The 144,179-nt window shown below is 38.2% G+C and overlaps 1 protein-coding gene across 2 annotated transcripts; it reads right to left on the bottom strand.

The window, feature by feature from the left end:
• Positions 1-46,570: 46,570 nt before the first annotated feature.
• KITLG (KIT ligand) lies at positions 46,571-128,486 on the bottom strand. Of its 2 annotated transcripts, XM_055336566.1 has the most exons (10): positions 128,265-128,485; positions 94,747-94,860; positions 82,860-82,922; positions 67,696-67,866; positions 65,839-65,998; positions 64,999-65,082; positions 57,057-57,166; positions 56,388-56,455; positions 55,223-55,299; positions 46,571-48,121 (listed from the first exon to the last, which is right to left on the bottom strand). In XM_055336566.1, the coding sequence occupies exons 1-9, from the start codon at positions 128,277-128,279 to the stop codon at positions 55,260-55,262; spliced, it is 825 nt and encodes a 274-aa protein (XP_055192541.1). In that variant the 5' UTR covers positions 128,280-128,485; the 3' UTR covers positions 46,571-48,121; positions 55,223-55,259. The 2 variants fall into 2 exon arrangements, with proteins under 2 accessions (XP_055192541.1, XP_055192542.1); XM_055336567.1 differs by lacking the exon at positions 64,999-65,082 and having other exon boundaries at positions 128,265-128,486.
• Positions 128,487-144,179: the final 15,693 nt, after the last annotated feature.

The following is a 144,179-nucleotide window of genomic DNA, read 5'->3' as shown; positions in this document are numbered from 1 at the left end:
TCACCCTACTGATTCACATTCCCTAATTCCATTCCAAGATTTTTAAATACTCTTTAAAAAATTGCATAATCATGTTGATTGGGCTTCATTAAAGTTTTACGGTCTTCAACCTCAATGAGATAAGCAATTCTTTTAGTTATCCTTAGTCCATCCCTTACACATTCCTTTTAGTAGCTGTTCAAAACCAAACAACAAAACCCATATGGTTCTTTCAAGCCCCTGATTAATAAAAAAAAACCCTACTTTTTATGTGATCTAGAATTTGTCTATAAGAATATCCCCAATTTCACTATCTACTCTTTCTAACATACTATTATTTCATCATCTTTCTCTCTTGCCTATTAGCTAGAATGACACAAATGGATTCTCCTAAACAAAAATGAAATTTACCAGAAAGATAAATTGCCATATCATATACCAGATAATACTATCAAAAGGAAGCTTAGAAATATGGATTTGGAAATTTGTGAGAACCAAGGAAGCCCCAGAGGGAATTATAAAACAGTCCCTTGAATGGCAAAAATAGTTTGGTGTTCCAGTCCTGACTCCTGGGATGAATCCAGCTATTTCTAGTCTCTTGTTACTCTGCCCACTATTAAACTTCTGGGAAAAGAACATCCAAGTGGATTCGTTTGGATTACAGAAATTGCTTCTTGGCTAAGTGGAAGCAGGACTCTCAATTACACATCCACCAGACTGTAACTATTGGAGAAGAGAATTGGGATGCTATGAAGAAGGAAAAAGTGAATGCTAAATAATCGAAAGACAACAAAAATCCATTATCCTTCCTGTCTCTGAGAAAGAATTGGTTCTACTTACCCCAAAAGCTCCCACTGGGTTCTGATTCAGTTCTTTGTAGTATTTAGTCATTATCTTCCCCTCCAATATACTCCTTTGAATCCTGGTCCTCTTTGCATCTGTTGAAAACTATCATATGTTCCAGTCCTCCAAATTATTGACTCAAGAGTCATCTTTGTCTTTCTCCACTTCTTTATCACCCATCATCCAGTTAATTGATGTTAAAGTTTCATTGATAGTATATGAGAAATAACTCTCCATTAAGTTTCTTTCCCTTTACCTCAATTGAACCTATCATAGACTATTATAATAACATCTTATAATTTTTCTTTTATTTTAAGGTTTATTTTTCCTCTTTTTCTTTTTCCAAATTTTTATTTAAATTCTAGTTAGTTAACATATAGTGCAATGTTGGTTTCAGGAATAGGATTCAGTGATTCATCACTTACTTACAACACCCAAGGCTTATCACATCAAGTGCCCTCCTGAATTCCCATCGCCCATCTAGCCCATCACCTACCCATATCCATCACCCTTCAGTTTATTCTCCATCTTTAAGAGTCTTGGTTTTGTTTCCCTCTCTTTTTTCTCCCCAGTCCCCAATGTGTTCACATGTTTTATTTCTTAAATTCTACAAATGAGTGAAATCATATGGTGTTTGCCTTTCTCTGACTTATTTCACTTAGCACAATACAACCTAGTTTTATCCATGTCATTGCAAATGGCAAGATTTCATTATTTTTTATAGCTGAGTAATATTCCATTTTATATATGGCACTTCTTTATACATTCATCAGCCAGTAGACATTTGGGCTTTTTCTATAGTTTGGCTGTTGTGGACATTGGTGCTATGAACATCAGGGTGCATGTATGCCTTTTAAATCTGTATTTTTGTATCCTTTAGGTAAATATCTAGTAGTGCAGTTCCTGGATTGTAGAGTAGTTCTATTTTTAACTTTTTGAGGAACCTCCATGATGTTTTCCAGAGTGGCTGTGCCAGTGTGCATTCCCACCAACAATCTAAGAGGGTTCCCCCTTTTCTACATCATTGCCAACATTTATTGTTTCCTGTCTTAATTTTAGCCATTCTGACAAGTGTGAGGTAGTACCTCATTGTGATCTTTCTCTGTATCTCCCTGATGGTGAGTGATGTTGAACATCTTACCATGTGTCTGTTAGTCATCTGTATGTCTTCTTTAGAAAAGTGTCTATTCATATCTTCTTCCCATTTCTTAACTGGATTTTTTGTTTTTTGGGTGTTGAGTTGATAAGTTCTTTATAGATTTTGAATACTAACCCTTTACCAAATGTGGTATTTGCAAATATCTTCTCTCATTCTGTAGTCTTTTGGTTTTATTGTTTTCTTTGCTGTGCAGAAGCTTTCTATCTTGATGAAGTCCGATAGTTCATGTTTGCTTTTGTTTCCCTTGTCTCCAGAGATGTCTAGTAAGAAATTGCTATGACCCATGTCAAAGAGGCTACTGTCTGTGTTGTCCTCTAGGATTTTCATGGTTTCCGACTCACATTTAGGTCTTTCCTGAATTTTGAATTTATTTTTGTGTGTGGTGTAATGGAGTGGTCCAGTTTCATTCTTCTGCATGTTGCTGTCCAGGCTTCCCAACACCATTTGTTAAAGAGACAGTCTTTTTTCCATTGGATATTCTTTCCTGCTTTGCTGAAGGTTAGTTGATCATCTAGTTCTGGGTCCATTTCTGGGTTTTCTATTCTGTTCCACTGATCTGTGTGTCCATTTTTGTGCCAGTACCATACTGTCTTGATCACCACAGCTTTGTAATATAGCTTGAAGTCCAGAATGGTGATGACTCAGGCTTTACTTTTCTTTTTCAAGGTTGCTTTGGCTAGTCAGGGTCTTTTCTGGTTCTACACAAATTTTAGGATTGTTCTAGCTCTGTGAAAAACCCTGGTGGTATTTTAATAGGGATTGGATTAAATGTGTCGATTGCTTTGGGTAGTAGAAACATTTTAACAATATTCATTCTTTCAATCCATGAACACAGAATGCTCTTCCATTTCTTTGTATCCTCTTCAATTTTATTCATAAGTATTCTATATTTTTCAGAGTACAGATTTTGTACCTCTTTGTTTAGGTTTATTCCTAGGTATCTTATAGGTTTTGGTGCAATTGAGAATGAGATTGATTCCTTGATTTCTTCTTCTGCAAACCTCCTTATTGTTGGATATAGAAATGAAACAGATTTCTATGTATTGATTTTATACCTGTAACTTTGCGGAATTCATGTATTAGTGCTAGCAACTTTTTGGTAGAGTAAGATTTTCTACACAGAGTATCATGTCATCTGCAAATAGTGAAAGTTTGACTTCTTCCTTCCCAGTTTGGATGCCTTTTATTTATTCTTCTTGTCTGATTGCTGAGGCTAAGACTTCGAATACAATGTTAAATAGTAACGATGAGAGTGGACATCCTTGCCTTGTTCCTGAATGTAGAGGAAAGGCTCTGAGTTTTTCTTCATTGAGAATATTAGCTGTTAGTTTTCATATATGACCTTCATGACGTTGAGGTATGTTCCCTCTAGCCCTACTCTGTTTTGAGAATTTTTATCAAGAAAAGATGCTGTATTTTGTCAAATGCTGTCTCTCCATGTATAAGAGGTTCATATCGTTCTTGCCCTTTCTTTTATTAATGTGGTGAATCATGTTGAAGATTTGCGAATATTGAACTACTCTGAAACTCAGAAATAAATTCTGATTGTGGTGAATGATTCTTTTAATGTACTGTTGGATTCAATTTGCTAGTATATTGTTGAATTTTTACATCATTTTCATCAAGAATATTAGCCTGTAATAATGGGGTCTTTGTCTAGTTTTGGAATTAAGAGAATGAGTTTGGAAGTTTTCCTTCCATTTCTACTTTCTGGAACAGTTTGAGAAGAATAGATATTAACTCATATTAAAATGTTTAGTACAGGGATCCCTGGGTGGCGCAGCGGTTTGGCGCCTGCCTTTGGCCCAGGGCGCGATCCTGGAGACCCGGGATCGAATCCCACGTCGGGCTCCCGGTGCATGGAGCCTGCTTCTCCCTCTGCCTGTGTCTTTGCCTCTCTCTCTCTGTGACTATCATAAATAAATAAAAATTAAAAAAAAGAATTATTTAAAAAAATAAATAAATAAAATAAAATGTTTAGTACAATTTCACTGGGAAACCATCTGATCATGGATTTTGTTTGTTGAGAGATTTTTTTATTACTATCTTTATTTCATTGATGGTTATGGATCTTTTCAAAATTTCAATTTCTCCCTGTATCCGTTTTGGTAGCTTATATGTTTCTAGGAATTTACTCATTTCTTCCAGATTATCCAATTTGTTATCATATAATTTCTCATAATACTCTAATAAAATTGTTTGTATTTCTTAGGTGTTGGTTCTGAACTCTCCCCTTTCATTTGTGAATTTATTTATTTTGGGCCTCTCTCTTTTCTTTGTGATGCGTCTGGCTAGGGGGTTATTGGTTTATTAATTCTTTCAAAGAACTAGTTCCTAGCTTCAATGATCTGTTCTATTGTTTATATCTTATCCTATTATGTTTATTGTTATATTGTTTATCTATGTTATTTCTGCTCTGATCTTTATTATTTCCCTTCTTCTATTGGCTCTAGGTTTCCTTTGGGGTTCTTTTTTCTAGCTTCTTTTGGTGGAAGGTTAGGTTGTGAATTTGAGATTTTTCTTGTTTCTTGAGGTGGGCCTGTATTGCTATGTACTTCCCTCTTCTGACTGCTTTTGCTGCAGACCAAAGGTTTTGGACGGTTGTGTTTCCATTTTCATTAGGTTCCATGCATTTTTAAAGTTCTTCCATAATTTCTTGGTTGACCCACTCATTCTTTAGTAGGACGTTCTTTAACCTCCATGTATTAGTGGTCTTTCCAAACTTTTCCTTGGGATTGACTTCAAGTTTCATGGTGTTGGGTCAGAAATTATGCATGATATGACCTTGATCTACTTGTATTTGTTGAGAATTGTTTGTTTGTTTGTTTGTTTGTTTTAAGAACTGGTTTGTGACCTCTTCTGTGATCTGCTATGTGATCTGTTTCGGAGAATGTCCCATGTGCATCGAAAAGAATGTGTATTCTGCTACCTTAGGAAGAAATATTCCAAATATATCTATTACGTCCACCCAGCCCAGTACGTCATCCAAAGCCATTGTTTCCTTGTTGATTTTCTGTTTGAATGATCTGCCTGTTGCTGTAAGTGGGGCAATAAAGTCCCCTACGATTATTGTATTGTTATCAATGAGTTTCTTTATATTTGTTATTAATGGATTTATGTATTTGGGTGCTCCCAATCTGGGGGCCTAAATATTTACAATTGTTACATCTTCTTGTTGGATAGCCCCCCTGAATTGTGAAATAGTGCCCTTCTTCATCTCTAGTTACAGTCTTTGGTTTAAAATCCAGTTTGTCTCATCTGAGTATGGCTACTCTGGCTCTCTTGGGATGTCCATTAGCATGATAGATGGTTCTCCATACCCTCACTTTCAGTCTGCAGGAGCCCTTAAGTCTAAATGAGTCTCTTGTAGGCAGCATATAAATGGGTCTTGGTTTTTAATCCATTCTGACACCCTGATTCTTTTGATTGGAGCACTTAGTCTACTTTCTTTTGGAGTGATTATTGAAAATATGAATTTAGTGCCATTGTATTACCTATAAAGTCATTGCTTCTGGGGATTTTCTGTGTTCCTTTCTAGTCTTTGTTGCTTTGGGTCTTTCTTTCCCACTCAAAGAATCCCCTGTGCTATTTTGTGCAGGGCTGGTTTAGTGGTCAGGTATTCCTTTAGTTTTTGTTTGCCTGGGAAACTTTTTTTTTTTTTTTTGAGAGAGAGAGAGAGAGAGCACATGAGATGGGGGTGAGGGTGACAGAGGGAGAAGGAATTTAAGTGGCTCTGTGCCTAGTGTAGAGTCCAATTTGGGGCTCATTCTCATGACTCTAGGATCATGACTTGAGTTGAAATTGAGTCAGACAGTTAACTGACTGGGTCACCCAGGCGCCCCTGTGTGGGAAACTCTTTATCTCTCCTTTGTTCTCTGAATATCCGCCTTGCTGGATAAGTATTCTTGGCTACATATTTTTCCCATTTGGCATGTTGAATATATCATGGCATTCTCTTCTGGCCTGTCAAGATTCTGTGGATAGATCTACCGCTAACCTTATTTGTCTTTGCTTGTAAGTTAGGGATTTCTTTTCCCTTGCTTTTTCAGGATAGTTTCCTTATCTCTGTATTTTGCAAATTTATGATTTATGTCTTAGTGTTGGCTTGCTTTTGTTGATTTTTCTGGGAGTTCTCTGTTCCCTGGATTTGGATGTATGTTTCTTTCCGCAGATTAGGAAAATTTTCAGGTATAATTTGCTCAAATAACCTCTGGCCCCTTTTCCCTCTCTTCTTCTTCTGAGACTTCTAGGATATGAATGTTATGCTTTATGGAGGCACTGAGTTCCCTTTCTATCATCATGATCCAATATTTCTCTTTCCCTCTTCTTTTCAGGTTCATTATTTTCCATAATTTTATCTTCTATATCAAGTATCTGTTCCTGTATTTCTCTTATTCTTTTGGTCATTATGTCCAGTCAGGTTTTTTTTTTAAATTATGGCATTTTTAATTTCCGCCTGACTAGTTTTTAGTTATTTTATCTCACAGTATGGGACTTCTTGGTGTCTTATATGCTTTTCACAAACCCAGCTAATATCCTTATGATTGTTGCTTTAAATTCTGGGCCAGTCATATTACTTATATATCTCTTGATATGATCCCTGGACATGACCTTTTCTTGTTCTTTCTTTTGAGATGAGTTTCTCTGTCTTGGTATTTTGTCTAAGTCTCTCTTCTCTGTGTTAGGAAAGCACAGAGAAACCTGGTATGTTTTTGGTGCCTGAGAGTAATGGCTCTATAAAGAAGAGGTCATGAGGATCCCTGGGTGGCTCGGCAGTTAAGCGCTTGCCTTTGGCTCAGGGCGTGATCTTGAAGTCTCGGGATCAAGTCCCACATCAGGCTCCCTGCAATGGAGGGAAGATAAAAGAGGCTAGATAAAAAAAAATAAAAAATAAAAAAAGGAGGCTAAATCCTATATCCCGTATAGCTGAACCTTTGCAGCACTCTATGGCCAGTAGAGTTTGTGCATTTCTGAGGTTTGTGGTGACCTTCTGGGGGTGGGTCCTGCTGTTGCTCTGGCTCTAAGGCACATTTGCCCTAGCAAATAAGCACCTGCAGAGCACAGAGGGGTGGGGCTTGGTGTGATTGGCTCAAGAGTGCTGCTGCTCACTGAAGTCTGTTTGTGCTGCCAGGTGGGGGGAAAATGGCATCAGTCTGCTCTCTAGTCCCTGAGGAGATAGTTAGGCCTGCCTCTGTTCAGGAAGCCCTAGTAGAAGAGTGAACAATCTCCCGTCATGAGCCCCAGGCATCCCTCAGATCCCTACCTTCACCCTGTCTGAGTCAAGGCACAGCGCTCCTGTGTTTCATCTGAGACACACTGGTTGGGTTTCAAATCTCCATGTGGTAGGGACCTGGCACAGTGTGGACTCCACTGATCCTCTGGGGGAGGGTCTGGCCATGCTGTAGCTCCAGCTGGTTTGTCCCAGAAGGGCAGGTGCATCACCGCACAGGGGCTTGAATTTCATGGCAACCTGCAGCAAAGAACCAGTGTCTGGGTTCAGGGCCTTCAGCTGGCTTCTCTGCTGCTGTGCTACTGAACCCGGGGGCACAATGTGGTCCAGCAGCTCTTTGGTCCCAGGAGAGGCAGCGCTACCTCTCCCAAATCCACTCCCAGAAGGGGAACTGTCTTTCCTAGTGGGACCCAGGGGATCCTCAGACCCCCTGTCAGCTCCTAGGCCTCTGCCCTCCTTCCTCACTGGACCACAGCAGGCTCCACCCTGGCAATGGGGACAACTTCTAAAACTGCAGTCTTTGAGCTCTACTGCTTGTAAAATAACCAGCGCCTCTCTTTTTCCCAGTCAGTGGTTCCAGGGAAGTGCTTTTTTTGTGCAATCCCCTGTGTGTTACCTGTTCTCTCTCCCTCCTCCCCTTCTTTCTCTCTGTCTCCATCATCAGGGCTCCCTCCCCTCCCCAGTGATGATAATTATTTTCTCCCCCAAATCATATCTCCATACCTCCTACCTTCTACCTTTTTCTCCCTCTAGTTGTGCAGTTTTTTCTCAGTCCTCAGATCGATTTCTTGGGTGTTCTGACTGATTTGAGATTTTTCTAGTTGTTTTCAGAGACGAGGCACACATGGGGTCCACCTGCGACTCCACCATCTTAACTCTCTTTACCAGCTTCTTTTATAGGCGCTGAAAACACAGAAATAAGCAAGCTGACAGAAGTCCCAGCCCCCATAGAACTTATCTCCTAGAGGGGCAAAACAGAAACTAACCACTAACAAAATGGTAAGGTGTGGAGCGGTAGGTAGAAAGTTATCACAGAGATAAAGAATTCCAGGGGGAAGTGCTAGGGAGTGCCAGGGAAAGACTGCAGTGTAAAACAGAGTGGGCAAGGAAAGTCTCCCTAAAAAGGTGAAATTTGGGCAAAGATTTAAAAGAAGTAGGAAAGTAGGTGGATGTCTGGGGAGAAATTAAGGCAGCAGTGTATGCCTCATGCCATGTCAGTGTGTCATCAAAGAGCAAATACACCAGTGTGGTGGACAGGAGCCAAGAGGGGAAGAGGGGTAGCAAAATAAAATGAGGGCTACATAATGCAAGACCTTTTAAACCATTGACTCTGAATAGAGAGTTTGGGCAGAGAATTGCTAGGATCTGACTCCCACCCCCACCCCCGCCCACCACCGCTGACACACACACCTCTCTATCTCTGTCTCTTCTCTTTCCAGTTACTATGTGTCTGGTTTATTTTTTTACTTTTCTTTTTTAATCAAAATATAGTTGACACACAATGTTGCAGTAGTTTCAGGTGTACAACATAGTAATCCAGTAAGTCTATATGTTATTCTGTGCTCACCACAGGTGTAACTACCCTCTGACAGGTACAATGCTATTACAGTACCATTGACTATCTTCCATATGTTTTGCCTTTCATCTCCATGACTTGTTCATACTTCTCTTTTTAAAGGATCATTCTGGTTGCTGGACTGAAAATAGAGTTTGGGGAAACATTTATCACACAATATAATTATTAGTTGTTTATTTCTGGGATCTCTTCCCCCTTTGAGTGCATAAGTAAGATCTTATTTATCTTACTATTCTTGTGACTTGTAAGTGTTTGAGAGACTTAATGGGTAATCATGTATTTGCTGAATTAGTTCCATTTCCATCATCAGGTATGAGAAATGCTTGCATTGAATTCAATCTGAAAATATTACATTAAACTTAATTTCATAGAAAAGGAACGCTAAATTGATAAAGGCAGTAGAGTATAGAAAGGGAAAAAGAGAAGAAAGTTAAACCGACACATAGGTAAATATGCCCTAGGGGGCAGTTTTAAAATAAAGAATAATTTCTCTTCAGATTTTTAAATGGATTAAGAGCTAAGGGAGTGCAGAATTCTAGCTTAACCAAATATATTAGGCAAATGTCTAAAATGACACTAACTAGACTATAATGATGTATGTCTCCATTAATATCAAAGTATTTTGAAATGTTGGAAAGTTAGTCATTTCTAATAGCAGAGACAAATCATCAGATAAGTATCCCATAGTTCATTAAAGTTGTCCCTTGAATCTAAATCAAAAGATGTGTTTGAGGCATGTGTGTTACTTCCAAATACAAATTTGCAACTTCATTCAATTTTCAGACAATTCCTAGGTTTTACTAAATGTATTCTTTTACACCATCATTTGTCTGGCATTTGAAAAGCTGTATTCACAAGTTTAGCTAGAAAATATTTATAAGCCCTATGGTGCCAGGCATTAGCAAATGTCCTCTCTGGACATGTGCTGAAGGGAACAAGCCATACAACTGCTTCCCTCCCACATAATCCCTCTGGCTCATTGAAATTGGATGACCTTCCTGGGAACTCTTTACTGTGGCCTCCATGGGTGCCAAAAGCCCAAGAAAGCTTGCTGGGTTGTTCTCATTCAAATACTGAGCTTGCTGGGTTTTCATTCAGGCGTCTTTAGACACACTTCCTTCTTGATCAGCGACACTGCTAATTGGCACAGGAAACATCCCAGCTTTGTACACTTTCTATAGAAGTTGGAAATGCTTCTACCTCACTGTGCTGATGGAATTATATTTTCAATGGTATGAATGCCCCCAGACATTTCAATGATAACTTTGGAAATAAAATAAAACACATAATGCAGTCACTTAGTCTTAAACAGCTTCATGCCACAGAATAAGTGATTCCAAGCAAGAGTCCTTCAAAACTGGAAGCTAAAAAAGAATGCACACTTGGGATATGGTTATTTAACTTTGATAAAAGCTGTACCTAGTGACTTTGTGTTGCTGTGCTCTTTACCTTAATTGGCCCATTTGCACAATTATACATTTAATCTGTTTGCCACTAGCTATAAAGAAGACTGTTGTGGTCTGTTTCCAAGGAATTTTTCCATCAGTTCAAGAAAGCATGGTACATTGCCAAAAGTGAAGCAAATTGTCCTTGTATTTCTCGTTGGCTAAGAGCCTATGTCTCCCATATTTATAAAGAGGGGGGGAATCTCTTTAATCTGTATTTTTTTAGATCTTTCTTGCTTGTAATGGACTAGTGTAGAGTGCTTGGGATGGCTGTTAAAATTACTGAAAACTTTTTAAGCCAGCCTTAACATTTTGTAAGTTTGTTTATGTCAAATTGCCAAAAGCTACCTTAAATTCTTTGCATGTATATATATATATGCATGTGTGTCTTTGAATTCAAGTAGATACATGAAGTTTTAGTGGAGTTTTTTGAGGCTAATGATGTTCTTTAGTTGTGATATTTCATTGAAATATATTGATATGAGCCAAGACCATTCAAAAATATTGTTAAATAAATTATTTATATTTTGCTTTGTGTTTCTAATTGTTTTATGAGGTTTGGGAGTATTTAGTAAGAATAAGATAGCAGTTCATGACATCACTGCCGTCCTTGGGTTGAAAAGATCATGACAGGATGACTGAACGGTTGTTTGTCATGCCCAGAAAAATCCAGTCATTTCCAGTTTTTACTTCATGTATAAAAACTTCATTCATGCTGTCTTGTTTCCAGTGCTGGAAGGTAGTTGATTCATTGAAATTCTGTGTGCCACAAAATGTCTGGAACTGTGATAAATACTTGAATGGATAAAAAAAGAAGTCCCCTGGAGAACTTTTGTTTAGGTCTTCTTTGAATTATGATTTCTAATTCTTGGCAGGCTGTTTTGTGGAATTAACTTTTGAAGGATAGTTTCAAAGGATAATACTTTATGCTTCCCCAAATTAAAGATCCATTAGTTCGTGAAACAAAACTAAACAATTTTCAAGATCATTGTAAGTCAAAGAGGTTGATGCTTGACAAGGAACAAAATGATAAATAAAACAGAATTGACAGTTTTAGAAATAGAGCCAAAATACACATAGGGATTTAGTGTGTGGCAATGCTATTATTTCAAAGTCATGGGGAAAGATCAATTATTTAATACACAGTGTTGAGACAGCCAGCTAGCCATTTGGATGAAGATCAAACTAGAGCTCTATACAAGAGCCCTAATAAATTTTTGGTAAAATAATTATTTAAAATAATAATAGGACCCCTAATAAATTAGGGAAAATTTGAATACAACTTTTTATTTTTTATTTAGGATCATGAAATGGGCAAATTGTGTTTAAAACATAAAGTATTACCTAAAGGTTATAAAGACAGGGAAATGGCAGTATTGACATTATAAAATTTTAAACTATCTATGCAACAAAAAGTATCATAAAAATGTCAAAAGAGGGCAGTCCCAGTGGCTCAGCTGTTTAGCGCCGCCTTCAGCCCAGGGCCTGATCCTGGAGTCCCGGGATCGAGTCCCATGTTGGGCTCCCTGCATAGAGCCTGCTTCTCCCTCTGCCTGTGTCTCTGCCTGTGTGTGTGTGTGTGTGTGTGTGTCTCATGAATAAATAAATTAAAAAAGAATTTTAAGTCAAAAGAAAAAAAGACAAACTGGGAAAAATATATGCCAAGCATATAATAAGCAAAAGCTAATTTTCTAAATATGTAAAAAATACTCATAAACCAATAAAAAGATAACATCTGAAATAAAGTTGGCAAAAATATGAACAGCATTAACAGAAAAACATAAATGATCAATAATTATCTATGTCACAAAGTGTGCTGAGAACCTGCTTGTGTGAGTATTATTCGAGGTGCATATAATATATCAAAGAACAAAACAGACACAAATTCTTGTGCTTGAGTTGGTTCTATCATGGGGGATGGTGATGAAGAGACAATAAATAGTACACCTAATAATAATTGTATAGTAAATTAGAGCCACGGTTCCCAAAGTAAGTGCCAAGGCATTTTGTAGTACTGCAGCAAAATTATAGAGATGATGCAAGTTATCTAAATTTTTAAGGGGAACATGGCAACATCTATCAGAAAATGTACAAATTACTAGCTGAGGTAACTCAGACTTTCAACATTAAATCGTGCAAAATTTCTTTTGGTGACATCATATCTTTTCAAACTTAGCTTTTAGTGGTTGCTGTAATAGCCGGCAAATACCATACAAAAATCAGTGTGCTTCGGGAAATGAGGATGGCGTTGTCCATTATGATTCCAAGTGTCAACAAGCCATTCAGGGTCCAACAGGCACGCACATCCTATTCAGTAAGTAATTATGATGAATTAAGAAGGGAGACAGAACATAAAGACTTCTAACTCTGGGAAATGAACTAGGGGTGGTGGAAGGGGAGGAGGGTGGGGGGTGGGGGTGAATGGGTGACGGGCACGGAGGGGGACACTTGACGGGATGAGCACTGGGTGTTATTCTGTATGTTGGTAAATTGAACACCAATAAAAATTAATTTATTAAAAAAAAGAAACATAAATATTATTACTTTTTTAAATGGCTAGTAAGTTGTTTGGACATAAGTGCTATTTAGTTGTTTGGACCTATTTCATTAATGGAATTGTTAGCTATTTCTTTTGGCTAGAGGTGCTGTCAACATTTTTTGTGAAACTAAGGGTACCATGAACTGACTAAATTTGAGAACCTCTCTGCTAGAGGGTGATAAATGCTATGGAAAAAAATGCAGAACACACTAAATTGGTCTGAGTGCCAAAGGTAGAGAGGGGGCAGGTTGCTATTTGACATAGGGTGTACAGGATGAACTTAACTGAGAAGGTGACATTTGGGCAAAGCCTTGACGAGGTGAGGGAGTGAGCCCTGTGGAGGGATCCCTGAAAGGAGATGTCCAAGCAGAGGGCACAGCCAGTGCAAAAGCCCCAACATGGGAATGTGTTTGGAATATCCAAGGAGTTCAGTGTAATTAGAGAAGAGTGAGTGGAAAAGGTGGTCAGAGGAAAAGTCAAAGAAGCGTAAGGAACGCATATCACAGAGGCCATTCCAGAGCTTTGGCTGAGAGAAATACAGAATTATTGCATTTTAAAGTAAGCCTTTTAATATACTTACCTTCCAAGAAAGTAGTTTAGCAAAAACAAACAAACAAAAAACAAAAAGCAAGCAAACAAAAACTTGTATTTGACTCTTCTGATATTTCAATAAACTCCTCATCAGGTATAGTTGAGAAATATAAAGTTTGAACTGTTATTGCACATATCTCAAAACTCATGTATGAGAGGAGGGGCAAGATGGCAGAAGAGTAGGGTCCCCAGGTCACCTGTCCCCACAAAATTACCTAGATAACCTTCAAATCATCCTGAACATCTACGAATTCGGCCTGAGATTTAAAGAGAGACCAGCTGGAATGCTACAGTGAGAAGAGTTCGCCCTTCTATCAAGGTAGGAAGACGGGGAAAAAGAAATAAAGAAACAAAAGGCCTCCAAGGGGGAGGGGCCCGCGAGGAGCCGGGCTGAGGCTGGGGCGAGTGTCCCCAGGACAGGAGAGCCCCGTCCAGGAGAGGCAGGAGCTGCACCAACCTTCCTGGGCGGAAAGGGGCCCGCAGGGAGGTGGAGCAGGACCCAGGAGGGCGGGGATTCCCTCGGGCTCCCGGGGACACCAACAGACACCTGCGCCCCGGGAGAGTGCGCCGAGCTCCCTAAGGGCTGCAGCGCGCGCACAGCGGACCCGGAGCAGCTCGGAGGGGCTCGGGCGGCGGCTCCGCGGAGGGGGCTGCGGGGCGGGAGCGCGAATCCCACAGCGCAGGCCCCGGAGCACAGGGCGCCGGGACACAGCCCAGGATCCGGCCTCCCTCGGGACAGGCAGAGGCCGGGAGGGCCCAGGACAGCGAGGACGCTCCTGCCCCGAGCTGAGCAGATCAGCGGCCCCATCCCGGAGCCTCCAGGCCCTGCAGACGGAGAGCTCTGTGGTTACTGCGGGAGCTGACTCCAGGGCTCCAGAGCCGGCCGCCGCCACTGTGGTTGTTCCTCCTGGGGCCTCACGGGGTAAACAACCCCCACTGAGCCCTGCACCAGGCAGGGGCAGAGCAGCTCCCCCAAGTGCTAACACCTAAAAATCAGCACAGCAGGCCCCTCCCCCAGAAGACCAGCTGGACGGACCAGTTCCAGGGGAAGTCAAGGGACTTAAACTCTACAGAATCAGAAGATACTCCCCCGTGTGTTTTTGTTTTTTTTTTCTTTTTTCTTTTCTTTTTGATTTCTGATTGCTTCCCCCACCCCCCCTTTTTTTCACCTTTCTTTCTTTTTCTTTCTCTTTTTCTTCTCTTTTTTCTTCCTTTTTTCTTTTTTTTCTTTTTCTCTTTTCTTTCCTTCTCTCTCTTTTTCTCCTTTTCCCAATAAAACTTGTTTTTGGCCACTCTGCACTGAGCAAAATGACTAAAAGGAAAACCTCACCTCAAAAGAAAGAATCAGAAACAGCCCTCTCTCCCACAGAGTCACAAAATCTGGATTACATATCAATATCAGAAAGCCAATTCAGAAGCACTGTTATACAGCTACTGGTGGCTCTAGAAAAAAGCATTAAGGACTCACGAGACTTCATGACTGCAGAATTTAGATCCAATCAGGCAGAAATTAAAAATCAATTTAATGAGATGCAATCCAAACTAGAAGTCCTAACGACGAGGGTTACGAGGTGGAAGAACGAGTGAGTGACATAGAAGACAAGTTGATGGCAAAGAGGAAAACTGAGGAAAAAAGACACAGACAATTAAAAGACCATGAAGACAGATTAAGGGAAATAAATGACAGCCTAAGGAAGAAAAACCTACGTTTAATTGGGGTTCCCGAGGGCGCCGAAAGGGACAGAGGGCCAGAATATGTATTTGAACAAATCCTAGCTGAAAACTTTCCCAATCTGGGAAGGGAAACAGACATTCAGATCCAGGAAATAGAGAGATCCCCCTCTAAAATCAATAAAAACTGTTCAACACCTCGACATTTAATAGTGAAGCTTGCAAATTCCAAAGATAAAGAGAAGATCCTTAAAGCAGCAAGAGACAAGAAGTCCCTGACTTTTATGGGGAGGAATATTAGGGTAACAGCAGACTTCTCCACAGAGACGTGGCAGGCCAGAAAGGGCTGGCAGGATATATTCAGGGTCCTAAATGAGAAGAACATGCAACCAAGAATACTTTATCCAGCAAGGCTCTCATTCAAAATGGAAGGAGAGATAAAGAGCTTCCAAGACAGGCAGGAACTGAAAGAATATGTGACCTCCAAACCAGCTCTGCAAGAAATATTTAAGGGGGACTCTTAAAATTCCCCTTTAAGAAGAAGTTCAGTGGAACAATCCACAAAAACAAGGACTGAATAGATATCATGATGACACTAAACTCATATCTGTCGATAGTAACTCTGAATGTGAACGGGCTTAATGACCCATCAAAAGGCGCAGGGTTTCAGACTGGATAAAAAAGCAGGACCCATCTATTTGCTGTCTACAAGAGACTCATTTTAGACAGAAGGACACCTACAACCTGAAAATAAAAGGTTGGAGAACTATTTACCATTCAAATGGTCCTCAAAAGAAAGCAGGGGTAGCCATCCTTATATCAGATAAACTAAAATTTACCCCGAAGACTGCAGTGAGAGACGAAGAGGGACACTATATCATACTTAAAGGATCTATCCAACAAGAGGACTTAACAATCCTCAATATATATGCCCCGAATGTGGGAGCTGCCAAATACTTAAACCAATTATTAACCAAAGTGAAGAAATACTTAGGTAATAATACACTTATACTTGGTGACTTCAATCTAGCTCTTTCTACCCTCGATAGGACTTCTAAGCACAACATCTCCAAAGAAACGAGAGCTTTAAATGATACACTGGAACAGATGGATTTCACAGATATCTACAGAACTTTACATCCAAACTCAACTGAATACACATTCTTCTCAAGTGCACATGGAACTTTCTCCAGAATAGACCACATACTGGGTCACAAATCGGGTCTGAACCGATACCAAAAGATTGGGATCGTCCCCTGCATATTCTTAGACCATAACGCCTTGAAATTAGAACTCAATCACAACAAGAAGTTTGGAAGGACATCAAACACGTGGAGGTTAAGGACCATCCTGCTAAAAGATAAAAGGGTCAACCAGGAAATTAAGGAAGAATTAAAAAGATTCATGGAAACTAATGAGAATGAAGATACAACTGTTCAAAATCTTTGGGATGCAGCAAAAGCAGTCCTGAGGGGGAAATACATCGCAATACAAGCATCCATTCAAAAACTGGAAAGAACTCAAATACAGAAGCTAACCTTACACATAAAGGAGCTAGAGAAGAAGCAGCAAATCGACCCGACGCCCAGCAGAAGAAGAGAGTTAATTAAAATTCGAGCAGAACTCAACGAAATTGAGACCAGAAGAACTGTGGAACAGATTAATAGAACCAGGAGTTGGTTCTTTGAAAGAATTAATAAGATAGATAAACCATTAGCCAACCTTATTAAAAAGAAGAGAGAGAAGACTCAAATTAATAAAATTATGAATGAGAAAGGAGAGATCACTACCAACACCAAGGAAATACAAACGATTTTAAAAACATATTATGAACAGCTCTACGCCAATAAATTAGGCAATCTAGAAGAAATGGATGCATTCCTGGAAAGCCACAAACTACCAAAACTGGAACAGGAAGAAATAGAAAGCCTGAACAGGCCAATAACCAGGGAGGAAATTGAAGCAGTCATCAAAAACCTCCCAAGACACAAGAGTCCAGGGCCAGATGGCTTCCCAGGGGAATTCTATCAAAGATTTAAAGAAGAAATCATACCTATTCTACTAAAGCTGTTTGGAAAGATAGAAAGAGATGGAGTACTTCCACATTCATTCTATGAGGCCAGCATCACCTTAATTCCGAAACCAGACAAAGACCCCACCAAAAAGGAGAATTACAGACCAATATCCCTGATGAACATGGATGCAAAAATTCTCAACAAGATACTAGCCAATAGGATCCAACAACACATTAAGAAAATTATTCACCATGACCAAGTAGGATTTATCCCTGGGACACAAGGCTGGTTCAACACTCGTAAAACAATCAATGTGATTCATCATATCAGCAAGAGAAAAACCAAGAACCATATGATCCTCTCATTAGATGCAGAGAAAGCATTTGACAAAATACAGCATCCATTCATGATCAAAACTCTTCAGAGTGTAGGGATAGAAGGAACTTTCCTCGACATCTTAAAAGCCATCTACGAAAAGCCCACAGCAAATATCATTCTCAATGGGGAAGCACTGGGAGCCTTTCCCCTAAGATCAGGAACCAGACAGGGATGTCCACTCTCACCACTGCTATTCAACATAGTATTGGAAGTCCTAGCCTCAGCAATCAGACAACAAAAAGACATTAAAGGCATTCAAATTGGCAAAGAAGAAGTCAAACTCTCCCTCTTCGCCAATGACATGATACTCTACATAGAAAACCCAAAAGCCTCCACCCCAGGATTGCTAGAACTCATACAGCAATTTGGTGGTGTGGCAGGATACAAAATCAATGCCCAGAAATCAATGGCATTTCTATACACTAACAATGAGACTGAAGAAAGAGAAATTAAGGAGTCAATCCCATTTACAATTGCACCCAAAAGCATAAGATACCTAGGAATAAACCTAACCAAAGAGGTAAAGGATCTATACCCTAAAAACTATAGAACACTTCTGAAAGAAATTGAGGAAGACACAAAGAGATGGAAAAATATTCCATGCTCATGGATTGGCAGAATTAATATTGTGAAAATATCAATGTTACCCAGGGCAATTTACACGTTTAATGCAATCCCTATCAAAATACCATGGACTTTCTTCAGAGAGTTAGAACAAATTATTTTAAGATTTGTGTGGAATCAGAAAAGACCCCAAATAGCCAGGGGAATTTTAAAAAAGAAAACCATATCTGGGGGCATCACAATGCCAGATTTCAGGTTGTACTACAAAGCTGTGTTCATCAAGACCGTGTGGTACTGGCACAAAAACAGACACATAGATCAGTGGAACAGAATATAGAACCCAGAAGTGGACCCTGAACTTTATGGTCAACTAATATTCGATAAAGGAGGAAAGACGATCCACTGGAAGAAAGACAGTCTCTTCAATAAATGGTGCTGGGAGAATTGGACATCCACATGCAGAAGAATGAAACTAGACCACTCTCTTGCACCATACACAAAGATAAACTCAAAATGGATGAAAGATCTAAATGTGAGACAAGATTCCATCAAAATCCTAGAGGAGAACACAGGCAACACCCTTTTTGAACTTGGCCACAGTAACTTCTTGCAAGATACATCCACGAAGGCAAAAGAAACAAAAGCAAAAATGAACTATTGGGACTTCATCAAGATAAGAAGCTTTTGCACAGCAAAGGATACAGTCAACAAAACTCAAAGACAACCTACAGAATGGGAGAAGATATTTGCAAATGACGCATCAGATAAAGGGCTAGTTTCCAAAATCTGTAAAGAACTTATTAAACTCAACACCAAAGAAACAAACAATCCAATCATGAAATGGGCAAAAGACATGAACAGAAATCTCACAGAGGAAGACATAGACATGGCCAACATGCACATGAGAAAATGCTCCGCATCACTTGCCATCAGGGAAATACAAATCAAAACCACAATGAGATACCACCTCACACCAGTGAGAATGGGGAACATTAACAAGGCAGGAAACCACAAATGTTGGAGAGGATGCGGAGAAAAGGGAACCCTCTTACACTGTTGGTGGGAATGTGAACTGGTGCAGCCACTCTGGAAAACTCTGTGGAGGTTCCTGAAAGAGTTAAAAATAGACCTGCCCTACGACCCAGCAATTGCACTGTTAGGGATTTACCCCAAAGATTCAAATGCAATGAAACGCCGGGACACCTGCACCCCGATGTTTCTAGCAGCCATGTCCACAATAGCCAAACTGTGGAAGGAGCCTCGGTGTCCATTGACAGATGAATGGATAAAGAAGATGTGGTCTGTGTATACAATGGAATATTACTCAGCCATTAGAAACGACAAATACCCACCATTTGCTTCAACGTGGATGGAACTGGAGGGTATTATGCTGAGTGAAGTAAGTCAATCGGAGAAGGACAAACAGGGTATGTTCTCATTCATTTGGGGAATATGAATAATAGTGAAAGGGAATATAAGGGAAAGGAGAAGAAATGTGTGGGAAATATTAGAAAGGGAGACAGAACATAAAGACTCCTAACTCTGGGAAATGAACTAGGGGTGGTGGAAGGGGAGGAGGGCGGGGGGTGGGGGTGAATGGGTGATGGGCACTGAGGGGGACACTTGACGGGATGAGCACTGGGTGTTATTCTGTATGTTGGTAAATTGAACATCAATAAAAAATTAATTTATTAAAAAAACTCATGTATTTTTTTAAATAAATATATCTTTTTTCTTCAGAAACTTGGTCTTCTATCTTTGAAGTGAATCACGTAATGACATTATTGCTTAGAATGTAAAATTCATCCTTCAGATCGTTAGAGGCTGGAAACATTTCATTCTCTGCTCCGTTTTCTCCCACAAGAAAAACACATCCAGTAGTTAAGTGTAGAATTGCCCAATCTTAAAGTTTAAAACATTTATGCATTTAGAGTAGAGGGAGATTATTTTATAGTAGTTTTCACCATTAAACATCTAAAGAGTTACAAATAGTTAATGAGTTATTTTTGAACAGTATTCTTTAAGGGTACATTATTTCCTGAAAGCTTTTAGAGGGAGGGTTATGCTAACACATTTTAAAATATTTCAAATGACAAATATTTTATATGAATATTACATGAATATGTTTAATTACATGCATGGTTTTCTTTTCCTGAGATGAAAATCCTAGAGTCTTTATGACAAAATATAAATAGCATATTTGAGTGAGTTTATTTCAGAATGAAAGGGTATTTACAAATATGTACTAAAATCAGTTATTCAGAAAAAAAGCAATATATATCCAAAGTACTCTAAAATATTATTTGTGTAAAAATTATCCTATCAAATAATTATTTTACTATAGCAAGTAATCAATACTAGTCACAAAATAATTTTCATTTAATATAAATATAAACCTAGGGTATAATTTTTAGTATTTCCAAGACTTCATTTGGATAGTAGCTATGAATGACTCCTTTTAAAAATGTCAAGTTAGGAGGCACCTGGGTGGCTCAGGGGTTGAGCATCTGCCTTTAGTTCAGGCCAGATCCCGGGGTCCTGGGATCGAATCCCGCATCAGGATCCCCTTAAGGAGCCTGCTTCTCCCTCTGCTTGTGTCTCTGCCTCTCTGTGTCACTCATGTATAAATAAATAAAATCTTAAAAAATAGTAATAAATTAAATAAAAATGTCAAGTAAACAGGTTTTGTGGGCTTTGTATTTTTGCAGTAAGATCAGAAATTCAGTTTGGGATATTAAGTTTGAGTGTTCACTCAGATATCTGAGAGGAAAGAGATCTGGGCTGGATAAATTAATCAAGTGTACTTGCTTCATCTATATTATTTAAAGAGAGTAGACTGAATGAGATACCAAGAAATGAATGTATTCTAACTGAAGAGTGCCAGGGACTGAGCCATTAAACACTTCTTCATTGACCAGACAGAAAGATGAAGAAGGAAGAGAATAATAAAGAGCAACTATGAAAGAAGCCAAAACAAGATTCAAAAAGTGTATCAGAGAATGTACAGCAAATGAGGATTCAAAAATGATCACTGGAATTCATTCCACAAGAAATCTTGAAAGTAGTTTCAGTGGAAAGAATTTAACAAAGAATGCAAGCTGAAGAGGATTTCCACTCTAGTAATCCCATAGGTAAATTTGATCAACACTCCAGATAGGGAAAACAAACTAGACAAAATGGAAACAAGATTTCCAAGGTATCAAAGAGATAACAACAACAACAACAAAAACCACAGAGGGATACGTATAGCATTCGGGGCAACTTTTTCTCTGGGATGTCTACTGGTAATGGAACTGCCAGCTGACAGGTTCAGAAGCTGAGTAGAACTTTGAGCAACTCTCAGGCCTGGTTGGCAAACATTGTACTTAGGCCTTGCCAAGGAGCATGAGCCCTGATCAAAAAAACCCCAAGCATTAGGTTGAGACCTGAAGGTGTGAAAGCGAATGGATGGACTTCATCCAGTGACCCAAATTTCATGTTAAAATATCCCAATTTCTGATTAGGTTAAGGCAGTCATGAGGAGGCTAATTTTGTCCCTGAGAGGATATATGATCATATCTTAGACATTTTTTTTTGTATACTGGGGAATACTGCTGGCATCTAGTGGGTAGAAACCAGAGATGTTGCTAAAGATCCTAAAATGCATAGGGTAGCCCCCACAACAAAAGACTATTCCATTAACAGTGTCAGTGGTGCTGAGGTCCAGAAACCCTGGAATGAGATGATCTGAAAGTGCTAGTACCCTTAGCTGCCTTAGGAAACTAATAAAATTTTCTTTTTTTAAAATTTTTATTTATTTATGATAGGCACACAGTGAGAGAGAGAGAGGCAGAGTCACAGGCAGAGGGAGAAGCAGGCTCCATGCACCGGGAGCCCGATGTGGGATTCGATCCCGGGTCTCCAGGATCGCGCCCTGGGCCAAAGGCAGGCGCCAAACCACTGCGCCACCCAGGGATCCCTAATAAAATTTTCTTAGGATAAAAATAACACACTATTCATGGACTCAAGCTATATCTATAATTGTTCTTTAAATTTTTATCTATATAGATTATATTGTAGATACAGTTCTTTTGTTCTCAGTGCTGTATAGTATTCCATTTTGTGCAAGTACCATAATATATATTGGTTCCATTGTTAACGGGCATTTGAATTATTCGGTCTGAGAAATTATAAGCCCTGCTGCTACAAACATACCTGTGCACGTCTTATGATTTGTATGCTTATGAAAACACATACGTAGTAGAATTTCTGGGTCATAAGGGATGCGTACACTCAGCTTTCACTGATATTGCCCATGAGCTTTTTTTTAAAAGCATGTAGTTTGTTTCATTTATTTATAATTTATTTGTTTTACTTGCTTTTTTTTTAGTCTCACATTTTTATTTAAATTCGAGTTAACATACAATGTAATATTAGTTTCAGGTGTAGAATATAGTGATTCATTACTTACATGCAACATCCAGTGCCCATCATAAGTGACCTCCTTAATGCCCATCACCCATTTAACCCAATACCCTGCCTACCAGTCCTGTGGCAACCCTCAGATTGTTCTCTGTACTTAAGAGTCTTTTTTATGGTTTACCTCTCTCTTTCCTTTTTCCGCATGTGTTCATTTGTTCTGTTTGTTAAAATCCACATTATGAGTGAAATCATATGGTAATTGTCTTTCTCTGACACACTTCTTTTGCTTAGCGTAATATTCTCTAGCTCCATTCAGATGGTTGCAAATGGCAAGATTTCATTCTTTTTGATGGCTGATATTCCATAGTGTGTGTGTGTGTGTGTGTGTGTGTGTGTGTGTGTGTGTGTGTGTGTGTATGTATGTATGTAACACATCTTCTTTGTCTATTCATTGGCTGATGGACATTTGGGCTCTTTCCATAATTTGGCTAATGTTGATAATACTGCTATAAACATCAGACCATATCCCTTCAAATCAGTATTTTGTATTCTTTGGGGAAATATCTAATAGTGTAATTTTTAAACTTTTGAGGAACCTCCATACTGTTTTCCAGATGCTGGATTGTGGCACTAGTTTGCATTCACACCAACAGTCTAAGAGTGTTTCCCTTCCTCCATAACCTTGCCAACATCTGTCATCTCCTGCATTGTTAATTCAGCCATTCTGATGGGGTATGAGGGGATATCTCATTGTAGTTTTGATTCGCATTTCCTTATGATGAGCATGCTGGACATCTTTTTTGTGTCTATTAGCCATCTGGATGTCTTCTTTGGAAAAATGTCTGTTCATGTTTTCGACCCATTTTTTGACTGGATTGTTTTTTGGATGTTGAGTTTGATAAGTTATTTATAGATTTTGGATACTAACCCTTTATCAGGTATGTTGTTTGCAAGTATCTTCTCCTGTTCCATAGGTCGCCTTTTAGTTTTGTTGATTGTTTCCTTCACTGTGCAGAAGCTTTCTATCTTGATGAAGTCCAATAGTTCATGTTTGCTTTTGTTTCTCTTCTCTCCAGAGATCTGTCTAGTAAGAAATTTCTATGACCCATGTCAAAGAGGCTACTGTCCTGTTGTTCCCTAGGATTTTCATGGTTTCCGACTCACATTTAGGTCTTTCCTGAATTTTTTTTTAAGATTTATTTATTTATGATAGACACACACACACACAGAGAGAGAGAGAGAGAGAGAGAGAGAGAGAGGCAGAGACACAGGCAGAGGGAGAAGCAGGCTCCATGCCGGGAGCCCGATGTGGGACTCGATCCCGGGACTCCAGGATCACGCCCTGGGCCAAAGGCAGGCACCAAACCACTGAGCCACCCAGGGATCCCCTCTTTCCTGAATTTTGAATTTATTTTTGTGTGTGGTGTAATGGAGTGATCCAGTTTCATTCTTCTGCATGTTGCTGTCCAGGTTTCCCAACACCATTTGTTAAAGAGACAGTCTTTTTTCCATTGGATATTCTTTCTTGCTTTGCTGAAGATTAGTTGATCATCTAGTTCTGAGTCCATTTCTGGGTTTTCTATTCTGTTCCACTGATCTGTGTGTCCATTTTTGTGCCAGTACCATATTGTCTTGATCACCACAGCTTTGTAATATAGCTTGAAGTCCAGAATGGTGATGACTTAGGCTTTGCTTTTCTTTTTCAAGGTTGCTTTGGCTAGTCAGGGTCTTTTCTGGTTCTCTACAAATTTTAGGATTGTTCTAGCTCTGTGAAAAACCCTGGTGGTATTTTAATAGGGATTGGATTATATGTGTCGATTGCTTTGGGTAGTAGAAACGTTTTAACAATGTTCATTCTTCCAATCCATGAACATGGAATGCTCTTCCATTTCTTTGTATCCTCTTTAATTTTATTCATAAGTATTCTATATTTTTCAGAGTACAGATATTGTACCTCTTTGTTTAGGTTTATTCCTAGGTATCTTATGGGTTTTGGTGCAACTGAGAATGGGATTGATTCCTTGATTTCTTTTTATGCTACTTCATTATAGAAATACAGATTTCTGTGCATTGTATTTGTATCCTCCAACTTCACTAAATCCATGTATCAGTTCTAGCAATTTTTTGGTAGTCTTTCAGGTTATCATGTCATCTGCAAATAGCAAGAGTTTGACTTCTTTCTTCCCAATTTGGATGCATTTATTTCTTTTTGTAGCCTAATTACTGAGGCTAAGACTCCCAGTACTATGTTAAATAATAAGAGTGAGAGTGGACATCCCTGTCTTGTTCTTGAATTTAAAGAAAAGATTTCAGTTTTTCCCCCATTGGGGATGGTATTAGCTGTGACCCATGTCAAAGAGGGTCACAGCTAATATCACACAGTGAATCACACAGCCCTTTCGTATATGGGTTTTATGATGTTGAGGTATGTTCCCTGCAGGCATACTTTGTTGAGGGTTTTTAATCAAGAAAAGATGCTATATTTTGTCAAATGCTTTCTCTCCATCTAAGAGGATCCTATGGTTCTTACCCTTTTCTTTATTAATAAATACGGTGAACCATGTTGATGATTTGCAAATATTGAACTACTCTGAAACTCAGAAGTAGATTCCACTTGATGTAGTGAATGATTGTTTTTGTGTATTGTTGGATTTGATTTGCTATTATATTGTTGAGAATTTTTATACCCATGTTTATCCACAATATCAGCCTGCAGTAGTTCTTTTTAGTGGGGTCTTTGACTACTTTTGCAATCAAGATAATGCTGCCTCAGAGAATGAGTTTGGAACTTTTCCTTCCATTTCTACTTTCTGGAACAGTTTGAGAAGAATAGGTATTATTTCTTTTTAAAATATTTAGTACACTATCACTGGAAAACCATCTGGTCAGGGATTTTGTTTTTTTGAGAGATTTTTTTTTTTTTTACACTGTTTTCACTTCATTGATGGTTACGGGTCTTTTCAAAATTTCTATTTCTCCCTGTATGAGTTTTGGTAGTTTATATGTTTCTAGGAATTTACTCATTTCTTCCAGATGTCCAATTTTTAGCATATAATTTCTCATAATACTCTCGTAAAATTGTTTGTATTTCTTAGGTGTGGGTTCTGAACTCTCCCCTTTCATTTGTGAATTTATTTATTTTGGGCCTCTCTCTTTTCTTTGTGATGCGTCTGGCTAGGGGGTTATTGATTTATTAATTCTTTCAAAGAACTAGTTCCTAGCTTCAATGATCTGTTCTATTCTTTTATTTGTTTTATTTCTGCTCTGATCTTTATTGTTTCCCTTCTTCTATTGGCTCTAGGCTTCCTTTGGGGTTCTTTTTTCTAGCTTCTTTTGGTGGAAGGTTAGGTTGTGAATTTGAGATTTTTCTTGTTTCTTGAGGTGGGCCTGTATTGCTATGTACTTCCCTCTTCTGACTGCTTTTGCTGCAGACCAAAGGTTTTGGACGGTTGTGTTTCCATTTTCATTAGGTTCCATGCATTTTTAAAGTTCTTCCATAATTTCTTGGTTGACCCACTCATTCTTTAGTAGGACGTTCTTTAACCTCCATGTATTAGTGGTCTTTCCAAACTTTTCCTTGGGATTGACTTTAAGTTTCATGGTGTTGGGTCTGAAAATATGCATGATATGACCTTGATCTACTTGTACTTGTTGAGAACTGGCTTGTGACCTCCTATGTGATCTGTTCTGGAGAATGTCCCACATGCACTGAAAATAATGTGTATTCTGCTACCTTAGGATGAAATATTCCAAATATATCTATTACATTCACCCAGCCCAGTACGTCATCCAAAGCCATTGTTTCCTTGTTGATTTTCTGTTTGAATGATCAGCCCATTGCTGTAAGTGAGGCGATGAAGTCCCCTACAATTATTGTATTTTATCAATGAGTTTCTTTATATTTGTTATTAATGGATTTATATATTTGGGTGCTCCCAATCTGGGGGTCTAAATATTTACAATTGTTACATCGCCCCCTGAATTATGATATAGTGCCCTTCTTCATCTCTTGTTACAGTCTTTGGTTTAAAATTCAGTTTGTCTTATCTGAGTATGGCTACTCTGGCTCTCTTGGGATGTCCATTAGCATGATAGATGGTTCTCCATCCCCTCACTTTCAGTCTGCAGGAGCCCTTAAGTCTAAATGAGTCTCTTGTAGGCAGCATATAGATGGACCTTGGTTTTTAATCCATTCTGACACCCTGATTATTTTTATTGGAGCATTTAGTCCACTTTCATTTGGAGTGATTATTGAAAATATGAATTTAGTGCCATTGTATTACCTATAAAGTCATTGCTTCTGGGGATTTTCTGTGTTCCTTTCTAGTCTTTGTTGCTTTGGGTCTTTCTTTCCCACTGAAAGAATCCCCTGTGCTATTTTGTGCAGGGCTAGTTTAGTAGTCATGTATTCCTTTAGTTTCTGTTTGCTTGGAAAACTTTTTTTGAGAGAGAGAGAGAGCACACATGAGAGGGGGGTGAGGGGTGACAGAGGGAGAAGGAATTTAAGTGGGCTCTGTGCCTAATGTAGAGCCCATTTTGAAGCTTATTATCATGACTCTGAGATCATGACTTGAGTTGAAATTGAGTCAGACAGTTAACTGACTGGGTCACCCAGGCGCCCCTGTGTGGGAAACTCTTTATCTCTCCTTTGTTCTCTGAATATCCGCCTTGCTGGATAAGTATTCTTGGCTACATATTTTTCCCATTTGGCATGTTGAATATATCATGGCATTCTCTTCTGGCCTGTCAAGATTCTGTGGATAGATCTACCGCTAACCTTATTTGTCTTTGCTTGTAAGTTAGGGATTTCTTTTCCCTTGCTTTTTCAGGATAGTTTCCTTATCTCTGTATTTTGCAAATTTATGATTTATGTCTTAGTGTTGGCTTGCTTTTGTTGATTTTTCTGGGAGTTCTCTGTTCCCTGGATTTGGATGTATGTTTCTTTCCGCAGATTAGGAAAATTTTCAGGTATAATTTGCTCAAATAACCTTCTGGCCCCTTTTCCCTCTCTTCTTCTTCTGAGACTTCTAGGATATGAATGTTATGCTTTATGGAGGCACTGAGTTCCCTTTCTATCATCATGATCCAATATTTCTCTTTCCCTCTTCTTTTCAGGTTCATGATTTACCATAATTTAATCTTCTATATCATTTATCTGTTCTTATATTTCTTCCATCCTTTTTATTTCAGCCTGGCTACTTCTTAGGCCTTTTTTCTTGGTGATAAAGTACTCCCTGGTGGCTTTTCACCAACCCAGGTCATATCATTAGGATTGTTGCTTTAAATTCTGGATCAGTTTTGATGCCTGGGTAGCTCAGTAATGGAGCATCTGCTTTTGGCTCAGGTCATGATCCCAGGGTCTTGGGATCAAGCCTTGCATCAGGCTCTGTACAGGGAGCCTGCTTCTCCCTCTGCTTATGTCTCTGCCTTTCTCTTTGTGTCTCTTATGAATAAATACATAAAATATTTTTTAAAATTCTGCATCAGTAATATTACTTATATATAACTGTTGACTAGATCCCTGGCCATGACCTTTTCTTATTCTTTCTTGTGAGATGAATTCCTCTGTCTTGGTATTTTGTCTAGGTCTCTGTCTTCTTATGTCTTAGGAAAGCCTGGTATGTTTCCTGTGCCTGAGAGTAATGGCTTTAAATGAAGAGGTCATATACTGTCCAGGGCCTGGTACTTCAGGAGACTTTGTGATGTATGCTGTGTGCATTCTGTTGATGTGTTTTGGCTGCTCTTTCCCTCAGGCCAATCCTCTATACAGTTCCTCCTTGCTTTGCAGTTGGCAGTATTTGGTCCTTGGCCAAAGGGTGGGGAGTGTTAACTAGGTGTCCGGTGGTCTGCCTATTAAAAGAAAACTGATGCTACTTCTACTAGAGAAGAAAGAAAAAATAGAGGTTCCTGGGTAGTTCAGTCGGTTACATGTCTGACTCTTGATTTCATCTCAGGTCGTGATCTCAGGCTTGTGAGATTGAGTCCAGTGTCAAGCCTACTAGGCATTCTCTTTTTGCCTCTGTCCCTCCTTGCCAATCATGCATGCTCTCTCTATATATATACATAATTAATTAAATTTTAAAAATAGACTTGATAGAAAGAAAAAGGAACACCTATATCTCAGGGATAACAATCAATAATACCCCATAAACACTCTTTTATCTCTCCAGCTCTACCAGCACCAAAGTATTCTAAAAAACTGTCATAATTTTACACCTGTAAGTATTTCAGCATATATTATTAAAAGATAAAGAGTATTTTTTGAAAAATATGTCATGGACTGGACGTTTGTGTCCCCCTCAAAATTCATATGTTGAGGCCCTAAATTCCAATGTGATAGTATTTGAGATGAGGCTTTTAGGAGGTACTTAGGGTTCAATGAGGACATGAGGGTGCTACATTCATGATGAAATTAGTGTCCTTCTAACGAGAGACACCAGGGAGCTTGTTCTCTCTCCTCCCATGCAAACACAGAAAAGAGGGTACATGAAAATATAGCAGCTGTCTGCAAGCCAGAAAGAGAGCCTTCTGCAGAATCTCACCACACTGGCAACCCAGTCTCAAACTTTTAGCCTCCAGAAATGTGAATAAATAAATTCGTGTTGTTCAAGCCACCCCATCTATGGTATTTTTTATGGCAACATAAGATGAGGAATATGATACATAACAATAATACTGCCATCACTCTATAAGAAAAAAACACAACAACCCTATAATCCATATTCCAGCCTGAGTTTTAACTTCCTGAACTAGTTGGATGGTGAGCATTAGGACCCCAAACACTGTTCCCAGGACAAATCTATGACACAAATATATTCAAAGAAGCTTCTTTGAAAAGCTTCTTCCTTTTTCCTTCCAAGGGAGGCAGGTATCTCCTTTCTCCATAGGTGATTATTTAATTTGTTTTATGACTCATATTTCAAATATTATCAAAGACACACATACTTATATTCCCAATACCTCACATTTTTAAGATAAAAAATAGCACATTTGCATCTTCTGCTTTCAATGTAATATATTTTTGTTACAGTTTGTTTCTTAGCATCAAAGTAATTTAAATTTATTTCTTCACATCTTTATTGACTTTGTTTCATATATATTTATTTTAAAATAGTTTCTCAGAATTTTTTCCATTGAAATATAGTTAATATACAACATTATATTTGTTTTAGGTGTGCAACATACTGATTCGGTGATTCTGTTTATTATTCAGTGCTCGCCACAATACGTGTAGTCACCATACAGGATTACTACAACGTAATTGACTATATTACCTATGCTGTGCTTTCCATCTCTGTGACTTATTTATTTTATAACTGGATGTTTGGCCTCTTAATTCCCTTTAGCTATTTCATCCATTCACCAACCCACCTCCTCTGAAAACCACCAGTTTGTTCTCTGTATTTAAGAGTCTGGATTTTTGTTTTGTTTCATTTTTATATTCCACAAAAAGTGACATCACATAGTTTTGGTCTTTCTCTGACCGATTTCACTTAAAATAATAATCTCTAGGTTCATCCAGTTGTTGCAAATGCAGGATCTTATTCTTTTTATGGCTACATTCTGTTCTATATATCTCACATCTTCTTATACATCGTATCCATTCATCTATTGATGGACACTTGCTTCCATATCTTGATTATTGCAAATAATGCTGCCATAAACATAGAGGGGCATATATCTTTTTGAATTAGTGTTTTTATTTTCTTTGGGTAAATATCCAGTAGTGAAATTATTGGATCATATGATATTTCTATTTTTAATTTTTTAAGGAACCTCCATACTGTTTTCCAGAGTGGCTGCACCAGTTTACATTCCTACCAGTAGCACACAAGGGTTCTCTTTTTTCTACATCCCCATCAACACTTGTCTTTTTTATTCTAGTCATTTTAACAGGTGTAAGGTGACATCTCATTTTGGTTTTGATTTGCATTTCCCTAATGATGAGTGATGCTGAGCATCTTTTTGTTTGTTGACCATCTGTATGCTCTCTTTGGAAAAAGTGTCTATGTAGGGGATCCCTGGGTGGCTCAGCGATTTAGCGCCTGCCTTCTGCCCAGGGCATGATCCTGGAGTCCCAGGGTTGAGTCCTGCATCAGGCTCCCTCCATGGAGCCTGCTTCTCCCTCTGCCTATGTCTCTGCCTCTCTCTCTCTGTTCTAATGAACAAATAAATAAAATTTTTAAAAAGTGTCCATGTAGGTCCTCTGCCAATTTTTAAATTGGATTTTTTTTTGTGTGTGTTGAGTTGTAAAAATTCTTTATATATTTGGGTTATTAACTTTTTATTGGATATATCATTTGCAAATACGTTCTCCCATTTAGTAGGTTGCCTTTTTGCTTTGTCAATGGTTTCCCTCACTGCACAAAAGCTTTATATTTTGGCCTGAGGAGACCTATCCATAAAATTGTTGCTAAGGTCATGTCTAAAAGATTGCTATGTTCTCTTTTAGGAGTTTTATGGTGTCAGGTCTCACATTTAGGTCTTTAATCCATTTTGAGTTTATTTTTGTTTATTGTGAAAGAAAGTAGTCTAGGTTTCATTCTTTTACATATAGCTGTCCAGATTTTCCAGCACCATTTATTGCAAAGGTTGTCTTTTCCCCATTGTATATTCTTGATTCTTTTGTCATAGATTAATTGACCATATAAGTGGAAGTTTATTTCTAGACTCTCCATCCCATTCCACTGATCTGTGTGTCTATTTTCTGTTCCAGTACCATAGTGTTTTGATTACTATAGCTTTGTAGTATATCTTGCAATTGAGAATTGTGATACTTCTAGTTTTGTTTTTCTTTTCCAAGATTGCTGATGCTATTCCAGATCTTTGGAGTTCCATTACAATATTTAGGATTATTTGTCCTAGTTCTGTGAGAAATACTATTGGCATTTTGATAGTGATTGCATTGAATCTGTATATTACTTTGGGTATTATAGACATTTTAACTATAATTTCCTCCAATTTATGAACATGAAATATGTTTCCATTTGTTTGTGTCATCTTCAATTTTTTTCATCAATGTTACAGTTTTCAGAGTATAAATCTTTCACCATTTTGGTTAAATTTATTCCTAGGTATTTGATTCTTTTTGATAGAATTGTAAATGGGATTGTCTTCTAAATTTCTCTTTCTGCTACTTTATTACTAATGTATAGAAATGCAACATATTTCTGTATATTTTGCACTCTGCAACTTAACTGAATTCATTTATCAATTCTAAAAATTGTATGATGGAGTCTTTAAGATATCATGCCAACTGCAAATAGTCACGGTGTACTTCTTCCTTACCCATTTGGATGCTTTTTATTTCTTTTTCTTCTCTGACTGCTGCAGTTAGGACTTCCTATGTTGTTTTAAAGTGGTAAGAGTGGACATTTTTGTCATGTTTCTGATGTTTGAGGAAAGGCTTTCACTTTTTTACCATTGCAAATAATGTTAGTCTTGGTTTTTCATACACATTATTTTTAAGTTGAGGTATATTCCCTCTAAACCCACTTTGTTGAGAGTTTTTATCAAGAATGGATGTTGTATTTTGTCAAATGTTTTCTCTGTATCTATTTAGAGGACCATATTGTTTTTATCCTTCTTGTTAATGTGACTGATTGATTTGTGATATCAAACTACATCTGTATCCCTGCAATAAGTTCCACTTGATTGTGCAAATGATATTTTTAGTGTATTGTTGGATTTGGTTTACTAATACTTTAGTGAGGATTTTTGCATCTATGTTTATTAGAGCTTTTGGCCTGTAGTTTTCTTGTTTATAGTGTCTTTGTCTGGTTTTGGTATCAGAGTAATCTGGCCTTATTGAATGAATGGAAGTTTTTCTTCCTTTTCTATTTTTTAGAATAGTTTGAGAAGAATAGGCATTACTTCTTCTTTAAATGTTTGGTAGAAAAGAAACAAACAATCCAATCATGAAATGGGCAAAAGACATGATCAGAAATCTCACAGAGGAAGACATAGACATGGCCAACATGCACATGAGGAAATGCTCTGCATCACTTGCCATCAGGGAAATCCAAATCAAAACCACAATGAGATGCCACCTCACACCAGTGAGAATGGGGAACATTAACAAGGCAGGAAACCACAAATGTTGGAGAGGATGCGGAGAAAAGGGAACCCTCTTACACTGTTGGTGGGAATGTGAACTGGTGCAGCCACTCTGGAAAACTCTGTGGAGGTTCCTGAAAGAGTTAAAAATAGACCTGCCCTACAACCCAGCAATTGCACTGTTAGGGATTTACCCCAAAGATTCAAATGCAATGAAACGCCGGGACACCTGCACCCCGATGTTTCTAGCAGCAATGTCCACAATAGCCAAACTGTGGAAGGAGCCTCGGTGTCCATCGAAAGATGATGGATAAAGACGATGTGGTCTATGTATACAATGGAATATTACTCAGCCATTAGAAACGACAAATTCCCACCATTTGTTTCAATGTGGATGGAACTGGAGGGTATTATGCTGAGTGAAGTAAGTCAATCAGAGAAGGACAAACAGTGTATGTTCTCATTCATTTGGGGAATATAAATAATAGTGAAAGGGAATATAAGGGAAGGGAGAAGAAATGTGTGGGAAATATCAGAAAGGGAGACAGAACATAAAGACTCCTAACTCTGGGAAACGAACTAGGGGTGGTGGAAGGGGAGGAGGGTGGGGGGTGGGGGTGAATGGGTGATGGGCACTGAGGGGGGGCCTTGACGGGATGAGCGCTGGGTGTTATTCTGTATGTTGGTAAATTGAACACCAATAAAAAATAAATTTATTATAAAAAATAATAAATAAATGTTTGGTAGAATTCATCTGTAAAGCCATCTAGTCTTGGGCTTTTGTTTGTTAGGAATTTTTTGATTACCATTTCAATTTCATTGCTAGTAATTGGTCTGTTCAAACTTTTCATTTCTTCCTGATTCAGTTTTGGAAGATTGTATATTTCTAAGAATTTATCCATTTCTTCTAGGTTGTCCAATTTTTTTAAATTTTTAAAATTTATTTATGATAGTCACACACAGAGAGAAAGTGGCAGAGACATAGGCAGAGGAGAAGCAGGCTGCAGGCAGGGAGCCCGACGTGGGATTCGATCCCGGTTCTCCAGGATAGCGCCCTGGGCCAAAGGCAGGCGCCAAACCGCTGCGCCACCCAGGGATCCCTAGGTTGTCCAATTTTTAATATAATTTTTATAACCTCTTATAATTCTTTGTAATTCAGTGTGTTGGTTGTTATTTCTTCTCCATTTCTGATTTTATTTATTTGAGCCCTCTCTCTTTTTTTCTTGAGTCCTTGTTGGTTTTTTGTCTGGGTGATCAATTCATTGATGTTAGTGGAGTGTTAAAGTCTACTATTATTGTATCACTGTCAATTTCTCCCTTTATGTCTGTTAATACTTGCTTTATATATTTAGGTATTCATGTGTTAGATACATAGATATTTATAATTATTATAATCTTTTGTTGGATTGGTCCTTTTATCATTATGTAATGTCTTTCTTTCTTTCTTTCTTTCTTTTTCTTTCTTTCTTTCTTTCCTCTTTCTTTTTTTTTTTTTGCTACAGTCTTTGTTTTAACATCTATTTTGTCTGATGTAAGTATTGCCACCCCATCTTTCTTTTTATGCTCTATTTGCATGGTATGTTTTTCTATTCCTTCACTTTCAGTTTATATGTCTTTAGGTCTGAAGTGAATTTCTTATAGGCAGCAGATAGGTGGTTCTTGTTTTTCATCCATGCAGTCATCCTCTTTTGATTGGAACATTTAGTCCATTTACATTTAAAGTAATTATTGATAGGTATGTACTTAGAATCATTTTGTTAATTGTTTTTGGGTTTTTTTTTTAAGAAGTAGATACTTTTATTGGATTAAAATTAACAGCATTATGTTAGTTTCATCTATACAACGTGATGATTCAACAACTTTATACGTTACACAGTGCTCATTACAGTAAGTGCAGTCACCATCTGTCACCAAACAATGTTATTACAATATTATCAACTATATTTTCTATGCTATACTTTTCATCCCTGTGACTTATTTATTTTATAAATGGAAGTTTGTACATCTTAATCTTCTTTTGTAGTTCTTATCTGTTCTTCTCTTGCTCTCTTCCTTTGAGGTTTGATGGCCTTCTTTAGTGTTATGTTTGGATTTCTTTGTGTGTGTGTGTGTGTGTGTGTGTGTGTGTGTATTTATTATAGATTTTTGTTTGTGGTTACCATTGGTTCAAATATAACATCTTACATGTATAGGAGTGTGTGTTGAACTAATAGTCTCTTAAGTTTGAACACATTCTAAAAGCTCTAATTTTTTACCCTCCATTTCACTTTTTACATGTATATGATGTCATATTTACATCTTTATTTTGTATATCCTTGACTAATTTTTTGTAGATAAAATTGATTTTACTACTTTCATGTTTAAACCTCCATACTGGCTTTAGAAGTGATTAATCTAGTACCTTTAATGTATGTTTGCTTTTACCTGTGAAATTTTTTCCTTTCCTAATTTTCTTCTAGTTATGACCTCTTTTTTCCACTTAAAGAATTCTCTTTAACATTTCTTGTAAGGCTGGTTTAGTAGTGATGCACTCCTTTAACTTTTGTGTACCTGGGAAACTCTTTATCTCTTCTATTCTGAATGATAAGATTCTTGGTTTTAGTTTTTTTATTTATAGCACTTTGAATATATTATGCTACTTTCTGCTAGAAAATCAGCTGATTACCTTATAAGTTTACCTTCTATGTAACTATTTTCTCTTGGTGCATTTAAAATTCTCTCTTTATTGGGGAGCCTGGGTGGCTCAGTTGATTGAGCATCATAATCTCAATTTTGGCTCAGGTCATGATCTTGGGGTTGTGGGTTGGAGCCCTGTGTCAGGCTCCATGCTCACTGTGGAGTCTGCTTTTCCCTCTCCCTCTGCAACTCCCTCAGCTCTCTCTCTCTGAAATAAATACATAAAATATTTTAAAAATCTCTATTATTACTCTTTGCCATTTTAATTATTATATGTTTTGGTATGGACCTCCTTGGCTTCATCCTTTTAGAGGCTCTCTGTGCTTGCTGGTCTGTTTGTTTCCCCAGATTTGGGATGTTTTCAGCTATTATTCTTCATATATGCTTTCTGCCTTCTCTCTCTCTTCTTCTGAGATTGTTATAATGCAAATGTTATCATACTTGATGATGTCACAGAGTTCCCTTAACCTATTCTCATTTCTTTTTTTTCTGTTCAGCTTGGTTGCTTTCCACTATCCTGTTGTCCAGATTACTAATTTGTTTTGCATTCTCTAATCTGCCATTGATTCCCTCTGGTGTACTTTTTTTTTTTAATTTAATTCTTCAGCTCTCTTTTTCTATATTTTCTCTTTGTTCAAGTGCTCACTGAGTTCATCCATGAGTATCTTTAGGACCATTGTTTTGACCATCTCTTTATCAGGCATACTGTTTATCTCCATTTCATTTACCTATAATTTTTATTTTGTTCTTTCATTTGGGACATACTCTTCTGTCTCCCTATTTTTCTCTCTGTGTTTGTTTCTATGTATTAGGTAGGTCAGTTATGTCTCTTGGTCTTGAAAGTAGTGGCTTTGGGACACCTGGGTGGCTCAGCAGTTGAGCATCTGCCTTTAGCTCAGGGCATGATCCTGGAACCCTGGATCCAGTCCCACATCGTGTTTCCCCACAGGGAGCCTGCTTCTCTGTCTGCCTGTCTCTGCCTCTCTCTCTCTCTCTGTGTGTGTGTCTCTCATGAATAAATAAATAAAATCTGAAAGAAAGAAAGAAAAGGGAAGAAAGGAAGGAAAAAAGAAAGAAAGAAAGAAAAGAAAGAAAAGAAAAAAGAAAGGAAAAGAAAAAAAGAAAAGAAAAGAAAAGAAGAAAAGAAAAGAAGAATGTAAGAATGTATTGGCCTTATGTAGAAGAGGTCCTGTGATGCCCTATGGCACAATGCCTTCTGGTCATCAGAACCAGGTACTGCAAGTGTGTCTCCTATGTGGCTTGCATGCACTCTCCTATTATGGCCGAGCTATGATTGTCTTCGGCCCAGTTAGTTTCAGTGATCTCCTTTGCTTGCTGTGGGCAAACTGGGCAGTTTCCTTCCCACATTGTTGAGAGGCCTGTCTGTAGCCCACTTGGGCTTATTGGTGGGTGTGGCAGGTACTTGCCCTAGTTCCCTGCAGTTAGCCTCTGTGTCACAGCAGCAGATGCACCAAGGCAGGACTTGCTCCCTGGTAGGGCAAGGAGAAGACCAGCTGCAGGAACTATAGGTGCACTGATGTGTGGGGTTATCTTCCCCTGCTCTCACCAGGGCATGAGTCACTTTTGTGTGCACCAGTCATGGCTAGGACTGCCTGCCAGGTGCAGTGGGTCAGAAGCTGCTTTGGAGGGATGCCTGCTGAGGCAGGCAGGTTGGATGCAATGAGTTAATAGCGGAATACTGGGCAGGTCATGTGGTTCTAACAAGATAGATGGAGGGTGTCAGCGCTGGTTCCAGAAAGTGTATGGCTATCTAGTTTGAGGAATTGGAAAAGAAATGGCACCCACCAGCACTTTTGTTTCTGGAGAAATCTGCAGATCCCTGCCCCTCCAGCACACATTCTACGATTATTTAATGAATCTCCCTCACATATACCTCAGACACTTTTCAAACTGCTGCTTCTAAGCTGTGTCTTAGGCCAATTTTTTAATATGCTGACTTCTTAAGGGCAGTGACTCAGTTTTCTACCACCCTCTGCCTCTCCTAGAGTTAAACCTGCTGGTTTTTAAAGCCATGATTGCTATGCCCCACCAGTTTTTAAAATTCTCGAAATTAAGCCCCCCTGGTTTTAAAAACTAGATGTTATTGGAACTGTATTCTCAGTGCAGGTCTCCAGTGCCAGAGGTGCCCGTGTAAGGTCTGATCCTTTTGCCTTTCTGTACTTGTGATGCTCTTCTTGTTTGTGGTTAGTCCTGCCAGGCCTTGGTTCCCAGCTATGTCGCTGTCCCTCCTACCCTCATGATGTGGCTTCCTCTCTCTGATGAACAGTGAAAGGTCTGTTGTGTCAGTTGTCAGGTGGTTTTCAGAGTTAGTTGCATGGATGTAGCTTTAATGTTGTGTATCCAACGGGGAAAGGTAAGCTCAGAAGTCTCCTACCATCTTCTTAAAACTCCTAGGTCTTTGATAGATAAATATATAGATTACATAATCTCTATATCCACTTAATATATTTGAATTAGGAGTTTACAATTTCTCAATTGTTTTTATGAGCTATTCCAAAACATCTTTCCAGATTGGAGTTAAGTAATATGTCTGAGTCTGGTCTTTTTTCTTCTAATGTGTTTTGATTTTTTGTTTTGAGTTTTTAAAACTATATCTTAGAAGTCCTTAAAATGTCATTATGTCCCAACAGCCTTATGTTGGGGAGACTATCTTGTTACACAAAAACTCTTTAGAACATTTTAAACTATGTTTAAAGAAATGCTTAAAGCTGCTATGTGAAAGACACTGTTAAGAGAATGAAGAGATAAGCCACAAATTGTAGCAAATATGTGCAAAACACGTATCTGACATAGGATTTGCATCTAAAATAAACAACCTTTTTAAAATCCAATATTAAGGAAACAACCCAATTTAAAAATAGACAAAAGAGTCGAAAAAACACCTCAGCAGAAAAGATAAACAGATGGCAAATAAGCTTATGAAAAGATGCTCACCATCATTTGTCATTAGGGAACTACAAATTAAAATAATAATGATATGCTATTACCCATCTATTAGAATGGCTAAAATCCAACAAACTGACAATAAAAATTGCTAGAGACAATGTGGAGCAGCAGGATTTATCATTCATAGCCACTGGGCATGAAAAATGATACAGCCACTTAAGAAGACAGTTTTGTGTTTTCTTACAAACCTAAACATAGTTGTACCATATAGTCCAGCAACCATGCTCCTAGGCATTTACCCAACTGATTTGAAAACTTATGTCTGCCAAAAATGAATGTTTATAGGAGCTTAATTAATAGTCACAAAAAAACTGGAAACAACTAAAATGTCCTTCATAGGTAAATGGATAACCAAACTGTGACACATCCAATGGAATATTATTCTATGATAAAAAGAAATAAGCTATCAAGTCATGAAAGACACAGATGAATATTAAATGCATATTGCTAATTGAAAGAAGCTAGTCTGAAAAGACTACATATTGTGTAATTTCAATTATATGACACTCTGGAAAAAGGAAAAACTGCAAAGACAATTAAAAATCAGTGGTTTCTAGAGGTACAGGGAGAGGGAAGGAATATTGAATACATAAAGCACAAGGGCTGTTTAAGGGCAATTAAACAGTTCTGTGTTTTCTATAATGGTGGGCATACAACACTACATATTTGTCAAGACCAGTACATTGAGAAGCCTAAAACATGTGTCCTCATATACAGATTTTCTGGTTCCATCAGCATAGCAGTTTTATTAAATTCTGTTGTTTCCTCACAATTAAGAGGGGGAAAAATGTGTGGTTTTGCTTATAATTATATACCATTTTACTAAGCATTTTCTGGCTGGGGAAAGGTACCAAGGATTTGACCAGTTATTAATGAAACCTGAGTCTTCCACTTAATAATTTTACACATCAGGTGACTGTGATGATTGTGAGAATTTTTCACAAACTGGCTTCTGCCTCCATTCCTGCCAGGTCCATAAGACACATTCACTAGGGCATCCTGATATGGCCTCTGGCCATACACTTTTGGGTCATAGTGTCCTAGTGAATTGGCACAGTGGCCAGCGGAAGTGTTACTAGAAGCCATTCCCAGAACACCAGAACACTAATACCTTAAAGATAAATGGAAATGTTTGCAAATTTTACAAAAATATATTACTACATGAACACATTGCTAGCTCCTTCCTATGATATATAAAAGACCTACAGTGTATAAGTGAGGACCAGAAATTTAAATTCCCCAGCTTCACAGAAAATCAGCCTCAGGTGTTAGGAGTCTTTGGAAATTCTGTTTATCTATCTATCATCTACTATCTATCATCTATCAATCATCTGTCAAGGTAAAGCAGCAATCAAGATTATTAGCTAAGAGTGAGAATGGGAATGCAGTGGGGGGTTTGGGAGAGAAAATATACAATAGGGGTACCTGAGTGGCTCAGTTGATTAAGCATCTGCCTTTGGCTCAGGACCCTGGGATCGAGCCCCACATTGGGCTCCCTGCTCAGCAGAGACCCTGCTTCTGTCTGACAGTGCCTACTGTGTTCTCTCTCTGTGTCAAATAAAAAAAAAAATCTTTAAAAAAATAACGTATAAAATAGCTATGAGAATGGAAAAGTAAAGAGACTAGAGAAGAGCAATAGAATAGAATTATAATTGTTGGAGGAGCATTAAGACCCACTTGATGGGAAGGAATCTAGAGAAAAATTAGTAGGCATGATGGTGTATTGCATTCCAGCCATGTTTAGCCATACAAGTACAGATAAAGAGTGGATGGAGAACTGGATTTGAGCAGGGGTGTCATTTACCAGGCAAAATTTAGGAAGTGAGAGGGATCAAGGAGAAGAAAGTATATGCAAGAGAGTAATTATAATGCTGGATTGTTGGATTTTAACATGTTTAAGGAGAGGAGAGAGGACATCAAAGTTGACAGTTAGTAGAATCAATAGATTGACAAGCCCACTGGGTCAAAGGGAGTAAACTGGAAAGATATAACGTGGTGGTGGTCAGAGATGGAATACATGAAATTGAGATATGAATGTGTTACAGTTAATTACAATGATAAAGTCTATAGGAAGACTTAGATGGTTAGGGTGATGTTAAGAACTGGTTCATTAGGAAAGAAGTTCAAGGACCTGAAAAGATAGGACATTGAAAGGATCACTTATGTTGCATATAAAAATCCCAAGAGTTAAGAATGAAATATATACACCGGTAGGCAGAGGAGTATAATGAAACCCCATGTAAGCATAATTTAGCTTCTACTTGACTCAACTACTGAAGGATCTTGTTTTATCTAAGTCTCCTATCTATACCCCCTTCCTACTCCCCCTTTCATATTACTTTTAGGCCAATACCTAAAAATATTTAATCTGTAAATATTTGTGTATATTACTAAATTATAACTTTTTAAAACATAACCACAGTATGCTTGTCACACAGTATGCTTGCCACACCTAAGAAAAATGGGGAATTCCTTAATATTAAAAAGTCAGTATTCACATTTCAATTGTCTCACATCATTGTACACTTCAATATTGCACTACAGCAGGGTATAAAATAGAGGCAAAAGTCTTCCTTTATTATTGAATTTAGGTTCCTCTAGAGATCAACACCACTAAGTACTTTATGTTAACTTCCAGAACTTTTTGGCATGAGCAAACCATACATGTATATGTGTCTGTGTATGTATATGTGTATATGCATATGTATATATAATACTATTCTGTAATCTTACCTTTTCCATTTATTAGAAGAATGTGTAACACTCTGGATCAGCCCAGAGAAATCTTTATCCACTGTGCCATAATGACCAGGAAAGTATACATGGACACTGAGATTGTAATGGAATGTGTGCCCTTTGGAATTCCAGTCTACATTTAGTACTTTCAGAACTTTTCCTTTATCTTCTTACTCAAAATTAAAAGGAGGCTCTTTTCTGAGGATTTATCTCTTTAGCCCTCTCAGTTAGTGACTGTGTTTCCTCCATAACTGGTAGTGGGACCAGAAGAGGGTTCTTTGCTCTTCATTGCTGCTTCTGTATTTTCTCCTCCTTAAGCCCTCCCAGATTTGAATCTCTTATCATTAGACTCTATATCCACTGCCACTCCCTGTTGCTTCTATGTATAACTCCCGGGTTCCTCTCCTTCATTTCTTAATGAAGAAATCTATTTCTTAGCACCTGGTCACTGTCACTCAATTCGTGTTCCAAATTGTTCATAATAAAACGTCATAGAAAATAACATCAGACATTGCAATTGCAGTAGGTAGTATCTGTTCAGTTCAAATTTTATTTCAATTACATCTTATTATTTGTATTAAATTTGGGGAATACAGTGGTATAAATATTCATGGTCCTACCCCTCATATTGTTTATGGCTTAAAGGGTAAAAAAAATCAATTCCCAATCTCGCCCTCCCCAACCCCCTGCTAAAATTACGAGCTGGACAACAGAGGGTTTTGTAGGCCATATTAAGATATTTGGGTTTTCTTCTGTAGATAATGAGAAACCATTTAAGTGTTTTAACCAGAGAAAAATAACATCAGATGTCTCTATATTCAACTCTAACTTGAGAAACTGATTGTAAAAGGACTAGTGATGTGTGTAGCCTCAGTTAGAGGGCTATTCTAGTTGTCTAGACTTATATTTGTAATAGTTTGCAATATAAACACTGAGCAAACAGGATCAGCAAAGTTTAAAAGAAAGGGGTGTATAAGCATTGCATCATAAAGCTAGGGGATATCATCTCAAAAGTCAAAAACCAACCAGAGGTCAAGCAGGATATTTATTGCCTAAACCATATGAGCCACCATGGTGTTTTATCTTGCCATTCCTCTTCTCAGAAACACAATGGGAAGTTTCCCATGTCCCCTAAGACTGTCTACCCTCCTTGTTACGGTATTCAAGGCTGTGCTCTCATCTCTATATTTCTTTTCGCATTATATGCACAGAGGATACTGGATTGACCTGATCAAATAAGCCCAGAAATTTTATTGCTTGTTTCGGAAAGTACTGCTCAAACAGGGCATAATTCCTCCATCAAAACTTGTCTTATTGTTGTAAGTCTTAGCCCAAATACCAACTCCTCCATAGTCCCACCTAGTCTTTCTCTCTCAAATTTAAAAAATGAAAAATGGATAAAGAATGAGAGCAAGAGAGCATAAGCAGGGGGGAGGAACAGAGGGAGAGGGAGAAGCAGACTCCCCACTGAGTGGGAGCCTGACATGGGGCTCTATCCCAGGACCCGGGATCATGACCTGAGCCAAAGGCAGACACTTGAGTCACCCAGGTGGCCCCATTTCTCCTTCTTGCATGCTTTAAGGACATGCTCTTAGCTTTGCATTTAGGTAATTACTTCAGTGTGGTTTTATGCATAGTACAGTGGTTTTCATATTGTCTCCTCACTAGAAACCTTTTGAGATCAAACAATGTTAACAGGCCAGGTAATCAAAGATTTTAGTAACCAGTAAATATTGAGTTAAAATGATTCATTTCATGTCCATATGATGACAAAATCTAGGTTAATGAGTTTCTGTAGAAAAATTTGATAATTAGTTTAATAAATGCTCAACCATTTTTTAAAGATTTATTTAGAGAGTGTGAACAGGACGGGGAGGGGAAAGGAGAGAAAATCTCAGACTCCATGCTGAGTGCTGAGCCCCACTTGGGACTAGTGTCCCAACCCTGATATCACAACCTGAGCCAAAATGAAGAATCGGATGTCCAACTGACTATGCCACCCAGATGCTCCCTCAACCATGTTTTAAATATATGTGATAAGCTTGAGATATTGACAGGTCAAACTTATGAGAGTGCATAAAATTCTTTATTTAGAACAATAAAGTATATGTATATATAATGTAATTTCAAATTCAAACCTGTATAAAAAAGGGTCAGGACATATACCTAGTTTAAAAAGTACACATATAGTATATACACATACACATCACATTTTACAACTTTTTATTTAATTACACTTCAGTCATAATAAACTAGAATAGTGTTGACATACATTTACATTACAATATGCAAACTCCAATCTATGACTGAACTAGCAATATATCTATGCATCCATCTAAATGTTTGAATACTTTTCAAGTCCATCAATTTAAAAAATAGTGACAAGTGGACACTATAATCACACATTAATCCTTAGAATATAGGATATTTTTCTTGAAAAATTTTGAGTCTTACAGTTGAGAAATCAAGTAATTGAAAATACTATATTTTTAGTTTAAAGAATTATCTTAATTTTATTTTTAAAAATAACATCATAAGGATGTAGTGGAGATGGCAGTTATAAATTTACAATGCTTAGGAAACATTTTAGGATTATGAATATCCCCTTTAATAGAAATTGCTTCTAAAACATCTTGTTAGGAAATGAAAGTACCATTATTTTACCTGTAACAAAGGCATTTCCAGACCTGTTAATAGAAGCAACAATACCAGAAAGTGTTATCAAACACCATAAATTACTAGTTTCAATCTGAATGTTTTTTTTTGTTTTTGTTTTTGTTTTTTTTTTTTTTTTTTTTTTACAAAATAATACTGTTTCAAAGACAAGCTGGCTTAATTAAAATTCTTATCCCACTTTCTAATTTTAAGATGTAATTTATGGATGACCCCTTTCCAAATGGATTATAAATTATCTTTTGGCACTCAAAAACTTTGAACATCTTACATTTTGTGCTCTAAGCTTTTAATAAAATAAAAGCATTTAAATGCTTAATTTGGTGCACTTCCAAATGTTACACATATCTTATAGTATCTTTTCCTAAAATGTACTCATGGTTTTCATTCTTCAGAGGCGATCCAAAAATGTTTACTTAAGCAAAGGAAAAAGCCATCTCTTGTGTAAATGGTTATCCAATTCACCCTACATGAGATTGAATTTTACTTTTACTAATGGATCCTATTTACATTACAAACAAGAACAGCAATGACTTTTTATGTTCAAATTGCTTATTCACAAAAATCAGAGTAGAATATTTTATGTGGAGTAATTTCAGATCTATTTTATTGTCTTTGTCAGTCATATAACAATAGGGTTCACACCCAAGATGTGACCTCCAACTTCACCATATAAATAAAAAACCTAGATCCAAAGAGGTGACTTACCAATATCATTTAACGGCAGAGTGGAGGCTTCTGACAATTTCCCCCACATCCATCTCACTATGCCAAACTGGTTTTTTGAATAATATTTCTTAAAGAATAGGTGAGAATGGCTAAATGTCTCATATTGGAATTACATTTTGAAACCAAAACCGAGCTGCGGAAAGACAGTAAGAGATATCCATGAATTCTGAATGGAATTTTCTGTTAATTTCAAACTTCAGTTGAATTAAGATACCTAAAATATGCCCAGAATTTCCCCCAAACTACTTTAATACTCAATTAATTAAATGTGTTTAATTCTTATTAAAAGCAAACACCTTTAGTAAGCCTTATAAACATACTTTCTCATATATTTTCATTCTTCACATACTTAATCCTTTTAAGAGAATAGGGGGCTTATTCTGTTATCATATTGAAAAAACTGAATTTGTCTTATTAAAAAGTGGCAGTGTGGTAAGCACGTAAGATCATTATACAAAATCCAGCAACACTCCAATATCACTGAGCAGGCACCGTTTATCACAGAACCAGAGAACCAGTTTCTTTATAGGCTTGTGTTCTACCAAAGAAAGAAGTGCAAAGCTTTTAGTAAAATTTAGAATCTGCAGACTTCTGAGATCATTTTAAAAGGCAATTCTGAAATGTTACAGAAGATAACTATCAGATACATGATACCAATTTAAAAGGTGATTTCATGGTTTATAATATCAGTTGTGAATTTTCCATGATGTCTGAAGTATATTCAGTACACGTAATGGATAAAATAAAGATATATATATATATTTCAGAGCAGATATGACAATTCCCAAGCAGCAAGCATCCAAAATAACGTTCAGCCTTTTTCTACTGTTCATGTATTTTATCGAACTTTAGTGTCTTAAATTGGTAATTCACATAACTCTCAATGAGCCAATATGTTTAATTAGGCACAATATATTGCCCCTCGCTTAACCATGCCATATTTTATAACTTGATGAATTTGTTTATTTAAGTCTATTGATTAGGACCATGCCCTTGAGTGGTAAAACCCAGCTCCTAGCTTTGAGAACAAAAGTGCATTTATTGTACTCTCAAGCTCATTAAATAGCATTTTCTCCTCCCGAAGGAAATCGAAACCACTGTTGAAATAAATCAAAACCATTACATTGACCAGTATCAATCTTCCCAACCTACGTCGGACCTACACACGTAGCTCATACTAATTTATATCTATTTTCCTCAAAACAATCTATGTCACACACCGAGACAGGTCCTTTCAGCAATTAAACTGATCTCTGGTTTTATTACTAATCGATTATACCAGGGGATGGTTAAGGGCCTGAATAAGTCAATGCAGCTTCCCAAAGCACCTGGGTTGTATCTTCGAGAAATGACTATCTCATGAGGAACCCCAGCACTTTAGAGAAGGAAGGGCTCAGAGAAATCCTCTGGGCTCTTTGGTACAAGAAAGAGCAAAGGCCACTTCACTGGAGTTGTATCTGGATCTGCTTTGAATATGATCTAAAATCCAACTTGGCCAGAAATTCTTGTACTTTTGAAATCAAAGGAAAGCTCACAGCTTTTCATGCCCTTTTGTATCACTACACTGAAAATGGTTGAGGGTAGAACGTGACAATAATATCACAAGAATGAAGTTATGATAGAAAACTTTGGATTCCTTAATGTGTATGTTCATGATCTATTAAAAGAGTCTTCATCAAAATGAACCACAAGAAATCACTTTAGTCAGATGTTCCTTTGACTATAAAAAAAAATGGTACTGGAAATTCACATACTGTCTTAAGTTTTAGTTTTATAAGCATGATGTCCATCTTGGGAATTCTTACCAAGTCACTCTCAATATGACAAACGCTGTCACACATTTTAAATAGCAAACTGACATGCATAACTACATAAAGCTCGCTATTTTTAATTCATAAACATTAATGAATATACAGTGCCTAATTTTAAATAAATGGATCCTTTAAACTGATAATGGTGATTATACAAGAAATAACTAAAGTTGCCTGATTCCTTGCCTTCTTATAAAAGCCAAGTAGCCTAGTTTTCAATACCCATGATACCATGTGGATATGGTTTTCTGAGATACTAAATATAATTTTTACTTTCTTTCATGGTGTAAATTGAAAATGGGACCTTCATACATTCTACAATTTTCCTAAAGTCCCTTTACATAACTCTGTAATAGTTTCAGAATATAAACATTTCATAATATATTTTGCAAGCACAATTTCTACACTCTTCTAGAGGTAGGGGGGAAAGGGTGCCGAATGTGTTCCTCAGTGAATGTCCTTCTGTTCATTGTTCATAGCTTCTTCAAGCCGTCTTTTAGAAAGTCTCCTCTCTCCACAGGCATCGATGTATTTTAGGGGGAGTGGTAGGGTTTTTTTTTTTTTTTTGAATGTTTTTCTTCAACTTAAACTAAAAACAAAAAACCCAGTTCATTCATTTCTCCCCCCACCCCATCCCTTGTAACTAGCAATCTGTCCTTTGTATCTATCAGCTCGGTATTTTTAATTTACTTTTCTAGATTTCACATATAAGTGAGATCATATAATATCTGTTGTTCTGACTTACTTCACTTAGCATAATGCCCTCAAGATCCATCCACGTTGTCACAAATTGTAAGATTTCATCTTTAGAGCTGAACAATCCTGTGTGTGTACACACATATTTATCCATGTATCCATTGGTGGACTTACATTGTTTCCTTATCTTGGTTATTGTAAATAATAACCCAAGGAACATAGGGGTTTATTTATCTTTTAGAATTAAGTGTTGTTTTCATTTTCCTTGGATAAATACCCAGAAGGGGAATTGCTAGATAATACAGCAATTCTATTTTAAATTTTTTGAGGAACCCCAAAATTTTTCATAGTGACTGCATCAATATACATTCCCACCAATAGTGCACAAGGGTTCCCCTCTCTCCACATCCTAATAATTTTCATCTTTTTGATAATAGCCATTCTGAAGGTATGAGGGGATATCTCATTGTGGTTTTGATTTGCTCTGGTGACTGATGTTGAGTATCTTTTCATTTATCTGTTGGCCATATGTAGGTCTTCTTTGGAAAAATGTCTATTCAGATCTTCTGCCCATTTTTTCATTAGATTTTCTTGCTATTGAGTTGTAGGAGTTCTTTGTAGATTTTAGGTATTAGCCCCTTTTCAGATGTATGATTTGCAATTACTTTCTCCCATTCAGTAGGTGTTTATTTTTTATTTTTCATTTTTTTATTTTGTTGATGGCATCACTGTTCTAATTCAGTACTGGCTCCCAGACATGGATAGATCCAGCTAACCATGTCCATTTGTCTAGTGGGATGTAGGTTTATGCTGAGAAGAGACTGAGATCAGACCCAGACCATTAGCATCTACAAGGCTGACATGCTGCCTACTCCAATCATTTTGTTTCCACTGCTTTCTACATGTAGAGTTGTTGATGCTATCATTTGTTTTTAAATGTTTTTCCAGATCCCTTTAAGAAAAATTATTACCTCTCCACTATTCAGGATAAAATCTACTTGCAGAGACCAAGATAACTATGAACCACAGGTTGTAACTGAAAATAAAGCTATGTGGCTTTTCAGCAATTAGACACTTCTGGAGGCATACAAAATGGTGCATGCAGTCTGGGACGCGTGTTTTCTCTCCCAACATCGGTTGCAAGTTCTAAATGAGACCACAAGTCCCCCAGGTCCTTAAAATAGAGTCCTGCTCCATGCAAGTTCTTCTTTATAGATGATTAATTCAGTGCCAGTTTCACAGTAAAACACTTTGTTCCAATTTGTGAATCATCCATATAGAGTCATGGGTAGCAAGAACAGATAAAAATGCAGTCTGCACTCCAGACAGAATATGAATTTGTTTAAAGCTGCTTCATTTATGAAGCAAACATGAACTGTTACCCGCCTAGAGAGGAAAGAAAAGAGAGAGGTTAGAGTGTATCTGCCTTTTCATTCTCAATAGCTGAATTCATAGAACTACAGATTGAGTAATAGACTAAAATAAATGCTTCACTTACACAGCCGAAAGAATTTGACAAATCTTTTCCTAGATGCAATGACTAGTCACTCTCTGTGATCTTCCTGGTAACACTTAACATTATCTGAAATGATCTTACTGTTTGGTTTTCTCCTCCCATTTGAATGTAAGCTTCATGAGGACACAGAACTTTGTCTTTTTTTTTTCTTCAAGATTTTATTTATTTGAAAGAGAGAGTGAGACAGAGTGAGCAAGAGGAGGGGGGAAAGGGAGAGGGGAGAAGCAGACTCCTCGCTGAGCAGGGAGCCCTACACGGAGCTCCATCCCAGGACCCTGGGATCACGACCTGAGCCAAAGGCAGACACTTAACCAACTGAGCCACCCAGGTGCTCCATTTGTCTATCTTTTTTGCTGCTGTACTCCAAAAACCTAGAACGGTGCCTGACACAAAGGACATACTCAGTAAATATTCCTTGAACATAAGGATGGATGAAGGAACACCTGGTGGCTTTCACACCCGTTTGCATACCACAGATGGTTTCCATTTGTGGTAAGAGGGTTATCTTGTAGCCCTGAATTTCTCTAACCAGGCTATGAAAAGGTAGTAGGTAAGGGGAGAGGTTTTTAAAGGACAAAGGCAGTGTCTAGAGAGAAAAAGAGTAGCATGAAGGAGGTATCCAGTGAAGTGCCAGAGACCATCAACAAATAGCCTTCTGGACACTGAGCAATGCCAGTGTCTTGACTGCCTAGCTAGGTTCAAGCCACTGCTTCTCCTAACAGGAATAGGAGCAGCAAGATCTCTTTCAATGCTGCCAGCCAAGAAAAAAAAGACAAATCCTGGCACCACATCCTAACAAAGCCTCTGTGGAGGTTCATTTGGCCTACCACAGCTTATACTTGTTGAAACGTGAAAGCCAGACATTGTTTCAGTTCTTCAGAGCTGGTGTTCATCCACTGAACTTTGGACTCCGCTTTGAGATTTTCAACTTTTGAGTCAAGTATCTGTACTTCCTTAACTTTTTTTTCAGTCACAATCCCTAAATAAATGTATCTATTACTTTTTCTTCCCTACTCAATACTTTCTCCTTGTCATTACCTACCAATTCCAGAATCTCGCTTTTTAAATATTTGAGATCAGTGCAAAGGTTAAATATAAATTGTATACAATTCCATAGTATAAGTGGTAAGAAGTGCAGTATTTTTTCCAGTCTCTGTAAATGAATATGCTAAAAACCATGTTATATGACAATTTACCAAGCAGAGAACTCTAGAAACTAGAGAACCTGCATCTGGGAAAGGAGAATTAAATCCTGAGAAAAAAAATAAGAAACATTAAGAAAACTTCATAAATCCAAAATATATAGATGTTTTAAAATAAAGCTTGATTAAAAAAAGCAAAAGGAAATCACACAAAAGGCAAAAGGATATATTTTTTAAAAAGTTAGGAATAGCTTAAAATTCTAAACTTAAGTAGAGAAGCAAGATTGGAAATCTATTTCTAGTTTTGTCCCCAGGTCTCTTAGCAAAGAAAATAAACTTGAAGATTTCACAACTGTGTTCCCATAGAACAAAAACTACAATTTTTATAATGATACCCTGGATCCTAGCAATCTCATGAAATGGGCAGAGTAAGTTGTATTATTCCCCTTACTATCTTTGAAAAACCAGGAGTTAAAAGACAACTGACTCATCCAAGAACATACAGCTTATCGAGTTCCAGAGCCAAGGCCTGGACTCAAGTCTAATCCCTTCTTATCCTCTCTCTGTATTATAATGTGTATACAGAAGGAACTCAAAAACAAATCCTCTGAAGCTCCAGAAATTCTTAGGAAATATCCAATAAAGAGTCACAGATCTTGCCAAGTTCTGTATGTGCTAAATGGCCAAACTTGTCTCAAAGTCATCCATGTTCCAACTCTAAGATCTATTATCTCTTGGCTCAGATCTGCAGGAAATGTCCAGGTTGTGTTTCTTTTATGAATCTCTCCACCAGCCTAGTTGTAATAAGAATTACTTTCAACACTTACCATGCTGGGATGTGTCACTAAACACTGCTGTCCTAGTGTCTACCAATTCATGCTACTTCTTATTGTCAGCCAAACTGGGCCTTCTCAGTGGTGATGCAGTCCTTCTCCTGAGGCCTCAATTAAAATTCTTTGTAGTTGACTCCCAAATCCCAAATCTATTATTTTCAACCATGACTGTTCTTTGAATTTCCAGTCTAACATATCTGGCCACTGGTCAGTATTTACTAACAGCTCATTTTCTTTTAATGGTATTGTCACCTCGTTAGTCCTATAGGTTCCAAATCATCCTTGAGTACTACTTGTGATGTCAAGTTTCACATCTCCCCAGTAATTAGAATGTGTGGATTCTTTTACTGCATATCTCCAAAGTCGTTCATGCTTTCTTATTTCCATGGCCCTCATCCTGATTCAGGTCATCAGTCTCTCATCTGTTTGGAAGAATATCTGGTGGACTCCCTGACTCCGGTTCACTGCTCCCCACCCATCTGGTCTGGCTGCACCAACATCTCATTACAGCTTTTATTGTATCACTCACATTTTTTTTAATGATTTATTTATTTATTTATTCATGAGAGACAGAGAGAGAAAAGCAGGCTCCATGCAAGGAGCCTGATGTGGGACTCGATCCCAGATCCTGGGATCACGCCCTGAGCCAAAGGCAGATGCTCAACCACTGAGCCACCGAGGCGTCCCACTCCTATCTTTTCTAAGCCCTCCAACAACTCCTTCCATTACTCAATACGGTCCACGTCCTGTACTTGGAATATTTCAAACCTATGCCGACATTCTTGTTTCTCAGCCCTTTAACTTCTCATTGTGTGGCCTTCCCCTGGAGTCCAACTGTACAAATGAACTTTTGAACACACTCCCTGCACTTCTGGCTTCCCTGACTCAGTTTATGGCATTTGCAGTATCTGGATCACCCCTTCCCTATTACTATTAAAATTTTATCAATCATCCGAGGTCAAGCTCGGTATAAACTCCACCACCATCACCTATGAAATGAAGCCTTTCTCTTATTGCTGATTTCTCTCTCCCTTCCGATAAGGCAACTGTATATGGGTGCACATGGTATAGTTCAAAGAGGTCCATCCATACCACACTTATGTTGAGGACATATCCTGTACAACCTTATGCAGTGATCTTACCTTCAATCTCTTTGCATTTTCCTTGTAAGCTCCTTTTATTGCTTTTTTAACTTCATAAACTTCTAGTTTCCTTTTAAAAATAGGTTATATTCATATATCTTACTTCCTTTGGTAGGCTATAAGCAATTTGAGGACACAACTAGGTTATACTAAGCTCTGCATCCAACAATGTACTTAGTAGAGTGTGTTGGAATCATTTGTGGGAAATGAACAAAGAACACAATTTTCCTATATTCTTTTCTTTCTTCTCAAACTGCTACACACAAGCTAATATATGAAAAATTCTTGTGGGATGTCACCTATGTATATTTGGCATCAGCTTGTTGGATTAAATTTTTTGTGTAGATATTTTCATGTTTGGTGTCAAACACAACTTTAGTATATTTTGTCTTAGAGCCAGTTTCTTTTGTTCCTAGCTCATTACCTTATAATCCTTCTATTTTCTTTCTTTGTTTTTAAAGTATCAAACCTTCCACCTCTTCATTTTCCATTATAGGTTATTTTTATTTGAAGAACTATTCCATTTTTTATTCTAGTATTCCAATATTTGTCCTAATTTGTTTTAGTTGGTGAAACTTCCACTTTAGGGAGTAATTGTTGCCATAAAGCTGCATCATTCCCTGTACTTTCCCCTTTCTTATTAACCAAGAAAATGGCTATAACCCAAATTATATCTAATTTTTAAAATATATAATAACAATTGCACATTATATTTCTGTCTTGGGACTTTTTAGTACTGTTTTATTTCTTGGCAAATTTCTTCTCCTACCACATCATATTCTGTTCTCCTAAACCTCTTCTTTCACCACAATCCTCTCCACAAATCATACTTCAAGTTTCTGGGAAGATTTTAAACATCTGTTGGTATAGGGACAAGCAAAAGACTTTACACAACTGAGTATTCAGGAAATGATTACAAATGACACCTATACATTTTGACTTTGGGGTCTATGGATTCATGATGACAAGCTGGCTCTTTTGTCTTCCTTTTTCCTATACTTTCCATGTCTATTTTGCTTACATTTTCACAGTTTCTATTCTCACATTATTGCAGTTCTCGGAGGAGATTCTCATCCTCTTCTTTTTTTTCCCCCAGCAAATATTCATTCATCACTTGCATGCACAAAGTATTAGCTATATAGTTTAGTGGGATTCCAAAAAGAAATTCAGAAACAAATCCTGCCCTGTAAGAACTTATGGTTCAGCAGAGGACACAAAATGTCTATAAAAGTAACTGAAGTCCTATTAATGTGTATAACATGAGTATTACATGTCCTATGAAACATAACATGAAATATAATTAGAGGGACCAAAATTTGGGGAGTCAGCCTTTTGGAAGTGGTGGTATCTGAGCAGAGTCTTGAGAGCTTTGCAGACATGATGAATAAGGTAGGAGAATGCCACCATAGATTCCTTATCCATTTCACACCTACTACTCAATGTGTGAAGAGTTATTTCTAAACAATCCAGAACTTCTTTTAAAACCTAGTTTGATTCATTGTACATGAGAAACATTTCACATTTTAAGAAAAACAGTCATTTCCCATGACTGTATTTCCCCTTGCTATTGCCTCAAATCAGCAAATTACACATATACTACACTAAAAGTAAACCCTACTTCACTTTCTTAAAGATTTTTTAAAATTTATTTTATTGAGGTAAGAACTCTTAATGTGAGATGTACCCTCTTACCACATGTTTAAGTACACAATACAGCATTTAGTTAACTATGTTAACTAAAATAACATAATATTTTACATTCTGCATTACAGCAGGGTATCTAGAACTTTTTCATCTTGTAAACAAAAAAAAAAAAACCTATTTCAGAAGGACTGTCTTCCTTGCCAGTGGTTAACTTTCATTCAGGGTTTATTCACTCTGTTGCTCATTGAACAAACATTTAGCAAGAGTCTACAACACATAGGCAACAAGTGAGTTGCTCATGAAGGAGATAGAGCAAGAACCAGACCGGTCCCTGACTGCTGCCTGACTACATATAACTAAGTTATAAGTTGCTTGACTATGGTTGCTTTAAAATGCAGTTTTTTCTCTTAAACAGGTGCCTTGGGTTTTCCCATCATAATCCATTTTCCAAATGTCACAGGACAAATGCACAATTAAAAACCACATGATTAAAGACCTATGTGCCAAAACAGCATCCCAGCGATACAATCCAAAACCAAACAGAGGACATTACTTGAGACTTGATGACTCAATTAACCATATAAAATGTGGTTTGTGGATGTCTAGCTTAAGGGAGCTGAAATGGCTTAGAAGCAACAGTGAGGCTCATGCTGGGGTTGAATGGCAGAGAAACTATTTTTCCTAGAAACCTATGATTTCAGCTTGCAGAGTACGGCTCCAGAAAATAAAAAGTATCGAGTGAAAGGTCTATTTGTTAACATTATTTGACAGATAACATGAGCTTAGAGAGAAGGTGAGATAGTGAGCAGGAAAAAGAGAGCTATTTATGCTTTGGATATAGTGATCAAGGGCCTGATTAAAGGCCCAAATGAAGTCCCTGTAAGAGCAAGGTTAAAGTATTAGAAAAATATGTGACATAATTATTATATCACGTTACTTGGGGCTGTTGAAAAATGTTTTCCAACTATCAAAGTGAGCTCCTGGAGGAGTCTAAAAGTTCTCTGACTCAGCATCCCTGGGGAAGTTCCAATCTGGAGGTAAATTTCTGAATCTGGGACAAAAATGAAGCTGACAGGATAGTGACCTATAAAGAAAAGGCAAAGCTCACCACAGACCATATACCTCGTAACTCTGGAGAGTAAATGATCTTGTGACAAGGAGGAAGTGCAGGGAAATAGCTGAAGACCTAGGGAGATGAGAGGACTTTTTTTGTGTGTTCTACTGCAATAAATGTGCTTGAGATCCCATGGCCATGACAAAACTGGCAGCCAGTTAGCAGCAGAAGTGGAAATGAGAAGAGCATGAGCTGATGCTGGGTCAAGTTAGAGCTATTCTGGGGCCTGCCCCGACTCCGCCCCCACCCGCTAATCTGGGGCCCACAGCTCAGCCCGAGGAAGTAGACAGGAGAGGAAAGAGGAGCATTAGTGTCTCCTGGGAATAGTTCCTCCCTCTCCTTTCTCTCATAAGCCCTCCTAAGACACACACTATCACAACAGGTATCTGTTTCTGGTTTACGTTTACTGTGTCCTAGGCTTTGGCTTGCGATGAGGCACAAATTATCACCAGCCATGTGGCAGGTGGCACTTTACCTTGACACCTCTCTTCTCCTGATTTAGAAGATACTTTGATCACTTTCTATCATTTTATAAGAGTCACACCTAATTGAAATTGATTGTATTTATTCTTCCTCTATTATTTCATTTTAGTCCCTAGTTTGTTCTATTCCCTTGGTCTAATTTTTTCTCTGGCCTCAAAACAGTAAACAATCCACTATTAATTTTTTTGTATACCTCCCATACAAGATGAATCCACTCACTAATCAGGACTACTGCTCACTGCTTGCCTCTCAAAATGTAAGCACATACATAACTGAACTGTGCATGTCTAATTTACTGTAACAGCTTCAGTTAACCTACTGATATCAATTTAACCATTGGCTTAATAAATTTTGTTTTTAAATTTTGGCATCTGGGATGCCTGGGTGGCTAAGTGGTTGAGCATCTGCGTTTGGCTCAGGTCATGATCCTGATGTCCTGGGATCGAGGCTCCCTGCAGGGAGGCTGCGTCTCCCTCTGCCTATGTCTCTACCTCTCTCTGTGTGTCTCTCATGACTAAATAAAATAAAATAATAAATTAATTAATTAATTTTTGGCATCTAAGACACTGTACAGTTCTTGTTGAATCTTTCAGCTTGAATTCTAAAAACTTACCAAGGTACGAAAGTAACAGTGTTGATAGAAGCCACAATTACACCTCTTGAAACTCCCTCTCTTTCTCTTGCAACATACTGAAAAACAAGAAAAACGCTTATTGCTTTCGGACAGAGATTCTGTACAAAGCCCAGACACCACACCGTGATCTGGGCCTTATAAAAGGTAGTTTTTCTATAAATACAAAAGATGGCAAAATTGAGTAGAAAGTTTACCTTCATAAGCAATACTAAAGAGAATAAAATATCTGCCTCAATATAGTCTTTCTAAGTAGTGTAAAAATTCTCTCTACATATGCCTATACACATACCAAAAATGCCTACCTGTACTTGATATATATATATATATATATATATATATATATATATATATAGTATACACACACACATAGTATATATTCAAAGGCATGATAGAAGAGAAAGTAAAATGCCAAATGAAAACTATAACTGGAGGTAAATCAACATATTAGTACTGTGGCAGCATGGGGTAGGGTAAGGCGTGATCAGTGTCAGCTACAGTAGGTGGAATGGTAATTTTGTGTTTGGCTTTTGAGAAAATACTAGATAGGTTGAGAAAAGTTAAGGACTCTGAACACTAGCATGAAGTCAAATATATCAAGGATGTGAGAGAAAGTCACTGCAAGTATCCTGACTAGGAACTAACCTTATGAACTGGGGTTTAAGGAAGAATGTGGCAAGGGTATGGTTCAGAAGGGTGAAGGAAGAGCAAGATTCTGTGGAAGCTCAGCCAAGACATTATAAAGATATGGTTGAAGATGGTAACAATTGCCAAAGAGCTGAAAGACACAGAGAGGAGGAATCAGTATGTCCTGCTGGTAGCATGGAAGTGAAGGAGAATATGCAGATGGGCCTTCAGAGCTCTGTGACTGGGAGTCTAAGCAAGATTCTGCTTATAAAAAATGGAGCTGAGGTGACCATTACGGATACGTTAAGATGGGTCAAGAAGACATCACTGTGAAGGTATTTTCCAGGTAAGTGGAGATGTAGGAAGTGGGAGAGGTAGCAAATGTGGATAAAGACCATTGATATATGTTGGGAGCTGCCACAGAGAGCAAACAACTTCTTAAAGATGTGTAAGCATGTGCATGGTATGGGAAATGGAGACGTCAAGCTGACTTATGCACATATTTAGCAAAACAGAATACCTTATTTCATTATCCTCTTCATTAATCTGTATATTTTCAACTGTCCTTGTGAGATTTGGTTGTTTCTTCTGGGAAAAGAACAAGGATATATATTGTAAGAATATCAATGAATGGTATAATATTTAAGATCTTGATATTTTATACTTTTATATTTTATGTCAAGAACTCCAATATCAGGTTTTGTTTCCAGCATGTAAAATACTTTTGCAATAAAAATATGAAAAATGCACTGTATTATCAACTCAACATTTTTAGGGTGTTGGAGACAAAAAAGTAATAAAGAAACTGATATTTAAATAGTAATCGAATTCAAAAGACATTTCAAAAAGTTGACTCTCAATGATTTAGCACATTTTAAAATTTTAGCCAGGTCTCTGTAAGAAGAGAACACAAGAACAGAAATCCAAAATAGCAGATAATACAAATGGCATTTTATTTGGCTTGAAGCACATCATATGACTTGCAGTATATTTCTTCCTTTTTATATTTAGTTCAGGCAATTAAAACCAGTTCCCATTTCTTAAGTGTGCATTTTCAGTTAGAGGGGTTGTCTCCTAAGCATAAGGAATAACGGGAAAACATTAAGATTTAGAGTTTGGGGAGACTAAGTTAAAGTAGGATCTTTTCTCAGGAAATGGCAGTTTTTTAATCATATATATTAACCCTTACCTTCCAGTATAAGGCTCCAAAAGCAAACCCAATTACAAGAGAAAAGAATGCTGGCAATGCCATGGCTGCCCATTGTAAGTTGGAGTCTCCAATGGAATTTGAGGCCTTCCCTGTAATTAAAACAGTACAGTGGTGAACATAGCATATTCATGCTAGAGGTTTTGCTTTTATGCTGTGGTTGTCCCCAACTGTTTCCGTACTCATGACCTAGCTCTATTTAAAATATCTGAAACATAGATTTTTCTGCTGAGTATTGTTCTGGGTCAGCAACACAAGTCCATGTCATCTCCAAAACACATGAAGTTGAAAAATGAGACCCACAGAAGGACATCTGACTTGGTTGATGTTGACACATATGGAACACAGACAACATATTCCTAAAAATGATTTATGCTAGCAAGCAAATCCATCTTCTATGACTTTATCTTCTAGAACCTTTTTGCCTTCTCACTCTTCACACCTTGCCAAGAAATTTTAAAAAGGACATTTTGCAACCAGGATCAAGGTCAGTATGCATTAAGCTGTTTGGCTTGCTGCAAGTATTAAGTTATTAAATGTACTTTGTGGTTAGAGTATTTTTAGGTACCCCATACTCAGAGTCATGGCGTTTCCTCATCATATCTGCAGTATACATTTACTGGATGCCAGGACTGTGCTAAAGACTAAAGGTTTCATATTTCAGACCTTTTGTGTTGGAAATCCTGAGACCACAGAACACTAAAGAATGGCTAAAAGCACCAATGTCTTCTCATTGCTTACTCTAAGTAACAGTGAGAGAGTGAGAGAGAAAACATGTGAGAATAACTTGGGACACCTTTTTATCCTGCTTGGCTTTTCTGTGAGCAGCAGAATGATTTATGAATTCACCAAAACACATCTACAACAAGGGTCTCTTTTCTCTGTCTCCTTTTTTTTTTTCCTTTACTCTGTCTCCTTACAAGGAACAACTTGATTGATTGTTAGAGACAATGACACATATGCCTACTTGTATGAAAAGAACTGAAAATCTTCAGTTTTCTGTTGATGATGGAATACATTTAGAAATTATACACTTTCAGCAAGTATAGGATCAAAATGTAAACTAACCCAAGGTAAAGTGACGGTTTCGCAATATTTGGGTTACCGTGTCAGCCTACAGTCACCTATTTAACATATTAAGTACCTAGGTACATAATGTAAAAGAACCAAACCACTGTATGTGTATAAACATTTATAAGGAGAAAATGAACTTACAGATTTAACCTGAGAGGCAAGAAACAAATCTTATCTACTGCAGGGAGAACAGAAATTGCCCATTTCCCCACCATTTATAAAAATGGGAGCCAGAAATTCATTAATTCTAGGATTGCTGTTTCCAAAGGGCTCTAACAGGAAGCTGGTGTGTGTGTTGGGAGGGAGGGTGAGTCATGAGTGCCCCTTACACTTCTGAAAGGAGGACTGGGTAGGCAAGTGGGGTCCTTCCATTCATAGAACCATGAATCACTTCCTTGAGACTAGACTAGCATATCATCTGGCCCACTCCCCATCCTATAGCTTCGTGGGAAATAAGTCTTAGGCATTTTAAAGTAGAATTCAACATGAATTCTTTCATCAAAATAAGCTAGAGTTACAAAATGAGGTAACTAAAGTGGCACTATTATAATAACAGAGCTATTTCAAGGGTTATTTAAGATTGTGTGTACCAGTCTGGGATTTAACTACCATTTATCAAAGTGTTCTCTCTCAGAAAAATGGATTCAGAATTATAAGCAATTCTTGACATTTTAGGAATTTTAATATCGCTGTCTGTACATAATTTGGCTATTTGCGGTTGAATTCCAGTAACAAGTTTGACTCCTCCTTGATGACCACTCTGCTATGGCCCACAGCATCTATCTGACCAGGTGACCTCCTGGAGGGGTCCCCTAATGAAGGTATACAGAGAGAACAAAGGAAGCTACTGATGTTTTTGTCCCCAGACTCCAGTGGAAAACTAATGAGCTAGGATGGTGCTATAGAACAGTCTATTACATGTTTGGGTAGCCAGATGCCCTGGAATAAAGGCAGCCAAACACTCTATTCTTGCTGTTCTTTGCAAATACCAAATCTTGACTTGAGCCACTCAGACGACAGGAAAGATCAGGACCACTAGTAAAAGTAGAAGCGCCTTACTAGACAGTAATTCCCAATTCTGGGATTCCTGCTCACAAGCTTTCTCAGGTAGGACAGCCCCTAAAGAAGGGGTTCCAAACAAATCCATGTTGGACGAGACCTATTTAAAGAGAACTCGCTTCACTCTTCCAGAGTACTGTGATTTTTTTTTTTTAAACCACTTTAAAAGTTCCACCCACAGGACTAAGGCCCCAAAGCCCTAGAATCTGACTCACACACAGCACCAGTCCACCTGCTGGAGGGAGGGGCCTGGTAAAGACTGGGAGGGGAGCGGGATCAGAGGAACTGAGCTTCACCTCCTTGAAGAGGTCAATGTTACCTTGCTTTTGTTATTTCTTATTAACATTAAGAGTTTAATAGATAAGCCTTTAGTTTTCTCCACTGAAACTTCCATCTCTCTTGCAGAGAGAGAAAAAGGATGTTATCAGCAAAGGGTTGCTCATGCTTCCGTGGTATGACTCTTAAAGAGTTTCTACTGCTGTTATCTAATGGGATCACTGAGATTTAACCTATGTGCCTCAAGGTTTATGTGGTGGGTATTTGGAACCGAAGTCCAAACTAGTAACAAGGCTTTGCTTCTGTGTAAAGATCGTCCCAGAAAACGTGTAGGGTGAGGGAGCTCATCTGGCCAGGATTTGGGTAATCCCAAATCCCTGGGTTGTTGTTATAACTGTATCTCATTATTATGAGAATGGTCCACTGTCCAAAATTCATGGGAACTGACTTGTTTGGTTTGACTTACACCCAACATCTGCTCAAATACAGAACTTGAAAAACTGTACTATGATTTTGCTAAACTATTTTTTTCACATGGTTTTGCTTATGTGCATCACCATGCTGATGAGCATGGACTGCTTGGTGCTTAGAAAACCTACAACTTAGTACTCCTCTTTGAGATTCAAAGCTTATTGTAGGCTTGCCACAATTACTGACCCACAACCATGGTATACCTAAATGTTCTAATAATGATGAACACATACATAGGCATGGCTCCAAGTTCATGTGTGTTAACATGTTTAAAACTCACAGAAGCTCTATTGAGGAGGTATTATCATCCTTCATTAGACTGACAAATCCAGAGAGATTAACTCATCCACGGGTTAACACTGGGATATAACCCCAGGCAGTCTACTGAAAGACTATCTTTTTAGAAGATGTATACCGTAATGTCAAAGCAAGGATTTCTTCTGTATCATTTAAATACTTTCTACAAGGATCTTAAACATCCTTTTAGCTTGGTACAAAGGAAATGACTATTACCTTGAACATATAATTCCTTTTGGATGACTTGAACAGTTTTGTAAGGGAGAATCATGGGATAATATAAGATTCAGAGAGGACACTCACATCTCAGGACTCCTTCATATACATTGGTCCTCCAGCTAGTATGGCCACTTTTTGGATCTTATCTCTGCAAACTAGCATGGTCACTTCAAATTTCCCTGGTCATATTCCCCCAAAAGTCTTACCTCCTTTATGCTACAACTAAAAACATTTACATACTTCTATTATAATACATATTGTAATATATATGATATATATGATAAAGTACTAGGACTGTTGCTCTTATAAGAATGCAAGCTCTACAAAAGCCAATCTTTGTGGATGGGTATCTGAGTGCCATTTTGATGAGTGAGGTCTCTTGACAAAAAGCTGCAAATTATTCAATATCCATATTTTTTACAAAGAAGAAAAAAAGAAAGCAAAACAAAGAATAAAGAAGGCTAACCATTCCTTTTGTAATAAAAAAAATCCTTTTGTAATTTAAAAAAGTCTACTTACCTCAAAAGACTACAAGACTACAAAAGAAACAAGAGTTTATATTCTGTAGTCTTTTGAGGTAAGTAGACTTTTGTTTTGAAACCATGATAATAGCAGATTAGCCTTCCCAACCTAGGTAATTATTACACTAGACAAATTATTTGAGGCAGTTATTTTCATACATTAGCCAAAAAGTAGTTCAATAATGTAATCCCTAAGAGAGTAAAAACATACATGGTGAGGCCCTTGATTGTCTTTACTTTCTGGCTAGGAGGTATGGGAGCTAGAACCCAAGTAAGGTTCAGTGGTCTCATGGAGATAGGGAATCAGAGACTAAAATTCCGGGATGTAGATGTGGGTGGAGTCTGTGGGGCAGGATTATCGGTAGGAAAAGAGCTGTGCAGAAAAGGAGCATCAGAAATCCCTGGAGGGGGGAAAAAAAGAAATCCCTGGAGGAATCTCAAGTCATTGGTTAAATATAAGCTGTACACAGACAGGGAGAGACTTCACAAAACCTGGCAATAAACAATACCTAGGAAGCTATGACCTTGGCAGTAATTCAGAGACAAAGGAGTTCTGACAAGCAAGAAGGGGAAGATTTCTGAAATATCAGAAATTCCATGCCTTAGAAATGAAGCCTATTCTCCCCCTTTCCTCTGAGAAAGCTTAAAAACAAGACTGGGAAGGAAAATAACCTGCCAGTAACTGAACGACTATCTGAACTAGACTCAAGAAATGTCTAAAGAAATCCTACAAAATTTGCATTCTCATAAACATAGTAACAATAATATCCAGTATATATTCAAAAATTACTGGCCATTTTAAAGGGAAATGAGACCCATAATCAAGGGAAAAAGTAGTCAATATACACCAACCCTGAAATGACCTACATGTTAAGAGACAAGAACTTTAGAACTACAGTTAGAGCTTGAACAATGCAGGGGTTAGGGCACCAACTCCCCTGCAGAGTTGAAATGTACATATAACTATTGACTCCTCTAAAACTACTAATAGCCCACTGCTAACTGGAAGCCTTACCAATAACAATTAGCACATATTTTATATGTTATATCTATTATATACTATATTCTTAAAATGATCTAAAGGAAATGTTCAGAAAATCATAAGCAAAATACATTTACAGTACTGTAAAAATCTGTGTATAAGAGGACCCACATGGTTTAAACCCTTGTTCAAAGGTTGACTGTATATCCAGGGGCCAAAAAAGAAAATATCATATTGAACATGCAGATGGAAAATCTCAGCAGGAAAATATAAAATGAATTAAATGCAAATTCTAGAATACAAAGTACAAACTTAGAAATGAAAAAATGCATTAAACCCAAACACAAGAATGTACAACACCAAGAGTGAACCCTATGTAAAATATGCACTTTGGATGGCTATGATGTATCCATGAAGGTTTATCAATTTTAATAAAGGTCCCTCTCTGTGGGGGATGCTGATAATAGATATGCGTATGGTCCCTCTCTGTGGGGGATGCTGATAATAGATATGCGTATGGGTGGCGGAAGGGTTTGTGCGGGAAATCTCTGCACCTTTACCTCAATTTTGCTATGAACCATACGCTGCAATAAAAAAATAAAAATGCACCGGATGAAAAGTTCAGCAGCTTACAGATGGCAGAAGAGCCAAGAAATTTGAAAACAGATAAGTAAAAATTACACATTTTGGTGAACAGAGAAATTGGGGAGGGGAAAAAAAAAACTGAACAAAACCTCCATGATCTGTGAGACAATATTGAACTACCTAATATGTGTGTGACTGGTATGTGTGTAATTAAATATACTATGTGTGATTCCTCTTGGAGAGAAAATGAAGAAAAAATACTTGAAAAAGTTACAGACAAATTTTCCCCAAACTTTGGGGAACATATTAGAACAAACAATATATAAACTCTGGTTGCTTTGTCAGAAACAAAAGCAGGAAGACAATGGAGTGAAATCTTCAAAGGACTGAAAAAAAAATCTATGAACCCAGAATTCCATATCTAGTAAAAAGCACCTGCAATACTGAAGACAAAACACAGTAGAATTTAAAAACCATTAAGATATCTAGAAAAAGCGGGATGCCCCGGTGGCTCAGCAATTATGTATCTGCCTTTGGGTTAGGGCGTGATCCTGGAGTTCCCGGATAGAGTCCCACATCCGGCTCCTTGCATGGAGCCTGCTTCTCCCTCTGCCTGTGTGTCTGCCTCTCTCTCTCTCTCTCTCTCTCTCTCTCTCTCTTCTCTCATGAATAAATAAATAAAATCTTTAAAGTCTACAAAAAGCACATATTTTAGACATTAAGTAACCCACTTTTATATTACCCATGAATCAAAGAAGAAATCACATGGAGGATTAAAAAATATTTTAAAAGAAATAAAAGAAACAACATATCAAAGTGTGTAGGATGCAACTAAAGCTGCTTTCAAGAACACTTATAATTTTTAAGTGCTTATATCAGAAAATTAGAATGGTTTAAATCACTAATTAAATTTTTCTACCTTAAGAACCTCAACTACAACTAAGCTAAACAAATATAGTAAAAGGAAGGAAATAATAAAGATTAGAAATAAATGACACACAAACTAAGACGTCAAAAGCTGCATCTCTGAAACGAGTAATAAAATCAGTAGTTAGTAAAGAAAGACCTTAATGGCTAACACACAGTCCGTTTTTAAAACTATTCAGATCTGATGTTATGTAATTCAGAATTTCAGATTTTAGAAGGTTCTGTTTCAGATATTGTATATAATATCCTCAGTGAGGTCTAGGTAGCATGCTGTAATCAAATACAATATTTCTGTAGTGAAATCTACAAGTATTTACTTTTAGAAGGAAAAAGTCTAAATAAATAGCCTTATCTCAGTTGAGATCAGGTCAGGTTGTGATGGCAAAAATTCCAAAACAAATGGATGTTTGAGGTTTTTAAAAAGCTTCTGAACTGCAGATTTGCTCTTATGGATTTGTACTAAACTGATTACTCCTTACAGGTAGGTCATCTACATCCCTGAACACAGGACAGTGTCTCACTAAGTCCTAAGGGATGACTTTCTTAAGTAAGATCATAGGATGAATTTTTTTACTTCTACAGCTTCCATGACACTAGAAAATCAGAATATTTAGTAAAACTCAATGACCTTTTTTTAATGATCTTGCCTGTATTTGAAAGGAGGACATGAGACGTCCAGGAAATTGGGCTATTGTCAAAGAGGACAGAAATTTCAGGAGAAGCATATTCTCCTCTAACACAATTCTATAGTAAAGTAACAAATCATCAAATGTACAAACACATAATAGTAAATACTCATATACACAAAACTGAAAATATCCTTGGAATTCTATAAAACCAGCATTTGTATTTTCAATTTTAAAATTCCATTTTTATCAGGCAAATTCCACATAAAATATAATAAATTGACAATGAATAAAGCTTAAACCATATTTCTAAAAGTAATTACATAACTTATTTAAAAATAATCTTAGCAGATTTTGGCCCAATTCTCTAAAGATCATCTTGAGTTTTAGGGAAACCCACTTCTACAAGGCTAATATTTATTTATTTATTCCACCTCCCCCATTTTTTTAAGATTTATTTTAAAACAAGAGAGAGATAGTAAGCATGCACAAGCAAGAGAGGCAGAGGAAAAGGGGGAGAGAATCTCAAGCAGACTCTGCTGAATGTGGAGCCCAATGTGGGGCTCAATCTCACAACCCTGAGATCACAACCTAAGCCGAAACCAAGAGTCAGATGCTTAACCAACTAAGCCACCCAGGCACCCCCAAATTTTTATTTAAATTCTAGTTGGTTAACATATAGTATAATATTGATTTCAGGAGTAGAATTTAGTGATCATAATTTATATACAAAGCTAATATTTAATTCTCAGGAAGACTAACAGGAAGGACAGTAACAGAACAGTATTAATAGTAATAATTGCAGAAATCTCCTGTAAAGCCCATGCAATACTCCCATAGATGCTAATTGGAGCCATGCATGCATTAAATCAGATGTATGTACTTACTATTACTGCTACTGCTGTCATTCCTAAGGGAGCTGGCTGCAACAGGGGGTAACATAAATGGTTTTGTGACACTGACTCTGGAATCTAAATAGAAAGCAATAATGTGTCAGTGTTGCATGGTGATTTACATAAATCACAGAGTGTGCAAAAGGTTGAAGTGCAATACCAGAGTACTTTCAAGGTCTGCTTCCCAAATTCTGATCATTCAGATCCTATTTATTTCATAGTGGGTCCTGTTCTATTTTTATTAAGAAATTCGTCACAATCACCTTGTAGAGCAAAGATTCATATGCCTATATATGTTAATAAATATAAGTAACATGAATTGTTGGTAATTAGTCAAAAAAAAAAAAAAAAGGCAATGGAAGTAGACTTTGTACTACAGGGACCCTGTAGGAAAAAGGTCTCAATACAGAGTAACCAATGAAGATCAGAATTCATGACTCAGAGGTAGATCTTAAGGAAAAAGATTTGGAAAGGGGATATTAAGAAGACTGGAGGTGAAGAATAACATACACTACACAATTCTAGCAAATATCAGATAAAAATTATGAGAGACTATCTCCCATATTGTTTACCCACACACAATTCTTGTATTTGAAAATAGTGAGTGTTGCTTTGGTTTGAAAACCAACAGATCAAAAAAAAAAAAAAAAAAGAAAACCAACAGAGCAACCAATCACCTCTTTCATGCCATTGATATACATCTTTTTATTAGACATATACACGTACAATCTTTCTCTAACTACACATATATTTGAGTCAGAGGTAGATTCTTATCTATACAGCCAAGAATCAAGCTTGTTTTTGACATTTAAATTAGAAAAGCTTATATCTTACCTTTTTCAGGACTTAAGGTTGAAGAAACCACACATTCACTACTTTTAGATGCCACCGTCTCCAAGTCCTTAAAGGCATCGATGGATCTATTAAAAATTCTAAAGAATTCTTCAGGAGTAAAAAGCCTGAGTTCTGGGCTCTTAGGTGCTTTTTTTACATTCTAGAAGAAAACAGGATTATATTTTTCAGATACTTTATAGATTTAACTGATGTCAAGGTAGTAGACTATAAGTATGTCCCCCAAAGAGTCAAGTAAAATTAACACTTTTAAATAACTGTTTTGACACACATAATTCAAACTGGTACTGCAAGATGTGATCCCACCCAGTTCAGTGTGAGGCTTGACTCCAGATAAAGGAATGAAGTGGTGGCAGGGGTGAGTAAAGTGAACATAACATCAAAACAATGTTAACAACAAATTAAACACTGTTCTTTAGATATGCTCATTAAAATAATTATTCCTCATTAAAAAACAAAACAAAACAAAACAAAAAACAACCCTCTGTAACATATGCTCCAAATAGCCCAAAGTTAAAAAGTCTGATGATACTAAATACTGGCAAGAATATGGCAAAAAGAGGACTCTTATATACTGGTAGAAATGATATAAATCAGCACATTTGGTATCAATTCGTAAGGTTGGACATGTGCCCATTTTGTAACCCAGAAATTCCCCCTTTAGGTTGAATACTCTAGAGAAGTTCTTACACATATGCACCAGGAGATGTATAAGAAAGTTCTTAGCAGCGGTGTTATATAAACATTACACCAAACAACAGAAGAGTGGCTTAATATTGATATATTAAATCAACTCTATAAGCAGGAAAAACTTAGTTTCAGCTGTATGTATTAAAATAGATGTATGTTATAAACATAATGCTAAGTAAAAGAACCAAGTTTTAAAAGAATAAAGAATATGATTAATTTCTAGATATTTCCCAAGAAAGCAAACCAGAACTATATTTTAGGAATTCATACATGCATGATTACCTATAAAGAAAAGTAGAGAATAATAACACCTACGTAGCACTTGCTATGTACTACTCTAAGTGCTTTATACATATTAACTCACTCTCCAAAACAATGGGAAATACCACCTGGGTTTTGTCAAAGTGCCATGATTAGACTATGCCAAGACCTATCTTGTTATAGATGCAGTGTTCTAAAATAATAAATATATTTATTAGAATTTATTTTGTCAGATGTGGTACTAAGGCACTAATCACAAATCATCTAATGTCAACTCCATGAGATGGATCCTGTCATTGTCCTCGTTTTAGGCATAAAGAAAGTGACCACACAAAGGTTAAGTTCACAAAGGTAATTGGTGACAGAAATCAGGATTTGAACTCTAACACCTCATTCTTAATCTCTATACCTTATCAATATGCTTAGACCCTGAAGCACTGCCATGCCCACAATCTGAAGTTGGTGACAACAAGATCATCAAATGACCTGGAGATGTTAAAATGCACCTCATTGTTGTGACATGATTACTGTGGATAAGAGGTTAAGTCTAAGTGTTCATTATAGACTATTTTCCATTTAAAGGTAAATGAACACTTGTAACCTAAAAGGAACGTTATAAGGACTTCATTTATGAAATAAAGGGTATTTTTCTAAACGTTGTAGTGAGAATAAATTATATTTTTATGTTAAATGACAACATCTAAGCCTTAATGTATATCTCAGCATTGCAGTGTAACTAGCCACCTATTTTCTGTGCTCACCTTAAAAATATTTTAGTTAAAAATTTTTAAATTAAAAATTTCACAAAGACACCACCACCCCTGCCATCAACTGGCATAGGTCTTAGAGAAGAGTAGTAAAAAGCCATCCCAAAGAATACAAAGTTACCTCAAATGAGTATCCTTCTGTGCACTCCACAAGATCATCCACAATTTTCACAAGTTTGTCTATGATAGAATAATTACTCAGGCCTTCAGAAATATTTGAAAACTTGTCCAGAAGATCAGTCAAGCTGACTGACAACTGTTCCACCATCACGCTTATCCAACAATGACTAGGCTGCAAGAAATGGAAAGAAGAGAAGATAAAGCATCTATTGTAAATAAAGTCAACTTGGAACCCCCTTCTTCAAAAACATCAATGTAAAAAAAAAAAAAAGAGACATCAATGTTTCAGTCACTGCTGAACAAAGAATTTCCTTATATCAGAACAGGTCAGTTCTTGTGTTTTGTTTAATACATATTCAACATCTGCTTCAAAATTTGCAAATGAATAAAGACCTGAGCAAAGTATTGACAGTAAAGAATGTTGCTCTTCCATGGAAGTAAATTAAGACAGAGCCCAATCTTACCAAATCTTGACAAAGTTTGTTCACTTTACTCACAGTGTTCTTAGAAAAGCTTTAGGCACAGAGGGAGTTATATATATATATATATATATATATGTAAATATTATTGTAGGAGAGCGCCCCTCAAGGACTTGCAGTCTTTTGGTGAACTAGAATACTGGAATATGAAACAATGCATTAAAAATAGCTTATTTTTCCAAAGTGCCTAATACTTCAAGCCTTCTTCATAGATTTAATTCATGTGGATATTTAAAAAACAAACAGCCCTGGCAAGAATGTGGTCTGAGGGAAAAGCACTTTTTGCTTTAGTAGCAGGACCAGCTTACATAATTTGTGGGGCCAAACACAAAATAATGTATTTATTGTTCAAAATGAATAATTACAAGATGGTGACAGCAGAGCATTAAACCAAGCATGGAGTCCTGCCCATTGGTTTGAAGCTCAAATCTGTAGTCAGTATAACTGGGTTTGATTCTGGCTGAGAAACTCCAAACAAGCTGCATAAATTCTCAGAACCTCTCTGTAGAATGGGAATAAAATAGGACAAGGTAGCTGTGAGGAGATATTGAACGTACATATTTGAAGGTAAGTTATATGAAGGCAGTTTTTTTTTTTTAACATGGCCTAGAACAGTGTCCAGCATGTGAAAGTTGCTCAGAAACTATTTGTTCAACAGGTACGTAAGTGCATAAAAAAATGAATGAGAAAAAATACTCTTGTCAGGGGTCTAAGCTTTCTGTAAAGGGCTAGATACTATTTTAGGCTTTGCATGCCAAGTGGCAGAAATAAAGGATATTAGTAGGTACATTTATACAAAGAAAGCAATTTTTTTTAATTTTTAATTTTTTATTTATTTATGATAGTCACAGAGAGAGAGAGAGAGAGAGAGAGAGAGAGAGAGAGGCAGAGACATAGGCAGAGGGAGAAGCAGGCTCCATGCACTGGGAGCCCGATGTGGGATTTGATCCCGGGTCTCCAGGATCGCGCCCTGGGCCAAAGGCAGGCGCCAAACCACTGCGCCACCCAGGGATCCCAAGAAAGCAATTTCTATAAAACTTTTATTACAGAATTAAAATGTAATAATAACTGAATAAAATGTTTTTTGCATAATAACCAAATTTAATCTTTTGTAATAGAGGTCTACCAATAAGAATGAAATTCTTTATTTTGGGTCAACATTTTATGTAGTTGGGTTTCAAAGTATTCTCTATTATCAAACAGGCTGCAAATTTTCATCTGGAAAAACCAATCTCACCTAGCTGGCCATATAAAATCAGGCAGTGGATTGGATCTGGCCTACAGGCTATAGTTTGCCAACCTGTTATAAATGACTCTGAGCCAATAAAGGTTTAGATTATTGGGAAAAATCTCCTTGGTGTATTAGAATGGATTTTTGTATTTATTAAATTAGTGATTATTTAAAATAATTACTTAAAATAAGTTCATATACTTTGTATATTTTAACTTATGTTTTCTCCTATAAAGATCTTTTAAGTGGAAGCTCTGACTTTTTTTAAAACTCTGCTACAATGTAACAAATGAGAAAAACAAGACTGGGGATAGCTAGAATTGTTTTGGCTTATAACAACCTAAGTAATTTAAAATAACTCCAGCTGTAATAAAAATATTATAATCATAAGGAATAACTGATGCCATGTAAAATGAATGAAACCACTAAACTTGATTTCCCTTCTTACCAGCAGAATAGCTCTATGGGGGAAGGCCAACTAATTTATCCTAAATTATACAAGGGGGGGGGAATCTTCTATTCATTTAACAGAACAGTTTTAATTAATATAACACAGCCAAAAAGGAAAGTGGTTTATCTACAGATTGGTAAGCCCCAATTCCTGGAAGCACTAAATGTCATTCAAAACTTTCAGGAGTGTTGGCTCTGGCTTCAGAAAAGTAGAATAAACAAACCCCCAAATGGGAATTAGTTCAATTAGGCCATTTCACTCAACTCATCAAGCAAGTTCTCAAAGACTGTGTTTCCAAAGTATGTTCAGAATGGATTCTTTGTTTTGTTTAATCAGTGCTTATCTGAAGCACATGTAAGTTCACATTTGCATCATTCACAGGTCTCTTTCCAAAATGTCAGTCTTTCCTTTGGGGCTGAATCACTCTCCAAGTCTCCTTCCATTTAGGGAGTGATAATTCCCTTTTAGATAGCCCTGTCAGCAAGGGGTAGATTTCCTGGGATATGGGATACAGCACATATTGTAAATACTGTTTGAAGAGTATTTATACGGTAGGACAGCCCTCACCAATTAGTTCATTCCATTGCAACTGTGCAAAGTTTTCTGCAGCAGATTCTAGATGATAGTTTCTTCAAACTCTATCTTCACTTTATAAATGTGCTTGCCTATCCTCCCCTCAGATCTTCTGGCATAGAAGAACCAAATCAAATTCCCTTATTCTGAACTAAAGTACTCCTTTAGTTTCTGCAGTCTTGGTGCCTTAAGTAAGAAGGGGTTTTTAATTTTTCTTTCTTTCTTTTTTTTTTTCCTTTTTGTGGTTAAAGTAGAAAAGACTTTGTTTATAGGTTTATTTTTTAAACCACGGCACTCTGGGATGCTTACCGCCACCACTTCTGTTTATCTCTATTTTCAGGTGAACTCTGTTTGCATTCTGTATTCAAGTTCTTATTTAGCTATGGTGACTCTCTTTCAGCCACCCATGGTTCCCCCATTTTCATATACCTAATCCAACAGCGGAAGAAATCAACTTTTTCCAGCAAAATTCTCAAGTCTGAACTTACAATTTCTTACAGCTAAATCCTGGAAATCTCACAATCTAATCCTAGCCCAAAATTTGCCCTTTTAAAATTATGAAGACTTCACGGATAGCTGATCTGAACTTCTGTGCTACTATACTGCTGAAAAAACACATTTCTAAACATCTTGTAAATTTTATTTCATTTGCTATTTATTCTTGCCAAATTTCCTTGGAAGAAACTATAATCAATTCAGAGTTCTATCGTTTCAGTAATTTGCTTCAAGAGTTACATGTTAGGTTTTTAAAATTGTTAGACTTAATAAAGATAGATCTGAGGCCAAAAAAAAATTTTCTTAATTAAGTATCAGCCAGTTTTGACCTGTCTGCCTGTGAGAGAAGGCCGTTTTGACTAGATCATCAAGCAGTTTTGTATTTTCTTTTTAACTGAATATAGTCAATGATTTGCAAAGAGAATGAAATACAGGAAACTCAGTATTTCATTTGTGAAATGATAGATCTGCTTCTTGACTCAAGATTATGACTAGGAAATGAGTGATTGAAGGCTGTATGTTTCCCAAATGTAATTTTTCCCTTTACCTTAATAACAGGCATTATTGTCACTATTCCTTAGCTTTCACAGACCATTTTAAGCTCAAATGGTTCTGTATAAATATCAACTCTCAACATTTATCAGAAGAATGTAAGATACAAATAATGTTCTCTACTAGCGGAAGAATGTGAAGAATTAGGAAAAGTTGATAAAGCCACACAGGAGGCCAAAGAAGTGAAGTAAGTACCTCTCAAATTCTTTAAGTAAATATAATTTAAGGTTCAATTCACCTGCATATACATACAAAAAGAAATATACTCCTTGTTTTGAAAGGGAAAATCTGGGTTTTCCTAAACTCCAGACTCTCAATTTCTTATTTTCTTTCTTGGTAGCTTCCATCTTACATTTTCTGGGTTAATTTCAGGAACTCTAGCTAAGACTACTGGGAAAGTATGTTCTCAAGTCCTATGTAACATGTATCATTTTAGAATGCTATCTGAATCAAGGATTATGCATTGATAATTCTTGACCAGCTACCACGCCACCACCATTGAAGATTTGTTTAAAAGCTGTAAACTTCCTAAGAGATTTTAAAGCACTATGAGCAAGTTAATGATTCAACTAAATGATTAAATAAAAGATATAAAAACTACTAAAAGCATTTTAAACATAACTAGGAATAGGACTGCTTCCAAAGACCAATAATGAAAGTATGCACATTCTAAAACCACACCTAAATTTAAAATAGATAATATAGGAGTATATAAAATAGATATTATGTGATATAACACCTCTGGAGTCCCAGAAATGATACATTTGAGACTTGGCTGAACCTGTGTAGGTTAAAAATATCCTTGGGACTTGCTGGGTCTGGCATGCTTTCTCTTCTCCATCCCCTGCTTCATTCAAGAAATTGTTCTGGTTTATTATCTGAAAGAATTTGACATGTTATTCTGCATAAATCTTAGATGCAGAGGGAGTCTCTAAGAGCAGTCACCATTAGCTTTATGGAATTAGATGAAATTGCACAAAACGTACTATAACATTTCTTCATGCACACACTTGACACTACTCTCCATTTCGCAGCTATATGTAGAAATGCCTGTGTGCTTCCTTAGTTGGCCTAAGGTAGATAACTACATTGTGGGAATTCACTACAAAGGAGTTGGGATAATGTACCTATTAGAGATTCTTGGGGAGAAAAGCACTGACTCATAAACCATGAGCCCTCTGAGGAATATTCACAAGAAGCATGCATCCAGTCTTCTAATCCAACTAATCTAATTACCAGCATTATCGCCCAGTTAGATTGTTTTTGTTTTCTTTAATGTGTGTGTCAAACCTCAGTCTTGCCAGAATTAGAGGTATGAATGCCCAGGGCACAAAGCCTTCTTTTCTTTCCTCCTGTGCTTCCAGCATTTACCTCCTGGCTAAGAAATCAAAAGAACCTAGAGCCATGCCATTAGAATCACAATAGTTTAGATCTGGAAGGAATACTGAAGACCACCTGCTCCAGTCCCACCAATTTCATAAATGGAAAAAAGGCCTAGAGCAATGAAGTGGTTTGTTCAAGGTTGTACAACAAATTTAAGACAGAAACATTAGAAAATCTAGACTCCCCTAGTTCTTTTATCAGTGGTACAAAGCACATACAGCTGCAGTATTTTTTCTGCCGGGTTGACCGTGAGTCATATGGTCTCACATCTGGACCAGGAATACTGGTCTTTAGACTCAAGAGAGCTCTTTGGAAATGGCTCTTTCTATGTCATTTCAATGAATCGAGTCGTTCTGAGGAAAATAAATGTCTCCAAGCCAGTTGTCACAACCAAACAGCAACTGCCAATTGCCTTTAGTGGACTTTCTTTATTCTCCTAATATTTACTCTTAGGGCTGGAGAACAGACACTCCCCTGCTATACTCAAACATTCCATGGCAGGCAAATTTCAAACATTTCTATAAAAGCACTTTGCAAAAACAGTGTGTGCTTATAATCTTGGTGTGGAATCTCTAAAATCTTAACTCCCTTTTGGAGGAGCTGGGTTTTGTCATGATTTGGGCATCTTTCATTTTCTTGCCTGAATTAAAGTGATGCAGAAACCTCAATCTGATTAAGATGGTAATCAGCCCAAACTCTATAAATATGTGTTGTTTCCCAGGGCAGGCCTATAAATGGTCCCTGAGCCAGACATAAAATAGCACAGTGGTGAAGGAACAGCATGGTGAGGTAAGGGCAGATGTGATGAATCAGAGGCTCAGTGTCTTGTCCCAACTATTAACACACTTTGTGATTCTAGTCAAATCACTTAATCTATTCAGAGTTTCATGTTTCTCTATAAAATAAAGGTGTCTATCTAATCTGTGCTAGCCAATACGTGAGCTATTAGACACCAATCGCTACAGATCACTCAAAATGTGGCTAGCATGACTAAAGCACTAAAATTTTAATTTTACTTAATTTGTTTAAAATCAGTAAGATTCAGTGACTGGAAAAATTTTTAAAAGATGTTATTTATCTATCTATCTATCTATCTATCTATCTATCTATCTATCTATTTATTTATTTATTTATTTATGGAGGGTGCTCATGTAAACTGGGGGAGGGGCAGAGGGAGACGGAGAGGGAGAGAATCTCAAGCAGATTCTGGCTGAGCTTGAAGCCTCATGTAGAGCTCAATCTCACAACCCTGAGACCACCACCAGAGCTCAGATCAAGAGTCAGATGCTCAACCAACTGAGCCACCCAGGTACATATTTGGAAAACTTTACACATATGAATCTACACCTTCAGTTGTAAATTTTATGAATATCTAAATCTAAATATTTCTGATTAAAATTTAATGTCTGCACTGAAACATGCTACAGGTATGTAATACACTGTGGATTTTGAGTATAAAAAAACTTAAAATATTCCATGAATTTATTTTGATAAGGTAAAAGGATATTTTGGATATAGGGTAATAAAAATTATTTTACTTCCCTGTTCCTTTTTTTAAAAAATGTGGCTACTGAATAATTAAGATTACATACATGGCTTTCCTTATTTTTCTACCAGAGAGTAATAGTCTAGATATTCTGAACTGTGTCTTAATATAATCCACTTATTAAGATGGGCCCTGTAGTTTGAGTACACAAAAGAGCCACTTAAAAATAGTCTTTAATGTTATATTCATTTAACAATCTATACTTATTCCTTTTAAATAAATACGTTCTATTATATGGGAGGTAGAAGTGGATACGTACAGTGTCTACTTGGCAGATTTAATCTATTTCCATAGGAAGTACTTCTAATCATAGAAGTTGACTCTCAGGATCCATATCTACAACTAGTCAATTTGCCCTGTGGCTAGAACTGATTGGATCACAGTAGACCCCTGAACCAGTTGGACTACTTGGAAAGTCTCTCCCCCAAACTGGTAGGTAATAGAAACTAAACTAAACAGTCTCTGAGCAGGTCTAAAACTGCAAATATATAAAGTTGGGAGTCTGGGGTAGCTACATTTCACCAGATGACTAGAACACAAAAAAATTCTTCACAGACAGAACAGAATAAGGCAGAGATGCAGAGATTCAGAGTGGAAAAGGAAAACCTGGTAGCTTCCCATCTTGGCTGGAATCTCTTTCATGAAGCCTGGCTGCATCCTTGCCCTTTTTACTAGAATGCTGTTCTTTAGCATCCTTATAACTGTAATTTTTCTGTCTCTCCTTTTTCAATTTTTTTAAATTTTTTTTTATTTTTTATTTATGATAGTCACAGAGAAAGAGAGAGAGAGAGAGAGAGAGGCAGAGACACAGGCAGAGGGAGAAGCAGGCTCCACGCACCGGGAACCCGACGTGGGATTCGATCCCGGTCTCCAGGATCGTGCCCTGGGCCAAAGGCAGGCGCCAAACCGCTGCGCCACCCAGGGATCCCTGTCTCTCCTTTTTCAAATTAAGTTTGAGTTCAGGGATCCTTGAGTGGCTCAGTGGTTGAGCACCTGCCTTCGGCCCAGGGCATGATCCTGCAGTCCCGGGATCGAGTCCTGCATCCGGCTCCCTGCATGGAGCCTGCTTCTCTCTCTGCGCCTGTATCTCTGCCTCTCTCTGTGTGTCTCTCATGAATAAATAAAATCTTAAAAAAAAAAAGTTTGAGTTCATTACTGTTAGTGAGAACCAAAGAACTCTAAACAAATAAGATGGATTCCCTTCAAGATTTGTAAATCAGGACATTTTTTGCCAATAGTTAAATGTTTACTGGTTAGGAACTTTTGAGTAACACCTACCTGCTGGAATGAAGAAATATACAGAGGAGAGAAAGATTTGATCCCTTATCTTTAGATAAATAAAACACAAGAGAAAACATAAAAACAAAATAATGATAGCATCTGACAAATGTATATATTCCAGATCTTGGGTTTTTCAGATCTTAATTATTTCTCACAACACTTTGAGACAAATACATAACACAATTTTAAACAGCTATGTACACAATATGTGATCAGATACCCAAAATGAACAGTTTCTGGACAAATTCTATAAAAATTCAGAGATGATGAACTAAAAGGTAAGGTCCACAGATCAGATACCATGATGGTACTGGTGACCACTGTATCCCCTGAGTGAAGCAGAGTAGGGGTGATTACAGTTTTTACTGGCCGAATGATACACATAAGAGAGAGCACAGTCGAACAGTAGGAAATAGCTCTGGGGAGAAAGGGGGACCTTACCCCAAACTTGGACGAGAGAACCATGAAGACGCTTTCAGCTGCAAAATACTGGATGATTCTGCAGGTACAATTGGCATGAGTAGATGGAAGAGGAAAGGGCATATGTGGGTGGCATAAGGGAAATGGCACTGAGCGAAATATTGGAGTTGAGAATAAGCACGGTAATTTTAGGAGGCAGGGGTGCATTTTGCTGGGGTGGCAAGTTTGTGTTGGGGAATAATAGATATTAAGATGAGGTGGTTAGGATGAGGCAAGATTATGAAGAGTCATGAATATCAAAGATTCAGGAATTTGGCATTCAGCCTTTAGTCACTGGGACAATGAGAAAGTTCTTGAATACGGAAATGACTCAATGAAAGTAGTTTTAACAGAAGCCTCAAGGAAACCATGATTCCTAAAAAATGCATAATACCTTTTACCTAAGATTTTATTAAGATTTTTAAAATTTATTCATGAGAGAGAGAGGCAGGGACACAGGCAGAGGGAGAAGCAGGCTCCATGCAAGGAGCCGGATGCAGGACTTGATCCCGGGACTCCAGGATCACGCCCTGGGCCGAAGGCGGTGCTAAACCGCCGAGCCACCTGGGCTGCCCTACCTAAGATTTTAAATAAAATGTACATACATCTGAAAAAAAAAAAAAAGATAGCAATAATATTGAGGTGCAGGTATTGTGTGAGGAGTTACAGGCACTCAACACAATAATCTTGTGGATTCTATTCAGGTCAAATTTGTGCCTCAAGGAAATTACAAGAGATTGCATGGGAATTTCTACTTCCTTCTTCACTTTCTCTCAGCAGATATGAAGTGCATATCATTCATTAGGCACTGACAATACAAAACAGCAAACATAGACAATCCCTGCCCTCGTGAAGTTTACAAGTCTAAGCGGAAGGTTATCAATGAAATAAATCCACAAATAAATGGAAAACTGCTACTTTGAAGGAGATCACAAAAAGAGTTTCCAGTTGGAAGATTTAGCTTCATGAAAGAAGAAAAGGAAGGTTCCCTTAAAGAAGTGAAATTGAAACCAAGAGTCCAGAGTTACTGGAATCAAAGGTCTGACCAGGTACAGAGGAAGCCATGCGCAGAGGAACAGTGGCCACAGGGGGACGTGTCAGGATGTGGGGCTGGAAGAGGATTTGGAAAGGTGCCCCATCATAAGAGTTTCAGGGGCCTTGCTTACAGAACACATTTTTTTTTTCTGCTTCCTAAGAGTTACAGGCACACAGACATTTGAAATATATGAAGAAGGAAGGGCAAAGTAATCAGGTGTGTGTGTTTGTTTAATCACTGTCTACTCAAGAAGAGTCAAAACCTCAGGAGGCCTAGAGTGGCTCAGTGGTTGAGCATCTGCCTTCGGCTCAGGGCATGATCCTGATGTTCCAGGATCGAGCCCCGCATCAGGCTCCTTACATGGAACCTGTTTCTCCTCAATCTGCCTATGTCTCTGCCTCTCTGTCTCTCTCATGAATAAATAAATATAATCTTAAATTTTTTTTAATAAATAAAATCTTAAAAAAACAAAAAACAAAAAACAGAAGAGGGGTCAAAACCTCAATTGTTAAGTCCTGGAATGGCAAGGGAGGTGCAAGGGAACCTGAGGCAGTAGGGCCAGGCAGAAGAAGATGAGAAGAGTTAAGAACTGGAATCCTGCACACCCGGGGAAGGATGCTGCCAAGGGAAGGTGGCCTGTAGGATTATGGCTAGATTGATATTACATACTGCCAGTGACTTCTTTGTTTAACCTTGCCTTTAAAAGGAATTAAAGATTCCTTTTAGAGGAATCTTTTAAATCAAAGATTTAAATATCTTGGTTATTGCTAATTTTGGTTATTGCTTACGTGACGGAAAGACTGGCTGAGGTAAGAATCATCAATAGATGCTAAATTTGGGGGAGAAACTTTGATGAGGAACAGTGCATGGTCTTAAAACATCTCCCTCAAATGTTGCTTACGAGTTCCTAATGAGTAAATACATAGAAATACTGGAACCCCTTAACCAGGTGGTCATAACAGCAACGTGAGGAGAAGATGGACACTGAGTGTCTGTGTGTGTGATAACCTCAGGATGTTTCATCACTTATGTAGCATCATGGCCTGAAATACATAATCTTAATGTAATCATTAAACATCAATCAAAGGTTTCAAAGACATACATTTTACTTAAAGGGGATGGCTGTATTACTCAAAAATTTCAATGTCATAGGGATGAGAGGCTAAAGAACTCCTAAAGCAGATAAAGAGACATGAGATATTTATACAAACTTAGTGGGCTTAGAGTAACACAAATTTATTATTTTACCATTCCTGAGTTCAGAAGTCTAACACAGGTCTTACTAGGCCCAAATCAAGGTGCTCACATGGGCTGGGTTTCCTTTAGGGGCTCTCCAGGAGAATTCCTTGCCTTGCCGTTTCTAGCTTTGAGACCACCTGCATCTCTTGACCTGTGGCCCCTTGCCGCATTTTCAAAGCCAACAGTGTAACATTTTTTAATCACTCTCTCTGGCTCTCACACTCCTGCTTCCCTCTTATAAGGATTCACAAGGTTAAACTACGCCCATCTGGATAATCCCAGATAAACTCATCCCCAAATCCTTAATTACATCTGCAAAATTCCCTTTACCATGTAAGATGCTATATTCACAGCATGGGACATCTTTGGGGAGCCATTATTCTGCCTATCATACTAATGTCAAATGCAAATCATTATCCTAGATTGGATCTTGTACTGGAGGAAAATAAATACTAAAAAAAAAAAAAAAAAAAGATAAAATTTAAGAAAACTGAAATACAGCCAATAGATTCAAATATTTTGGTTATTGCTAAATTTACTGAAGCTGACAACCAGATTGTGGTTATGTAACAGAAAATCCTTTACTTAGGAAATACACACTTAAGTATTTAGGAGTAAACAGCCATTATGTATACAAATGACTCAATGAGTTTAGAAAACTAACAACACACATCTGAGGACAGAAAGCAAGCATTTAGTAAAGCAAATGAGGCAAAATGTTAAAAAGAGATAAATATGGATTAGAGTTTGTGAGTATTCTTAGAATATTCTCATAACTTTTCTGTAAATTTGAAATTATTTCCAAATAAGTTAAAACTGAAAAATCTAAAATTAAAACCGATCATTTTCTTTTTACTCAAACACTATAAGCAAATCATCATTTATATCATTTTATAAACATTAGAATGACTGCAGATGTGTGGTACAAATTCAGCAACCCAATTTTTGCTGAGCCACCTAGGTGTCCCAAAACCCAGGGCCTCCTTTTTTTCCCTTCTTTTTTTCAGAATTCATTCATTCATTCATTCATTCTTTTTTTTTTTTTTCAGAATTTATTTTTTTAAAGTAATTTTCTACACCCAACACGGGGCTCGAACTCACATTCCCAAGATCAAGAGGCGCGTGCCCTACTGACTGAGCCAGCTAGAGGCACCCCCTAAAACCACTATAGTGTTAACTAATTCAGGCAAGCATTATCCATAGATGCTAAACTCACAGAGTGAAAGATTCTTGGGGAAAGATACTCACAAAGTTTCAAAGTACTACCCCCACAGGACTCTTTGTTTTTAAAATTGAAGTGAAATTCACATAACATGAAGTTAATAATTTTAGAGTGCACATAATTTTAGAGTGTATTAAGTACATTCACTCTGTTGTGCTGGTCTTCCTGTGGTAACATTACTGGCAAATAGAAGGATCAGAAACGTTTAGGATTCTTAAGGTTAGTGACTTAAAATCCTAACAGTCTGGCAATATGATAGTTTCAAGAGTTTAAAATAGAATTGGTAATTATCACTGGATTTAAATGCCAACTGGTTGGTCACACCCTGCTATTAGTGAGAGAGAATCCGCTAGGTAATTTCTAGGAGGTCTCTTAGAAAAATACTCCTTACCCCCAACCTACCCCCATTCATAGGAGTATTTAGCGGATTTTTAAAGCAAAAGTGCAACAATGAACTGTATTCTATTCTAGAGCCTTCTTCTTCTTTTTTTTTTTTTTTTTTTTTTAAGATTTTATTTATTTCTGCTCTGTGCCTCAAGCAGAATTTTATTGCTTTGGCCCCAGAGAATCTTTCTGGTACCCATTCTGATTCCTACTCTGCCCTCTATTGTTTAAAAACAAAAGATAAGGCAGCTGAGACTCTGACCAGTGACAAATCATCACTGGCCTCTCTACTGGGAAATTCCACTGGTCTTGGCAGAAACTAACATTTTAAAATAAGGGTAAAACAAAGCGTTAAGACCCCGCTTCTCCCCAAAGCCTTATGCACGGGCTTATTTTTCTTGCCAATTGTGGTAGCCGAGAACAAAGTTTCTCCAGTTGTGCCAGGACAGTATGCCAAGTTCAAATAATAGTGGACTTTTCTCAATTACAGAAACAAGAAAAAAAATATGGCAATGAATTAGCTTTATTTTTACAAGTTTGGCTCTTGATACCAGCAGCCCATACTGAAATCTGTGATTTGGCACAATCTATGATTATACCAGCACAACATAATTTATTTTGTTACTTTTAGTTTAACATTAAGAGCTGCATGATTTCTTTAAGTTTGGCAATCATAGATCTAAATGCTTCTACAGTCAGGAGCACGGTGCATCTTTATTACTTAAATGTTTCACTTAGAACACCTTCCTTTGCTGTTGTAATTATTTGGAAACTCGCATTCGATAACCCAAGGTTAAATGTCAGGTGACCTGGGGTTTCTTTTTAAGACTGTCACTTTTTAGTTGTATAACTTTGGGCAAAACACTTGTAAACCCCAGTGTGTCATTTGTAAAACAGAAATCACACAAATCATAGTAGCTATCTTGACTTCCTGGTAGGGTTTTTCTAATCATCCGAGGAGATAAATATGTGAGATCATTTTGAAAATTTAAAAAAAGCATTATATAAAAAGGCCCAACCATCCCCCTCACCTAGTTATTATTAAAGTTTTTTTGCACATAAGGCTAGGTGATGTGTTTGTTATTTTTAAAGATTTTTTTTAATTTATTTATTTATGATAGAGAGAGAGAGAGAGAGAGAGACAGAGACATAGGCAGAGGGAGAAGCAGGCTCCATGCACCGGGAGCCCGATATGGGATTCAATCCCGGGTCTCCAGGATCGTGCCCTGGGCCAAAGGCAGGCGCCAAACCGCTGCGCCACCCAGGGATCCCCGATGCGTTTGTTATTTAAAGCATCTGGTAAAGTGCTGCCTCCACAGTTTTTCCTAAACAAATACTTTACTTGCTGCCTGAGTAATTGAGTGACAAGATTAATTAAATTTCAGGCTGCTATGATTTTACATTCCCCCCCTAATTCAATGGGATAGACACTCACCTTAACTTGAAGATATCTAGTTCAACATGATGCAACAAGTTCTAGGGAACTTTAGATAGTTCATGCTAACTAAAATGCTTAGTACTTTCCTAAGGAAAAGAAATAGGCCGCTGAGGTTCTCTTGAAATGATAACTTAGGGTCTTTGAAAGACTTTAAGCACAAGCACTTAGTGATGTGCTTACCACACTTAAACTGGTAATAATTTTGATTGACTAACCCACAAAAAGTACTCAAGGCCTAAGACAGCTTGTGCGCAGTGGATTTGTAATAAGTACTTCATAAATCATGGAAAGAGGTCTACTTGCGGAGTAACCCAAATGATTTTAAATTAACTCAGGGAACACAATACAGCAGTTGAAAGGAACCAACACGGATTAGCACATTACATGTCAAATGTGTGTTGCAAAATATAAGCAAGTTGCAAAGTGGTATATACAGTATAATGCTATTAAGTACGAAAATACAAATATAGGATCTTATGTGTATGAGTGCAGATTTGCAGTAAATGTAAAAGAGCAGCTATGCGTTGCTGCATTCAACTCAACTCAAGGTGATGCTATCCTCATGCCAGGCCTTGATAACATGCAGTGGGATGAAAAATTTCAGTTCATAATACTTGTTTCTAACAGTCAAATTGTCTGTAAGAGACAAAGTGGGGACCAGTGGAGATAGGAGAGAGGCCATACTGGGGTCTTTAGTAATATTTATAATGTTTGATTAAAAAATACATCTGAAGTAATAAATATTGCACCATGGTAAAGTTTAACAAGGTTATGGGATAGGTACATAGGCATCTCTATGCTTCCAGGATTCCTTCATGTATGAATTCTGATCATTTGTAATCAGAAAAATAATTTAAATTTCTTGGTTGCAGTAATACAGGTATATTTATAATCATAATCTCATTTATATTGTAAGTTTCTAAGAATCTATTGACTAATAAATTCTTAGATAAAATATATTGTGATCTGAAATTAAATAGGAAAGAGACTTATAAAGGATCTTTTCAGGTATGCAAAGAATTTGCATAATTTTATACTCAAGCCTTTTTTTAGGAGGAAGCTAAAGGAAAGGGAGAAATCTGTGGCCAGCTCTAAGGAAGATGATCTTATTTACTTTAGAAGTACAGGTCCAGGACACATGTGCTGAAAGGCTTATCTCTAAGTAAAGTTTAGCAGTTATTTGAGGATAAATCCATGCAAGTCAAATTCCAAGGATACTTTCTTCAAATACTGACAATTAGCTAACTCCTAAATGGCAGATCATTTCCTGTCTCAGTAGAATGATCCCATCTCTCTTGTCAGCTCTTTTGTCAGATAATTTTCTGTCTCAGTAGAATGATCCCATCTCTTTTTGTCAGCTACTAAAAAGAAACTCAGAAATGTACAGTTTACATACCAAAACATCCATCCCGGGGACATATTTGAGGGCTATCTTATAGTCTTTTGGAAGATTTGCCACCTACAGAGACCAAAACAAGAAGAAAAGAAAAAGGGGAAAAATCCATGAGAAAATTCATATATAGCAATCATACTGTTTTTAGTGGGAGAAAAACACATACAAACCTGTTATATTGTTTTTGAGTTATCACTGAATTTCAATATTTACATAGTGATTTTCCATTCTTGACTTCCCTTTGTAATCAAAGGCACTCTCCAAAAATAAAGTGATAATGCAAGTCTTTAGATTCCAAATTCGGTAATGAATAGAAGTATAATCCAGTGAGTTTTAGAAACATCTAAATTTAATTTCTACCTGTGGTCTTAGAATTCCCTTCCAGTTTCCTACTGTTTCACCAATGAATCAGCAATACAATGTTTTGTTTTGGGTTTTTTTTGATCAATGATTCTCAAAGTGATGTGTCAACATCACCAGGGAACGGCTAAAAAATGCAAATTACCAGGCCACATCAGCTCTACTAAATCTTACTTATGTCCTCCAGGTGATTTTGATACAAATTTGAGAACTTGTTGATCCTAGGAAAAAAAGGTCTGTGAAACCTCAAAAGAACACTACCACTCAAGAGATGCAAATACTTTCTAATTTAAATAATTTGTAAAGACTCCCTTCTGTAAAATAACTTAATCTCCTTACCGAGGCCTGAACCTTGGAAATGTCTCAAATATTTACCTAGCTTCTTTTAAAGGCTTTTTAAAAGTGTCTAACACATTTCCATCAGTCATTGTGGCATATATTGAACAAATGCCTGATTTGGAACCAAATCTAAATTCTATACTTTGGTTTCTTTCACCTGTAAGATGGAAATGAAAGTACCCATGTCAAAAAGACAATTTCCAAAATGAGATAACTGAAAGTGCCAAACACATCATAAATAATCTGTATTCTATCTTGAGAGATATACTGGCAACTGACTTTCAAGGTATATATATCCTGGTATATTACAGAGTTCTAGGTTCCCGTATCTCCTTTCCTCCATATAGCACCAGCTCTGTCATACAATCACAATTACGATTTCCAGCTAAATATAGCCAACATCTGATTTGGACTATTGAGTCTTAAGAGAATATATGATGTAAAAAAGTAGTTTTGCACTGTTCCATCTTGCACAAGTCTACCTTATTTATTTTCCCCTTCATCCTTTCTCTGAAAACTTTGCTCTTCTCCATATTTTTTAAAGATTATTTATTTATTTATTAATTATTTATTTATTTAATTTATGATAGTCACGCACAGAGAGAGAGAGAGAGGCAGAGACACAGGCAGAGGGAGAAGCAGGCTCCATGCACCAGGAGCCTGACGTGGGATTCGATCCCGGGTCTCCAGGATCACGCCCTGGGCCAAAGGCAGGTGTTAAATCGCTGAGCCACTCAGGGATCCCTGCTCTTCTCCATATTAAAGCTAGGACCTTGCTCATGTTTTCTGGACTAGGTCACCTCTTACAAATCTATAACACAATCTGTATGTTTCTTCTTGGCCATGCTAATAGCTTCTAGAATCTGAGAACAATTTTGGGGGAAAGAATACAGGCAAAGGCATAAGTAGTCAAAAGGGAGCCAATGTAGTAACCAATCCCTTTGTGCTTACTACCATTTTACCTCCAATGGTACCACCTCACACTCATCTCAGTCTCGGGTCTAATATATTCTGAATATGTTATCAGGCACTATGTTCGTAAGAGTACATGCTGCATAGTCACATTCAATTTTCCAATCTCTGTGACATATTTCTCTATTAACTTGAGGTTCAAATAGGTCAAGCAACTAGACTAAGGTCGCACAGCTACTCATGTAAAGTATAGACTAGAACTCAGATCTCTGACAACACAGCCTCCCTTGTCTCTTTTGTTCTATTAAACATTTCATCTACTCTGTGCACATTTGTCCTGGGTACTAGAACCTCTCAGTAAAATTTCTGACCATGCTTCCATAATTTCTTTTGTCTTTTGGATTTTCATCTCCATCTCTGAAAAGCAAAATGACCCACTCACTTTATGTAAGCCCTGCTGGCAAAGACAGCTGATGCTTTTACATGTATAAAAGCTGAAATTGGACTGAGCAGCAACATTTTATTATGTTATGAGCCAACCATGTAAGTAAAAGTCATTCCAGATGGAGAAGCATGACAAAAAGTGGCAGTTGTTCTGAACACAACTTGTTTGACAATCTAGACCCTCCTTAAGGAGGGAGTCTATCGATCTATCTATATAAAATTGACAGAATTAGTATTCAGAAAACTTAGGACCTGAGCGTATACATAAACCTAATGAGCAGAATAAAATGTAAGGGATATGGCCAATTCCATTTTTTTAGTAATTTACATACAAAACCCCGTTCAAAGAAACCTTACTGAACCACACTGAAATCTCCGTATCTTACAACTTGGTGCGGTGGTGGTGGTATATAATAACAATTTCTGCATTAAACTGATTTACTGATATTTAATTCCTGGTGGGAATAAAATACTAGTTTCGAAAAATGCTTTATAATTTATAACAATTTTTCATATATAGTCTTTGCCATAACCTCATGAGACATATATTTTTAAGCCTGTCTTATAGATGAAGACATGGAGGCTCACAGGGGCTGTTATTTCAAGGTAGTGGGCATCAGGACTTTCTGATGGAGGGAGGATACAAACTTGGCCCTGTGTGCTTGGCTCAGCACTGTCATCTACAGAGTAGTCTCCCTTTATTACTTTCTTGGCTTACGTTGGTTCCTTTCCAATTACATTTGGAAGAGAACTTAGAAGTCAAGTTGTAGATTTTTATGGTTGCTTCATGAATTATTACAGGACTTTCTGAGCACTTAAGAGTGTGTTGAAGAGCACTCAGAAAGCACAGGTAACTGTAATTAAATTCAGCTTCTTTGATGTACATTGATGGTTATAGACAGTTTGGCAGTGTAGAGGGAAGGAGCCTTTGGCCTGGAATTTAGAAGACATTCCTCTGAGTTTCAAGTTTGATGTAGGAGCCATAGTACAGGTTCTGGGGACACACTCTTCTGGTTGGATCCAGGCCTTAACATATGTTAACTCAGATCATGGGCAAGTTATTTAATCTACTTTAGCCTTAATTCGACATGTATAAAATGGGAATCATAACAAAACCTAGCCAGTGAATTTATAAAGACTAATAACTAAGAAACTCATTTAAAACACTTAGTGCTTAAGCATGGTATGTATACGAAGAAGAGTTTATTAATTCCAAGAGAGTGAGATATTCTAGGTAGATGAGGTGACACAGGCAAAAACAAAGAAACAGGAAAGCACAAGTGTGTTTGGGAGACCATGGACAGATAAATCAGGCTCTAGCAGGTAAAGGATAGGAAATACACCAAGAAAGCTACATTAGAGAAGGACTTTAATGTTGGGCTAAGGAGGCCCAATGGGAAGCTGTGAAGTTCAGTAGAACATGTCCTACCACCAAAACCCTACAAACAAGTCATTTCTGCCTCATTTCGGTCTGTTAAACTTCTTGTCTGTAAAATAAAGGGAGTGAACTAGATAATTACCAAAAATTCAGTCTGATCAAACTCTCTCATGGAAGTAGTGGTGCTACACCGACTGTCCAAGCAAGGAGGAGGATCAGGATAGTAAATTCAGGAACATTGGTCTGGAAGGATGGATTGCATCAAGGACAGAATAGAGACCAAGAAAAGTTTAGGAGACCACTGGAAAAGTGCTGAACATGTATTAAATATTTATACAGAGACTAGAAGCTGAGAAATCAGAAATGAGGTTTAGATTCTAGGGAAGTAGCCTGTTGATAGGGTTAGATGGATAAGTAATCAAAACTATAGATTTTGAAAATAAATGCAATTCCAGTAAAATAAGTTCAGGGGAAAAAAAAAAAAGGAATGTAATTGATGGAAAACTCTACTACCAAAAGCCAAATTATCCCAATGAGCTTTTGTCGTTTGGAGTATGAGGATGTCAATATTATTCCAGATTGTAAAATGCATAAAATTGGAAAAACAAGTCACTTTATGATGGGTTCAGTCTACCAGATGGGCCCCATTGAGTGTCTTTAAGATTGACCATACTCAGTGACACTGGGAAAAACAAAAACAAACAAAACATATAAGGGAATGGCATGTGGAAATGCTGAAAACTCTGCCAAGACAAAGCCTTCTTATGCCAAACAGACACTGGCTGCAACCATGTCCTAAAGGTATTTGGACTCTGGAGCAAAAGGACTCAAAGAACAGTTAATGCCCTCCCTACATCACTAATCTAAAATCTTTGGATCTCATGATTCAAGTATCATTGAAGTCTCTAAATCTCATAAAATCAGTGGCTTCTAGGACATCTTTTCTGAGACACTTACTTGTCTCAGTTATTTCTGAGTGCAAGATATGAATCAAAATGCAGTCGTAGTACCTCCTGATTCCTTTGACACTGTACAAAAATGTTGTGCATAAGTGAACATCTCTGGGGAAAGAGTCTCAGCAGTTTCCAGAGTCTCAGCAGACCCAGAGAAGAATAAGAATCACTGCGATGGAGGGGGGCAAAAAAAAAAAAAAATCTATGCTTATATTTAAATATCCCAGCTCATTCATATACAACAGCTTAGTGTAATGCTGGTTTTCAGAAAGAACACAGGAGAAAGCTTTTCATTTTTTTTTTTAATTTTTCCTTTTAAGTCATCCTCTGTTAATACTAACAATCTAACTCATCAGGACAATGGTCTTTAGTTTTCAAAGGTTTTTTTTTTTATCATAACACAATTAGCGATTAACAAAATTAAGATGACAACTTTACAAGACTTTCCTGAGTCTTCTCAGTGAAGAATACCTAAATAAAGTTAGGGGACTCATCTTCCTCCAAAAAAATAATAAAAAGATAAAGATTTTCAAAAGAAAGTTGATAAGAACATCTACAATATGATCACTTCCTATTCATAAAGTGACTACTACCTAGGAAATTCAAGAGGTTACAATGATAATTCTTAAAACTGCAGTTGACATTTCCATCTTAAATTCAGACATCATAAATTATGAACTATGTTCTTGTGTTTCAGACAGGAAGTTATGGGTTCGAACTTCTCTACTCAACTTCCTATTTCCAGATAGGGATGGTCAGGTTACTTATCACTAGGTCTCAGCTTCCTAATCAATAAGCTCGAGGTAAAAATAATTACCTCCTAGGGTTGTAATGATTAGAGGACAGAATCCATATAAAATGCTTTCATGGCACCTGGACACTCACACAGTAACTACTGCTTTAAAAAGGAGCAGGCGACATAGTACGTAAGTGGCTCATCCAAGGAAGAATGATTTTTTTTTTCTTCACAATAAAGACTGCCGTGTGTGGTAATATAGCAGGACATTTAGCTGTCCTTTTACAAGTATTAGTCTTTTACAAGTATTATTTCTGATATATTTCTGTCCTTTTTTTGAATACTGCAAGTCTAAAATTTAGTGTTAAATAGAAAAGGAAATTTCTACCAACCATAAGAGAAGAAATTAAGATGCTGAGTATAGTAAAGTAACAAACTTTAAAAATTATCCAACTGTCAAACCACTGTTCTTCAAAGGTCCAGAGTAGAAAAAAGAAAAAACCAACCCCCCAAAACTGGGTGAGATCTTTTTTGTTTGTTTGTTTAGAGAGAGAGAGAGAACACATGAATAGGCAGTAGAGCAGAGAGAGAGAGAATCTTAAGCAGGCTCTATGCCTAACCTGGAGCCAGTTGACTGGGCTCCCTCTCACAACCCTGAGATCATGACTTGAGCCAAAATCAAGAGTTGAATGCTTAACTGACTGAGCTGCCCAGGTGCCCATAGAATCTCTGCTTTTATTTATTTTTTATTTTTAAAGATGTTATTTTCTTATTTAGAGAATACAAAGTAGGGCAAGGGGCAGAGGGAGAGGGGGAGAGAGAATCTCAAGCAGATTTTGTATCAAGAGCAGAACCAGACATAAGGGTTCCATCTCATGACCCTGAGATCATGACCTGAGCTGAAATCAGGAGCTGGACACTTAACTGACTGAACTACCTAGGTGTCTCTGAAAGCTCTGTTCTTAAAGAGAAGATATGCTTAGAAAAGCTCTGAATTCATCTAGAAATGGGAAGACTCAGAGACTCAAACTTCATTTTAATGCAGTGGTAATTCTATTTGAAGAACATTATACTCAGGATAAAAATCAGAATTATTCAAAACTGTCCAAAGTGAAATTTACCAGAGATATTTTTATAATCTCCCATTATGTTAAACTCTAAAAGTCATGTGTTAAAATAAGTGCCTATCATAAGACCAGGAAAACCATGAATTGCGGAGCTTTCATTCTATTCTGATTTGGAGGCCCTTTATAAGATGGGGCTGGGACAGCAACCTGCCTTACACATTTTGAGGAAGACAAACAATTACTCGATAGATATTTTAAAACAAAACAGGTTTTTAAAAAGCAACAGTCACATTTAATTAAATTCCCCCAAATGAAAGAAAACTATGATCACAAAGGAAGGCAACAGTACAAAGAACAAAAGGGGAAACCAATTTGAATGATTTCAATATTTGGATGCCTCCTTTTATGAATGCAACCACTAAAAGCTGCAGCCTAATTGTCCCATAGATCCAAGTTTTTAAAGTTTGTTTCATCCTCTTCCCAGATACTTGACCCTTTCTTTAGGTAGTCTGAGTTTGCCATTTAAAACAAGTCCTGCAACATTTTTCAGAAACCAAGCAAAATGTTCTGTAAATAGATGAACTGTTATGCTGGGCAAACATGCCAGAAGGATTTCATATGAAAACCATGGGGATTTTAGGGGCAACACATAGTGTCCAAGAAGAAATTAAAAACACAAAAAAATGACAGTAAGGTCATAAATCATGTGCTTCTGTGACATGAGAATCACCCCAAGCAAATAGGCTTCAGGTTTGTGGGCACAGTACCAGTTGCCACCTAATGCAGAGACAGAACTGGTAGAGACTGCAATGAAATGATTTCAAAAAGATTACTGGGGGAGCACAAGGTAAAAAGGTACTGTCAACCTACTTTGTTTCTCTCAAATAGAACGTGCCAAGGTTATGCCTGCAGAGCAAATCCCTCTTGTTCTGTACAACCTCCTGAGTTGGGGTATAACTGAATTACTCTAAAAGGTGCAACCTAACAAAGTATCATTGTGGAATTAAAGAATTTCAGAGCTGAAAAGGGCCTCCCAAGTTATGGGATTCAGTAGTTCTCTTTTTGGGGGGTATCACCAGCTTCTCTGGGAAGATGAAAACTTAGAAATTCATATAAGGTACAAGTAGGCACAATTTGGAGTTTCATTTGCAAGCGCTCAAAGTCTATGAATCCTAGATTAAGAACTACTGATCGTGTGTGTCCCTGTTCCTCATTTTAAATTCCAGAAAGTAAATCCCTGAACCTTTCTGGGATTCATTTGTCCAAGTTCACACAGCAAGGTAAAAGGAGAGCTGATGTTCAAGTAACTCAGTACTCCTGACTTCAAGATGCTCTGCTCCACTGCACCTTAGAGAGACGCTGTGATTATCTGTATCCACAGAACTATGAAGTCACTCACGTTGTTGTCTGAATTAGCAAATTAAATGAATTTTAGGCTAAGGACGAGAACAGTTGTTCCCCCCCCCCAAAAAAAAATGGAAAAAACTCAACATTAGAAGTATGATGGCCTAACCAGTCCTGGCACTTCTATGTGAATCCCTATCACCTAGGATGTTTGTGGGAAGCATTAAGGTTCCTACACCCCATCTTCACAAGCTGAGACTCAGTATTTCTGCAGTAGAGCCCTGACAGCTGTACTTTTAGTAAGTATCCTAAAACACTGTAATTGAATGATTCTCAAATTATATCCTACAAATGCTAGTTTACAACAGTGACTTCCAATATTTTTTTCAGAAGCTCGATTCTTTTTTTCAAATCAAGTCTTATTTGGAAATCCAGAGACAAATGAAGGCAGAGTGGCTGCATGGGCTCTGGGAGCCAGTTTGAAAACCACAGTTGTAGAAGACACAGTGCTGGTAATGGGACCAGGAGCTGGTCTTCACCATTCCTGAGTCTCAGTTTCCTCATTTATAAAATGGTTTGTCCAGACTATCTCTAGATTTCCTTTTATCTCCAGTATCTTCTGATCCCATAACACCACCACCACCACTACTACTAGCTAATATTTAGCAGGCACTTGCTGTGTTCCTAACACTGTTCTTATAAGGATTCAATCCTTATAATCACTCTATGAAGTACTATTAATTTTAATACTGATAAGGAAACTGAGATCCAAAGAAGTTATAGGACAATAACTGTGATAGGAAATTTATATATGCATTCTCTTATTTAATTTATAAGACAAAATTGGGAAGTAGAAATGGAGATTTAGAAAGGTAATTACTTAATGTCAAAAACCTGGGATTTAAATTCAGGTCTACCAAATCCCAAAATCCATTCCTTAACCAACATATTGGCACAGGTTGCTGCTATGTTGTAACAGGAAATCTTTTAAATGGCGTCCATGTATGTGTTGTCATTGTGGTATTAATGATATACATTCATATTTTTATGGAGATGATTTATCTCCCAAACTAGATTATGAACATTTTGAGGTCAGGGATTATTCTTCTATTTCCTACTCTCTGAAATATGGGTTGTGAATTATATAAGTCTTTATTCAATTAGGAGTTATCTGAGTCCTATTTTATTTTCTCACAACCCTGAGATCATGACCTGAGCCCATGACCAAGATTTGGATGCTTAACCAACTGAGCCACCCAGGCACCGAGTCCCATCTTTTATTAACTTGATTTTTTTTTTCAATAATCCAAACTAAAGATACTAATTTCACTAGATCAACTCTTGAAATTAAAAAATTTCCCTGAGTCAGTTGCTGGAAGGGAGAAACAAAACAAAACAACAAAACCACCCTCTTTCTTTCAGCCTAATGATTTCACATTTGCCCTTGGGGTGAGGAATTATCTTTTAGTGTCAATATTATTAAGTATCTCTTTTCTAAGCTCTTCTTTCTCAGTAATGCTTCTTGGCATTTTTCACTATATCAGCTGATAGGTAACAGACTGAAAATAAGCAGGTGGTTTAAAGACAAGGATGGAAAATATTGGAAGGTGTCTATAATACCTACTTATGCCTCTTGAAAATACTGGTTTGACATGCCACAGGAAGTAGTGTCAAGTAGTATTTGTTAAACACTTAGCAAGTAATAATGCATTTAAGTCATTTTTCTTAAATACTGTATTAATTTTTGGATATTCTTGGCCTGTGGTCAAATACACCATCATCTTTGAACTATGATTCACTGCCAATATACTTGACATTTGTTCCTTAGGACTACTGCAGAATCTCCACTGTTCATCCTCAGCTCCACAGTTATACCAGCAGCCCCATGAGAGCTGCAATTTCCCAGTTGTGACCTACTTTAAGCATATTTTTGAGATTCATGTTAATCTAACATCTATATAAATTTATGTAACATAGATAAAGCTAGTCAAAATAAGAATTGGGACTAAATTAGGATCAAGAAAAAAAAAAAGGATCAAGACACTTTGGTCTCCAAATTTTGACTGAACAGACTGTCTAGAGCAGTAGTTCTTACATCTCCTTTCAGAAATTTCTTTAAAATGTAGATGCCCAGGGATCCCTGGGTGGCGCAGCGGTTTAGCGCCTGCCTTTGGCCCAGGGCGCGATCCTGGAGACCCAGGATCGAATCCCACATCGGGCTCCCGGTGCATGGAGCCTGCTTCTCCCTCTGCCTGTGTCTCTGCTCTCCTCTCTCCCTCTCACTGTGTGCCTATCATAAATAAATAAAAATTTTAAAAAAAAAAATGTAGATGCCCAGAACCCTTCCTCAGGCCTATTGTTATATCAGTTTCTTAGTGTATAGCCCAGACACCTGTTAGTTGAATAAGCACCACAGGTGATCATGATGCTTACCACAGTGAGGCACATCAGGTCTCCAATCACTGAACAAAGGAGTCGTTCAAAGCATTTAAGGAGTGCTTTCTACCAATATAAAATTAGAATATAAGCACAGATTTTTTTTTTTTAGTATAGTTTCTTGGGTCATAAATTAATAAGCAACTTGAAGAGGTCCATGCTCTATGGTCTTTTAAAAAAAAACAAAAACAAAAAACAAAACAGGGGCCACTGGGTGGCTCAGTTGGTTGAGCATTCAACTCTGTTCCAGCTCAGGTCATGATCTCAGAGTTGTGAGATCAAGCCCTGCATCGGGCTCTGTGCTTAGTGTGGAGTCTGCTTGAGGTTCTCTGGCTTTCCCTCTGTCCCTCCCCATGCTTGTGCTGGCTCTCTCTCACTCTAAATAAAATCTTTAAAAACCAAATGAAAACTTCCTTTACCTTATCCCTAATACCTAGTTGGGCATATAGTAGTATGTAGTAGGCAAACGCTACATTGTTCTAATTATCAGCCCCTCAAATAAAACACTGATAACTTTTTTTTTTTTAACATTGATATATCTTCAGGTACTGCATCAGAGAATATTTTTTAAATGTGGACCCTCTGGGCATCATTCTAAGGAATCCGTGTGTGTGTGTGTGTGTGTGTGTGTGTGTGTGTGTTACTAACTACATTGAGGCTGGGGCACCTGGGTGGTTCAGCGGTTAAGCATCTGCCTTCAGCCCAGGGTGTGATCCTGGAGACCCAGGATCGAGTCCCGCATTGGGCTCCCTGCATGGAGTCTGCTTCTCCCTCTGCCTGTGTCTCTGCCTCTCTCTCTCTCTCCCTCTCTCTGTGTGTTTCTCATGAATAAATAAATAAAATCTTAAAAAAAAAAAAAACTATATTGAGGCTAAGCCAGAAAGACTCTGACCATAGCATTAAACTTCTGTTTTGAAGTTTGGCTGTAAACTCCAAATAAAACATAAACTGGAAAACGTATATCAAGAGTAGGGAAGACGAGTATCTCGACAAATGTAATTGAAGTATCTCAACAAATATCATTTTCTTTCTTTTCTCCATATCCCAACCCTTATTTCTTCCCTACTCTCGTATCATCTCTGTTCTCTAGAGAATCTGCAAATAATGGAATGCCACTTGGCTACTTTGAACCAGGAGCTTACAAAAATGCTTCTCAAAAAAAAACAAAACAAAACAAAACAAAAATGCTTCTCAAAGTTTGCTCATCCTGAAATCACACATCATAACTCAAATGGGCATGTAAAATCTCCCCTAGACCAGAAGAGCTAGGAAGAATGCATATTAGATGCTGTATTATCTCCCTCTCCGTGTTATGCATTTTAAGGGAATCATGACATGAAGCTAGCTGTGACCAAGGGGCACTGTGGGGCAAAATGGCTTTGGCTGAGGCAAGAGTTCCAATGTGACACATGCGGGAGATGAGTCTGTTTAACATTTGGGTAACACATCATCACTCCTCCAGCTATGTTCATACACACCCAAATGTGACGGGGTCTTCATGCTACTGGAAAAGGGAGAATGGCCACCTCAGATCTTTTTTGTTAGGCTTGTTAGAGAAGAGCAGGAAGACATAGGGAGGGGAAATAAGACACACTGAGAAACCCAATAAAGAGATAATGGGGAACAAGCTAGTGCTGCCACATCAGCACACAGAGAACTCTCCAGTGTCCTTCACTGTCTGTAAAGGAGATGAAAAAAATGAGCAAAGAAACAAAGTCACTGCAGGATATACCAGTTTTACAGATTCTCCATAATCTTAAATGTCTCCCTACCTGCTCTCTCTAAACCCTTTAGAGTAACTCATTGATTTCTTTCCTTGTCTTAGAAAAATACTAACTTGTAACAAGAAAAAAAAAATGAAACCTTTTTCAAAATCCACAAGAAAAAAAAAATCACAGCCTTGAAGGCATTCCTTACTTACCAATTTTGTAACGTCCTTCACATCATCAGTCACACGTTTCCCGCAGATCCCTTTAGTTTTGACCAGAGGATTAAATAGGAGCAGCTGAAGATAAATGCAAGTGATAATCCAAGTCTAAATGAAAACAGAAAAATTGCTGGTGATGATGGGTTAAAATCCATGAACACTTTAGTCCATCTTAAACCTTAACGTGGAAAGACAATCTACATTAAAAAAAAAAATGCTACTGGCTTAAATACAATTAAATGCTGAATAACTGAAGTATGCTTACCAAGTTTTTTTTTAAATTGTCAATTAAAATGTGGTTTGGATTTTTCATTTCTATGACATTATTAACTTTTGTCAAAAGCTTTCTAAAACCAATTTCCTAATGGTAATTTAGGATTGAACGTGCAGCAACATCTACCACTTACGGTGTTTTCTAAAAACTAGGAATGTATAAAATTCCTACCTTAAGGCACCAAATAAAAGTTTCTATACTTTAAGTGTAGACTGTTTGGCAAGTAGCAGCAGACCTGAGCAGTGCTTTAAATCCAATAGTGTATGACAGTACACCGAAGTGAGGCAGAGAGATGTATTTTTAGATCTAGGCAGAATTTAACCTCATTTATGAGACATCAAAAGAATCATTGTTTTTAAACATAGCTTTTTAACCATTTACTACGGAAAAACATTTTCTTAGTGAATAGAAAGACATTCTTGTAATCACACACACACACACACACACACACACACACATATATACACACGTGGTTACACATACCTCTCCTTGAAAATAACACAGCCGTGTTTTATAGTTACTTTATGTAGGACTTATTTTTTTTATACTATATTTTAAGAAATTTGGCACCCGATTCTCTTTTTTTTTGTTTAAGTATCTTTATAGCCTGTAACATGGCACCTTGCTATTAAAAGTTCTCGGTATTTGCTGGATGAATCCATGATGAAGGTCTAATGCTTCAAATTCAAATCCATTTTATTGAGCAGATATTATGAGACAGGGACTGTGCCAGCCACTAGAGAAATAAAGGTGATGAAGGTGCCCTTGCAACTCAGAGGCAGGTACATAAATAACATGCACGCTCTGTGACAAATGCTTTGGGAACACAAAGGAAGAAACAATTAACCAATTAACCATAAGAAGGAGAACCCTTGGCAGGAAGATGATGCCAAGAAAAGCCAGAGAGAAAATGTGACTCTGGATGGCTTTTGGAGGACAAGGAAGATTTTTTAAGAGTTGACAAGGAAGGGATGAGTATTCCAGGAAAAATAAACAGCATGAGCAAAGGCATGGAGATGTGAAGATAATTTTAAAACGCAAGAGTTCATGAGTTAACATTCGTCTATGGCATCTTAAAATGACACAACATCCATCTGCACATGGCTAGAAATCTTTCCTATTTATGTAGCTGCCATGTATTTAAAAAAAAAACTGGGATTATTTTCCACTAATACCTGCATGCTACCTAGATATTACACTGGAGCAAATGAGGATTATCATTTACTGAAATTTCTGAGATTACAAGCCTACCTACATAGATAATAATAGCTTATAAACAAAATTTAAACCTTTTTATTGTTTGATGAATGTGATCTAATTTTAGCAATAATCCCGTTTAAGTTTGATTAAGGCTCCTTTGAGTCCTGTGGGGCCACACTCTTCATAGCACGGTCTCCTCTGGACCAAAATGAAGACTGAATTGTGCAAAGTCTTTCTGAGAAGCAACCAGGATGTTCTGCATAGGTGGATAAATAAATTGTGGTATACTGGACCATGGACTATTATTCAGCACTAAAAAGAAATGAGCTATCAAGCTATGAAAAGCCCTGGAGGAAACTTCAATGAAAGAAGCCAATCCAAAAGGCTACGTACTCTATGTACAATCCCAACTATTATGACATTCTGCATAAGGCAAAACTACGGAAACAGTAAGATCAGCGGTTACCAGAGGTTGTAGGGTGAGGGATGAATAAGTGGATTATGAGATTTTTTTCTTAAGATTTTATTTATTTATTCATGAGAGAAAGAGAGAGAGAGGCAGAGACACAGGCAGAGGGAGAAGCAGGCCCCTGTGAGGAGCCCGATGCGGGACTTGATCCCAGGACCCCGGGATCACATTCTGAGATAAAGGCAGACACTCAACCACTGAGCTACCCAGGCATGCCAACAAAAGATTTTAAGGGCCGTGAAAATACTCTAATACTCTAATCGTAGATACATGTCATTATACATTTGTCCAAACTCACAGAATGTACAGCATTTATGCATTTGTCTAAACTCACAGAATGTACAAGTCCTAGAGTAAACAATGGACTTTGGATGATTAAGATGTGTCACTGTAGGCTAATCAATTCTAACAAATATACATAACTCAGTACACATGTAGGGGCAGGAAGCATAGGAGGAATCTGAACTTTCTTCTCAATTTTGTTGTGAACATACAACTGTTAAAAAAAGTCTTTAAAAAAAAATCACTTTGATTGCTGTGCTGAGAACAAACTTTAGGGTAGCAATAGGTAGAAACAGGGGCTCTTGTTATAATCTGAGCAAGAAAGGGTTATAGCAATGCACTCACTGACCATGGGTGGTTAGATTCTGGAAGTCTCCTGCAGGCTCAGCCAATAAGATTTCCTGACAGCTGGAGTGTGATTTGAAAGAGTCAAAGGTTACTCCAAGAATTTGGGCTTGAGCAAATGGAAGGATGGTGTTGCCATCAACTGATATGGGGAAGGCTGAGGGTAGAGAAGGCCTGGAGGGGGAGATCAGGACTCAAATTTGGAGTGTGCTAAGTTTGAAATGTCTCTGAGGTATTTTAGTGATGATACTAGGTCAGGATATTTGAATCTGGATTTAGAAGGGAAGTTTGGGCTGGATATATAAATGATAGCCCTTGATGTATAAATGGAATTTTAAGCAAAAGAGTAGATGGACCTATCAAGAGAGTGAATACAGACAGAAAAAAGAACAAAGAATTGAATCCTACGGTGCTCTAACTCTAAGAGGTCTGGCGGAAGATTCAGAACTCACAAAAGAGCTCGGGAGCTTGAGAGAGAAGCCAAAGGAGTTGGAGGAAGCCAAGCTTAAAAAAAGAAAAATTACCTGGAGGAGGAGGTCAAACATTGTCAAATACTCCTAATGGGTCACGTAAGAGGAGAACTGACCACTGTATTGCGAAGAACACAGGTCACTGGTGACACTAGCAAGGACATTTTTACTGAAGCAGTTATGGGAAAAAGCCAGTCTGGAGTGGGTTTAAGAGAACCTGAGAGAGTAATTGGAAACAGTGAATGGAGACAGCTCTTTTAAAGAGCTGTCCTTCAAAGGGGAGCAAATAAACTAAATAAAAACAAAGTGGGGTAGCAGGTGGCAAGGCCTTGGGGGGAGGGAAGAGTTTTCTCTGTAAGATGGGCAGAAACACCAGGCTGTCCGTATTGATTATGCAGCAGGAGGGGGCACGGGTGATGTGGGGCAGAAGAGGGGCAGCCTCTTGAGCAATGTCCTTGAAAAGGCAGGAAGCCGTGAGATCCAGCTCTCAATCACAGGGCCTGGCTCTAAATAAGAGTATGTATGGTTCAGCAGTACTATCAGACAGCTTGTCCAAAAATGCTGAGTGCAGATGCTGGTGGTCTTTCTTCTTTCTTTCTTTCTTTCTTTTCTTTCTTTTTCTTTCTTTCTTTCTTTTTTAATTTTATTTATTTACTCATGAGAGACACATACACAGAGGCAGAGACACAGGCAGAGGGAGAAGCAGGCTCCATGCAGGGAGCCCAATGTGGGACTCGATCCTGGGACTCCAGGATCATACCCTGAGTCGAAGGCAGGCGCTAAACCACTGAGCCACCCGGGGATCCCCGGTTTTTCAACACAGTGAGCAGCAGCTATTTACTGAGCATGTATTATGTACCAAACATTGTCTGTATCTTATCACAAACAAACTTTAAATTTCATATATCCGAATTTTAAAGATGAAGAAATTGAGCTACAGAGAGATCTGGTGACTTCTAAGTGCTAAAAACCAGATAGGTCCTGTCCTAAATATGTCCTAAGCCCTGTTCTCTTCACAACCCCATACTATCACAGCGTTCTCACAAAGCCATCAGATTACTGAAGAGGGCTCCAAATGGCGTATCTCTAAAACTTTAATGATTTTTCAAGTATCAAGCATCTGGAGACAAGTATGTTCCATAATCCATGCCACAGCGGAATATTCTACATTTTTCAGATTACCATAATTTTATATATATGTTCTATCACAGTTTTAAAAAATATTCTAATACAGAATTCTAAAAGAACTGCTAAATAATCTCACCAGCGTACCCTCAATATATTTTTTCTGTGCATCAGCTATATACAAATACCTGTAAAGATGGAATTTTGCTCATTTTATAAGAATCTATTTGGTTAGGGCTAAAATTAAATCCGTTAATATATTCACACATCTGACAAACTTCTATTTCTGGAAGCACTTTATTTATTTATTTTTAAAGATTTTATTTATTTATTCATAGAGACACAGACAGAGAGAAAGGCAGAGACACAAGCAGAGGGAGAAGCAGGCTCCATGCAGGGAGCCGGGTGTGGAACTCCATCCCTGGTCTCCAGGATCACACCCCAGGCTGCAGATGGTGCTAAACCGCTGTGCCACAGGGGCTGCCCAAGTACTTTGTTTTAAAGCTGTTAAATAAACTTGTAATTTAATTTTGTATATACTTAACTAGTAGTATGGAATATTCACCTTTCGTAAAATTCAACAATTCACTCTGGCATAACTAAACACTAGAACAGAGGAGCAGTCATGGGATAATGTCCTTCATCAGTATTCTTGTAAGGGGGCTGAAATGCAGAGCTTACTTCTTTCTTTATATGGAGAAGTAATTTTCCAGTACTATTCTATGTAGATTATAGACATTTTTCTAATATATAGTGCAAACATTTCCTTTATTTCTTAACAGTGGGTAGAAGTATTAAACCTTATTTTTTTTGATTCAGGTTTATCAAATAAAAGACTAAGTGAAATAAGCCAGACATAAATATTGTATGATTTCACATGAGGAATCTTAAAAAAATTAAAAAGAAAAGTCAAATTCATGGTAACAGAGTAGAATAGAGTGGTGGTTATTAGAGGCTGGGGAAGATCTAGTTCAAAGGGTACAAACTTTCAGTTATAAGATGAAGAAGTTCTTCAGGCTTTATGTACAACACAGCGATTATAGTTAATAAGATTATATTATATACTTGAAATCTGTTGAGATCTCAAGTGTTCTCACACACAGAAAAAGGGTAACTGTGAGGTGATAGTTAGATTGCAGTCATTTCGTGATGCAATTTCAAATATCTCATTATATACCTTAAATATATATGATTTTTATTTATCAGTCAAACCTCAATAACGGTGAGGGAAAGACAGCATTTTGAGCATGTAATTGTAACTGTCTTCTTTTAAGTGGCTCCAAATTGCTGTACTTGTTTGAAAGTCTGTTTTTAAGATTTTATTTTAGTTTTTGTCATTTGGTTTCTCAGTTTACCTGTTTATCCTGGACTGTCAGGTCATTACTTGCAACATATTTTCCTGTCAGGATGCCTATTTCTAGCATCCTGTAGTCTCAATGGCAACACACAACACATGGCCCACAGCAGGTGCCTATGGTAGGCAGAGTAAGGGTGAAAAGAGAGCCACACCCTAATTCTTGGAACTTGTGCATTTTTTTCCTTGTATGGAAGAATAGACTTTACAGATGTGACTTATCTAAGGACCCCAAGGTTGAGAGACTGCCCTGGGTTCTCTGGGTCCAACAGAATCCTACAAAGAGAACCTTTTCCAGCTCTGGCTAGAGAAATGCAATAAAGGAAGAAGGGTAAGATGTGACATGAAAAGGACTTTACTTGCCATTCCTGGAAAGGGGGCAGGAGTCAAGGAATGCTAGTGGCTTCTAGAGGCTGAAAAAGGCAAAGATCAAAGTCTACCTTAGAGCCTTCAGGAAGGAACACAGTCCCAAGGACACCTTGATTTTATCTCAGTAAGCCTACCAACTTTGGATTCCTGAATCCCCAAAAGTCGTGACATAATAAATTTGTATTATTTTAAGTCACTAAGTCTGTGGTAATTTGTTACAACAACAATAGAAAAATCAGAGCTCAAGAAACTTTTGAATGAATTAATGCATGAATGGCATAGTGATGTGATGTCTAAGCTTTCCTGGTAAGGAAAAGAAACTGCCCCTGTCAGTATTCTGGGCCCCCAACCCCTGCTTTAAGCAAAGCAGCTCAGCTTTTTTTCTGTTTTATTTGTTCATGCTTCTGGGTACGATTTTATTTGAACAAAGGTTTCCAAGGGCAAGAAAGAAAGAAAGAAAAGAAAGAAAAGAAAGAAAGAAAGAAAGAAAGAAAAGAAAGAAAGAAAGAAAGAAAGAAAGAAAGAAAGAAGAAACACATGCTTTTGAAAACTGGCAGTGTGATGGCAGAGAGTAGAACACGGATCCAGGAAACCTCTGAGCCCCTTACCGTGTGACCTCAAACAAGCCTATTAATCCTTCTAAGTATCTGCTTATCAGTGTAGAAGATGAGAATTAAGAATAATTTTTGCCTTACCCATTTCATAGAGCAATGGTGAGAATCAAATGAAAACCTTTCAAACTACAGGTGCTGTGCAATTATTTGCTGTGCGGTTCATAGGTTTTGGATCATCTAGGAGACCAGGGAAACAAGGACTTCAAACTGAATAAAATAGAGAGAAGGACTTTATAGAGTCAATCTTCCATGAACAAAGGAGTATGACCTTTAGTGCATGGATATTCTAATACCGATTTTAGGTTCAGAAACCGTTTTTCAATTTATTTCTTAGTTCTCAACTGTATTTAGAGTAGCTTCAGATAACAACTGATTTCCAATTAAGTGAATAATTTCCATATATCACTGAAATATTTATCTCTCCCCCCCCCCTTCCTTCTACCCTGATTTCTGGAAACTCCAACAAGGGTAATACGGGTACCTAAATGTGGGGGGGGGGTGCACACACACACCCCCTATCAGAGATAGAATGCTGAAGCAAAATGTCCCTGTGTTTGTGACTTCTGCTCTAGAATGTATCTTTTCTGTTTGGGCAATCATCTTCACTGTCTCTTTCTGTAACATTGTCTGCTTCTGCTTATGACATTTTTCTTTGGCTACTTTGTTTTAGCATCGTACAACTTTTCTCTCTAGGTCACGCTCATTGTGTGATAACCTCTCATTTCATGATAACCTTTCATTGCACAGACACGCTGAACTAATCTCGTTGTCGGCAGTTCTAGATTTTTTATTTAGAGGCATGCGTCAAAAGTGTCCCCCACATACTCCCCAAATCACACAAAATTCTAATAACCCTTTCACTGCTACAAGTTGCCTTTACCTTATGTGATGAAAAGGAAAAAAGAAATCTGTATGTGCTTTTAGAACTAAGCCATACAACAGAAATATAGTTTTGATAGAGCAAAGAATAGTGACTAACATTCATACCCCATTGTGAGTGACAGATATAGCAGGTCTTTTTCTGGGAGGTTTAAACAGTGGCAGATAGTACTGAGAAGATTCTTGGAAGAAGAGGGGGAAAGTTACAGGAAGATGAGGCTGGAGACCCTGAAAGGCCAAGGTCTTAGCGGTGTCTCACTTTTGTTGAGAGCCAGGCTCAGCAGATATCACTGGGCTATTTATGCAATCATCAATTATTTCTGAACATAAGAACCTTCCTTATAATAAAACGCCACATGCCAGGAAAAGAAGCTGCAAAAGTCCCCCTAAAGCAAACGATTTACTTGATCTGAACATGTGTTATAACACAGAAGTTGCTTTGCAGACTTCTTTCCTTTAGTAGAAACCGACATGCATGCAGCCCAAGAACATCAGGGGAACAGATGTTGTTTGAAAAAAATCAGATGATTTCAAGCTTCTAAACTTGAAGGAAAAACAACAACAAAAACCCCCAAACTTCCCTATGAACTTTAGAAGTGATTTTAAAATAAGCGTTGCCAGGGCCCACATTACACACTTCCCAAAATCGCAAAGGTAGTAGAGTCTGGGTAGCTCATTCTCTTTATGCAAGACCTACAAAATGGTATTAGGTCTGCCCTGAACAAAACAGCAGCTGCTGCCAAAAACAACATTCATCTTCTCTTTAATCTTGAATGCCAGCTAGCGAAGCAGGCAGTTCCCTTGTAGCCTAAATGTGCTTTGGAAGCAGGCCAACTGGCTTAGCTACCCAGAGCCAGGAAAGCAAGTTACCAAGATACAGGTATAGTAATTAGTCCTGAGTTCAGTCTTTTGAGGTCACATGAACAATATCCTTCAAAAATAATCTTAATGTAAACCAACAACAGATTCTGGTTCAGTGAATAACCATTTAATTCTGGGTGACTTCTTCCTTCAGATTAATTTAAAAAAATATACCGTTAGACATTATATACAGGAAAATACCTAATTATCCTATACAGACTCAAGTTCTTCACTAGTGATTGTCCAGTAAGCTCAAAGGGGCAAAAGAAACACTCAACAGTAAGTTTGGGAAAAAAACAAGTCTGCTACCAGGAAAGTGGATGTTAACAGGATAGCTATGCGCAACTCATACCAGCGTCAAGTCCAAATTGGTACACTAAAATCATGTGAAGATACACTTCCACATCTCTCCATGTAGATCCTTTTGTGAAAAAGTGAAATGAGAATATCCTAAAATATGGATGATCTGTAAAACGTGTGAATAGGCTCTACTAACAAAAACTGAACATCTAGATATGACTTGTTTAATATAAAAAGATAGGCAATGGCTTTAATATAAACAAGGAATTTAAGGATTTCAATATATTCAATCTATGGGGGAAAAATGAGAAAAAATGACTCTTGACGGTCAGTCCTTACTCTAAATGTAAACACTATGTACAGGGACAATGACTCACATATATTGACTTCTAAGGTCCACACACAAAATCTGCAACCAGATTTTGTACCCACCAACCAGATTTTGCAGGTGAGTAAAAACATGCTTCAGTGAGATTAAGTAACTTGTTTATGGACACTCTGCTAGTAAATCCCTGGGCTGGGTTTAAACCAGGACCTACATTATGTTAAGAGCAAAAATACTGAGGGGGATCCCTGGGTGGCTTAGCGGTTTAGTGCCTGCCTTTGGCTCAGGGCATGATCCTGGAGTCCCAGGATTGAGTCCTGCATCAGGCTCCCTTTATGGAGCCTGCCTCTCTGACTCTCTGTGTGTCCCATGAATAAATAAATAAATCTTAAAAAAATAAAAAAAGAACAAAAATACTGGGTTAGTCAGTTGTTTTATTAAACAGATTTCATTTATATTTCATGAACTACTTAATTTTATTTATAATACCTATGCAGTGGGTGACATAGGGACCATGTAGCTGAATCAGTTTTTGATTGAAGTCACAGTGTCAAATTATTACTATTACTAAACAAGGAATTCAGGTAAATCAAGTTACACTTTGGGGGGGGGGCAAATAAAGTGTGAACTGCTCCTTTTGATAAAAACAAAATTGAGTGCTTTCAGACTTTTTTTAAGGACTTTATTTATTCATTAGAGACACAGAGAGAGAGGCAGAGATAGAGGCAGAGGGAGAAGCAGGCTCCCTATGGGGAGCCTAATCGGGACTCCTGAGGACCCCAGGATCATGACCTGAGTTGAACACAGATGCTCAACCACTGAGTCACCCAGGTGGCCTGAGTGCTTTCAGACTTCTAAGAAAAGCTGCCCACTCATTTAACAAACATATATGGAACACCTGATAAGTATATAAGATAAAGAAGATACTGACTTTGGCGTCTGCTAGGGAACACAGCAGGGAGACAGGCTGAGAGGGGAGGGGTCCAGTAGGGACAGCTCAATCTGACTTTGGGAAGGGGGGGGTGTTGAAGGAGGGACTCAGAGATAGCTCCTGGGAGTTGAATTGTTCTTCAACTGTGAATAGCAGGCAGCCAGAAGCAGGGGTGAAGAGCCCGGACAGAAGAAGTAGCAGGTGCTCATGCAAGTGAGAAAACAAAGCATTTTCACAGAACTTCACATTGATGATCCAACTGGAAAAGAGTTCCAAGGAATAAACAATAAAACAGACAAGGCTAGAGAGCTGGGCAGAGGTCCTTCCAATTTTGCCAACTGATTTGGATTTTATCTTAGAGACATGGGTAGCTCCAGGAGGACTTTAAGCAGGGGAGTATCAAGATCAGATTTATTTTTGAAAGGCTTATCAGGCATCATAATGAAGGATAGATTGGGGGGGGGGTGGCTTAGAGGCCACTGAAATCATCAACCAGGGCAGAGGCAGTGGGAGTTGAGAGAAATGGATAAGTTCAAGAGGCTATAGAAGTAGAATGGGACTCGAGTGACTGACAAAGTGTGTAGGGCAAAAAGGGGAGGAGTCACAAATGACCCTCCAGCATCGAGTTAGGCAACTGGGTAAAAGGCAGTGCTATTCTCTGATATGTAAGAGAAGAAGCGGCTGGAGATGGGAAGTTATCACCAAAAACCCTAGAGGACAGATCCCGCATCTAAGGAGGAGAAAGAACCATCTGTCTAGGAGATGAGAAGGAGAAGCCAAGCACATGAGGGGCACATCAGCTGTTGACTGTGGATCTGCAACCACTGTAAAAAGAATGCACGAAAGGGTTCGTGTGAGCAATAAAATAAGCACTGTAAGATGTGAACCTGATGGTTGCAGAAAAATGCCTCACAAGTGGCACCTGGCTGGCTCAGTCAGTTGAGTGTCTGCCATCAGCTCCCATCGTGATTCTGGAGTCCCAGGATCAAACCCCACGTCGGGCTCCCTGCTATGCAGGGAGTCTGCTTCTCCCTCTGCCCCTCACACCTTGCTTGTACTCTCTCTCTCAAATAAATAAATAATATCTTAAAAAAAACTCATGGATTTGATGCTGACAAGGATAGTTTCTGTGGGACTGATAAAACTAGGAGTCAACCCGCAGTGGACTCACGGATAAATGAGTGTGGGGAATTTCAAGGGTACACTAGAACAGCTTGAAAAGGAAGGAGAGCAAGCAATCTGGAAAGGCAGGGGGTTAACTTTGGTCTTGGTAGAAAAGGCGGCAGCTCAAAAACAGTGGAGCTAAAATGATAAACATGGTCTTCCTCTTTCTTAGATGGTCTGTGCCTGGGAACAACTCACCTGTGGTTAATGGAAGCCAGGTGAGCTCAGAGGCTTTGCCACTATGTGAAAATCCATGTGAAGAATTACCTTAGGCTAGAATCTAGGGTCTAGGTATTCAAAATTTGTTATTACTATTTTTATAATAGACACATACACGACAGAAGAAGCACTCCAGCAGTAGACATTATTTCATTAGAAACACTGGTAATAGATGTTATTAGCTCTTCATAAATATAGGTCTTCAGCAGTTATATAAAAACACAGGGAGAGAATTTCCTAAACAGGATAATCCACTGTACCTTAGGGAGATGCTAGCTGATGACTAATTCTAATCAATTTTATGAGGATGATATGTAATAAACTGAACTACTCTAGAAAACTGCTGGCTGCTAGTTTAACGTTGAACCTAGATTTACGTATTTGTTGCTAATTCTTTTTGCCATAAGTACGTATTTTCATAGAAATAAGAGACGGGCCCCCAAAACTGGCCAAAGTATAGGAACATTGAAAAAAAAATTCACAACAGTTTTGAAACGCACATATCCATGTTCAGTACTCCATGGGCACTGGTTCTTTCTAGATGGCGTTATTCACTATTATGTCAATTAGTTGCTCTTATAATTAAACCACAATAAGCACGCTAAGCATTGTAGCTTTCAAAAAAACAAAAACAAAAACAGCTACAAAAACATAAATTGTAATGTATACTTTTTCAACTATGTGACTCACTTCTGAAAGTGTGGTCTCATGTAAATCAAAAGCTCTGCAATTTTGCAAAATCCATAAAATCTTGTATACTCCAAATAATGGAAAATGAATGTAGGTTCCAGTTGCTATCCAATCCCATGTGCTGAATCTGGACTGAAGGACAGAATTTCCTAGAACTTGTGGTTTTTGTTCTCCTATCGTTGCAATTAAACATGCTCAGATGTCTTGTCAGATCAGCTACCAGGAGTCTGACACGTTCAGTCTCTCAGGGCCTTTTAAGTTTTAAGAAAACTTAATCTGAGGAAGCAAGCTCAGGAAATCTCCAAAGTTTTTTTTCCCCACCTAAGCTTTTTTTTTTTTTTTTACTACATTAAAATAAACTAAATCTTCATACTCTGCTTTAACTGCTTCCAAACAGCATCAAAACCAGTGGGGGCATGGCTCAAAGAACACTCACAATCTTGATCATTTTCTCCATCACGTCAAATGAAAAGCCCGATTTGCAAAGGTCACAGCAAAAAGCATTCCTGATTACTCAATGTGTGCTGGACACACCAACTGCATTTGGTTGAGCTGAATAAATTTGAAATGTTCTCTCCTTTCACTGAAAGTGCTCTAACTGAAACAAGAAGCATCAGCTGTTTTACCCTTAGACGAAAGTATAATTATCTAAGGGTGTTTACTAAGGTTGCAGATTCCTGAGCGTCATACAGAATCTAAATTTCTAAGGATGCATCATCTCAGGAATATATACTTTTAACAAGCTCTCCATGTGATTTCTTGGTATCTCTAAAGTCTGAGACATGCTATTTTAGGCTGTACTAACTCAGGGTTACTATATCATTAGGGAAAAGGAAAAGGTATACAAAGTTATATTTGGTTCAAAGGCTACATATTAGATACTCCCGATTTAGAGCAACCCTAAAAAAGAAAAGTGAAATGTAATGAACAGGGTAGAGGATACTGTGGATTGGCTCTCCTAGCATACTCTCCTGAGCTGTGGGGGCTGCAAAACTTCTACTCTTTTGCAATTAGCTACAATTGCAGATGTGACTTAGGTTCTGCCACTCGGGCAGGACCCTACAAGACTGTTAGGGGAAGGATTTTCTTGAAAAAGAGCTGGATGTTGGGCATGCATTTTGCTCACACGGACAGTAGTGGGGGCAGAGTCCCTTCAGTCAGCAGCAGTAACAGCTACGGCCTAGCTGTTTACAGTTTTACAGACAGCATTGAACTTAACTGGATTCTAGGTGCCCAAAGTATTCTGGAAGCTCAGCTTCCTCTTCTGGCCTTTCTAGTGGTTTTTATAAGCCATCATATACATTTCATTAGACCTCCCCACTTTTGTTTAGCTAGAATGGATTATATCTTATGCAACTAAACCCTAAGCAATACTAGGAGAAAAGAACCCAAATTATTAAGCATTTATTTCTCATAAAGGTTAGTCTAAACTTTCCTTAAGAACCTTCTATTAGTGTTTCAAACTGCAAGTTATAAGCATCATTTTAAAATTCAAAAATAAAAAAAAGCAATTTTTGGCAACCCATGAGAATGTGAATGCCACTCTACCACCTACGGCACAACAAAGCATTTATCTTTGACATGCCCAGGACATGTTCCTTTGGTAACAAGATACTTTTTTTTTTTTTAGATTTTATTTATTTATTCATGAGACAGAGAGAGAGAGAGAGGCAGAGACACAGGCAGAAGGAGAAGCAAGCTCCATGCAGAGAACCTGATGTGGGACTGGATCCTGGGACCCCGGGATTAAGCCCTGAGCCAAAGGCAGACCTCAACGGCTAAGCCACCTGGGCGTCCCAGAACAAGACACTTTTCACTGCAAGTACATTGTTGATGAAGGAGATGACGCTGAGTGCAGATGACATCAGCGAAGACATGGATTCAAATCCCAAGTCTGTCACTGACATGCCGTAACCTTGAACCAATTATGTAAGCTCTCTGAGCCTCAGTCTTCTCGTGGGGCTAGCATTTCTTTGGGTTTTTGAAACAAGACAGTGTTATGTCAAGCATCTGCAAGAGGTATGTAACAGATCATGACATGACTGCCGGTGCTATAGTTATTTTATTACTAATCCTTTAGATGTTGAATTCAAAACTAAAAGTCATACTAATAGCAGAGGTCACATCCCGTGTATGTTCTGCTCCCTGCAGATTGAAGATCAGCACAGGAAGATGATAAAGAGGTTGTGAAACTGCCCCTGGGCTTGCCTTTGGATCAGCTCTCCCAAAGCAGGCAGGCCCATCTTGACCTGGTATAAAAGTGAGAGTGAATTGTTTGGCAATGGGTGAACGTTAACCTAAACAGCAGAGTTTCAAAAGTCAACTAGAGCTTCAGTGATAATTTCAAGACAGCTTTAGAAAACATTCGTGTTTACTCGTGCACAGAGAGGCAGTGCAGAGTTGGGGCTGGGAGGTGGGGATTCTAAAATCCGACTGCCCACCTCGGAGTCTCTACTCTGCCCCTGACCGACCTCGTAGCCCTTGAAAAGTCACTTCACCTTTCTGTGCTTTAGTTTACCCACCTGCAACATGGACCTAATCATAGCACCTACTTCCTAGGCTTGCTGAAGACTAAAAGGAGTTATAGATGGAAAGCAGTTGGGATAGTACCGGACAAACAGCACACCCCTATCGATGCTTCCACGGTTCCTATTATTGCTGTCTTCCCAACCACACTTAGCACAAGCATCCCCACACCTGAAGCATGGTGGTTCAAGCCAAAGCCCTGGGCCCTATCCTTGATTTTTCCTCTTCCCCTATTTCCACATCCAGGCTGTTTTGTCCTATTAGTTCTACCACCAGAATAAATCTTGCAACATTCACCTTTCTCTGTCTCCCCCTGTACTGCTATAGGACATGCTCCACGCCTACCTGGAAGGCCTCGAGGGCCCCTAAATAGCCAGCCTTCTTTGCTTTCATGCTTGCTACTTACAATAGTGGAATATAAAACACCACTGGCTGCCTTCTTAAAATCTCTGAATACCTTTCTATTCCATTTATAACAACATGCAAGCTGCAGAACAAGGCCCACCAAGCTCTATGTATTTGATGCAAACTTGCCTACCTCCATGCTCAAATCTTAGCACATGGCCTTCTCTCTCCCCCATACTCCCAACAGCCACACTGGCCCTTTTTTTTTGTTCCTGAAAACACTTGAAGTGTATTCATGCCATAAGCCCTTTGCACTTGCTGCAGAGAGCTTTCTCCCCTTGGGCTCTGCAAAGGCAAGTCCTTCTCATCATTCAGGATTCCATGAGACTACCACCTGCTCAAAGCAACTTTCCCAGGTGACCTGTCTTAAGTAGCTCCAAACCTTCTCATATCAGTTTTATTCCCACTGACACTTTTCATCAGAAATTATCTTCATTACCCAATTAGTTTACTCTTTTATCACCTGTCCCTGCTGACAAGAATGTCAGTGGTGTGAGGATGTGAATTATGTTATTCTGTTCTTCACTTTTGCCTCCAGTTCCCTGAGCTGCCCCTCACTCACGGTGCATGCTCCTTCACGTTTGTGGATTGCATGTGGTGCAAACTGCCACTGGAGTGCCCACACAGAGTTCAAATCTTCTTATATAGGACAGACCATGATGGTTACAGTACAAACTTGGCTTTATGAACTGGGGCACAGATGAGCTCTGGATAATGTAGGATTCAATTCTCAACAGATGGCGTCCATATTCACACAACGGAATTACAACATCACCCACCAGTTTTGCTTATAATTTATCTCCTGCACTCGAGTTTGAGCACCATAAGGCTGGTACTTTCAGAGCCTCACTGTTTTGTCCAGAATGGACACAGCACTGCTGAGCACAGAGAAGCCTCTCATAAATATTTTTTAAATGAATGAATACAGGATAAACAGAAGACTTTTACTCATCAGCAATTGGCCATAAACCATTGTCACACTTTTCCCTCTAGGGTCCAATTACTGCTAAATCCTAACAACAAGTGTGAGTAATGTTGCAACCTTCTCTTAATTACTTGAAATGGGACGTTAGCTACATGCTTTTTTGGGTTGAACTTTTAACCATTTTCCCCGTGCCTTTTTAAAAGAAAAATTTTTAAAGATTTTATTTATTTATTCATGAGAGACACACACAGAGAGAGGCAGAGAGACAGAGGGAGAAACAGGTTCCTACAGGGAGCCCAATGGGGGACTTGATCCCTGGACCAGGATCATGCCCTGAGCTAAAGGCAGACACTTAACCACCCAGGCATCCCTTCTCTGTGCCTTTAAATACTTCTCTGGCTCCATGAAAATGGTAAATCAGAATATAAAACCAAGGATAGACTATAAGCTCCATGAAGCACAGCAACAAGGTAATCTTTTTTCACTATTATATTCCTAGCTCTTCCCAAAGCACTGGTTGACTTACTAGTCATCGCTACTAAAGCAGGCAAAAAAAAAAAAAAAAAAAAAAGTTCATAGAACTGATGTGGTTTTTGTCATCCGGATCCATTCCTAGTTTGACTAAAGAACAAAAATGTTACCTTTTCTTCAGAGTAAGCGAGGCATGCTATTACTGCTCCCCTCTCACAGGACCTGGATGCAAGAAACAGAAAGTTGTATGCCAGATTGCTCCCCCCAAATAGGCTTTAGTTGTGTCTATTAATGTGAAAATGCAATAATAAGTGGCGAGCTCTTTTATTTCAATTTTTCACCATGATATTCATGAAATTATACTTAGCCTTCTCCGTAATACCACCATATAGGAAGAGACTCCAAATTCAGTAGAGAAAAAAGATGTACAACAGAAATTAAAAAGAAGACCTTTTACAATATATAAGGATCTGACTATTGGCACTGCAGATTTTTAGAATTTTTAAAAGGGTTCTGAGATAATAATCTCAAAGTAAATGTAAACTACTTTGAGTGTTAAAATTCTCCCTCAAGTTGGACTTGGAAGCTTACTTGATAATATTCCCTAGTTTAAAAAAAACAAAATATGAAAAATGTACTTTAAAACCTCAAGTTGTTACTCTAAATAATGCCAGGAGGAGGAAAAAAAAGGAACTTTCTCCTTGGGTCAGGAAAGAGAGTGAGTGGGTAGCCATTGCAAGATGATCCTTTGGGCTTCTTTTCAAAGCAGCTGCTTTGCTGAGGAATCAAAGGAGGATGGGGGAATAAATGTAAACAGAGGGACTGCTTGGGGAGCACAGAGGTTCTCTCACCATAGGGGGGAGAATGGGGATCTACTTCCTCAGGAAGTGAAGAGAGGCCTGTGTGAGCAGGGCATCCAGCTAAATGAAATTTAAAAGATATGCTTCAGCTACTGTAGGATTTAAGTGCCAAGTCTGCACAAATAATTTTGCAATCTACTTCACTGTTTAATTTTTGTATGTTATCTCTCATTTATGGTACTTTTTTTGAGCTTTCATTTGCAAATTAGGGCAGGAGATAGACTTTGCTCTTTGTGACACAGTAATTATTCAAAACCTCAGAAGTTTTATAGGTTCCAGAAATGTTAACTTTTTCATTCTACACCCCAAACTGAGCTTGATTAACGAAAAGGAAGGGGAAAAAAATGAAAATAGACCATGCTACAACACTGCCTAACTTTAACACTTCAGAACTTAGATACAGTGAAATACTACTCAGCCGTTAAAAATGAAATCCTACCATTTGCAACAACATGGATGGAAGTAGAGGACATTATACCAAGTGAAATAAGTCAGAGAAAGACAATTATCATATGATCTCATACGTGGAACTTAAAAAACAAAACAGGATCATAGGGGAAGGGGGGGTAATAAAACAAACGAAATCAGAGAGGGAGACAAACCTGTAAGAGACTCAATCATAAACAACAAACTGAGGGTTGCTGGAGAGGAGCAGGTGGGGGGTGGGGTAACTGGGTGATAGACATTAAGGAGGTCACGTGATGTAATGAGCACTGGGTATTATATAAGACTGATGAATCACGGACCTCTGCCTCTGAAACCAGTAATACATTATATGTTAATTAATTGAATTTAAATTTAAAAGAACCTTCAGAACTTGGAAAACTTGGCATCAAAAGAGTTTTAGGAATTTTTTTAAAGTACACAATCTATATATTGCTACTCTATCACTGTAAAGCATTTGTATTACTGCTCTAGGTCACTAACATGGTGGGTTCTCATCAAAGATATCTGAAAACATCACTTCTTATTAATCCTTCTCTAACCTTCCTCCACACATAAATAGATCTTTGATCTTAAGTATTGAAGCATCATTTTTTTTTGCTAAATTCCTTAATCACACCTGTCTTCAATCCTTAAACACTCAAACTGAACTATCTAAAACTTCTATTGTCACATTTCTGTCTTCCTTCGCTTTCTTAAATAGACATTATACACATCAGTATCTAAATCTATAGGACACCCTGTCCTTGCCTACTGCACTATTAACTAGCACAGACTATGAAAAGAAAATCTAAAAGGAAGCATCTTAAATGCAGGTAAGCCATGGAAGAACCTACTTACTATATTTACAATAGTCTTATTCATTATTATATATGAAGAAAAATACCCTATGTAGGCAATACAAGATGATGACATATATTGGTATGAAGCAAACAAAGGCTTAGGGCAAAGAGACCAGGTGTGAAGACTGTCTAGATGTTAAGATGTTGAGTAACTTGCTCAACCTCCCCAAACTCACATTTCTCTTCTGCAAAAAGGCATATCCACAATACCACTCTCATAGATGGAGAGAATTGGGGGAGATACACTGTGTATTTTCTTTGTCAGCAACTGTATTAGGTCTAAAATATTTTCTGGATCTTAAACCTTCTATATATCTTGAATTAGCAGACACTTGCTGTCACTTGCCATTCAACCTATAATATTATTTCCTTAAAGATTGCCAGCAACTTGCCCATGACCCCCTTTTTACAGAATTCATGGTCCAAAAATTTTTTTTAATTAAAAAAAAAATCCATGGTCTCCATTCTCTTACATAAGCCTAAGTGGCCCATTTCTCTCTCCAAATAGAATTACGTTTGAACATTGTATGTTCATGCACGCCAGTGTTGCATGGACAATTACATGTTATTTCTTATTGACATCTATATATAATAGTAATGTTCTAAAGCTCCTCCTGCCTTCCAAATCACTTTCCTTCTATCAACTGAGATCAGCAGGCATAAAAAATGAGAAATACCAGATCTACACTTAGAATGCTGATAGGTGTTCAAAATGCTACAGTTTGGTCTGAACCAACCAATCATGATTTGGTTCAGAAAATCTTCAAGATTTAAGTTCTGAGTCACTAACTGGAAATACCAATATGAGGCAATTTAGCCAGGTAGACAGGTAAATAAGAAGATAATTTCACTATTGTATTTTCATACTATATGATTTTATTTATTTTAAAGACTTATTTGAGACAGTGAGAGAGAGAGAGAGAGAGAGAGACAGAGACAGAGAACAAGTGGTGGGGGTAGAGGCAGAGGAAGGGGGAGAAGCAGATTCCCCACTGAGCAGGGAGCCCAATGCAGGGCTCCATCCACGACCCTGGAATCATGACCTGAGCCAAAGGCAGATGCTTAACCAACTGAGCCACCCAAATGACCACTCTCGGATTTTTTTTTTTTTAAAGATTTATTTATTTGTGAGAGCGAGCGAGCAAGTGGGTGAGCTGGGAGTGGGGGGCAAAGTGAGAGGGGAGAGGAAGAACCTCAAGCAGAGTCCCTGCTACAAACGGAGCAGGATGAGGAGCTCCATCTCATGGCCCCTGAGATCGTGACCTGAGCCGAAACTAAGAGTCAGATGCTCAATGAGCTGAGCCACACAGATGCCCGATTTTTTTTTTTTTTAAATGCTGTGGAAGCTTAGGGTAAAGTCACTAACACAAGACCAGTGGGAGTTGAAGTATAAGGGCAAACAAACATCACAGAGGGCTTCTGAGGAGAGAGAACATCTCAGCTAGACAAACGGAAGATGGATGAAGAATAGCCCATGGCACCCTCAAGACCAAGGGCAGTGTGGTGGGTCCATCGCCATACCACTGCACGGTGTTATTAGAGGTTACCACTTAGAGTGGGGGGAATAAGCAACAAACAAGACAGAGAAGCTTGTAGAAGGTGATGAGGGTTTGGATTTTATCCTGCTCATAATGAAAAGTCAGGGGAAGATTTTAAACAGGGTAGTTACATAGTGAGACTTCCTCTAATCATTCTAGATTGTGTGCATTAAAACCTTTAAAACTGCAGGAATCACCACTTGTTTTGTTGGATAATGAAATGGACACGGACTAAAATGCTAATGCTACATAACTGAATTCAGGATATGATCTCCCATGTTAGCAAACTCTTATTCTGATGTTCCTACAGAACCCCCCAAATGCCAGGACAAAAATTTTCAGGGAAAGCTGCAAACTAAGTTCCCTCATACTCCAGTTCTCCTCCTAAACTACTTACCAAAATAATATATGCCAGTGTTTCCATTCCATTCTCCTTTGGGTTTAGGGATCCCTGGGTGGCTCAGTGGTTGAGCACCTGCCTTCAGCCCAGGGTGTGATCCTGGAGTCCTAGGATCGAGTCCCACATCAGGCTCCCTGCATGGACCCTGCTTCTCCCTCTGCCTGTGTCTCTGCCTCTCTCTTTCTGTGTCTCTCATGAATAAATAAATAAAATATTTAAAAAATAAATTTCACTCCTTGGTTTCACAGTCTTGGTTCAAGTTTTTGTGCTAGATCTACTCTGAATGAACTCAAAATTACTTCACACATTTCTGTATTGGTAGTTTAATCACAGAGGTAGCAATGATCAAAGATTCAGTCAAGAAACCTCTAGAAATGGCCTTAAGATAATAGGATGTCAGAACACAGGACAGTTTGTGGTCTTTTACAAGTGCTTTGAACAAGTCAGCACTCCATCAAAAGGTACATAACAGTGTCATGTTCTGTCAAAGGATGTAACACTTTAGGGTGTTTACCTAAAGTAATTTGACTGACAGAAGTCACTTGCATCTGTTTGATTGACACAAAACTTGAAAAGACAAACCTGGACAGTCAAGCCCTTACTCCTGAAACACAATTACCTATAAGAAAATAAAATCTGAGGGATGGGGATCCCTGGGTGGCGCAGTGGTTTAGCGCCTGCCCTTTGGCCCAGGGCGCAATCCTGGAGACCCGGGATCGAATCCCACGTCAGGCTCCCGGTGCATGGAGCCTGCTTCTCCCTCTGCCTATGTCTCTGCCTCTCACTCTCTCTCTCTCTGTGACTATCATTAAAAAAAAAAAATCTGATGGATGCCTGAGTGGCTCAGCGGTTGAGTGGCTCAGTGGTTGAGCATCTGCCTTTGACTTAGGTCATAATCCCTGGTTCCTGGGATCAAGCCTGCTTCTCCCTCTGTCTATGTCTCTGCCTCTCTCTGTGTGTCTCTCATGAATAAATAAAGTCTTAAAAAATAATAAAATAAAAAATAAAATCTGAATTCATACTGAAAACACCCCCAAACTACTGATTCCAACACACTTCTTAAATTCAACACATGCAAAAAAAAAAAAGGGGGGGGGGAGAAAAAACAAACAATTTTTGAATGTAAAAATGCATTTTGCTTGAAAGCAGTTAGCATTTACCTAGGTATTTGGCATGGTACTAGTCCTTTGCATGTACTGGCTCATTCATCCTCACAGCCACCTGAGGAATGAGACACTATTATAAACTTCATTTTACAAATGAGAAAATCAGAGTGCTACAAGAATTAAGTGACTCAAAGTATCCAATCTGAAAAGCTGACCAGATCAAGGAGTCTCCAAAGCTATCAATACATCTTATATGTAAAGTTGTTTGAGGCTCATTCTGGAAGACATTAATAAACACAAAGCTCTTAAGAATTTGTGAAGTTTGAATCTTTTAATCACTCAAGGCTTAGAATTAAATAATATGACCTTAGGCCCCGGACAGCACAGTCTTCAGAGCACTGCTCTAATAATTACCTCTCTCTCACACACACATACCAGCTTGTGAGATAGGCAACATGTATGTCAGCATCCTTAGTTACAAGAAGGCTGCTGAATGTGATCCAGATCCCTTACTAATCTTAGTTCACGATTACAAAATCCTATTTCCCATAATCACTCATTATTTCTGCTTTTCAATGACAAGATTTTAAATTATTATAGCCAGCACACAAATGGAACAAAATGAAACAGTATATAGTCTGATGTATACTGCTCTTTTGATGGTAAAATACAGCCCCAAAGATTATGGATACCACCGATCAAACATCAGTTCTGGGTCAGCCAACTTCCATATATCATCTCATTTAATCTTGATATTCTTCCAACTGCATACTATTACCCTTATTACCCCATTATACAGATGGGAACCCTAAGGCCTAGAGAAAGAAAGTTGATAACATGCACATGGTCTTGGTTAATAACAGAGCTAGGACTTGGGCCTCCTCTAACTCCAAAGTCTGTGGTCCTAAACGTGTCTTTGAGGCCAGTGAGTCAAGCCCTTTGCACAAACATATAATTTTGTCCTTAACAGTATAGTAGGAAAATATGTATTAAGCCTGAAAATTATTTAAAATAGTACAATTTTGTGAATGACAACCACAAAGCAGATAAACAGCATACTATTTCTAAGTTAAAAAAATAAGGAAGGGGGAAAACAAGGAAAGGATGGGGGTAGAGGGAAGAAAAAAGTAGGAGAGAGGCAGAAAGGAAGGAAAGCTGCTAAGCATTATTCTTTTATGGAAGAGAAAATCTGGGTAAGAAAAGGTTAAGGAAAGTTAAATAATTTGCCTAAGATTCGCCCTCCACAAGCTAGAGTCAAAAGCCAGAGGGAAAGCATAGGTGCTCTGACACAAAAGCTCTTTCCATTCTCCCTTGACCAGTGGCTACATTTCTGCTGATGCTGAAAACGCCAGCTCTTCCGAGACAGGGAAAAGTAGGAAATCCACTCACCAATTCATGGAAAGGACTCATATTCTGTCCCACCAGTTCCAGGGACAGCATACATAGGGTTTAGAAATGTAGACTCTGGTTCCTGACTGCCTGGTTCATAAAGCAGCTCTACCTTGTACTAGCTCTGTGACCTTGGGCATATGACAGAAGTAATGTTGCTCGTAGGTAAACTATCTTGCGATTATAATTATGCACATTTAGCTCTTTTTTTTCCATTTTTGTTAAAGTAGGGAATGAAAACAATCAAATTATTCAAAAGTAAAGTGAATCTGAAGCCTGACTTATCTGGATGAATGGCTTCAACTTTCCCTTTCATGCTGATGGTGGAGACTTTGCAATAAAGGTCCCTTGATGAGAGAAGTCATTGATATTGATAAATTTACCATTTGTTTAATACTCATGATAATAGCAAATGTTTATTTAGTATTTCCAATGTGCTGGGCATTGAACTAAGGACTTTTTGGGGATAATTTAATCTTTATAACCACCTTTGAGCAATGTACTATTGGTCTGTCTGGCAGATGGGGAAACTGAGGCTCAGGATTACATACTTAGTCAAGCAAAGCAGGCCATCTAACTGGTGTCTGGTTCACCATACCTCTGTTCTCAAATGATTCCTTCTAGCTGACACTTTCACTTCCAATAAAGTGTTGCTAAGTTACATAGTGATACTGCTGATAAGGGTACTCTGACAGTCATTTGTTTAAACAATCATGACATCAATGTAGAAAATGATTTTTACTATCCATCCATTTGGACTGAGCTGACAAGGAAGTACAAGGCAAAGGTCACAACTTAAATGGCTGGTAGTTTTAAAAGCCAGACATAGGCATAAGGGTATTATCATTAAATAGTTTTCTAATCTGATCATAGCTACTTAAAATTGTCTTCAAAAATAGCATGAAAGAAGGTCAGAGCAAATTGATGAAAGTAATCCCTGATGCATCATTTTCCCCCAAGAAGTTTTCTTTTGAAACACAATTTTAAAATATCTTTAAAATCTGCTCCCTGCCAAAAACAGTATCATTTTCTTTGAAAGACACCAAGGATTTGGCAGTAATTCTTAATACTGCCTCCTCTCAGTCTTGCCTGTATAAGATTAGAAGACATCATTCACACACAAACACACACACACAAGCTCAAGCCTTTCAGATCACATGTATACTTAAATACTACTGCATTCTATTGCAGTGATTCAGAGGAATTTAGACTTCAGAATTAGGCTTGGTTTGAAAAGAAGCTCTTCCACTTACTTGCATTTTTTTTCTTTTAATCTTGGGCAAATTTTCTTAATCTCTCTGAACTTCAGGTTCCTTATTTGTTTAAAAAAAAAAATCAGTATCTCCTTAACATTTTCTTTCTTTTTTTTTCTAGAATCAAATGAGATATACCTGTGCAGTCTGTGGCACAGTGCCTCATCCATGGTGAGCGGCCAAGTATTAATTTATTAACTAGCTATTCTTCTCTTCTTAAGCAGCTTGTCTTTTGGCCTGTTTTGTATAACCGTTTCCTTTTTCAGAAAGGGAAGAAAGCTTAAGGAGATCAAAATGGGGGAAAGTTTTGTTGAATTTACTAAGAGTGCTTATAAGGGTGAAAGAAAGTCGATAATATATGTAAATAAGGCAGTTAAGGCATAAATCTCTAAGGATTATTTTAATTCATTTATTCAGAATACAAGCCTTATAGCCACAGCCAGGTATCGCTGATAATGAATTTATTTCTTACAGCATGTGGACTTGCCGTAATGTTCCATGATTCACAATTCTAGCAGAGAATGAAATGATTATTTACTAAGTATAAGTCACTGTCCCATTAGACACTATTTTACTTAATTATCACATCAATACTATAACAGGTAGTTATTTCTGCACCCATTTTAAAGATCAGGAAAGTAAAGGTCAGAGAGAAACACTACAAATCATACTGATGGTAAATAGCAGAACTAATAATATACTTGATCTAGAACTCAATCCAATGTTGTCTATTTTCTTGCATGGTCTCCAGTCTTAGCTAGTAAATGATATTTGCATATTCACTGAAAATTTATGCTGTAAATATTTAACAAGCCCTTCCAGTCATCAACCAAACATGTTTGTATAATAAACTCAGGGACAGTAGTTATAATTTGCCTTCTGCTTAAAAAAAAAAAAAAAAAAAAAAAGCTTCTAACAACAATATCAGCACCTAGCAACCTGAATTAGGTATCTATTCATTCCGCAACATTCGATATGTATTTACTTAGCATCTAGTAGAAGCTGCTCTGCTAGGCAACTAGAGTCATGAAATTTTTTCTTGTCCACATTAATATCACTGGCAGCTGTTTTAATATCTGAATTGGATTTCTTTTTTTGATTCAAGGTTCCTATAAACAGAATGTGTATCTTTGAGGTACTTAATAATAAGCCTCACGGATACACTGTGGTTGTGCCAGTTAAGTCTCTTCGGGTGTTAGTCTTGGCAATAACCACTTGGAGTTGGTAGAGGAAAGATTTTATCTTAGTTTCCTTACCTGTGAAATGGGATTTGGAAAAAAAAAAAAAAAGTACCTACCTCCCAGAAGAAAACGTCTATGAATTAATTAATCTTGGAACAGTTTTCAACTAAGTGCCATTTGGCATGATCTTAGTATCAGGGTAATTTGATTTTATAAAACAGTGATGGAAGCTATTTAAAATGGCTACACGTTTAAATGTCAAACAGTTGACACATAACTACAGTAAATTTCCTTTCTTCGAGCTGAATAATTTATGTGTGACATTTGTATAGAAGTACAAACAATGGTCAGATCAGTTTGGGATTTAAAAGTGTACTGAATTGTTCAGGAGTACACGGATCCAAGTTTCAAATCGGGGGTGGGGATGTCTACTATTTTCTAAATATTGTTTAGATATAGTACTATGATCATGGAACATTATAAACAAACGTGCTAAAATCTTAAAAATATTTTCCTGGGCAGTGGTTAAAAAATGAAAAACTTAAAAAAAAAAGTCGGTTACAGTTGTCACAAAGACAAGGATTATAGAAAACCTATTTTGTAGCCCTGTGCTTTTCTACATAGAATTTATTTCATCTAATATTAAAAACATTGTGCTAATAACCTTTTCATTTTTCTAAATGTTTTCTAGCTTTTTTATTTCTGTATTTCAGTGCCCATTTTGGACCACCTGGAGGCAGAAAAGACCAGCCAGTCACCCCCCACTTCTGTGATAATTTCTCTTTCTAACAAGCAGTGCATTAACATGTTGTTGGTCCATCCTCTACTTTAACAGAACACATCAGAGAGGTCTGGGCAAGGCCAGATAAATAGAACAGTTTTCTAAAATCACCAGAAGATCCAAACTAAAGCAATTACAGGACATTTTAGTTGATCATCAAAAACATAAAGCCCTAATGTGTTGGCTATTTCAGAAGCAATAAATTTTAGGTTCACACAGAACCATAATTAATGATGTGTGACTGCCAAGGCTTGTTTTGCAATCCTTGGGTTTTCAAGATCACATTAGAAACCGTTTCATATGAAACCTCTCCAACCCTCCCTCCCTCTGCCCTCATATAAAGGTCTGCAGTGCATATAAATTTTGATAGCTATCCATATGGACAATACATCCCAGGAGGGGGTCAAGGCCTTTAGAACACAACCCACTTTTTCAGCAATGCTCTTCTTGGCAATCAAGGAATCTGGGTGTTTCCACAAGGCATTTGCTTAGGAGGGCACTAAGAAAGGAACTCCAAGGCAGCAGTAGAAAACTCAGTGTAAGGAGGACTCTCACAGTAGACAGCCTCTATTAAATTGTCATTTCTATCAGTGGGCTGGTTACCCTACCATTCAAACGCTTGCATTAGGAGAAACAAGCCAATTATGAGAAGACTTTCGGTCTTAGAGTTTAGTCAAGGCACTTAGATGGAAAGGTCACTGGCTTCACAGATTCTGCATCAAGGTAAAAAGGAGGCAAAAATCCTCAGCAGCCACAGGGCTTTTGTTCAGAAGATGAACTTCGTTCGGCTCCTGGAAGGGCAACAGAGGGTGTATAGAGGAGACAAACACAACGCCCCCCTCTGGGCCGTGCTCTTTGGAGGAAAATTATGCAACCAGGATGCCTTTTCTGCAAAGGTGAAAGAGGCTGAGGCTTGCCTTTTCAAGTGAGTGCTGACGGTGGGTTTGCTCTTGCTCTCGCCTTTACGCCCTTTTCCATGGGAGCAAGGTATTCTTTGCAAGGCAACTGCCAGATTTTTTGAGCTGCTGTCTGTGCACCAGGAACAAAGAAAAGGCACCCTAACTGCCCCCATTGAGACCGCATTCTAATCAGAGCTCTCAAAGCCCCAAGGCAACAGCTACACCTGCAAAGTCAAGTGCTGAATTCCTGCATCCAGGTAACTGGAATATAGCTACTGCTACTTGTTTAACTGTCTGGATCACTGCCTTTTGTTTTGCTTATTTTAGTAGGTAGCTCACTTGACTCTGTGGGCACTTAGAGGAGAAGAGCATTACTGTCATTGTCAAGACTCTCTTTTCTGAGGAACCTATGGTCTCTTGTCTGGAGGAGAGGGCCAACTGATCTTCGAATATTCTCATGCCAACAACAAGAAAAGGACTGTCATGGCTTCTGACTGCTAAGGAAAAATACTACTGCTGGCTACTAGGCTTGCCCCAACCCTCAGCAAATGTCAGTTTTAGAGAGAAGCTAAGGAAAGGAGGCAGGTGAGAGACCATATTAGATCTGCAAAAAGCCAGGGCAAGAAAAGGCTCTGCCAAGTGTCATCTATGGGAACTGTCTTTTCCCTGAAGCAAAAGGGCTGTTCCCTCTTTCTTCAGCTTCTGTGCATCCAACTATAGACCCCTCCCCTCCTATCTTCTCAGGATTAACTCTAGGGTGCAATTCATAGATACTACCACCACTCAGAGACTTGCCTGTGACTTGCCCATGACTTGTCCAAGACTACTAAGACTCAGCGATGGGTTCTGGAGCCAGAGCCACACATATGACCCATTCTTTTGATTCTGCCCACTAATACTTCTGCTGCATGACCAGCTGCTCTCCATTTCTACTCCCTGAACACAGATGCTGGAGACTCTGGGGAAGCAAAGTGAAGCAAATATTGGGAGGCATTCATTACCTTTTGTAAACTGACCTCCTTTGGCTGTCTGACCTTGCCTTAAGATTCTTCCTCCCCTAGAGAATATAAAGATTAGAAGAAAGAACCTCTTCAACCATGGATATTGCTAACATAGGAAGTGTAAGTGTCATTCTTATTATAGAGGAATATCAAGTAGTAGGTGAAATGGCTAAAAGTACAACAGTCTATACTTAAATTTATTTCATTTCTCCCCACTGGCTGGTTCCCGATCATAAAATAATGATTATAATTTGTATTCACACCAACCCAAAGCAATGGCTACATAAATCTCAGAATCAAAGGAAGCTTAAATGCCATGTGGTTCAAACCTCTATCTTACTAGTATCTCAGAGAATTTTAGAACTGCAAGGCACTTAGAAATCCCCTACTCCTACTTTCTCACTTTACAGTTGAGGAAACCGAGGTTTGAGGAGATTAAAATGCCTTTCCAAAGTCATACAACTTAGTATCTGGACTAGTAAAAGAACTCCATCCCCTAATATCCAAGTCAATGTGGCAGCCTAGAAAGATAGTAAAATGTAGCCAAAAGAGAAAGAGAGCTACATAAAGAACAGTCTTTCTTTAGATGACACACATTGTGATTTTAAAAAAAGAACCATGAGGCCTAATTATAAGAAAATCACCCATCTCTGCCCATCTCCCTTTTTTCTGGACAGAAGGAAATAAGTAGAGATGAAATAATGACAATTTTATCAAACTCCTAACCCTTTAAGCAGTTTTTAGTATACACATACTTAAGTGAAAAGACAAAAACATCTTGCTGCATCTATAAATCAGTAAGGCTACAGTCAATGGTTTCTATGAGACAAAGTCTATACAAAATAATTGAAAACAGCATAGATTATAAAAGCATCCGGTGTTCCAAAATTGGTTTCATAAACTGTTCTGACTACACAGGTGACTAACACCAAAAAAAAAAAAAAAAAAAAAAAAAAAAAAAGTCTTACAGCTGCTCATGATTCATGTACTAGGAAACAAAGATAAAAGATCATTCCTCAGATTTATATCCAAATTTATATCCAAATTTACACCCTAATTCACAAAAGGGAACACTAAGGTAATCAAGAAGAGAAAAAAAAAAAAAACCTCAAAACTCACAAACTTGCATAATGAAAAAAAAAAAAGTCATGGCATGTTGCCTGGTAAAGACACCCTGCAGAAATGAATGCATGGCCCCCCTTAGAAAATCAAGTATCTTTAGTCTACAATAAATTCTCCAAATCATACCAGGGGAACTTAGAAAGCAAGAGTGTGGAAATATGGAAGTGAATCAGGCATGGTAGTAATATTTCCAGTTTCTTTTTTTATCTTTAATTCTTATATTATTCAGTTTTACCTTTAAAGAATAGCTTTAAAGGATTTAACATCTCTCATGCTACACAGAGCCTTTTTCACATAATCCAAGTTTGATGTGTATTAATTATAGTCTAAAAAAAATTATAGTCTATAAGCAGGTAACAACCTATAATGGGAGACACTGAATCCATAGATTCAGATTTATAAAAACTTGGTCTCTCTGCTTTGCTGGTTAAAGATCATTTGCAATAGTTTTTCTCTGGCTTGTAAGTTGCCGGCAAGGCAATTCTCTTCTTGGGGACAATAAATTCTGATTATAACTACAGTAAACCACTGTGCTGGGATAAAGGCCTATATAAAATTTTGTTTAGTCCTTTAAATCATCAAAAGAGAAGAATCTTTATAACTAATTGATAATCATACAGATTATAAAATGGAAATCCTAAGAAGTTTAACCATTTGCCTGAGGGTCATTTGTCTTACAGTGGTAAAAGAGAAATCAGAATTAAGTTTTCAAAATCAAGAGCCTAGAATCTTTCCATTATAGCTTAGGTACTCCCAAGACATGGATGGAGAAGGCACGTGCAGTGGGGTTTAATGGACCATGCAAGAAACTTTCCCTGCAATATTCTGACTAGCTATTTGGGCAGTGATTTTTTTTTTAATGTTATTTATGGTGATGGAAGAATTTTAATCACTCAACATTAAAGAAAAAATGTGACTCACAATTGCTATCTTCAAATCAGAGGAGTTAGACATAAATAAAATTTAGCAATTTTAATTGGTTTGGCTCAGGCCCTCAGATTTCCATATGGTTACTTTCCTTGTTTTATATTAAATGTAATTGACTTAGCACTTGACTTTTAAAGTCTTGGCAAAATGTATCAATTAAGAGCTATATAAATTAGAATTATTTAAAGCATGCATTCCAAATTGAGTGACTTTAAGGACAAAATTTAAAAACGCTCTTTTCACAAATGTTAATTTTTTTCTATAAATTTGTGTCATCATTCAGATGACAAATTTCATAAAGACAAAAGAGGATATTTTCTTTGGAATAACATAAGCTAACAAGCATTCTATTTCTTTTCTGAGAATTAGTGTGTACCTAAAATGGCCTTTCTATACTGTTTACAAAATGAATTTTTCCAGTCTTAGTATTTCTAAAACTGACAGCAGTCATGAAAACTCTCACAAACCATCTCAAAACCAAAATATAAGTATAACATCGATAAACATGGCACCAGGCCCATTAAACTGACAGCACTTTTCTAACTGGTCTTGCCAAACATGCTGCACAATTGTTATTTAATATACCACTATATCAGAGCATCACATTGAAAAAAAAAAAAAACAAACACAATTGCACATTGAAATAGATGTTCTTTCTAAGCTAGAGCCACAGTTCTCTTCTGAAACTATAAAACCACACAATATGAATAAAATACAATCAGAAATCCGAAAAAATGCAAAGCACATTCATTTCTGTAGGCTCCTGATTCAATTTACTGTTACAATTGCTCCCAAATACTATTGCCCATGTAATTACTTCCCATATACTTAAGTCCATCACACACACTAAATAAATGACGGAATCATTTATCAAACCCCAAGTGGTTGTTGATAGAATTTCCACACTTACTTGGCTTGAGTGAGAAGCCAGAACACTTGGTGTCCCTGAGATTCTTGGAGAGCTTATAATTCAAGCTAAAATTTATTATTATTATTACTACTATTAAATTCTCGTTTTGTATCTTGGGTTTTTTATCTTTTTGTTTTGTATCTTGGGTAATGGAAACCTACTGAACCCTTTGCCTTACGATGGAACTCTGGTATTCATGTCATATATTTTTTAAATATTTTATTTATTTATACAAGAGAAAGAGAATGAGCAGGGTAAGGGACAGAGGGAGAAGGAGACTCCCCGCTGAGCAGCGAGCCGGAGGCTGGATCCTCGGACCCCAGGATCACGACCTGAGCCAAAGGCAGATGCTTCACCGACAGAGCCACCCAGGCTCCCTTGATGCCATCCTTCTAAGTGATTATTTAAGCTGTTGAACATGAATAGACGCTCCTCTCTGGCAAGGGTAACACTAGATACAGAACAAATGACCTTACTTATTAATGTCTAATTTCTCTAGGCTATTCCTCATCCACCTAGAATTGCACAGCAAATTTCTTTCTAACTTTTGGATTAGGTAATTTAACAACATGAAGGAGGAGGAGGATCTAATCCCCCTTCCCTATTTCCAAGATTTTATTGATTTCCTACTATTTCCAAGTGTATTATTTTGCAGTGGCAAGAATGTGAAATTGCTAGAAGTATCCTTAAAGGAAACCTTGAAGGTCATTGGATCCCAGGCTATGAATGCCTTCATTCAACAAGGGCACTGCCCTCCTTTGCTTGCAAACCCTTTAACATCAGCAAGATCCCCCAAGGGCTTGCACTTTAACTTGGTTGGAGCAGGTCACATTTCTAAAATACTTAGCAGTCTCAAATGTCCCTGGTCAGCAGCACTGAGTCACTAACGCCACAGCGTTTCAGGCTAGATCGACCTCTTTCTAGTTTTCAATGGAATTATTCCATGTAATCCGATTTACACAGTCATTTAATCAAAGTGAGAAAGGAGATTACGGAGCTCACGTTTGTTTTGCAAAGCAAGGGTGCAAGGATCATCAATCCTACTGACTCTCAAAATGACACGATAGTACATCGTCTCCCTTTGGAGTGTTGGACATTAACCTGATCTATCTCCCGTGTTCTTGTTTAAATAGGAAGGTTTCGCCGCCCCCCGCCCCGCCCTAACTAGAAGGTAGCGGTTTCTCCACCAGCTCTCATCACTACCATCCACGTGAGAAGATGCTACAATAACCAGGAATTACTTCCCCTCCCTTATTATTCCACAAAGCAGAAAGCTTGTGCAAGTCAAATAATGACATTAAAACTTTTCTTTCTGTGACAGTTTTCAACATTTGTATTTCAACAGCACGGTGTGGTGATTCCAGGTGTGGTGTTCAGTGCTTTGCCTCTGAATTAACCCGCTCACCAGACGAACCTGTGCTCCGCTCCTCAGTCTTGGGCAGCTGCCCTGGGGACGGCACAAACGTCCTTTCTGCCAGGCAACGTCCCTTCCCCCGGCCCTTCCCACACCTGTGCATTGGGCTGGGTTCTTCCTACTTCCTTCTGACTGTGTACATTTCCCAGGCCTACACATCAATTTAAAATAGGATACAAAGCAATTCATTCAGTAAAGCATTTTCAGCACATGGATGCCACTCTAAAAACTGACGATCCGGCCAAATTCTCAATCCCCCCCCCCCCCACTTCCACCCTTTGGAATTGCATTCTCGGATGGATCCTCTGGGGGGATGAAAGGGCAGCGTCACCCAACTCACCGAGGATACACAAATTCCTAAGGGGTGAAGTGGGGGGAGGAAAGGACTGCGACGGAGAGAGGCACCGTGGGTGGGGGTCCCGTGGCAGCCCTTTCCAAACCAGAAGCCAGATATTTGCTTCAAGGGGTGGGGGTGGGGGTCTACTATTCCCCCTGGGCGGTGCTTTACCCACCGCGTTTATGCACTATGCACAATTTAGATGCACAGGGAATTACCTCGCTGTCATTGGAGGTGCCTGTTTAAAACGCAAAAGAACAGAAAACTTTTCTCTCTTCTGTGATAGAAGAAGGTGGGTGCAGTGTGGCGGTGGTCGCCCATCCACGGCTCCCTGGAAACCCCGGCGGAGCCGCACGCCCGGCGGAGACCGTCGCGCCAAGTTTCCCGGCTGGCCGGGCAGGTTCCCCGCCGCCCCGAGCCCGAGTCCCCGAGCCCCGGAGCCCCGCCGCGCCCCCGAGCCCCGCCGCGCCCCCGAGCTCCGCAGCCCCCGAGCCCCGCCGCGCCCCCGAGCGCCCGCTGCGGGTGCACACTACCCTGGGGTCGGGAGGGCGCGAGCCCGGGCGCCCGGAGCGGCTCTGTAATCTCCCGGGACCCACGGGAGACCGTCCCCCGCGCAGACAGATGCCTCCACGTGATAACCCGCGCTCCCCGGCCAAAGAGCAGATCCTTCCATTTTACAGGACCGCGGCTCCCGGCTGACAGCTCCCAACTTAGCGGCGGCCGCTCCCGACGGGACAGCGGCCGGGTCTCCGCGCTCCCGCTCCTCCCCCGAGGCCCCCCCAGGCCCCCCAGCGCCCCCTGGGTCGGCCGGCGGGCGCAGCCCCACGCGCCCGGGCCGGGAGAGGCGGCCTGCCCCGGGGCGCCGCGCCCTTCCAGGGGAGCCGGCGAGCCCTCGGCGCGCCCCACTCACTTGTGTCTTCTTCATAAGGAAAGGCAGCGCTGTGATCCAGCCCAGGCAGCGGTGTGGCGACTCGGCTTAGACGCTCCGGAGCTGCAGCATATTGCACGAGCGGCGGCGGCAGGTAGTCCACGCATCGGGCAGCCCGAGCGCAGCGCCCCCTCCGCGGCCGTGCTCCGCGGCGCTCCCGCTCCGGGTCCGGGCGCAAGGCGGCGAGTGAAGCCCGGCCCGGCGCGCCGCCAGCACTTTTATACCGGCCCCTCCCGCCCGCTCGGACACGCCTCCTTCCCTTCCGGAGCCCCGGAGAAGCCAGACGCGGCGGGGCGCGGGGGGGGCGGGAGGGCGGCCGGAGCGCGGCCAAAGCCCCCGAAGTTGAACAAATCGGGCCAAACGCGTCCCCTCGCGCGGGCGCCAGGGTGAAGCTCCTGCAGCCGCGTGCGGGGCGCGGCGAGTCCCCGCTCGGCCTCGGAGCTCCGCCCGGGCTCACCTGGCACCGCCCGGGGACAGGCGCGCGCCCGCTGGGCTGGGCGCTCCCCGGACCCCGAGGCCGCAGGAGCTCACTCGGCGCCTACCAAACAGCTCACCCCGCCCCTCCCCGGTGGGCGGGGGGGGGGCGCTCAAGGGGATCTATAGTTAGGCCATTGTCTTCTTGTTCCTTTTTTTTTTTTTTAGACATTTTAGTGAATGAATGAATGTTCATCATTAAAAAAACGTTGACTCGGGGTTAAGTTTTGCTAAGGAAGATGCTATTTTCAGAATGGTTTACTGCTCCTTCTTCAGAAATTACCGTCGAAACGGAAGGCATGGTTTATTAAACGTGCAGGTCGACAGCAGCTAATGTTCGAAAGGTGTTATTTGTTAGAGAAATCGGGAAGATAATGCAAAAACAGTGACGACACTTAACACCATTATGGGATGCTCTTAATTACATACCAGGTGCCATGCAAAGGACTATTTCCTAGAGTATCTTGTTAAATCTTTTCCTCACACCTATTGTACAGATCCTATCATTTTTATTCCCATTTTACGGATGATGAAGCACAGGCTTAGATCAATTTTCCCGAACCACAGCTAGTAAATGGTACAGTCTAATTTGAATCCAGAGCCCTCTGGCTACATAATCTTAAAAAATACTTAAAACAAGTATTTTATTGTCTCTCCAAAACCCTTCTATATATGTTCTTATAACTGGAGACCATTAAAAAGAATTGTATTAACTTTTTTAAAAAAATGTTAACCAGATATAACATCAATAATTTTTGAAACAATAATAATGTATAAATTTAGGAATTATTTTTTTAATGAGAGTAGGATTCCAAATCTGCATTAATTAGTGCAGTGTGCCTTTGTTAAAAAATATATATGTCAGACTTACAACCGTAAGAGAACAAGAAACTAGGTAATATTTCAGGCTCCCTGTGTTAGTTCTCTATGGCTGTTATAACAAATAACCACAAGCATAATGGCTTAAAACAACACAAATGTATTATCTTACAGTTTGGAGGTCAGAAGTCCAAGATGGATTTCACTAGGCTAAGTGTTGGCAGTGCTGCATTCCTTCTATAAAGAAGCTCTAAGGGAGAATTCCTTGTCTTGTCTTGCCTTTTTCAGCTTCTAGAAGCTATCCACATTCTTTGGCTCATGGCCTCCTTCATCTTCAAAGTTGGTAAAGGTGAGTTGAGTTCTCCCATTAAACCACTCTGACTTTCCCTCCTCTCTCTCCCTCTTCTACTTCTAAGGTCCTTGTGGTTATATTACATCCACTTAGATAATCCAGGAAACTGCCTATTTTAAAGTTAGCTGATTAACAATATTAACTCTATCTGCAGTCATAATTCCCCTTTGCCATGTAATATAACATATTCACAGGTCCAAGAAATAGGATGTTGACATCTTGGGGGGCGGTTCATTATTCTGTCTACCACATTCACTTAATAGTAACCATGTTTGGGACTTGGAAATGTGGACTTGATAGGACACTGTGCGTCCTTCAGCAAGTGTTTTGCTCCATGTGACTGGAACTCCCAATTGGAAGACTACTTCCCTGTCTATAGTTATGAACATAATAAATTATGAATGAGAAAAAGGATCACAAGAAAAGTTTGCAGTATTAAATGATTGTTTTTACTTTCAATCAGAATGGTACTGCAAACTATTTTAAGCAATAGTGGAAAGAAGCCTGAAAACAAAAGTATGACAGTATTGGTAAATCATTTAATTAATAACTCGTCCCTGGTAATCCCAATTTAAACCAGCCCTTAGGGATAATTTTGCTATGCCAAAGTCTTCCAAACAATTACATATATATATTATGCATAAGGGATTTACACTTCTAAAATGTATTACTATACTCTGATAGAAAGGGAAATGAGTATGAGAGGGGTTGTTTCTGATTCTGCTGCAGGCTCTAGGAGCTTGCCTCCAAGCATGGGTATAGCAGTATGATATGCATAGCTGTAAAGGTTCCCAGGATGATTTTAGGTGGTACACAGATCATTTTTTTTGTTTTATCAAATGAGCATAAATTAAATATATATATTTAAATGTATACATATATAATATGCATACATATATCACATCAAACAGATGATTCCAAGTATTTCTTAGAAAAAAATTAAAAGGTCAATTTAAAGACCGTTTAATGTATAATATTTTGTTTTGTTTTATTGGAGTTCAATTTGCCAACATATAGCATAACACCCAGGGCTCATCCCATCAAGTGCCCCCCTCAGTGCCTGTCACCCAGTCACCCCCACCCCCTGCCCACCTCCCTTTCCACCACCCCTTGTTCGTTTCCCAGAGTTAGGAGTCTCTCATGTTCTGTCTCTCTTTCTGATATTTCCCACTCATTTTTTCTCCTTTCCCCTTTATTCCCTTTCACTCTTTTTTATATTCCCCAAATGAATGAGACCATATACTGTTTGTCCTTCTCCGATTGACTTACTTCACTCAGCATAGTACCCTCCAGTTCCATCCACATCGAAGCAAATGGTGGGTATTTGTCGTTTCTAATGGCTGAGTAATATTCCATTGTATACACAGACCACATCTTCTTTATCCATTCATCTTTCGATGGACACCGAGGCTCCTTCCACAGTTTGGCTATTGTGGACATTGCTGCTATAAACATCGGGGTGCAGGTGTCCCAGCATTTCACTGCACCTGTATCTTTGGGGTAAATCCCCAGAAGTGCAATTGCTGGGTAATGTATAATATTAAATAAATAATAATAAGTACTAAGGGAAAGTGTATAAGACGAAAATCATGAAGTTGGTAGAATTACAAAAACTTGGCAAACAGGGACACCTGGATGGCTCAGCGGTTGAGCATCTGCTTTTGGCCCAGGGCATGATCCTGGAGTCCTGGGATCGAGTCCCACATTGGGCTCCCTGCATGGAGCCTGCTTGTCTCTCTGCCTGTGTCTCTGGCACTCTCTCTCCGTCTTTCACGGAAAAAAAACAAAAACAAAAACAAAAAACAACTTGGCAAACATCAATCTAACTATACTAATTTTATGAAACTAATAGGAACAAAGACTAATAAATTAGGCCAGGTTTAAAGAAACCAGGGGGTGAACCTCTCATTCAGGTCAATCTCTTTTTATTCAACTAAGTCATCTCAGAACTCAATGTATTCATCTTCTATTGTGTACTCTCACCCTCTCTCTCCCCCTTCCTCCCTCCTTCCCTTCTTTCCCCTCTCAATTGTCTCTTCCTCCTACCTGCACAACTCAATGGCTCTAGCTACATTTAAATCATCACTGACTTTCATAACTTTATCTTTTGTTTCCTTCATATTGGTGCAGTACAGTTTTGCTGTATAATCATGTTATTTGACATCAAGTCAAGAGAATAAAAAAGCAGGTATCAAAGAGATTACAAAGAGCTAGTATGCAATTCACAGATTCTCCAGCAAGCTGATGGGGAGGTCAAAAGTGGGTCAGAAAAACTGAGATTTCCCTTTCAGGCAGGCCTTTGGGGGAGACACAGGCTAGTATCCAGTGCCTCAGCAGAAGGAAACCAGGAGCTACTTACAAGTGAACAAGCAGCAGGGCTGTGCCCCAAGTGGCTAGGAGGCATGCGGGAATGTTTTCTTACAGAAATAGTAGACTCCCATTATAGGGTTCAGGGAGTTCAACATTTGGTACATTTGGAAGAATGTCCATGATAATCTTGTCTTCACTTGCATTCTTTCAATGCTACTTTGTCCATCATTCTGTTTTTTGATCAATGGTTGGAAACAGTTTATGTTTTTTAGTTTAATGTTTTTGTTAAGAGAGAGGTTTAATTCAGTAAAGTCTTGTAAGTCTTGTCTCATGAATGTGAAACACTTCTTGTTCCCTCACCATTTGGTGACCGCCCTGTGTTAGACACACGTGTCGTTTTCACTACCTTTCTTTTAAAAAAGGCACCCCCAAACTGAAACTGTTATTGTCTGACCAGGCCAGACCAGAGGCTTGCCATCCACTCCCATCGTTGTGGGAGATAGAAATGGAGTACGAATCAGTTTTTGATGATGTAACTTCCCCTGCTGAAAACTCTTTGGTACCTTGTCATTGCTCTTGGCATAAAGAAATAATTACTTTAGCAAAGGCTTCACAGCTTCCCGGGTCTGGCCCCTTGCTGCCTCTCCAAAGTCAATTCATGTTGTGTTCCCCTGCTCAGACAAGGGCCTTCTTTCTGTTCCTCATAATGCCTTCCCATTTCAGAGTCTCTGCAGATCTCCTTCCTTTTGCCTCCACTTACACTGCTTTGGTCAACCCTTTTCTCTTTGCCTAGTAAATATCTTCTCATCCTCCCATTAGATTTCAACTCAATATTCTCTATATTCTCTTCCTTAGGCAGGCTTTCTCTAACCTCTGATTCAGTCAGCTCCTCTCTTATTATAAACTCAAGTATGAATTCCTTCTCTTGTGTGGTACTTGCAAAGCAGCTGCAGTTTAACATTTGTCTGTGTGATTATTTGATTAAAGTCACTATGACTGTCCTCACTCATTATTTTATCTTCAATGTCAAGTCCAGTGAGCAGAACATAGTAAATCTCTTAATACTCTTCTAATTAAGTTACTGATGCCAGACATGAGGCAGGGATTGTGCTAGGCCCTTATGCTTATACTATGTCCCTAACTTCTCACAACCATCATGTAAGGGAGATAATTTTTCTATTTGAGAAATAAGGAAACTGAGAACCAACAAGATAAAGTAGTTTCTTACAGGTCCTTCAAATAGTACGTAGAAAAAGCATTGCTCCAATCCAGGCATATGGACTATGGTAAGCATTTATTATCTGCCCAGCACACTTTCCTATTTTTCTCTATCAGCAGCCCTGCTTCCTTCCAGTAGAATTCACAGTGGATTCCATGTGTTTCAGGAGGGACTGTAATTCACAAGGTTCTGTTTCTCCCCCTCTGCAGCCCCACTATAGAAGTGGGTTTAGGATCCAGGGCTGTCCAATCCCCTGACCTGTGAGGTAGGGTTACATGACCTAAAGTGGACCAGTCAGAATCCACTGTGGGACTTATCTACTAAAGTTCATTGGAAAGATTACCTCTTTCCTGTGGAGTTGCCAAACTACAAAAATGTGAAACTTCCTTTATCCTTATAGGTGTGTAATTTTACCAGCCTGAAAAATGATGGAAAACATCAGTTTATGGAATATACTTTGAATAATCTATATTTTCTAGTATTCAGGGAATAGCATTAAACCCATTTGTTTCATTCATTTTTTTTCTTGGTTATGGAAAAAAAGATTAGCAAATATTGCCAAAGATACCAAATACTTAAATTATTGGTAACTGGCCTTTTTTTCCTTTATGTTGTGGCTAAAAATCAATCATAGGCCCAGTTTCAAAATCGTCAGTAAATAACTAAATTCCTGAAAAGAGGTGAATCTGGATAATACCAAATCAGGGATTCTTTTTTTTTTTTTTTTAATTTTTATTTATTTGTGATAGAGAGAGAGAGGCAGAGACACAGGCAGAGGGAGAAGCAGGCTCCATGCACCGGGAGCCCGACGTGGGATTCGATCCCGGGTCTCCAGGATCGCGCCCTGGGCCAAAGGCAGGCGCCAAACCGCTGCGCCACCCAGGGATCCCAGGGATTCTTTTAAATGTTACTTAAACTCTTTTTGGGAAATTCTAGAAATGTTCATAATATTAACTTAGAATGTTCTATTTAGTGTTATCAAAAAATACTGCTCACATATCAAATGGAGTTTCACTGACAACAGAATTAGTGTTTCATGGTGATAATTTTAATACAGATAGATCATTATACTCTAGATCTACCAAATAATCAAGAAGATATTAGCCATTGTGACCCAAAGAAAAAGTGGTATTATCAAGGAATTCTAAAGGAATAAGCTTATCTCAAGATTCTAGCAGGAATATGAGAGAAAAATCCAATGGATCTTTGAGAAGGAATTTACTGGCATATTTAAAATTATTAGTTTAATTTTATAGAAATAATTCATATCATTTATTCATCAATCTGACAAATATGTTTAATACCTCCAGATGACTAATACTTTCCTTTAAAACATATTATCCATCATTCACTGCCCTACTTCAGTCTCATGAATCTTACTTAAACTATTTCAGCAGATCCACCAATGGTCCTCTTGTCTGGTCTTTTTTTATTCCAGTCCATTTCAACTTCACTGCCAACATTTCAGTAGCATCTGTAAAAATCTAGTCATACCACCTCACTGCCTATAAATGTATTTTGATTCTCAGGACCTGGAGAATGAAATCCAAACTTCCTCACAATTTGGCTACAATATTTATAGCTCCCTAGATTCATTTACTGTACCAGCCACTTCTGTTTAACTAGCCATATTGGACTTCTTAACATCTTCTCTTTGACACCTTTGTTCCCATGTTCACATTGTTCTTTTAGCATGCAGTAGCTTTTTCTCTATTTTCTGCCTGAAATCTCCTTTTCATCATTCAAATCCTAGTTCAAATAACACTTCCTCTTTGAAGCAGAGTGTCTGTTCATTCTTTATAACCTTAATTAGGTTTATAATTAATGGGAAAATTAATTTGTAATACATGAGTACTCACTCAGTGAAGGAGAAAAGGATATTGTTCAAAATGTGATGAGTAAAAGAATAAAGTAAGCTGTGGAAATTTGATGGGGACATTCTAGAGAGAGAATACGAAATACTGCTTGATAAAAGTTAACTATGTTTTCATGTCATTACATCTGCTAAGTTTAACAAATATTTTTTTACTCTATTTTCTAATGGAAGAGGTATAATTATTTGAATTAACTTATATAAACATTTTGCTTGTCTTCTAATCCTTGTAGATTTCAAAAACTTATTTCATGAACATAGTTTTTAAAACTAGAAGATAATTTTCATAAATGTAATTTATGTAGTTAATCTACCGGTGAAGAAACTGGGGCCAGAGAGGGCTAATTCACATCTGGAGAATTCACATCTCCAGAAGTGACTCATGAAACATTAGTCCAGAAGCACCACCTCTAAGGAATCAAGATCAAAGAGCAACTATTCCACTCTTGTTTATAGTAAACAGTGATTTATTATTAATAAGAAAATGATTTAAAGATTATTCAGAGAAGGATTTCTAAAGAAGAAAAGTTGAAATTGATTTTCTAAATGATATGTATATTCTGAGAATATCCTTCTCTATAGTCTGTATTCCCAGAATATAGGACACTGTTGAAATCTAAAATATATATTTTAGGTGCTCAAATATCATGTTACAGATTTTATATATTTTACCAGAGGCCTCTCTTCTCCATGACATTTTGAAAAGATATCATCTAGTTGTACATCTTTGCATAATTTTCCTTGTTATGACTTTCACATGTGTCTCATAACTTTTGTGTGTATTTTTAAAAAATATCTTATTTATTTATTCATGAGAGACACAGAGAGAGAGAGGCAGAGACACAGGCAGAGAGAGAAGCAGGCTCATGCAGGAAGCCTGATGTGGGACTCAATCCCGGGACTCTAGGATCACACCCTGGGCCAAAGGCAGGCACTAAACCGCTGAGCCACCCAGGTATCCCCACTTTCATGTGTATTATATTAATTTGTTAGTGTTTTTGGCAGTGATGTTACCCTCTTCAGTTATCTGTCTTTAAAAGATATTTGTGGCTCCAACTGTGGCAATGTTCTTTTCTACATTCTTCTTTTGAAATATGTGTTCTCTAATGAATCACTTAAATGAGAAGTTTCTAGAGCCTGGCTTATTCCCTAATTGACAAGTTAGTTCTGTACAACTTTTGAATGGCGCTGAAATAAAGAGTGTAGAGACATGGATAAATATACTACTTTATAAAGCTCTATGACAAGATATTATGCAACTCCCCTGGTTATCTTTTTCTGTAAAAATTATACACAGGGAAAGTCACATATTTGGAATTTTTCTTTCTTTTTTAGGCGAGTGTCTTTAGGTGATAAAAGAATTTATAAAGCTCTATGACAAGATATTATGCAACTCCCCTGGTTATCTTTTTCTATAAAAATTATACACAGGGAATGCCACATATTTGGAATTTTTCTTTTTTAGGCGAGTGTCTTCAGGTGATAAGAGAATGGGTTTGCCATCAAGGTGGCTTAGTCAGCAGATAACTCTACTATTGTGGGTTCCACAGTCTGAAATAAGCATTGTAGATACTCTTTTTTAATTTTTTTTGAGTGGATATGCAACTTAATTAGACAAGTAGCAGATTTTTCATGTCTCTCTCAGCGTCATCAGACCACTTATCAAATTTGGATAAAAGACATTTGTTCACAATGTACCTCATTGTCGGGCAGCCCCGGTGGCACAGCGGTTTAGTGCCGCCTGCAGCCGGAGGCGTGGTCCTGGAGACCCGGGATGGAGTCCCACATCGGGCTCCCTGCATGGTGCCTGCTTCTCCCTCTGCCTGTGTCTCTGCCTCTCTCTCTCTAGCTGTATCTCTATGAATAAATAAAAACTAAAAAAAAAAAAAAATGTACCTCATTGTCTGTTTTCCCTCAGCTAGAAACTGTTTGCAATGACCCCATCTTTAGAGGTTATGGGGATCTTGACCAGTTTTCAACCTATTCTCTAGAGGCCTTGAGGAAAGAGAGGTCTTTCAGAATCTAGACATCCAACTTTAAAATGGCTACTAAGCTCTGGACCTTGTCATCACTAGCCACATACACTAGCCACCTTCACCTACCTTCCTCTTTTTTATTGTTTTCATTCAGGGCTGCCATTCCATGCTATGAAGGCTCCTATGGTATCTGAGATACCACCTTTCTTATTCTAAAGACCACATTCCAGGTGAGACAGTACATAAGAGTAAGGGTATTGTTACCATAACAATTAATTTTTAAATATATACTTTCTTTTTCACTTATAAAGAATGCATGCTTAAATTGGACTGTTTATTGCTGTGATATCTTTCATTTATCTTAAAATATGTAGGATAGTATTGTGTGTGTGTGATTTAATTGAAGGTATATCCCCCAGGTGCTGTAAGGTTCTATTCATGAATTTCAGTTCAGGGCTAGCCAGTTAGCTGTCTAACTAGAAGTTCCCTGCTCTAGAGGATACTAATGCCACTACTTTTTAAAAAAAATCCATATCTGTATCATATAAACTTACTTTACGTATATATGTTGGAAATATGTTAGGAGTAAGAATATTAGATATCACTCATAAATAGCATACTATATCGCAAAATAATTTTTTAAAGCAGGACAATGGTTGCTTGGGAAGGACAATGGCAGGACACCATTCATGTACGAAAGGTGCATTAGTAAAATTAAAGCTTAGGATATATGGATTGGATAAAATTGTTCTGGAGGCATAGATAGGAATAGGGTATAATAATACAAGGAAGTTAGCTTTTGGCAGTAGAAATGACACTCAAGGTTGAGCCACAGAGACTGATTCCAGTCACTGGTGTGGGAGGATTTCTAAGGATGTATTTGTCTTTAGTAAATATTTCATGCAAGATGTTAATGAGAGCACTTAACTATACAAAAAGCTGGGACTTTATCAAGCTTTAAAGAAATGTTGTATGACCTGTCTATATATCAGCATACCGGTCTCTATGTGTTACAGAATTTGGTCTGTGATTTGTTTTCAATATGATCCGGAGGCCACAAAATATACCACAAATAACCTAAAAGTTGTGCATAATAAATTGACTTGAAGTGAGTTCATAATTGTTTATGGAGCACTCATCCAATGCTGAGTACTTTGCATATATTATTTCATTTTTATAGTAATCTACACAGTACTCCTTGCAATACTCCTAACACAACTATTACTTTCTGGTTTTGGTAAACCATCTATATATATAGGGTGTTGCTAAGCATTGCCATTAGTTGGATAAAGAAAAGCAAGATAATCGAATGCACCTATGAGGTGGGTATAATTATATTGTTTTACAGATTAGGAAATTAAGCTGCAGGGAGTTAAGTGACTACTGAAGGTCACAGAGCTAGAACAATCTTGGATTTAACTTGTGCCTGATTAATTCTAAAAATCCATCCTTCTAATCATGATGTTTTAACTGCATCCATGAATGTTTCTTGTTATATAGAAGAATTTATGGTCTAAGAAGTGAGTTAAATATTTCTGATAATACAGTATTTACATTGTAGAGTTTTTTTGTGTAGTCAAAAGGTAGAAAATAACTTGTCAAGTCCTGGGGCAAACTGGGTAGCTGTCAGGACTATAGGATAATCAGACACCTTTCAAAGGAGTATTCTCAGCATGGAAAATGTCCTTAAGGACTCTGATTCAAATGACTGATTTCATGACAATGAGGGACTCTGAAAGCCGAACAAGGTTCTTTTATGTAGAGCAAAGGAAATAGGCTAGCATTGAGTCTTTGCAGAGCAAACACTGGAAGCTGAAGATTATCTGTGCTGATTTTTACCCTAATCCCCAGTTATTGGGTTTCTGGTTACCTGACCTTAGTATAGCTTGTACAATATCATCTCTGTAACCTTTGTGTTTCTCGGTTTATCTTGATCAACTATCAGTGCAAAGTGAGAAGCTGCCTTTCATCTGGTTTCCAATGGTGCGAACTAGAAAAGGAGAAACTAAAAAGTTTGCATTGAGCAGAAATAAAGTAGTCAAGGTATTAAAGCACCTGACGGTAAATCTAAAGAAGGTATTTGAAGGAAGGTTTCCTAGAGAGAAGGTTCACTAAAGAATATTGGCACCATAGGACATTGCGAACAAAGAGGGTTAACTAAAATGTTGATTTGCAGTGGTACAAGTGGTACAAAGTTTTCCTATCTGAACCTCAATAAAGAGTTTTTGTCAATTCATCCTTATGCTGAAGCTGTGCTCCTAAATCTAATGTATCAAAGATCTGGCATCATTAAGGAAGATAATCCTAAGAACTCTTAGCAATATAAGCAAAGCTGGCAAAAAAAAAAAAAAAAAAATAGATGTGTAATACTACATAAGCTTTCCTCTCTGGAAAGAAAATAGGACAGGTTTGACTTTTGGAGACCATCTAAATCAGGTAGAGGAGCTGAAAGAGACTTTGTAGCCAAGGAGGGAGGAGAAAGTGAACAAGGGAGCTGTAAAACACAAAATGATTTATTTATACCTGTTTACTAGATGAAAAGAAGAGGCATATTTTACTTATCTAATGTGCTTTTTTTTTTTTTTTTTTTTTTTTTTAGTGGAAGGAACATTAACTTCAGTAAACAGACCTGGTTTATTGGTTTGTTTATTTTTTGTAAAGATTTTATTCATTCATTCATAAGAGACACACAGAGAGAGGCAGAGACATCGGCAGAGGGAGAAGCAGGCTCCCTGCAGGGAGACTGATGTGGGGCTTGATCCCAGGACCTTGGGATCACTACCTGAGCCAAAGGCAGATGCTCAACCACTGACCCACCCAGGTGCCCCAGACCTGGGTTTAAAGCCTGGCTTCACCATTTTCCACTTGGGAAATATAGAGCAGATTCTTTAACCTCTCCAAGTCTCGGTTTTCCCAGAAGTTAAATGGAACTTCCAGTATCTGTCTCCCATCAGTGCTGGAGTCTCTGTCACTAACCTTCTGTTTTTGACTTTGGGCAACTCACCCTCCTGAGCATTAGAAGCTCCATCTTTAAAATGGGAATAATTATGCCTCTGGCTCCAGTTGGGGAGTTTTCCCCTGCACACATGGACCAAACATACAGGACTGATGCTCTTGGTGGCTTTTGTTCCATCAAACTAGAATAATAATGACTACCTAGTAGTGGCACTTTAAATTAGACACTAATGTATTTCAGATCCTTAGTTTATGTTAGCCAGGTGATAGATGGTGCATAATATGCATGCAGTAAATATTAGAATTACATTATTAAATTCACACAAGATCTATAGGTGGCATTGGCTTACTCAGTACTTGCTTTCACAGAAAAAAAATACATGCCATAATAGACAACATACAAAAGTTTCTCATATTTAAATTGTGTTCTCCTTTTTTTCCCCAAAGTATAATCATATCCTCTTAGAGAAGGACACACATACATCATACTCCTTAGTGTCCAGAAAAGAAGGCTGAGATCCAGAGAAATTTAGTGATATTTACCAGAGATGATATGACGTTAGGGAGTCAGGCTTGGATTCTGGATTCCTGAATTCCATCCTAGTGATCTCCTCACTACACTTATTCTCTCTATTCTATGGGTCTGGCACACCTTTCTAGAAATCCTGTTACGGTAAACTGTAAGAGCAAGAAAAAAAATAGGCTTTCATTTTATGACTTCATGATATGTTGATATCCTTGGCTTATTGTTTCACTTTTTTAAATGTAAAAAAAAGATAATGAATTCTCTGTAACATTTAGAGAGGAACAGAGAGAACACACTTTTGCTAAATTGAGTGGACTCGTGCCACTATCAATTTTGAGCCTTGACCTGATTTCAGACCCTTGAAAGTTGAAAATCAGCAAAATGTTTTTCCATTTTTCCGAAAAAAAGATTGAAGCTTTTAGATCACAAATCAAAATCATCAACTTTAAATAGCTAAGGAAAAATATTTTGATCAAAAAAATATTGGAATATCAACAGTTACTTTTCTTTGAAACATGTCTGCTTATAGCAGCACATGGTTACTAAGTACATATTTAAAAGCATTGGGTTTATAAGAATCAAGACTTTGATTCCTTAATGTAATTTTGTCCAGCTAAATACTTTACTACTTGATAATGTTTTTCTTTGCATTAGTAGAATACTTATAGAAAGAATCAGAAATATAAAGCAACAGTAAATGTAATATACTATTTTAATTCAGTCCAACCTGCAATAATTTAATTCAACCTATAATACTTATAGAGTCTACTCTCTAGAGAATAATGCTAGCCCTAAGATAACTAAGGTCTTTGAGGAATTCAATGTCTGAGCTTTATGATAATAAAAGCATAGAGTTACTTTTACTGATCTCTTGCATGCATCGGCCACTCCACCAAGAGTTTAGCACATGTTTTCTTATTTAATACCCCCAACAACATCCTCTGGAAATATATTAACCCCATTTAATAGGTAAGGAACAGTGGCTTAGATTATAGAATATATCCAGGGACACACAGCTCATAAATGGTTTAATTTATTCACATAATTCATATATTAACACAAATACGCGGACACAAACCAGCTTACTTAACAGAAGTAGACACAAACACTTGCAACTTAAAAAAAAAAAACTATGAATATATTTTTCCTTCTTTAACTGAAGCAAAGGTGTTTGCTATTACTGGTGTTTCTCCTGCCAGCTTATGTTTAAATAATGACTATGTGATAGCAGCAGCATCATTGTACAGAAAGGGCAATGCATTTATAATCACAGAGGAGTACAAAATCCTTTTATGGCTATTAACTCCAGTTATACACACTCTGGCCCTAATACTGTGCTCTGTTCACTTTTTAGGGTAAATTATAACCAAAATGATATTTAAATTTTAAGTTGACTTTGTAATAAAACTTCTCCTCTTAAACCACATTTGTGTTTTTCCTAGGGAATTGTGGTAACCCCATGCTTTGAATATACTCAACTGTCTTTTATAAAAGGATCCCAAACACACAAGACTGGAGAACTTCAGACACGAGTGCATGAGGGGCAAAAGTGTAGGAGGGAAACTCAGAGAAACATGAAGTTTTAAAAAGAATAGACTCCCCCAGTCCGTGCTCCCGTTTACTTTAGTTTTCAGATAGAAAACTCTTGATAGAAAATTTGGAAAAATAGGGACGCCTGGGTGGCTCAGCGATTTAGCCCCTGCCTTTGGCTCAGGTAGTGATCCCGGGGTCCTGGGATCAAGTCCCACATCAGGCTCCTTGCAAGGAGCCTGCTTATGTCTCTGCCTATGTTTTTATCTCTCTCTCTCTCTCTCTCTGTCTCTCATGAATAAGTAAATAAAATCTTTAAAAAATTAGAAAAATAGAGATATCTAACTCAAAATAGTAGATTGAGCGACTATTGGTTTATTAGGCTGCCATAACAAAGTACCACTGATTAGGTGACTGAAACAAGAGAAATTCATTTGCTCACAGTTCTGGAGGCTGGAAGAGTTGGCTGCTTCTGTGACTTCTTGGCCTGCGGTTGGCTGCCCACTTGCCCCGTCTTCCCATGGCTGTATCTCCGTGCATATAAGCCCTGGGTGTATCTCTTTGCATGTCCGCATTTCTTATTAGAACGACAGCATTTACATCAGATTAAGGTCCATTTTATTGGCCTCATTTTAGCCTAATTACCTCTTCAAAGGTCCTCTCTTCCAAAAAAAAATCACATTCAAGTTACGGGGGATTAGGGTTTCCACATAGGAATTTGGGGGGGCGGGGAGGACATAATTCAGTCCCTAACAGTGACCTTTAGCTGCAAAGGACTGAGAATTCTTACAGATCCAGAGTTTGTCTCTTCTACAAAATTTTCACTGTGTATAAATTGAGCACAATCAGTTTTACTAATACAATGCTGTTCTTTACTTATTAAAAATGACATTCCCTCTTTTGTGCGCTATGCTGAACGGGGTCCCTATTACATTGTCTGCGTTTCCCCTTGTAACCTAAAGGGAACTTTCTATTATGTCTGGAGCCCTGGATGTCCTGCAAGTGAAGGAGGAGGATGTGCTCGATTTCCTCGCAGCAGGAACCCACAGAGGCACCTCAAACCTTGACTTCCAAACTGCAGTAATTAGGAAAAAAATAAAATCTAAAAAAAGCGCGGGGATGGGGTGGGGCGGGGAATGGCATTACCTCATAAACCTGAAGAGAAGCTGTAGAAGCTTCTGCGGGCAGCTCACGCCATCGTTGCCGCCGGACACCCCGCCGAGCTCAGGGCCTCATCCTCCCCCCCGCCCCCGCACATCCCGCCCAGGGAGCTGAGGTTTGCCGCTGCCCCCGGGGCCACGCCTGCCGGGCCCCTCAGCTTCTGGAACCTTCCTAACCTGACGCAGGCCGGCTCCGCAGCCGTGACTTCCGGCGGGTGCCGGGCCCGGGGCCGAGCGCCAGCCCCTCAGGCAGGCGCCTCGGTGCGCGTCGTCGTCGTCGTCGGCCCCTCAGAGGGTCGGCCGCGCGGGAGGAGGAGGCGGGCCTCGAGGCTCTGCGCATGTGCGGCACCGTCTCCCATGAACCTCTGCTGCTGCGGAGATCCGGAAAGGCTGGGGACAGGAGCGCGGGCCGTCGCCCGAGTGGCTGTGCCGGAGCAGGAATTTCAGGGCGGATGGAGTCCTCAGGCTCCCAAAGTTACCTGAGGCCCCAGACAGGTGTGAGGACGTACAGATGTCCCCTGCGTCTCCTCCACGGGTCCCCGCCGGGGTGGAGGGGCCCGCCTGCCCCTGAAGACGCCCGCAGCACCAACTGCTCCAGCGACTGCGTGGGTAGGAACAACCACGGAGGGGTCTTAAGCTCTTCTTCCACACACTTTTTTTTTTTTAATACCAATTTAAAATTGTTTTTTATTTTTATTATTTA

The sequence above is a fragment of the Nyctereutes procyonoides genome, unplaced genomic scaffold, assembly GCF_905146905.1.
Source record: "Nyctereutes procyonoides isolate TBG_1078 unplaced genomic scaffold, NYPRO_anot_genome, whole genome shotgun sequence".
Taxonomy (NCBI): Eukaryota; Metazoa; Chordata; class Mammalia; order Carnivora; family Canidae; genus Nyctereutes; species Nyctereutes procyonoides.
Note: the sequence above shows the minus strand (reverse complement) of the source record. Positions and strands in the feature narration are given on the sequence as shown.

What these genes read in the sequence shown, in the direction of transcription:
- KITLG (XM_055336566.1), bottom strand. An exon ending in TCCCCGGGATGGATGTTTTG is followed by an intron (nt 67,867 to 82,859) that starts GTATGTAAACTG and finishes CATTTCTTGCAG; the next exon opens with CCTAGTCATTGTTGGATAAG. An exon ending in AACCTTAAGTCCTGAAAAAG is followed by an intron (nt 65,083 to 65,838) that starts GTAAGATATAAG and finishes CTTTCTATTTAG; the next exon opens with ATTCCAGAGTCAGTGTCACA.